The 132,139-nt window shown below is 42.3% G+C and overlaps 4 protein-coding genes across 7 annotated transcripts; 2 read left to right on the top strand and 2 right to left on the bottom strand.

Moving 5' to 3' along the window:
• The first annotated feature begins 221 nt into the window (after positions 1-221).
• Positions 222-29,125, top strand: LOC139541791 (uncharacterized). Its single transcript, XM_071346737.1, has 10 exons — positions 222-431; positions 693-972; positions 1,380-1,648; positions 1,733-1,931; positions 2,078-2,214; positions 21,516-21,604; positions 26,387-26,474; positions 26,730-27,009; positions 27,418-27,672; positions 29,058-29,125. The coding sequence occupies exons 2-10, from the start codon at positions 702-704 to the stop codon at positions 29,123-29,125; spliced, it is 1,656 nt and encodes a 551-aa protein (XP_071202838.1). The 5' UTR covers positions 222-431; positions 693-701.
• Positions 29,126-30,880: 1,755 nt separating this feature from the next.
• LOC139545771 (caspase recruitment domain-containing protein 8-like) lies at positions 30,881-34,614 on the top strand. The gene is made up of 7 exons (XM_071353929.1): positions 30,881-31,014; positions 31,101-31,309; positions 31,466-31,719; positions 32,009-32,134; positions 32,233-32,383; positions 33,537-33,563; positions 34,218-34,614. The coding sequence occupies exons 2-7, from the start codon at positions 31,159-31,161 to the stop codon at positions 34,532-34,534; spliced, it is 1,026 nt and encodes a 341-aa protein (XP_071210030.1). The 5' UTR covers positions 30,881-31,014; positions 31,101-31,158; the 3' UTR covers positions 34,535-34,614.
• A 9,711-nt stretch (positions 34,615-44,325) lies between these two features.
• Positions 44,326-53,447, bottom strand: LOC139568309 (uncharacterized). Of its 3 annotated transcripts, XM_071390062.1 has the most exons (8): positions 52,959-53,447; positions 51,713-51,909; positions 49,460-49,518; positions 49,125-49,339; positions 48,315-48,568; positions 47,950-48,084; positions 47,681-47,828; positions 44,326-44,592 (listed from the first exon to the last, which is right to left on the bottom strand). In XM_071390062.1, exons 2-8 carry the CDS (start codon positions 51,833-51,835, stop codon positions 44,381-44,383), a joined length of 1,146 nt encoding a protein of 381 aa, XP_071246163.1. In that variant the 5' UTR covers positions 51,836-51,909; positions 52,959-53,447; the 3' UTR covers positions 44,326-44,380. The 3 variants fall into 3 exon arrangements, with proteins under 3 accessions (XP_071246163.1, XP_071246164.1, XP_071246162.1); XM_071390063.1 differs by lacking the exons at positions 51,713-51,909; positions 52,959-53,447 and adding an exon at positions 49,911-50,003; XM_071390061.1 differs by lacking the exons at positions 51,713-51,909; positions 52,959-53,447 and adding an exon at positions 49,611-49,750.
• Positions 53,448-60,354: 6,907 nt separating this feature from the next.
• Positions 60,355-105,634, bottom strand: LOC139568308 (uncharacterized). Of its 2 annotated transcripts, none has more exons than XM_071390060.1 (17): positions 104,673-105,634; positions 104,190-104,242; positions 99,917-101,681; positions 97,064-97,249; positions 96,379-96,552; positions 95,878-96,051; positions 80,915-80,964; positions 76,892-77,688; positions 75,126-75,219; positions 74,741-74,973; positions 74,582-74,640; positions 74,260-74,474; positions 68,538-68,788; positions 68,118-68,243; positions 67,837-67,978; positions 64,670-64,696; positions 60,355-64,288 (listed from the first exon to the last, which is right to left on the bottom strand). In XM_071390060.1, exons 1-17 carry the CDS (start codon positions 104,984-104,986, stop codon positions 64,011-64,013), a joined length of 4,938 nt encoding a protein of 1,645 aa, XP_071246161.1. In that variant the 5' UTR covers positions 104,987-105,634; the 3' UTR covers positions 60,355-64,010. The 2 variants fall into 2 exon arrangements, with proteins under 2 accessions (XP_071246161.1, XP_071246159.1); XM_071390058.1 differs by having other exon boundaries at positions 104,611-105,634.
• Positions 105,635-132,139: the final 26,505 nt, after the last annotated feature.

Raw genomic sequence — 132,139 nt, forward strand, 5'->3', positions numbered from 1 at the left:
AACAGTGTAGTGACCACAGCATGTGGTGGTGGTGTAGGGAACAGAACAGTGTAGTGACCACAGCATGTGGTGGTGGTGTAGGGGAACAGAACAGTGTAGTGACCACAGCATGTGGTGGTGGTGTAGGGGAACAGAACAGTGTAGTGACCACAGCATGTGGTGGTGGTGTAGGGAAACAGAACAGTGTAGTGACCACAGCATGTGGTGGTGGTGTAGGGAACAGAACAGTGTAGTGACCACAGCATGTGTTGGTGGTGTAGGGGAACAGAACAGTGTAGTGACAACAGCATGTGGTGGTGGTGTAGGGGAACAGAACAGTGTAGTGACTGTTTCCTGTGTCCAGGTTGACCCTGTCTGGAGAGAAGTATCGTAGTCTGGAGACTGTGATCTCTAGGCTGGAGGGGAACCTGAAGGTGCTGAATGTGGGAAAGGTAAGACTAGTGGCCAAGTCTAAAGTCAATGTGAGCAAACCACATACAGTAGATCACAGTATTCTCTGAAGACACTGCAGTGTGTGTGTGTGTGTTAAAGTTCCTAATGTAATGTATTTCATGATCATATGAGATATTGAGAGACCTGTATAAATATTCTAGTACGTCTTAAAAATATTAATACATTAATGATCTTTATTTGATATCACTAGTCAGTTTTTATATTCTCGTCCTTACATCATATCATCTTTGTTATTTTAGAGAACCTCCATGTTGGATGTTCCAGCTCTGCTGCTGACCACTCTGAAGGAGCTCACTGAAGAACAGCTGAAGACATTTCAGTCTCGCCTGACTAGTGGCTGGATGTTAGGCTTTCCTCTCATCCCAGAGAGTCAGCTGGAGAACTCTGACAGACAGGAGACAGTGGATCAGATGGTGAAGGGATACGGCCCTGAGAGAGCTGTGAGGAACACATTGAGGATCCTGATGTGGATGAAGCTGGGTGATCTGGCAGAGCAGTTACAGAGAGATTACATTGGAGGTAACATAACAACAATGTACATCAATCTATACATCACCATCACAGTTCAGTGTAGGTCTAACCAGAAAGAACATTCAACTGACTTCATAATAACATTCAGCAGGCTCCTCTTTTATAATGTTTATTCATGATGTATCCAGGTGACCCCATTATGATTAAACAATCCAACATTCATTACATTCCATACATACAATCACCAATACAGTAGGGAAGATTTCACAAATGTATTAGACTTTCTAATCATGACTGTATATCTCTTCCTGAGCTTCCTAATCTGGAAGATGAACCAGAATGATCTGGCAGAGAAGTTAGAGATCAGAGAAGTAGGATTGTAGACAAGAACCCTAACTGACTCTCTATCCCCCCTCCTATCTTCCCCTCTATTTCCCCTGTTTCTCTCTTTCCAGTTCTACTGCTGACCAGTCTGGAAGAGCTCACTGAAGAACAGCTGAAGACATTTCAGTCTAAACTGAATGTTGGCAGGATGTTAGGCTCTCCTCCCATCCCAGAGAAACAGCTGGAGAACACTAGCAGACAGGAGACAGTGGATCAGATGGTGAAGAGATACTGCCCTGAGGGAGCTATGAGGATCACACTCTGGATCCTGAGGGAGATGAATCTGGATGATCTGGCAGAGAAGTTAGAGAGAGATTATACTAGAGGTAACAACAATAATGTACATCAATCTATACATCACCATCACAGTTCAGTGTAGGTCTAACCAGAAAGAACATTCAACTGACTTCATTATAACATTCAGTCTCACCTGAATGGTGGCAGGATGTTAGGCTTTCCTCCCATCCCAGAGAGCCAGCTGGAGAACTCTGACAGACAGGACACAGTGGATCAGATGGTGAAGAGTTACGGCCCTGAGAGAGCTGTGAAGAACACATTGAGGATCCTGATGTGTATGGACCTAGATGATCTGGCAGAGCAGTTAGAGAGGGATTACAGTAGAGGTAACATAACAAGAATGTACATCAATCTATACATCACCATCACAGTTCAGAGAAGTTAGAGATCAGAGAAGTAGGATTGTAGACAAGGACCCTAACTGACTCTCTGTCCCCCTCTTGTCTTCCCCTCTATTTCCCCACTTTCTCAGGTATTCCCACTGCCCCATACCAGTCCTTTTTCCAACCCAGGCCCTTCTACGGCGCAATACACCCCCTTCCCTCCAGCTCCCCCTCCTTCCTGTTGTCATTAACTTCTGCTGGTACCTCAGGACACCTCAGTTCACAGGTAAGAGGGCGGTTAGAGAAGTGTAGGACCACTTCTACCCTCATATGTTAAACACCTGTACTCACTGTTATAGTCAGTTCTACAGTTCTACCCTCATATGTTAAACACCTGTACTCACTGTTATAGTCAGTTCTACCCTCATATGTTAAACACCTGTACTCACTGTTATAGTCAGTTCTACAGTTCTACCCTCATATGTTACATCACCTGTACTCACTGTCATAGTCAGTTCTACCCTCATATGTTAAACACCTGTACTCACTGTCATAGTCAGTTCTACCCTCATATGTTACATCACCTGTACTCACTGTCATAGTCAGTTCTACAGTTCTACCCTCATATGTTAAACACCTGTACTCACTGTCATAGTCAGTTCTACAGTTCTACCCTCATATGTTAAACACCTGTACTCACTGTTATAGTCAGTTCTACAGTTCTACCCTCATATGTTAAACACCTGTACTCACTGTTATAGTCAGTTCTACAGTTCTACCCTCATATGTTAAACACCTGTACTCACTGTTATAGTCAGTTCTACAGTACTACCCTCATATGTTAAACACCTGTACTCACTGTTATAGTCAGTTCTACCCTCATATGTTACATCACCTGTACTCACTGTTATAGTCAGTTCTACAGTTCTACCCTCATATGTTAAACACCTGTACTCACTGTTATAGTCAGTTCTACCCTCATATGTTAAACACCTGTACTCACTGTTATAGTCAGTTCTACCCTCATATGTTAAACACCTGTACTCACTGTTATAGTCAGTTCTAGAGTTCTACCCTCATATGTTAAACACCTGTACTCACTGTTATAGTCAGTTCTACAGTTCTACCCTCATATGTTACATCACCTGTACTCAATGTCATAGTTAGTTCTACAGTTCTACCCTCATATGTTACATCACCTGTACTCAATGTCATAGTCAGTTCTACAGTTCTACCCTCATATGTTAAAACACCTGTACTCACTGTCATAGTTAGTTCTACAGTTCTACCCTCATATGTTAAAACACCTATACTCACTGTCATAGTCAGTTCTACGCTCATATGTTAAACACCTGTACTCACTGTCATAGTCAGTTCTACAGTTCTACCCTCATATGTTAAACACCTGTACTCACTGTTATAGTCAGTTCTACAGTTCTACCCTCATATGTTAAACACCTGTACTCACTGTTATAGTCAGTTCTACAGTTCTACCCTCATATGTTAAACACCTGTACTCACTGTTATAGTCAGTTCTACAGTACTACCCTCATATGTTAAACACCTGTACTCACTGTTATAGTCAGTTCTACCCTCATATGTTACATCACCTGTACTCACTGTTATAGTCAGTTCTACAGTTCTACCCTCATATGTTAAACACCTGTACTCACTGTTATAGTCAGTTCTACCCTCATATGTTAAACACCTGTACTCACTGTTATAGTCAGTTCTACCCTCATATGTTAAACACCTGTACTCACTGTTATAGTCAGTTCTAGAGTTCTACCCTCATATGTTAAACACCTGTACTCACTGTTATAGTCAGTTCTACAGTTCTACCCTCATATGTTACATCACCTGTACTCAATGTCATAGTTAGTTCTACAGTTCTACCCTCATATGTTACATCACCTGTACTCAATGTCATAGTCAGTTCTACAGTTCTACCCTCATATGTTAAAACACCTGTACTCACTGTCATAGTTAGTTCTACAGTTCTACCCTCATATGTTAAAACACCTATACTCACTGTCATAGTCAGTTCTACGCTCATATGTTAAACACATGTACTCACTGTCATAGTCAGTTCTGCAGTTCTACCCTCATATGTTAAAACACCTGTACTCACTGTCATAGTTAGTTCTACAGTTCTACCCTCATATGTTAAAACACCTATACTCACTGTCATTGTCAGTTCTACGCTCATATGTTAAACACCTGTACTCACTGTTATAGTCAGTTCTACAGTTCTACCCTCATATGTTAAACACCTGTACTCACTGTTATAGTCAGTTCTACAGTTCTACTCTCATATGTTAAACACCTGTACTCACTGTTATAGTCAGTTCTACAGTTCTACCCTCATATGTTACATCACCTGTACTCAATGTCATAGTTAGTTCTACAGTTCTACCCTCATATGTTACATCACCTGTACTCAATGTCATAGTCAGTTCTACAGTTCTACCCTCATATGTTACATCACCTGTACTCAATGTCATAGTTATTTTTACAGTTCTACCCTCATATGTTAAAACACCTGTACTCACTGTCATAGTCAGTTCTACAGTTCTACCCTCATATGTTAAAACACCTATACTCACTGTCATAGTCAGTTCTACGCTCATATGTTAAACACCTGTACTCACTGTTATAGTCAGTTCTACAGTTCTACCCTCATATGTTAAACACCTGTACTCACTGTTATAGTCAGTTCTACAGTTCTACCCTCATATGTTAAACACCTGTACTCACTGTTATAGTCAGTTCTACAGTTCTACCCCCATATGTTAAACACCTGTACTCACTGTTATAGTCAGTTCTACAGTTCTACCCTCATATGTTAAACACCTGTACTCACTGTTATAGTCAGTTTTACAGTTCTACCCTCATATGTTAAACACCTGTACTCACTGTTATAGTCAGTTCTACAGTACTACCCTCATATGTTAAACACCTGTACTCACTGTTATAGTCAGTTCTACCCTCATATGTTACATCACCTGTACTCACTGTTATAGTCAGTTCTACAGTTCTACCCTCATATGTTAAACACCTGTACTCACTGTTATAGTCAGTTCTACAGTTCTACCCTCATATGTTAAACACCTGTACTCACTGTTATAGTCAGTTCTACAGTTCTACCCTCATATGTTACATCACCTGTACTCAATGTCATAGTCAGTTCTACAGTTCTACCCTCATATGTTAAACACCTGTACTCACTGTTATAGTCAGTTCTACAGTTCTACCCTCATATGTTACATCACCTGTACTCACTGTTATAGTCAGTTCTACAGTTCTACCCTCATATGTTAAACACCTGTACTCACTGTTATAGTCAGTTCTACAGTTCTACCCTCATATGTTAAACACCTGTACTCACTGTTATAGTCAGTTCTACAGTTCTACCCTCATATGTTACATCACCTGTACTCAATGTCATAGTCAGTTCTACAGTTCTACCCTCATATGTTAAACACCTGTACTCACTGTTATAGTCAGTTCTACAGTTCTACCCTCATATGTTAAACACCTGTACTCACTGTTATAGTCAGTTCTACAGTTCTACCCTCATATGTTAAACACCTGTACTCACTGTTATAGTCAGTTCTACAGTACTACCCTCATATGTTAAACACCTGTACTCACTGTTATAGTCAGTTCTACCCTCATATGTTACATCACCTGTACTCACTGTTATAGTCAGTTCTACAGTTCTACCCTCATATGTTAAACACCTGTACTCACTGTTATAGTCAGTTCTACCCTCATATGTTAAACACCTGTACTCACTGTTATAGTCAGTTCTACAGTACTACCCTCATATGTTAAACACCTGTACTCACTGTTATAGTCAGTTCTACCCTCATATGTTAAACACCTGTACTCACTGTTATTGTCAGTTCTACAGTTCTACTCTCATATGTTAAACACCTGTACTCACTGTTATAGTCAGTTCTACAGTTCTACCCTCATATGTTACATCACCTGTACTCAATGTCATAGTTAGTTCTACAGTTCTACCCTCATATGTTACATCACCTGTACTCAATGTCATAGTCAGTTCTACAGTTCTACCCTCATATGTTACATCACCTGTACTCAATGTCATAGTTATTTTTACAGTTCTACCCTCATATGTTAAAACACCTGTACTCACTGTCATAGTCAGTTCTACAGTTCTACCCTCATATGTTAAAACACCTATACTCACTGTCATAGTCAGTTCTACGCTCATATGTTAAACACCTGTACTCACTGTCATAGTCAGTTCTACAGTTCTACCCTCATATGTTACATCACCTGTACTCACTGTCATAGTCAGTTCTACCCTCATATGTTACATCACCTGTACTCACTGTCATAGTCAGTTCTACAGTTCTACCCTCATATGTTAAAACACCTGTACTCACTGTCATAGTCAGTTCTACAGTTCTACCCTCATATGTTAAAACACCTGTACTCACTGTCATAGTCAGTTCTACAGTTCTACCCTCATATGTTAAAACACCTGTACTCACTGTCATAGTCAGTTCTACAGTTCTACCCTCATATGTTAAACACCTGTACTCACTGTTATAGTCAGTTCTACAGTTCTACCCTCATATGTTAAAACACCTGTACTCACTGTCATAGTCAGTTCTACAGTTCTACCCTCATATGTTAAACACCTGTACTCACTATTATAGTCAGTTCTACAGTTCTACCCTCATATGTTAAACACCTGTACTCACTGTTATAGTCAGTTCTACAGTTCTACCCTCATATGTTAAACACCTGTACTCACTGTTATAGTCAGTTCTACAGTTCTACCCTCATATGTTAAACACCTGTACTCACTGTTATAGTCAGTTTTACAGTTCTACCCTCATATGTTAAACACCTGTACTCACTGTTATAGTCAGTTCTACAGTACTACCCTCATATGTTAAACACCTGTACTCACTGTTATAGTCAGTTCTACCCTCATATGTTACATCACCTGTACTCAATGTCATAGTCAGTTCTACAGTTCTACCCTCATATGTTAAACACCTGTACTCACTGTTATAGTCAGTTCTACAGTTCTACCCTCATATGTTAAACACCTGTACTCACTGTTATAGTCAGTTCTACAGTTCTACCCTCATATGTTAAACACCTGTACTCACTGTTATAGTCAGTTCTACAGTACTACCCTCATATGTTAAACACCTGTACTCACTGTTATAGTCAGTTCTACCCTCATATGTTACATCACCTGTACTCACTGTTATAGTCAGTTCTACAGTTCTACCCTCATATGTTAAACACCTGTACTCACTGTTATAGTCAGTTCTACCCTCATATGTTAAACACCTGTACTCACTGTTATAGTCAGTTCTAGAGTTCTACCCTCATATGTTAAACACCTGTACTCACTGTTATAGTCAGTTCTACAGTTCTACCCTCATATGTTACATCACCTGTACTCAATGTCATAGTTAGTTCTACAGTTCTACCCTCATATGTTACATCACCTGTACTCAATGTCATAGTCAGTTCTACAGTTCTACCCTCATATGTTACATCACCTGTACTCACTGTCATAGTCAGTTCTACAGTTCTACCCTCATATGTTAAAACACCTGTACTCACTGTCATAGTTAGTTCTACAGTTCTACCCTCATATGTTACATCACCTGTACTCAATGTCATAGTCAGTTCTACAGTTCTACCCTCATATGTTAAACACCTGTACTCACTGTTATAGTCAGTTCTACAGTTCTACCCTCATATGTTAAACACCTGTACTCACTGTTATAGTCAGTTCTACAGTTCTACCCTCATATGTTAAACACCTGTACTCACTATTATAGTCAGTTCTACAGTTCTACCCTCATATGTTAAACACCTGTACTCACTGTTATAGTCAGTTCTACAGTTCTACCCTCATATGTTAAACACCTGTACTCACTGTTATAGTCAGTTCTACAGTTCTACCCTCATATGTTAAACACCTGTACTCACTGTTATAGTCAGTTTTACAGTTCTACCCTCATATGTTAAACACCTGTACTCACTGTTATAGTCAGTTCTACAGTACTACCCTCATATGTTAAACACCTGTACTCACTGTTATAGTCAGTTCTACCCTCATATGTTACATCACCTGTACTCACTGTTATAGTCAGTTCTACAGTTCTACCCTCATATGTTACATCACCTGTACTCAATGTCATAGTCAGTTCTACAGTTCTACCCTCATATGTTAAACACCTATACTCACTGTTATAGTCAGTTCTACAGTTCTACCCTCATATGTTAAACACCTGTACTCACTGTTATAGTCAGTTCTACAGTTCTACCCTCATATGTTAAACACCTGTACTCACTGTTATAGTCAGTTCTACAGTTCTACCCTCATATGTTACATCACCTGTACTCAATGTCATAGTCAGTTCTACAGTTCTACCCTCATATGTTAAACACCTGTACTCACTGTTATAGTCAGTTCTACAGTTCTACCCTCATATGTTAAACACCTGTACTCACTGTTATAGTCAGTTCTACAGTTCTACCCTCATATGTTAAACACCTGTACTCACTGTTATAGTCAGTTCTACAGTACTACCCTCATATGTTAAACACCTGTACTCACTGTTATAGTCAGTTCTACCCTCATATGTTACATCACCTGTACTCACTGTTATAGTCAGTTCTACAGTTCTACCCTCATATGTTAAACACCTGTACTCACTGTTATAGTCAGTTCTACCCTCATATGTTAAACACCTGTACTCACTGTTATAGTCAGTTCTAGAGTTCTACCCTCATATGTTAAACACCTGTACTCACTGTTATAGTCAGTTCTACAGTTCTACCCTCATATGTTACATCACCTGTACTCAATGTCATAGTTAGTTCTACAGTTCTACCCTCATATGTTACATCACCTGTACTCAATGTCATAGTCAGTTCTACAGTTCTACCCTCATATGTTACATCACCTGTACTCACTGTCATAGTCAGTTCTACAGTTCTACCCTCATATGTTAAAACACCTGTACTCACTGTCATAGTTAGTTCTACAGTTCTACCCTCATATGTTAAAACACCTATACTCACTGTCATAGTCAGTTCTACGCTCATATGTTAAACACATGTACTCACTGTCATAGTCAGTTCTGCAGTTCTACCCTCATATGTTAAAACACCTGTACTCACTGTCATAGTTAGTTCTACAGTTCTACCCTCATATGTTAAAACACCTATACTCACTGTCATAGTCAGTTCTTCGCTCATATGTTAAACACCTGTACTCACTGTCATAGTCAGTTCTACAGTTCTACCCTCATATGTTAAAACACCTGTACTCACTGTCATAGTTAGTTCTACAGTTCTACCCTCATATGTTAAAACACCTATACTCACTGTCATTGTCAGTTCTACGCTCATATGTTAAACACCTGTACTCACTGTTATAGTCAGTTCTACAGTTCTACCCTCATATGTTAAACACCTGTACTCACTGTTATAGTCAGTTCTACAGTTCTACTCTCATATGTTAAACACCTGTACTCACTGTTATAGTCAGTTCTACAGTTCTACCCTCATATGTTACATCACCTGTACTCAATGTCATAGTTAGTTCTACAGTTCTACCCTCATATGTTACATCACCTGTACTCAATGTCATAGTCAGTTCTACAGTTCTACCCTCATATGTTACATCACCTGTACTCAATGTCATAGTTATTTTTACAGTTCTACCCTCATATGTTAAAACACCTGTACTCACTGTCATAGTCAGTTCTACAGTTCTACCCTCATATGTTAAAACACCTATACTCACTGTCATAGTCAGTTCTACGCTCATATGTTAAACACCTGTACTCACTGTCATAGTCAGTTCTACAGTTCTACCCTCATATGTTACATCACCTGTACTCACTGTCATAGTCAGTTCTACCCTCATATGTTACATCACCTGTACTCACTGTCATAGTCAGTTCTACAGTTCTACCCTCATATGTTAAAACACCTGTACTCACTGTCATAGTCAGTTCTACAGTTCTACCCTCATATGTTAAAACACCTGTACTCACTGTCATAGTCAGTTCTACAGTTCTACCCTCATATGTTAAAACACCTGTACTCACTGTCATAGTCAGTTCTACAGTTCTACCCTCATATGTTAAACACCTGTACTCACTGTTATAGTCAGTTCTACAGTTCTACCCTCATATGTTAAAACACCTGTACTCACTGTCATAGTCAGTTCTACAGTTCTACCCTCATATGTTAAACACCTGTACTCACTATTATAGTCAGTTCTACAGTTCTACCCTCATATGTTAAACACCTGTACTCACTGTTATAGTCAGTTCTACAGTTCTACCCTCATATGTTAAACACCTGTACTCACTGTTATAGTCAGTTCTACAGTTCTACCCTCATATGTTAAACACCTGTACTCACTGTTATAGTCAGTTTTACAGTTCTACCCTCATATGTTAAACACCTGTACTCACTGTTATAGTCAGTTCTACAGTACTACCCTCATATGTTAAACACCTGTACTCACTGTTATAGTCAGTTCTACCCTCATATGTTACATCACCTGTACTCACTGTTATAGTCAGTTCTACAGTTCTACCCTCATATGTTACATCACCTGTACTCAATGTCATAGTCAGTTCTACAGTTCTACCCTCATATGTTAAACACCTATACTCACTGTTATAGTCAGTTCTACAGTTCTACCCTCATATGTTAAACACCTGTACTCACTGTTATAGTCAGTTCTACAGTTCTACCCTCATATGTTAAACACCTGTACTCACTGTTATAGTCAGTTCTACAGTTCTACCCTCATATGTTACATCACCTGTACTCAATGTCATAGTCAGTTCTACAGTTCTACCCTCATATGTTAAACACCTGTACTCACTGTTATAGTCAGTTCTACAGTTCTACCCTCATATGTTAAACACCTGTACTCACTGTTATAGTCAGTTCTACAGTTCTACCCTCATATGTTAAACACCTGTACTCACTGTTATAGTCAGTTCTACAGTACTACCCTCATATGTTAAACACCTGTACTCACTGTTATAGTCAGTTCTACCCTCATATGTTACATCACCTGTACTCACTGTTATAGTCAGTTCTACAGTTCTACCCTCATATGTTAAACACCTGTACTCACTGTTATAGTCAGTTCTACCCTCATATGTTAAACACCTGTACTCACTGTTATAGTCAGTTCTACAGTACTACCCTCATATGTTAAACACCTGTACTCACTGTTATAGTCAGTTCTACCCTCATATGTTAAACACCTGTACTCACTGTTATAGTCAGTTCTACAGTTCTACTCTCATATGTTAAACACCTGTACTCACTGTTATAGTCAGTTCTACAGTTCTACCCTCATATGTTACATCACCTGTACTCAATGTCATAGTTAGTTCTACAGTTCTACCCTCATATGTTACATCACCTGTACTCAATGTCATAGTCAGTTCTACAGTTCTACCCTCATATGTTACATCACCTGTACTCAATGTCATAGTTATTTTTACAGTTCTACCCTCATATGTTAAAACACCTGTACTCACTGTCATAGTCAGTTCTACAGTTCTACCCTCATATGTTAAAACACCTATACTCACTGTCATAGTCAGTTCTACGCTCATATGTTAAACACCTGTACTCACTGTCATAGTCAGTTCTACAGTTCTACCCTCATATGTTACATCACCTGTACTCACTGTCATAGTCAGTTCTACCCTCATATGTTACATCACCTGTACTCACTGTCATAGTCAGTTCTACAGTTCTACCCTCATATGTTAAAACACCTGTACTCACTGTCATAGTCAGTTCTACAGTTCTACCCTCATATGTTAAAACACCTGTACTCACTGTCATAGTCAGTTCTACAGTTCTACCCTCATATGTTAAAACACCTGTACTCACTGTCATAGTCAGTTCTACAGTTCTACCCTCATATGTTAAACACCTGTACTCACTGTTATAGTCAGTTCTACAGTTCTACCCTCATATGTTAAAACACCTGTACTCACTGTCATAGTCAGTTCTACAGTTCTACCCTCATATGTTAAACACCTGTACTCACTATTATAGTCAGTTCTACAGTTCTACCCTCATATGTTAAACACCTGTACTCACTGTTATAGTCAGTTCTACAGTTCTACCATCATATGTTAAACACCTGTACTCACTGTTATAGTCAGTTCTACAGTTCTACCCTCATATGTTAAACACCTGTACTCACTGTTATAGTCAGTTTTACAGTTCTACCCTCATATGTTAAACACCTGTACTCACTGTTATAGTCAGTTCTACAGTACTACCCTCATATGTTAAACACCTGTACTCACTGTTATAGTCAGTTCTACCCTCATATGTTACATCACCTGTACTCACTGTTATAGTCAGTTCTACAGTTCTACCCTCATATGTTACATCACCTGTACTCAATGTCATAGTCAGTTCTACAGTTCTACCCTCATATGTTAAACACCTATACTCACTGTTATAGTCAGTTCTACAGTTCTACCCTCATATGTTAAACACCTGTACTCACTGTTATAGTCAGTTCTACAGTTCTACCCTCATATGTTAAACACCTGTACTCACTGTTATAGTCAGTTCTACAGTTCTACCCTCATATGTTACATCACCTGTACTCAATGTCATAGTCAGTTCTACAGTTCTACCCTCATATGTTAAACACCTGTACTCACTGTTATAGTCAGTTTTACAGTTCTACCCTCATATGTTAAACACCTGTACTCACTGTTATAGTCAGTTCTACAGTTCTACCCTCATATGTTAAACACCTGTACTCACTGTTATAGTCAGTTCTACAGTACTACCCTCATATGTTAAACACCTGTACTCACTGTTATAGTCAGTTCTACCCTCATATGTTACATCACCTGTACTCACTGTTATAGTCAGTTCTACAGTTCTACCCTCATATGTTAAACACCTGTACTCACTGTTATAGTCAGTTCTACCCTCATATGTTAAACACCTGTACTCACTGTTATAGTCAGTTCTAGAGTTCTACCCTCATATGTTAAACACCTGTACTCACTGTTATAGTCAGTTCTACAGTTCTACCCTCATATGTTACATCACCTGTACTCAATGTCATAGTTAGTTCTACAGTTCTACCCTCATATGTTACATCACCTGTACTCAATGTCATAGTCAGTTCTACAGTTCTACCCTCATATGTTACATCACCTGTACTCACTGTCATAGTCAGTTCTACAGTTCTACCCTCATATGTTAAAACACCTGTACTCACTGTCATAGTTAGTTCTACAGTTCTACCCTCATATGTTAAAACACCTATACTCACTGTCATAGTCAGTTCTACGCTCATATGTTAAACACATGTACTCACTGTCATAGTCAGTTCTGCAGTTCTACCCTCATATGTTAAAACACCTGTACTCACTGTCATAGTTAGTTCTACAGTTCTACCCTCATGTGTTAAAACACCTATACTCACTGTCATAGTCAGTTCTTCGCTCATATGTTAAACACCTGTACTCACTGTCATAGTCAGTTCTACAGTTCTACCCTCATATGTTAAAACACCTGTACTCACTGTCATAGTTAGTTCTACAGTTCTACCCTCATATGTTAAAACACCTATACTCACTGTCATTGTCAGTTCTACGCTCATATGTTAAACACCTGTACTCACTGTTATAGTCAGTTCTACAGTTCTACCCTCATATGTTAAACACCTGTACTCACTGTTATAGTCAGTTCTACAGTTCTACTCTCATATGTTAAACACCTGTACTCACTGTTATAGTCAGTTCTACAGTTCTACCCTCATATGTTACATCACCTGTACTCAATGTCATAGTCAGTTCTACAGTTCTACCCTCATATGTTACATCACCTGTACTCAATGTCATAGTTATTTTTACAGTTCTACCCTCATATGTTAAAACACCTGTACTCACTGTCATAGTCAGTTCTACAGTTCTACCCTCATATGTTAAAACACCTATACTCACTGTCATAGTCAGTTCTACGCTCATATGTTAAACACCTGTACTCACTGTCATAGTCAGTTCTACAGTTCTACCCTCATATGTTACATCACCTGTACTCACTGTCATAGTCAGTTCTACCCTCATATGTTACATCACCTGTACTCACTGTCATAGTCAGTTCTACAGTTCTACCCTCATATGTTAAAACACCTGTACTCACTGTCATAGTCAGTTCTACAGTTCTACCCTCATATGTTAAAACACCTGTACTCACTGTCATAGTCAGTTCTACAGTTCTACCCTCATATGTTAAAACACCTGTACTCACTGTCATAGTCAGTTCTACAGTTCTACCCTCATATGTTAAACACCTGTACTCACTGTTATAGTCAGTTCTACAGTTCTACCCTCATATGTTAAAACACCTGTACTCACTGTCATAGTCAGTTCTACAGTTCTACCCTCATATGTTAAACACCTGTACTCACTATTATAGTCAGTTCTACAGTTCTACCCTCATATGTTAAACACCTGTACTCACTGTTATAGTCAGTTCTACAGTTCTACCCTCATATGTTAAACACCTGTACTCACTGTTATAGTCAGTTCTACAGTTCTACCCTCATATGTTAAACACCTGTACTCACTGTTATAGTCAGTTTTACAGTTCTACCCTCATATGTTAAACACCTGTACTCACTGTTATAGTCAGTTCTACAGTACTACCCTCATATGTTAAACACCTGTACTCACTGTTATAGTCAGTTCTACCCTCATATGTTACATCACCTGTACTCACTGTTATAGTCAGTTCTACAGTTCTACCCTCATATGTTAAACACCTGTACTCACTGTTATAGTCAGTTCTACAGTTCTACCCTCATATGTTAAACACCTGTACTCACTGTTATAGTCAGTTCTACAGTTCTACCCTCATATGTTAAACACCTGTACTCACTGTTATAGTCAGTTCTACAGTTCTACCCTCATATGTTACATCACCTGTACTCAATGTCATAGTTAGTTCTACAGTTCTACCCTCATATGTTACATCACCTGTACTCAATGTCATAGTCAGTTCTACAGTTCTACCCTCATATGTTACATCACCTGTACTCACTGTCATAGTCAGTTCTACAGTTCTACCCTCATATGTTAAAACACCTGTACTCACTGTCATAGTTAGTTCTACAGTTCTACCCTCATATGTTAAAACACCTATACTCACTGTCATAGTCAGTTCTACGCTCATATGTTAAACACCTGTACTCACTGTCATAGTCAGTTCTACAGTTCTACCCTCATATGTTAAAACACCTGTACTCACTGTCATAGTTAGTTCTACAGTTCTACCCTCATATGTTAAAACACCTATACTCACTGTCATAGTCAGTTCTACGCTCATATGTTAAACACCTGTACTCACTGTTAGTCAGTTCTACAGTTCTACCCTCATATGTTAAACACCTGTACTCACTGTTATAGTCAGTTCTACAGTTCTACCATCATATGTTAAACACCTGTACTCACTGTTATAGTCAGTTCTACAGTTCTACCCTCATATGTTACATCACCTGTACTCAATGTCATAGTTAGTTCTACAGTTCTACCCTCATATGTTACATCACCTGTACTCAATGTCATAGTCAGTTCTACAGTTCTACCCTCATATGTTACATCACCTGTACTCAATGTCATAGTTAGTTCTACAGTTCTACCCTCATATGTTAAAACACCTGTACTCACTGTCATAGTCAGTTCTACAGTTCTACCCTCATATGTTAAAACACCTATACTCACTGTCATAGTCAGTTCTACGCTCATATGTTAAACACCTGTACTCACTGTCATAGTCAGTTCTACAGTTCTACCCTCATATGTTACATCACCTGTACTCACTGTCATAGTCAGTTCTACCCTCATATGTTACATCACCTGTACTCACTGTCATAGTCAGTTCTACAGTTCTACCCTCATATGTTAAAACACCTGTACTCACTGTCATAGTCAGTTCTACAGTTCTACCCTCATATGTTAAACACCTGTACTCACTGTTATAGTCAGTTCTACAGTTCTACCCTCATATGTTAAAACACCTGTACTCACTGTCATAGTCAGTTCTACAGTTCTACCCTCATATGTTAAACACCTGTACTCACTATTATAGTCAGTTCTACAGTTCTACCCTCATATGTTAAACACCTGTACTCACTGTCATAGTCAGTTCTACAGTTCTACCCTCATATGTTAAAACAACTGTACTCACTGTCATAGTCAGTTCTACAGTTCTACCCTCATATGTTAAAACACCTGTACTCACTGTCATAGTCAGTTCTACAGTTCTACCCTCATATGTTACGTCACCTGTACTCACTGTCATAGTCAGTTCTACCCTCACATGTTACATCACCTGTACTCACTGTCATAGTCAGTTCTACAGTTCTACCCTCATATGTTAAAACACCTGTACTCACTGTCATAGTCAGTTCTACAGTTCTACCCTCATATGTTAAAACACCTGTACTCACTGTCATAGTCAGTTCTACAGTTCTACCCTCATATGTTAAAACACCTGTACTCACTGTCATAGTCAGTTCTACAGTTCTACCCTCATATGTTAAACACCTGTACTCACTGTTATAGTCAGTTCTACAGTTCTACCCTCATATGTTAAAACACCTGTACTCACTGTCATAGTCAGTTCTACAGTTCTACCCTCATATGTTAAACACCTGTACTCACTATTATAGTCAGTTCTACAGTTCTACCCTCATATGTTAAACACCTGTACTCACTGTTATAGTCAGTTCTACAGTTCTACCCTCATATGTTAAACACCTGTACTCACTGTTATAGTCAGTTCTACAGTTCTACCCTCATATGTTAAACACCTGTACTCACTGTTATAGTCAGTTCTACAGTTCTACCCTCATATGTTAAACACCTGTACTCACTGTTATAGTCAGTTCTACAGTACTACCCTCATATGTTAAACACCTGTACTCACTGTTATAGTCAGTTCTACCCTCATATGTTACATCACCTGTACTCACTGTTATAGTCAGTTCTACAGTTCTACCCTCATATGTTAAACACCTGTACTCACTGTTATAGTCAGTTCTACAGTTCTACCCTCATATGTTAAACACCTGTACTCACTGTTATAGTCAGTTCTACAGTTCTACCCTCATATGTTAAACACCTGTACTCACTGTTATAGTCAGTTCTACAGTTCTACCCTCATATGTTACATCACCTGTACTCAATGTCATAGTTAGTTCTACAGTTCTACCCTCATATGTTACATCACCTGTACTCAATGTCATAGTCAGTTCTACAGTTCTACCCTCATATGTTACATCACCTGTACTCACTGTCATAGTCAGTTCTACAGTTCTACCCTCATATGTTAAAACACCTGTACTCACTGTCATAGTTAGTTCTACAGTTCTACCCTCATATGTTAAAACACCTATACTCACTGTCATAGTCAGTTCTACGCTCATATGTTAAACACCTGTACTCACTGTCATAGTCAGTTCTACAGTTCTACCCTCATATGTTAAAACACCTGTACTCACTGTCATAGTTAGTTCTACAGTTCTACCCTCATATGTTAAAACACCTATACTCACTGTCATAGTCAGTTCTACGCTCATATGTTAAACACCTGTACTCACTGTTAGTCAGTTCTACAGTTCTACCCTCATATGTTAAACACCTGTACTCACTGTTATAGTCAGTTCTACAGTTCTACCATCATATGTTAAACACCTGTACTCACTGTTATAGTCAGTTCTACAGTTCTACCCTCATATGTTACATCACCTGTACTCAATGTCATAGTTAGTTCTACAGTTCTACCCTCATATGTTACATCACCTGTACTCAATGTCATAGTCAGTTCTACAGTTCTACCCTCATATGTTACATCACCTGTACTCAATGTCATAGTTAGTTCTACAGTTCTACCCTCATATGTTAAAACACCTGTACTCACTGTCATAGTCAGTTCTACAGTTCTACCCTCATATGTTAAAACACCTATACTCACTGTCATAGTCAGTTCTACGCTCATATGTTAAACACCTGTACTCACTGTCATAGTCAGTTCTACAGTTCTACCCTCATATGTTACATCACCTGTACTCACTGTCATAGTCAGTTCTACCCTCATATGTTACATCACCTGTACACACTGTCATAGTCAGTTCTACAGTTCTACCCTCATATGTTAAAACACCTGTACTCACTGTCATAGTCAGTTCTACAGTTCTACCCTCATATGTTAAAACACCTGTACTCACTGTCATAGTCAGTTCTACAGTTCTACCCTCTTATGTTAAAACACCTGTACTCACTGTCATAGTCAGTTCTACAGTTCTACCCTCATATGTTAAAACACCTGTACTCACTGTCATAGTCAGTTCTACAGTTCTACCCTCATATGTTAAACACCTGTACTCACTGTTATAGTCAGTTCTACAGTTCTACCCTCATATGTTAAAACACCTGTACTCACTGTCATAGTCAGTTCTACAGTTCTACCCTCATATGTTAAACACCTGTATTCACTATTATAGTCAGTTCTACAGTTCTACCCTCATATGTTAAACACCTGTACTCACTGTCATAGTCAGTTCTACAGTTCTACCCTCATATGTTAAAACACCTGTACTCACTGTCATAGTCAGTTCTACAGTTCTACCCTCATATGTTAAAACACCTGTACTCACTGTCATAGTCAGTTCTACAGTTCTACCCTCATATGTTAAAACACCTGTACTCACTGTCATAGTCAGTTCTACAGTTCTACCCTCATATGTTAAAACACCTGTACTCACTGTCATAGTCAGTTCTACAGTTCTACCCTCATATGTTAAAACACCTGTACCCACTGTCATAGTCAGTTCTACAGTTCTACCCTCATATGTTAAAACACCTGTACTCACTGTCATAGTCAGTTCTACAGTTCTACCCTCATATGTTAAAACACCTGTACTCACTGTCATAGTCAGTTCTACAGTTCTACCCTCATATGTTAAAACACCTGTACTCACTGTCATAGTCAGTTCTACAGTTCTACCCTCATATGTTAAAACACCTGTACTCACTGTCATAGTCAGTTCTAGAGTTCTACCCTCATATGTTAAACACCTGTACTCACTGTTATAGTCAGTTCTACAGTTCTACCCTCATATGTTAAACACCTGTACTCACTGTTATAGTCAGTTCTACCCTCATATGTTAAAACACCTGTACTCACTGTTATAGTCAGTTCTACAGTTCTACCCTCATATGTTAAACACCTGTACTCACTGTCATAGTCAGTTCTACAGTTCTACCCTCATATGTTAAAACACCTGTACTCACTGTCATAGTCAGTTCTACAGTTCTACCCTCATATGTTAAAACACCTGTACTCACTGTCATAGTCAGTTCTACAGTTCTACCCTCATATGTTAAAACACCTGTACTCACTGTCATAGTCAGTTCTACAGTTCTACCCTCATATGTTAAAACACCTGTACCCACTGTCATAGTCAGTTCTACAGTTCTACCGTCATATGTTAAAACCCCTGTACTCACTGTCATAGTCAGTTCTACAGTTCTACCCTCATATGTTAAAACACTTGTACTCACTGTCATAGTCAGTTCTACAGTTCTACCCTCATATGTTAAAACACCTGTACTCACTGTCATAGTCAGTTCTACAGTTCTAACCTCATATGTTAAACACCTGTACACATGTACATCTCTCTCGCATTCCTCCCACACAGCATCACATGCCCATGGTTTCCTCTTCCTCCTCCTCCCCTTCATCACACATGACAGTGTAATGTCCTGCTGAACCACCAGGGGGCCCTAGAGACAAGGATCAGTAATGTCCTGCTGAACCACCAGGGGGCCCTAGAGACAAGGATCAGTGTAATGTCCTGCTGAACCACCAGGGGGCCCTAGAGACAAGGATCAGTAATGTCCTGCTGAACCACCAGGGGGCCCTAGAGACAAGGATTAGTAATGTCCTGCTGAACCACCAGGGAGCCCTAGAGACAAGGATCAGTAATGTCCTGCTGAACCACCAGGGGGCCCTAGAGACAAGGATCAGTAATGTCCTGCTGAACCACCAGGGGGCCCTAGAGACAAGGATCAGTAATGTCCTGCTGAACCACCAGGGGGCCCTAGAGACAAGGATCAGTAATGTCCTGCTGAACCACCAGGGGGCCCTAGAGACAAGGATCAGTAATGTCCTGCTGAACCACCAGGGGGCCCTAGAGACAAGGATCAGTAATGTCCTGCTGAACCACCAGGGGGCCCTAGAGACAAGGATCAGTGTAATGTCCTGCTGAACCACCAGGGGGCCCTAGAGACAAGGATCAGTGTAATGTCCTGCTGAACCACCAGGGGCCCCTAGAGACAAGGATCAGTGTAATGTCCTGCTGAACCACCAGGGGGCCCTAGAGACAAGGATCAGTGTAATGTCCTGCTGAACCACCAGGGGGCCCTAGAGACAAGGATCAGTGTAATGTCCTGCTGAACCACCAGGGGGCCCTAGAGACAGGGATAAGTGTCCTACATAGGGTTGCAAAATTGCTGAATATTTTAATAAATTCCCTCGTTTTCTCAAAATCCCTGGTGGAGGATTCCCTGAATCAGGAGGGTATATGCAGGAAACATATATTTTGTATGCATTCTTCATATCTTAAATAAATCCTATAAAGCCAAGAGTCAAAATATTATTTTATTACAAATACAACCTGTGGTCCAATTGGAAACATAAAGAACAAGATCATATCAGAGATGTTATATCGACTTCGCAGCTCGATTAGAATGGTTTAACCATGGTCTCTTGACTGACTCTCACACCTATTTTGGTTTGGTGTCAGTTTGTCCTCAAGAGGGTGACTCACTACTAGAGACCAATAGGTAGGATGTGTCATGGGCTGGGCTGCTCAAAACGAAAGGAAACGGTAGCGCTCTGCCACAAGGCTTCATTATTTTACAGTCGGCTGGCTGCGCCTGGAGTGTCTGAAAATGGACTCATCAAAAGTAAGACAATATAGTTTGGAAAGGAAACTTAGTATGTTGCTATTTTATCTGTAAACGTCCCTGAAAAAGTTTGTTGATACAGTAAAGTAGGCTACATTGTATCCGTTTCATATTTGATTTACAGCAACATGGAAGTGCGAAATTGACTCGATCAAAGTATCGGAAAAAGTAATTTACATGATGAAATGCAAGAACATGTGATGTAATAGACATTATTGTAGGCCTATGAACTACATATTCTAATCTTGCTATGAATTCATAACGCAGTAATATCATATTAATTCATAGCTAGCACTTGACACGTCATTCGAAGGAGTGAAGAAAGCGGAAATCGTTTATAATTAACTTTGTGACGTTAACTGGTAAACTGTTGAGATTTCAATCAAGAGATGTTGTCAAGAGACATAGTGTTCTCAACAATGACTGTCTCATCCATTAAGTTTTATTAGACGCCTAGACCCTCAATGTGGTCCTCAATAGAAAATACTTCAGTCAAGACAGACTGTGTGTGTGTGTGTAGGAGGTAGCTGCCTCTGGGAAGGAAAGGAAGCCAGCAGGGGAGGAGAGTGAAGAGCCGTCCAGCGAACTCCCCAGCCCCTCTTCTGGAATGTGAGTGAACACAGAGTATATTAGTCCAGGGTGCGAATTATGGGGGAGCTCAAATAAACCGTCAGGGTCGGGTAGATTACTTTCTAAATGTGATCCGTTACAGTTACAAGTTACCTGTCCAAAATTATAATCAGTAACGTAACTTTTGGATTACCCCCAAACTCAGTAATGTAATCTGATTACATTTCCTTACTTTTAGATTACTTTCCCTTTAAGAGACATTAGAAGAAGACAAAAATGCATGTTACCAATTGAACGACATCTATTGCAGAATAAATCAATGTTAAAGTTTACATAGCTGGCCGTATATGGATGTTAAATTTGACTTTATGGGTTGTTAATTAGGCTTCTTCTAAACCATCACTTTCAACCCAATATAATAAAACTATTCAATTATATCTTTACATTAAAAACCAAAGTCCATCAGGATTCCAATAATGTTATACCCCTTGATGTTCAGGAATAGGACTTGGAAGTATAGATTAGCCAAATCGTTTTACCTGAGCATGACCCCAAAACTAAGGACTTAGCCAGCCTACTCTGTTGTTTATGATGTTGTTGTCATGGAGGACTGATTGGGCTCATTGACTCTAGTTGAAAAATAAATGCTGCTCTCATGGAATGGCATGTTTTACCAAGAGTGTGCAAAGCTGTCATCAAGGCAAAGGGTCGCTACTTTGAAGAATCTCAAATACTAAATATATTACGATTTGTTCACTACATGATTCCTTCTGTGTTATTTCATAGTTTTGATGTCTTCACTATTATTCTACAATGTAGAAAATAGTCAAAATAAAGAAAAACCCTTGAATGAGTAGGTGTGTCCAAACATTTGACTGGTACTGTATTTATAATTTATAAGTCCAAAAATGGATGTAGCAACTACAGGTGGGCCCTTTAAGCCTATCAAAAGTTTTAGCAAAAAAAGCCTCACTTTTATTCCATAGGCTGGGATCTGCACTATGCAGCTGTTGCAAGAGTGCATTTTTCAGCTTGAACTTCTTGAATTCAACCATTATTGGGTTCAAATACACAATTAGATTTGTGAACAGCCATCCACAACAACCACAATCAGTAAGCTAAATGAGAGAGCAGCAGTGTGATTCACATCAATGCGCTATGTAGATCAATATTAAGTGATATCCGTATCGCAGTCATCCTTACCTCAAAGCGTTTATTCAAGTTTGATACTGACAGCAGTCGCACCATTGGAAGACGTAGCTTAGACTGTAGCTTACAAAAACCTATTCCTGTTCTTTTCCCGCGATTCATCAACCACATTTGGTGTGTCATCATAGTGGTCTGTGATTTGTGGTCAGACTCGCTCAGGTGGAACAAACTTAAACTTGCGCCTTTTTTCAATACGGATTTAAATGTCATTGAGAACAGAGAAGTGTCAAAGATTTTTTGCCACAATGTTTTTTTCTGAATTTAAAAGTAATCCTCAAAGTAATCTAGTTTTTCAAAAGTACCTGTAATCTGATTACAATATTTGTGCTGGTAACGTAATGGATTACAGTTTTTTTTGTAATCCCTTACATGTAATCCATTACACCCCAACCCTGTAAACCGTCTCCCTGTCCGTGAATGGTGTACTGTAGAATTTTATAGCTGGCTAGACAGAGGTGCTGTCCACTCAGTAGTGCTGCATTTTGGCCTCAGTTGAGCTCCTTTACACACATAGACACAATGGGCATCCAATCCATCCAACAAGTATACGTTAATGACAGGAGGCCTATAATTGATTCTTTCTGTGAAAAGTATTTGGTTTTACAATGGCATATGTGACTCACCACCTGGATTTGGTCTTATGTAGCAAAATCTGAAATAGTGTTTTTTTACATTGGATAAAAGTAGAGACTCAGAGCTACTAAATGGTATTTCACACACTGCAGTTGAGGAACAATGGGAAAGTAATTCAGCTTTGAAAGTTGATAAACTTGTAGCCCCCCTTTTGAGTCGTCTTACCTTCAGCACTCTGATTGCCGGTCACAGTGAAAAAAGTAACTCTCCCAAAACTTTCAATACCTTTTTCAGAAAAAAGTGGGTCAACTGTGTTTTCTTGTGTTTACCCTCCACTAGACCTACACCACTGCTGGTAGCCTACACTCTCAGAAGAGGCAATTGTACACACTTGAACACACACAGAACAATATAATATATGAGTTGAATCAAAACATGTTTACACCCTAGTTCATGAGTTGTCCATAATTCATGAATGCTTGGAGTCTTCACAGGTCATGTGACATAAAACACTACCTTTCTTTCCTTACATTATTACATTTATGACAGTTTAATTTGTCATTATTAATAATTTAACAATTTAATTAGAACATTGAATTTAAACCCTGTAATAATCCTCTATCTTGATCTCTGAAAATACACTGTAAGTGTAACTATGCCTACATAATATCCAATTTGTAAGTCGCTCTGGATAAGAGCGTCTGCTAAATGACTTAAAATGTAAATGTAAAATAATATTGAATTATGTTTCACTGTGAAAACAGTTGTCATTCTTAATAATGACAAATAAAACTGTCAAATATAATTAATGTAAGGAAAGAAAGGTAGTGTTTTATGTCACATGACCTGTGAAGACTCCAAACATTCATGAATTATGGACAACTCATGAACTAGGGTGTAAACATGTTTTGATTCAACTCATGTATTATGTTGAATGTAGTCTACCTGTTCTGCGTGTGTTGATGTGTGTAAAATTGCCTCGTCTGAGAGTGTAGGCTACCAGCAGTGGTGTAGGTCAAGTGGAGGGTAAACACAGTTGACCCACCTTTTTCAGAGAAATGCATTAAAGTATTGGGATCGTTACTCTTTTCACCGCGACCGGCTATCAGAGTTTACCCATCTATTTTCTTACCACTACATCACCGGTTACTGGTAGGCCTATTAGAAGTTCATGGTAATACACATTGTAGTCTAGTCTAGTAAATTGACCTTGTGTGTTAGGGTGACCATCCAGTTGTTCCTGGGACAGTTTCAGTCCCATTTCAGATGTCAATTTGTCATCAAGAAGCATCAACTAATGTAGCTCTAATCAATGGCAGTCGCTGCATGTCATTATTCACTCTTTATTGTGTTTTATAACAGATGTCTAGTTCTATTCATCACATGGTGTCAGTGTACATGCAGTCCCCTGTTTAGATGGTGCCAGTATACATGCAGTCCACTGTTTAGATGGTGTCAGTGTACATGCAGTCCCCTGTTTAGATGGTGCCAGTATACATGCAGTCCACTGTTTAGATGGTGCCAGTAGATGGTGTCAGTGTACATGCAGTCCGCTGTTTAGATGGTGCCATTATACATGCAGTCCGCTGTTTAGATGGTGTCAGTGTACATGCAGTCCACTGTTTAGATGGTGTCAGTATACATGCAGTCCACTGTTTAGATGGTGCCAGTATACATGCAGTCCACTGTTTAGATGGTGTCAGTATACATGCAGTCCACTGTTTAGATGGTGTCAGTATACATGCAGTCCACTGTTTAGATGGTGTCAGTATACATGCAGTCCACTGTTTAGATGGTGCCAGTATACATGCAGTCCACTGTTTAGATGGTGTCAGTATACATGCAGTCCACTGTTTAGATGGTGTCAGTATACATGCGGTCCACTGTTTAGATGGTGTCAGTATACATGCAGTCCACTGTTTAGATGGTGCCAGTATACATGCAGTCCACTGTTTAGATGGTGTCAGTATACATGCAGTCCACTGTTTAGATGGTGTCAGTATACACGCAGTCCACTGTTTAGATGGTGCCAGTATACATGCAGTCCACTGTTTAGATGGTGTAATTATTTAGGAGTGGATCAACATGTTACAGGTAGTCTACTTTTAGAAGGGATTTGTTTGACAATCAGATGAAAGCATCATGACTGGTTGTGTTCATGCCACGTTAAAAAGGTCATAAATTAAATGACATTTTTATCATTAATCATAATAGAGACCCCCCAGGTGTAATTCACATTCTGTATTAGTCTGTTCTCTACCTGTACCCACAGCCTTCCTCTTCGTCTGAAGAGGAGGTGTAGCAGGGATCGGACGAAGACGCAGCGTAGTTTGTGCTCAACATGTTTAATTCAAGACGAATAACGTGAACACTTACAAAATACAAAAATAACAAACGTGGCAAACCGAAACAGTCCTCTCTGGTGAAACGAGCACAAAGACAGGAAACAACCACCCACAAACCCCAACACAAAACAAGCCACCTAAATATGATTCCCAATCAGAGACAACACAAAACACCTGCCTCTGATTGAGAACCATATTCGGCCAAACATAGAAACAGACAAACAGCATGTGGTGGTGGTGTAGGGGAACAGAACAGTGTAGTGACCACAGCATGTGATGGTGGTGTAGGGGAACAGAACAGTGTAGTGACCACAGCATGTGGTGGTGGTGTAGGGGAACAGAACAGTGTAGTGACCACAGCATGTGGTGGTGGTGTAGGGGAACAGAACAGTGTAGTGACCACAGCATGTGGTGGTGGTGTAGGGGAACAGAGCATTGTAGTGACCACAGCATGTAGTGGTGGTGTAGGGGAACAGAACAGTGTAGTGACCACAGCATGTGGTGGTGGTGGTGTAGGGGAACAGAACAGTGTAGTGACCACAGCATGTGGTGGTGGTGGTGTAGGGGAACAGAACAGTGTAGTGACCACAGCATGTGGTGGTGGTGGTGTAGGGGAACAGAACAGTGTAGTGACCACAGCATGTAGTGGTGGTGTAGGGGAACAGAACAGTGTGTGACTGTTTCCTGTGTCCAGGTTGACCCTGTCTGGAGAGAAGTGTCGTAGTCTGGAGACTGTGATCTCTAGTCTGAAGGGGAACCTGGAGGTGCTGAATGTGGGAAAGGTAAGACTAGTGGCCATGTCTAAAGTCAATGTGAGCAAACCACATACAGTAGATCACAGTATTCTCTGAAGACACTGCAGTGTGTGTGTTAACGTTCCTAATGTAATGTATTTCATGATCATATGAGATATTGAGAGACCTGTATAAATATTCTAGTACGTTTTAAAAATATTAATATATTAATGATCTTTATTTGATATCACTAGTCAGTTTTTATATTCTCGTCCTTACATCATATCATCTTTGTTGTTTTAGAGACCCTCCATGTTGGATGTTCCAGCTCTGCTGCTGACCAGTCTGGAGGAGCTCACTGAAGAACAGCTGAAGACGTTTCAGTCTCACCTGACTAGGGGCCAGCTGTTTGGCTTTCCTCTCATCCCAGAGAGACAGCTGGAGAACACTAGCAGACAGGAGACAGTGGATCAGATGGTGAAGAGTTACGGCCCTGAGAGAGCTGTGGAGATCACACTCTGGATCCTGAGGGAGATGAATCTGGATGATCTAGCAGAGACGTTACAGAGAGATTACACTAGAGGTAACATAACAACAATGTACATCAATCTATACATCACCATCACAGTTCAGTGTAGGTCTAACCATAAAGAACATTCAACTGACTTCATAATAACATTCAGCAGGTCCCTCTTTTATAATGTGTATTCATGATGTATCCAGGTGACCCCATTATATTAAACAACAATCCAACATTCATTACATTCCATACATACAATCACCGATACAGTAGGGAAGATTTCACAAATGTATTAGACTTTCTAATCATGGCTGTATATCTCTTCCTGAGCTTCCTAATCTGGAAGATGAACCAGAATGATCTGGCAGAGAAGTTAGAGATCAGAGAAGTAGGATTGTAGACAAGAACCCTAACTGACTCTCTGTCCCCCTCTTGTCTTCCCCTCTATTTCCCCTGTTTCTCTCTTTCCAGTTCTACTGCTGACCAGTCTGGAAGAGCTCACTGAAGAACAGCTGAAGACATTTCAGTCTAAACTGAATGTTGGCAGGATGTTAGGCTCTCCTCCCATCCCAGAGAAACAGCTGGAGAACACTAGCAGACAGGAGACAGTGGATCAGATGGTGAAGAGATTCTGCCCTGAGGGAGCTATGAGGATCACACTCTGGATCCTGAGGGAGATGAATCTGGATGATCTGGCAGAGAAGTTAGAGAGAGATTATACTAGAGGTAACAACAATAATGTACATCAATCTATACATCACCATCACAGTTCAGTGTAGTTCTAACCAGAAAGAACATTCAACTGACTTCATAATAACATTCAGACCCCTCTTTAGTAATGTTTATTCATGATGTATCCATGTGACCCCATTATGATTAAACAACAATCCAACATTCATTACATTCCATACATACAATCACTCTGTCTTACCTCTCTACGTCTCACCTGTCTTCGTCTCACCTGTCTACGTCTCACCTCTCTACGTCTCACCTGTCTACGTCTCACCTGTCTACGTCTCACCTGTCTACGTCTCACCTGTCTACGTCTCACCTGTCTACGTCTCACCTGTCTACGTCTCACCTGTCTACGTCTCACCTGTCTACGTCTCACCTGTCTACGTCTCACCTGTCTATGTCCCTTCTCGTCTCTCCTCTCCACGTCGCTCCTCTCCACGTCTCTCCTCTCCACGTCTCTCCTCTCCACGTCTACTGTTTCTTCATCTGAGAAGAGCCTCTCTTCTTTCCTGGTTCAAGAGAGTCTGTCTGGCATTTTAACATTTTCTACAGCAGTTTAAACACCATCAACAACATGGACCAGGGGGTGGGTTAACAACATGGACCAGGGGGTGGGTTAACAACATGGACCAGGGGGTGTGTTAACCTCATGGACCAGGGGGTGGGTTAACAACATGGACCAGGGGGTGGGTTAACAACATGGACCAGGGGGTGGGTTAACCTCATGGACCAGGGGGTGGGTTAACCTCATGGACCAGGGGGTGGGTTAACCTCATGGACCAGGGGGTGGGTTAACCTCATGGACCAGAGGGTGGGTTAACAACATGGACCAGGGGGTGGGTTAACAACATGGACCAGGGGGTGGGTTAACAACATGGACCAGGGGGTGGGTTAACAACATGGACCAGGGGGTGGGTTAACCTCATGGACCAGGGGGTGGGTTAACAACATGGACCAGGGGGTGGGTTAACAACATGGACCAGGGGGTGGGTTAACAACATGGACCAGGGGGTGGGTTAACAACATGGACCAGGGGGTGGGTTAACAACATGGACCAGGGGGTGGGTTAACAACATGGACCAGGGGTTGGGTTAACAACATGGACCAGGGGGTGGGTTAACAACATGGACCAGGGGGTGGGATAACAACATGGTCCAGGGGGTAGAAACTGGGATTCCAGTCCAACTATGCATTTTCTGAAGCCTTCTCCCCTCCACCATGACCTCCACTCCACCATGACCCCCAGGCCACAGCCTTTCAGTGGACAGTGTCTCTATGTCTTTGTTTGTCAATTTTCCTCTCTTCACAGAACCCAATGATCCCACTGTAGGACAGGCCTTGCCGATATCATCCAGCCCTGTGTCTCGCTCTCCCAGTTGTTCCTCATCAGACACTGGACCAAGTGAAGGGAGAGAAGAACGAGTTTTACCAGCTCAAGGAGTAGTGGCTGACACCGAGTTGGAGGAGTTAACCTGCAAGGAGACAACTCCAACAGGCCAATCAGCTGATGGTCCAGGGCCCTCATGCAGTTATAATGTGTTAAGCCACACCTCGAGTAGGCAGCCATCGCTGGTAAAGGATTATTACAGTGATATAAATATATAATATATTGACTGACAAATGAATTGGATTTATCTATAAATAATTTGAATACGTATATACAGTGCATTCAGAAACGTATTCAGACCCCTTAACATTTTCCACATTTTGTTACTTTACAGCCTTATTCTAAAAATGATTAAATAAATAAATATCCTCATCACTCTACACACAATACCCCATAATGACAAAGCGAAAACAGGTTTTTAGACAGAAATACTTTATTTACGTAAGTATTCAGACCCTTTGCTATGAGACTCGAAATTGAGCTCAGGTGCATCCTGTTTCCATTGATCATCCTTGAGATGTTTTTACAACTTCATTGGAGTCCACCTGTGGTAAATTCAATTGAGTGAACAGGATTTGGAAAGGCACACACCTGTTTATATAAGGTCCCACAGTTGACAGTGCATGTCAGATCAAAACCAAGCAATGAGGAATTGTCCGTAGAGCTTCAAGACAGGATTGTGTGGAGGCACAGATCTGGGGAACGGTACCAAAAGATTTCTGTAGCATTGAAGGTCTCCAAGAACACACAAACACTCTTCCTAGAGCTGGCCGCCCGGCCAAACTGAGAAATCAGGGGAGGTGACCAAAAACCTGATGGTCACTCTGACAGAGCTCCAGAGTTCACCTGTCGAGATGGGAAAACCTTCCAAAAGGACAACCATCTCTGCAGCACTCCACCAATCAGGCCTTTATTGTAGAGTGGTCAGACGGAAGCCGCTCCTCACTAAAAGGCACAAGACAGCCCGCTTGGCGTTTGCCAAAAGGCACATAAAGAACTCGCAGACCATGAGAAACAAGAATCTCTGGTTTGATGAAACCAAGATTGAACTCTGGCCTGAATGCCAAGCGTCACGTCTGGAGGAACCCTGGCACCATCCCTACGGTGAAGCATGGTGGTGGCAGCATCAACCCCCTGTGTGGGTGTTTTTCAGCGGCAGGGACTTGGAGACTAGTCAGGATTTAGGGAAAGATGAACGGAGCAAAGTACAGAGAGATCCTTGATGGAAACCTGCTCCAGAGCGCTCAGGACCTCAGACTGGGGGCGAAGGATCACCTCCCAACAGGACAATGACCCTAACCACACAGCCAAGACAATGCAGGAGTGGCTTCGGGACAAGTCTCTGAATGTCCTTGAGTGTCTTCCAGCCAGAGCCCAGACTTGAACCCGATCAAACATCTATGGAGAGAACTGAAAATAGCTGTGTAGCGTCGCTCCCGAACCTGGTAGAGCGCTCAGGACCTCAGACTGGGGCGAGAGGATTGAGAGGATCTGCAGAGAAGAATTAATGAAAGGCCCCAAATACAGGTGTGCCAAGCTTGTAGCGTCATACCCAAGAAGACTTGAGGCTGTAATCGCTGCCAAAGGTGCATCAGCAAAGTACTGAGTAAAGGGTCTGAATACATACGTAAATATTATGTCATTTAAAAAAAAAAATTATACATTTGCAAACATTTCTGAAAAACTGTTTTTGCTTTGTCTTTATGGAGTATTGTCTGTAGATTAAGGGAGAAAAAAAGAATATTTTAGAATAATGCTGTAACGTAACAAAATGTGGAAAAAGTTAAAGGGTCTGAATGATTTCAGAATGCAGTGCATATGTACAGTTCTATTCTCTATTCACTTCTCTAAACTGTTGGTTTAAGAGCTGTTGTAATTACATTTTAGGAACTTTGTAATGAATTTACTCCAGACGTCTTGAATCATGAGGGCAACGGAACTTACCGGTAACATATATTTCTTGTTTTCTCATTGTATGGTCGTAGATAGGAAATATTATTACATTATATTCCTCATGCTGTTTGTTCTACAGGTTCCAGTGCCCCAGTGCAGGTCTGTTCCAGTGCAGTATAACAGGCCTGGTGTTTAGGATGGAGGGAGAGGTGTTCTATAAGACAGTCCACTGGGACAGGAGGCTTCTATCCCAGAGTGGCAAGAGACCTGCAGGACCCCTGTTCAAGTTTACATGCCTTAATGGGTCTGTCTGTCAACTACACCTCCCACACTGTCAGATTCATTCTGGTAAGTATTCATTACAAGTAACTTTTAGGAATGAAAGAGGAATTTCTCTTTCAAGACTGCTCTAAACAAGATAACTCTGCTAATATGCTACATTGTCTTGATTGTCATTTCTATTGTATATCTGAGAAAGCTCTAAATGTTCTCTTTCTTTCCTAGATGGTGGATGTGACTTCCTGTCTGTAGCCCATGTGACTGATGACAACACTGAGTTTATCCCTCCACTTGAGATAACAGAAACACACATCATAATTAACATCACTGGATTCTCTGCTTATGGAAATGTCCATGAAGAAGATGCTCCCATCTCCCCTATCCAGGGGCTTGTGTTGTTGTTCCACCAACCGTTTGTCCCTGAACAGAGGTCCATCCTGAATGTGTTTTTGCTTCCCAGTAATGTTGTGAGAAAAGAGGTGAGCTGGAACCCTACAACCCTACAACCCCACTTCTATCTGGCTGGTATTCAATCAAACACACAATGGGAAATGTAATGCTAGCATGACAGCTAAACATTTAATCAAACCATTATGGGGAGTAGCAAGGAACAAGTAGCAAGTTTGACTGAATTCCATCTGCTGACCTTTTTGATCTTATTGCATTATTCTCAAACTTTAAGTATTTTTCTACTCACATTCTCTGCAAGAAATAAATTAAAGGTCATTTTGAAGCACAACTAACCTGTCTATTGTTGGTCCTTTCAAGGTGCGGGAGGTGATTGAAAGGGATGGAATTAGAGAAATTCTAACAACTTCTCCGTGTAAACTAACCCCGACGCAAGAATACACCCTCTCCACTAACCCTGCAGATGGACATCGAATACAGCCAAAAGTAAATCTGGGCTATATTTGAATAAAACATTTTTTTTATTACTATGTAATTTTTCATTTCATTCTCACTCACTGACTAGTAATGTCTCTTTATTTCAGGAAGCAGAGTTTGTGAAATTTGATTCCTATGAAAACTACTACTACCCCACTTTTCAGTTGTTCTTACAAACTATAGTTAAAGAAGTTGATCTTCTTCTGAAAGAAAAGGAAGGTGATGAACTTGTATGGAACAGACTTGTCTGGCTGCCAGGTAACAGACATTCAGAGCTCAAATCAAATCAAGTCAGACCAGGAACAGCAGTACAGTACAGTGTAGTTCTCTGATAGTATTACTGTTACATGATTGTAGTTCTCTGATAGTAGTACTGTTACATGTTGTAGTTCTCTGATAGTAGTACTGTTACATGTTGTAGTTCTGATAGTATTGCTGTTACATGTTGTAGTTCTGATAGTATTACTGTTACATGTTGTAGTTCTCTGATAGTAGTACTGTTACATGTTGTAGTTCTCTGATAGTATTACTGTTACATGTTGTAGTTCTGATAGTATTGCTGTTACATGTTGTAGTTCTGATAGTATTACTGTTACATGTTGTAGTTCTCTGATAGTAGTACTGTTACATGTTGTAGTTCTCTGATAGTATTACTGTTACATGTTGTAGTTCTCTGATAGTAGTACATGTTGTAGTTCTGATAGTAGTACTGTTACATGTTGTAGTTCTCTGATAGTAGTACTGTTACATGTTGTAGTTCTCTGATAGCAGTACTGTTACGTGTTGTAGTTCTCTGATAGCAGTAATGTTACGTGTTGTAGTTCTCTGATAGCAGTACTGTTACGTGTTGTAGTTCTCTGATTGTAGTACTGTTACGTGTTGTAGTTCTCTGATAGCAGTACTGTTACATGTTGTAGTTCTCTGATAGCAGTACTGTTACATGTTGTAGTTCTCTGATAGTAGTACTGTTACATGTTGTAGTTCTCTGATAGTAGTACTGTTACATGTTGTAGTTCTCTGATAGTAGTACTGTTACATGTTGTAGTTCTCTGATAGTAGTACTGTTACATGTTGTAGTTCTCTGATAGTATCACTGTTACATGGTGTAGTTCTCTGATAGTAGTACTGTTACATGTTGTAGTTCTATGATAGTAGTACTGTTACATGGTGTAGTTCTCTGATAGTAGTACTGTTACATGTTGTAGTTCTCTGATAGTAGTACTGTTACATGTTGTAGTTCTCTGATAGTAGTACTGTTACATGTTGTAGTTCTATGATAGTAGTACTGTTACATGTTGTAGTTCTCTGATAGTAGTATTGTTATTGAACAATGATGTGCTTATATCATATGATTATGGTTGGTTATAATGAATATTTTATCACATAGTAAAACACCTCTTTTCATCCTCAGCCTCACCAACAGATGTCACCTCTACAGGTACTGTTGACCTTCCACTGACATTCATCACCATTATAAACCTCTCAATAACAAACTAGAGATTCACCACCATTATAAACCTCAATAACAAACTATAGATTCACCACCATTATAAACCTCTCAATAACAAACTATAGATTCATCACCATTATAAACCTCAATAACAAACTAGAGATTAACCACCATTATAAACCTCAATAACAAACTAAAGTTAATCCTAGACAGTATCTTATCATCCTAGACAGTATCTTATCACCCTAGACAGTGTCTTATCATCCTAGACAGTGTCTTATCACCCTAGACAGTGTCTTATCATCCTAGACAGTGTCTTATCACCCTAGACAGTATCTTATCATCCTAGACAGTATCTTATCATCCTAGACAGTATCTTATCACCCTAGACAGTATCTTATCACCCTAGACAGTATCTTATCACCCTAGACAGTATCTTATCACCCTAGACAGTATCTTATCACCCTAGACAGTATCTTATCACCCTAGACAGTGTCTTATCATCCTAGACAGTGTCTTATCACCCTAGACAGTGTCTTATCATCCTAGACAGTGTCTTATCATCCTAGACAGTATCTTATCATCCTAGACAGTATCTTGTCATCCTAGACAGGGTTTTAATGCATCATTTCCCCCTCCCAGTTTCAGCTGTTTCCCCTGCAGCCCCTCCTGCCAACCCCTCTGCCCCCCCTGGTAGAGCCTTCATCATAAGACACAGGATGAATCTAGAGACTCGCCTGGGGCTAGTACAGCCCTTATTCCTGCGTCTCCAGGATCGTGGGGTTCTGATTGACGAGGAGAGGGAGGAGGTGGACAGTAAATCCACCCCGACCCGACAGAACCAAGCCCTGCTGGACATGGTGGTAAGGAAGGGGGCTCGTGCCCAGGAACACTTCTACCAGGTCCTGAAGGAAGTAAATCCCTGCCTGGTCGAAGACCTGGAAGAGCAGACAGACTGAGAGGTTACCATGGATACAACCTCACAACCTCAGAAGATATCAAAACATTTATCAGAGACAGAGAGCAGCACTTTGAGGAGGAGCTACTGTCTACCAGACAATCTACCTGTGTTACTCTGGTACACTGGCTACAGACTACAAGATCAGAGCTACTGTCTACCAGACAACCTACCTGTGTTACTCTGGTAGACTGGCTACAGACTACAAGATCAGGGCTACTGTCTACCAGACAACCTACCTGTGTTACTCTGGTAGACTGGCTACAGACTACAAGATCAGGGCTACTGTCTACCAGACAACCTACCTGTGTTACTCTGGTACACTGGCTGCAGACTACAAGATCAGGGCTACTGTCTACCAGACAACCTACCTGTGTTACTCTGGTACACTGGCTGCAGACTACAAGATCAGGGCTACTGTCTACCAGACAACCTACCTGTGTTACTCTGGTACACTGGCTGCAGACTACAAGATCAGGGCTACTGTCTACCAGACAACCTACCTGTGTTACTCTGGTACACTGGCTGCAGACTACAAGATCAGGGCTACTGTCTACCAGACAACCTACCTGTGTTACTCTGGTACACTGGCTACAGACTACAAGATCAGGGCTACTGTCTACCAGACAACCTACCTGTGTTACTCTGGTACACTGGCTACAGACTACAAGATCAGGGCTACTGTCTACCAGACAACCTACCTGTGTTACTCTGGTACACTGGCTGCAGACTACAAGATCAGGGCTACTGTCTACCAGACAAACTACCTGTGTTACTCTGGTAGACTGGCTGCAGACTACAAGATCAGGGCTACTGTCTACCAGACAACCTACCTGTGTTACTCTGGTAGACTGGCTGCAGACTACAAGATCAGGGCTACTGTCTACCAGACAGCCTACCTGTGTTACTCTGGTACACTGGCTACAGACTACAAGATCAGGGCTACTGTCTACCAGACAACCTACCTGTGTTACTCTGGTAGACTGGCTACAGACTACACGATCAGGGCTACTGTCTACCAGACAACCTACCTGTGTTTCTCTGGTACACTGGCTGCAGACTACAAGATCAGGGCTACTGTCTACCAGACAACCTACCTGTGTTACTCTGGTACACTGGCTACAGACTACAAGATCAGGGCTACTGTCTACCAGACAACCTACCTGTGTTACTCTGGTACACTGGCTACAGACTACAAGATCAGGGCTACTGTCTACCAGACAACCTACCTGTGTTACTCTGGTAGACTGGCTACAGACTACAAGATCAGGGCTACTGTCTACCAGACAACCTACCTGTGTTACTCTGGTACACTGGCTGCAGACTACAAGATCAGGGCTACTGTCTACCAGACAGCCTACCTGTGTTACTCTGGTAGACTGGCTACAGACTACAAGATCAGGGCTACTGTCTACCAGACAACCTACCTGTGTTACTCTGGTACACTGGCTACAGACTACAAGATCAGGGCTACTGTCTACCAGACAACCTACCTGTGTTACTCTGGTAGACTGGCTGCAGACTACAAGATCAGGGCTACTGTCTACCAGACAACCTACCTGTGTTACTCTGGTAGACTGGCTACAGACTACAAGATCAGGGCTACTGTCTACCAGACAACCTACCTGTGTTACTCTGGTACACTGGCTACAGACTACAAGATCAGGGCTACTGTCTACCAGACAACCTACCTGTGTTACTCTGGTACACTGGCTGCAGACTACAAGATCGGGGCTACTGTCTACCAGACAACCTACCTGTGTTACTCTGGTACACTGGCTGCAGACTACAAGATCGGGGCTACTGTCTACCAGACAACCTACCTGTGTTACTCTGGTACACTGGCTGCAGACTACAAGATCGGGGCTACTGTCTACCAGACAACCTACCTGTGTTACTCTGGTACACTGGCTGCAGACTACAAGATCGGGGCTACTGTCTACCAGACAACCTACCTGTGTTACTCTGGTAGACTGGCTGCAGACTACAAGATCAGGGCTACTGTCTACCAGACAACCTACCTGTGTTACTCTGGTAGACTGGCTACAGACTACAAGATCAGGGCTACTGTCTACCAGACAACCTACCTGTGTTACTCTGGTACACTGGCTACAGACTACAAGATCAGGGCTACTGTCTACCAGACAACCTACCTGTGTTACTCTGGTACACTGGCTGCAGACTACAAGATCAGGGCTACTGTCTACCAGACAACCTACCTGTGTTACTCTGGTACACTGGCTACAGACTACAAGATCAGGGCTACTGTCTACCAGACAACCTACCTGTGTTACTCTGGTAGACTGGCTGCAGACTACAAGATCAGGGCTACTGTCTACCAGACAACCTACCTGTGTTACTCTGGTAGACTGGCTGCAGACTACAAGATCAGGGCTACTGTCTACCAGACAACCTACCTGTGTTACTCTGGTAGACTGGCTGCAGACTACAAGATCAGGGCTACTGTCTACCAGACAACCTACCTGTGTTACTCTGGTACACTGGCTGCAGACTACAAGATCAGGGCTACTGTCTACCAGACAACCTACCTGTGTTACTCTGGTACACTGGCTGCAGACTACAAGATCAGGGCTACTGTCTACCAGACAACCTACCTGTGTTACTCTGGTACACTGGCTGCAGACTACAAGATCAGGGCTACTGTCTACCAGACAACCTACCTGTGTTACTCTGGTACACTGGCTGCAGACTACAAGACCAGGGCTACTGTCTACCAGACAACCTACCTGTGTTACTCTGGTACACTGGCTGCAGACTACAAGACCAGGGCTACTGTCTACCAGACAACCTACCTGTGTTACTCTGGTACACTGGCTGCAGACTACAAGATCAGGGCTACAGTCTACCAGACAACCTACCTGTGTTACTCTGGTACACTGGCTGCAGACTACAAGATCAGGGCTACTGTCTACCAGACAACCTACCTGTGTTACTCTGGTACACTGGCTGCAGACTACAAGATCAGGGCTACTGTCTACCAGACAACCTACCTGTGTTACTCTGGTAGACTGGCTACAGACTACAAGATCAGGGCTACTGTCTACCAGACAACCTACCTGTGTTACTCTGGTAGACTGGCTACAGACTACAAGATCAGGGCTACTGTCTACCAGACAACCTACCTGTGTTACTCTGGTAGACTGGCTGCAGACTACAAGATCAGGGCTACTGTCTACCAGACAACCTACCTGTGTTACTCTGGTACACTGGCTGCAGACTACAAGATCAGGGCTACTGTCTACCAGACAACCTACCTGTGTTACTCTGGTACACTGGCTACAGACTACAAGATCAGGGCTACTGTCTACCAGACAACCTACCTGTGTTACTCTGGTACACTGGCTGCAGACTACAAGATCAGGGCTACTGTCTACCAGACAACCTACCTGTGTTACTCTGGTACACTGGCTGCAGACTACAAGATCAGGGCTACTGTCTACCAGACAACCTACCTGTGTTACTCTGGTACACTGGCTGCAGACTACAAGATCAGGGCTACTGTCTACCAGACAACCTACCTGTGTTACTCTGGTACACTGGCTGCAGACTACAAGATCAGGGCTACTGTCTACCAGACAACCTACCTGTGTTACTCTGGTAGACTGGCTACAGACTACAAGATCAGGGCTACTGTCTACCAGACAACCTACCTGTGTTACTCTGGTACACTGGCTACAGACTACAAGATCAGGGCTACTGTCTACCAGACAACCTACCTGTGTTACTCTGGTACACTGGCTGCAGACTACAAGATCAGGGCTACTGTCTACCAGACAACCTACCTGTGTTACTCTGGTAGACTGGCTACAGACTACAAGATCAGGGCTACTGTCTACCAGACAACCTACCTGTGTTACTCTGGTAGACTGGCTACAGACTACAAGATCAGGGCTACTGTCTACCAGACAACCTACCTGTGTTACTCTGGTACACTGGCTACAGACTACAAGATCAGGGCTACTGTCTACCAGACAACCTACCTGTGTTACTCTGGTACACTGGCTACAGACTACAAGATCAGGGCTACTGTCTACCAGACAACCTACCTGTGTTACTCTGGTAGACTGGCTACAGACTACAAGATCAGGGCTACTGTCTACCAGACAACCTACCTGTGTTACTCTGGTACACTGGCTGCAGACTACAAGATCAGGGCTACTGTCTACCAGACAACCTACCTGTGTTACTCTGGTAGACTGGCTGCAGACTACAAGATCAGGGCTACTGTCTACCAGACAACCTACCTGTGTTACTCTGGTAGACTGGCTGCAGACTACAAGATCAGGGCTACTGTCTACCAGACAACCTACCTGTGTTACTCTGGTACACTGGCTGCAGACTACAAGATCAGGGCTACTGTCTACCAGACAACCTACCTGTGTTACTCTGGTACACTGGCTGCAGACTACAAGATCAGGGCTACTGTCTACCAGACAACCTACCTGTGTTACTCTGGTACACTGGCTGCAGACTACAAGATCAGGGCTACTGTCTACCAGACAACCTACCTGTGTTACTCTGGTACACTGGCTGCAGACTACAAGACCAGGGCTACTGTCTACCAGACAACCTACCTGTGTTACTCTGGTACACTGGCTGCAGACTACAAGACCAGGGCTACTGTCTACCAGACAACCTACCTGTGTTACTCTGGTACACTGGCTGCAGACTACAAGATCAGGGCTACAGTCTACCAGACAACCTACCTGTGTTACTCTGGTACACTGGCTGCAGACTACAAGATCAGGGCTACTGTCTACCAGACAACCTACCTGTGTTACTCTGGTACACTGGCTGCAGACTACAAGATCAGGGCTACTGTCTACCAGACAACCTACCTGTGTTACTCTGGTAGACTGGCTACAGACTACAAGATCAGGGCTACTGTCTACCAGACAACCTACCTGTGTTACTCTGGTAGACTGGCTACAGACTACAAGATCAGGGCTACTGTCTACCAGACAACCTACCTGTGTTACTCTGGTAGACTGGCTGCAGACTACAAGATCAGGGCTACTGTCTACCAGACAACCTACCTGTGTTACTCTGGTACACTGGCTGCAGACTACAAGATCAGGGCTACTGTCTACCAGACAACCTACCTGTGTTACTCTGGTACACTGGCTACAGACTACAAGATCAGGGCTACTGTCTACCAGACAACCTACCTGTGTTACTCTGGTACACTGGCTGCAGACTACAAGATCAGGGCTACTGTCTACCAGACAACCTACCTGTGTTACTCTGGTACACTGGCTGCAGACTACAAGATCAGGGCTACTGTCTACCAGACAACCTACCTGTGTTACTCTGGTACACTGGCTGCAGACTACAAGATCAGGGCTACTGTCTACCAGACAACCTACCTGTGTTACTCTGGTACACTGGCTGCAGACTACAAGATCAGGGCTACTGTCTACCAGACAACCTACCTGTGTTACTCTGGTAGACTGGCTACAGACTACAAGATCAGGGCTACTGTCTACCAGACAACCTACCTGTGTTACTCTGGTACACTGGCTACAGACTACAAGATCAGGGCTACTGTCTACCAGACAACCTACCTGTGTTACTCTGGTACACTGGCTGCAGACTACAAGATCAGGGCTACTGTCTACCAGACAACCTACCTGTGTTACTCTGGTAGACTGGCTACAGACTACAAGATCAGGGCTACTGTCTACCAGACAACCTACCTGTGTTACTCTGGTAGACTGGCTACAGACTACAAGATCAGGGCTACTGTCTACCAGACAACCTACCTGTGTTACTCTGGTACACTGGCTACAGACTACAAGATCAGGGCTACTGTCTACCAGACAACCTACCTGTGTTACTCTGGTACACTGGCTACAGACTACAAGATCAGGGCTACTGTCTACCAGACAACCTACCTGTGTTACTCTGGTAGACTGGCTACAGACTACAAGATCAGGGCTACTGTCTACCAGACAACCTACCTGTGTTACTCTGGTACACTGGCTGCAGACTACAAGATCAGGGCTACTGTCTACCAGACAACCTACCTGTGTTACTCTGGTAGACTGGCTGCAGACTACAAGATCAGGGCTACTGTCTACCAGACAACCTACCTGTGTTACTCTGGTAGACTGGCTGCAGACTACAAGATCAGGGCTACTGTCTACCAGACAACCTACCTGTGTTACTCTGGTAGACTGGCTGCAGACTACAAGATCAGGGCTACTGTCTACCAGACAACCTACCTGTGTTACTCTGGTACACTGGCTGCCGACTACAAGATCAGGGCTACTGTCTACCAGACAACCTACCTGTGTTACTCTGGTACACTGGCTGCAGACTACAAGATCAGGGCTACTGTCTACCAGACAACCTACCTGTGTTACTCTGGTACACTGGCTGCAGACTACAAGATCAGGGCTACAGTCTACCAGACAACCTACCTGTGTTACTCTGGTACACTGGCTGCAGACTACAAGATCAGGGCTACTGTCTACCAGACAACCTACCTGTGTTACTCTGGTACACTGGCTGCAGACTACAAGATCAGGGCTACTGTCTACCAGACAACCTACCTGTGTTACTCTGGTAGACTGGCTACAGACTACAAGATCAGGGCTACTGTCTACCAGACAACCTACCTGTGTTACTCTGGTAGACTGGCTACAGACTACAAGATCAGGGCTACTGTCTACCAGACAACCTACCTGTGTTACTCTGGTAGACTGGCTGCAGACTACAAGATCAGGGCTACTGTCTACCAGACAACCTACCTGTGTTACTCTGGTACACTGGCTACAGACTACAAGATCAGGGCTACTGTCTACCAGACAACCTACCTGTGTTACTCTGGTACACTGGCTACAGACTACAAGATCAGGGCTACTGTCTACCAGACAACCTACCTGTGTTACTCTGGTACACTGGCTACAGACTACAAGATCAGGGCTACTGTCTACCAGACAACCTACCTGTGTTACTCTGGTAGACTGGCTACAGACTACAAGATCAGGGCTACTGTCTACCAGACAACCTACCTGTGTTACTCTGGTACACTGGCTACAGACTACAAGATCAGGGCTACTGTCTACCAGACAACCTACCTGTGTTACTCTGGTACACTGGCTACAGACTACAAGATCAGGGCTACTGTCTACCAGACAACCTACCTGTGTTACTCTGGTAGACTGGCTACAGACTACAAGATCAGGGCTACTGTCTACCAGACAACCTACCTGTGTTACTCTGGTACACTGGCTACAGACTACAAGATCAGGGCTACTGTCTACCAGACAACCTACCTGTGTTACTCTGGTACACTGGCTGCAGACTACAAGATGATTGAATTTCTATCTGGAACATGGTGAATGTTGAATCATCTTAGACAGGTCTCAGGAAACAACATGTGAGACTTAACATCTACCAGACAACTGACTTGTACTGGACAGCTGTACTGTCTGAACACCCAGATAAATCTCTGTATAGATATAGTGTATATAGACAGCTGTACTGTCTGAACACCAGATATATCTCTGTATAGATATAGTGTATATAGACAGCTGTACTGTCGGAACACCAGATATATCTCTGTATAGATATAGTGTATATAGACAGCTGTACTGTCTGAACACCAGATAAATCTCTGTTTAGATATAGTGTATGTTTATATAATGGTTAAGAGCATATTTTAAAGTGTAATGTCCTTATTTTCCAACAATAGGGACTAGTCTCCTTTTGTGATTGATCAGGAGAAATAGGAGCAACTCTTGAGATAAGGAATATGTCCTTTATGTTTGACTTCTCTGCCATTACAGACTTAATCAGGCTGAATCTCAGGGACTCATTTCACTCTCGGGGAAAGATGTCATATATTTTGTACTGTATAAATATCTGGGAAAGTGTTTTGTAGTTGCATGAATCTATTTAATCTCCCTCAATTCAATTGAGATTACAAGTACTGTATATCAGCAGTAGGGGGAAGCAGCACCACTGTCCGCCCCACCACCGTTGTTTTTGTTGCCTAGCGACAGAGCGTCGCGTAGCGTGGTAAAAATAATTAAAGTGAATATTGTGCTCTTCTATTGTGCATAAAATGATGTTCAAGGGGAAAACAGTGTTGTTTACAGTAGCTTCTTTGTAATATTGCAAATGGACGTGGCTGTTTAACCATTAAGGATTCCAGCTTTAATCAGACTGAATGTCAGGGACTCGTTTCACTCAGGGAAATATGTTGTATTTTGTTATGTATAACAGAGTCGTGGTGAATTCAGAATTGAATTGAAAATGGCTCATAAATTCAATTAATGAATTTGAATTAATAAGCAGGATACTTTTAAAATGAATGAAAACAAGGAAAACAAAACCTGTAGCTATTATATTTCATTAATCACTTAAATGTTCAATATGGGGAAATACTACATTTCCCACAATGCATTCGTTTAATGCACAAATTTACCTTAAAGCCTTCAAGTCAAAGCCAAACAAATGAAATGGTTGGAGGAAATATAATGGTCTGTTCTAAGCACAAAGGTTAATAGAGTATATGAACATTGTTTCCAGAGAAAAGTGATATATTCTTTGGTATCTGGAAGTGTGACCTGTCAGATTCAATTAAACTCTCATGTTCTTTGACTGAGTGAAATATCTTTGAATTGCACTGAATTAAATCATACTTCCACGTTTTTTGGCCTGGTGGTAGATCGGTCAACATGCCCTTAAGCAGGGCATTGACCCTGGATGCTTCTGTGTGTCGCTCTGAATGGGAATCTGTTGGACTGTAGTTATTGAGCGGCTTCACTGCAAGTATATTGTATGTCTCAAATATTCAATAAATAAATTACAAAAAAATTATACTTCCTGTCACTCATTCAGATTCTACATCCTGTGGTGCAGCCAATCATTTAAATTTAATCCCATGAGTTGAATGGGAGTCAATTCCAAAATTCTTTATTGAGCACAAACCTGGTGTATAAAATATCTGATATCATATTAGGAAATCAGTCAATTGATATTAATTATTTAGGCTCTAATTTATGGATTTCATTGGGCAGGGGCGCAGCCATGGGTGGGCATAGGCCTACCCACTTGGGAGCAAGGCCCACACACTGGGGAGCCATGCCCAGCCAATCAGAATGAGTTTTTCCCCACAAAAATGCTTGATTACAGACAAAAATGCTCATCAGTTTCCTCAGCTGTCCAGGTGGCTGGTTTCAGACGATAAAACCGGATGTGGAGGCCCTGGGCTGGCGTGGTTACACTTCGTCAGAGATTGTGAGGCCGGTTGGATGTACTGCCAAATTCTCTAAAACGACGTTAGAGTTCGCTTATGGCTGAGAAACAATCATAAAATTCTCTGGCAACAGCTCTGGTGGACATTCCTTTGGTCAGCAGGCCAATTGCACGCACCCACAAAACTTGACATCTGTAATGTTGTGCGTCAAAACTGCACATTTTAGAGTAGCCTTTTGTCCCCAGCACAAGGTGCACCTGTGTAATGATCGTGCTGTTTAATCCGCTTCTTGATAAGCCACACCTGTCACATGGATGGATTATCTTGTCAAACAAGAAATGCTCACTAACAGGGACGTAAACAAATTTGTGCATAAAATGTGAGAAATAAGCTTCTATGTTGTGTGGGGTTCTTTTGTTTCAGCTCATGAAACATGTTACCAACACTTTCCATGTTGCGTTTATATTTTTGTCGCAATACATATCGTATCGGCACCTAAGTATTGTATTGTGAGGTCCATGGAAATTCCCAGCTCTACTAAATCACAGATTGCTCCTTTAAGATACTTTTCATTAAATGTTTATTTTGAAGCCGCTGATTTGATTATCTCAAGTCTAGTTAATCTTCACGGACAGATGGACGGACAACAGCAGTAGGAGCTGCAGGCCCATGAGGCTGGACCTGGGCGGGGCCTGCTGGCTGAGGAGCAGGCTGATGCGGAGCTGGAACTGCCTGAAGCTGGATAGGAACTGCAGGGCCATGAGCCTGGGCCTGGACAGAAGCTGCTGGTACTGGTGCCACAGGCCCATGGGGTTGGACCAGGACAGGAGCTGCAGGTGTAATACATTTTACAACACAGAACCATTAGAATACATTTTGTTTTATTCAAATGGGATTTCCTCTTGTTATCATTGTTTGTGATGAGGTGGCCATCAGGGATGAGACTAGAAGAGAACATATCATCATCATCAAAGACCTAATGAGAACATATCATCATCATCATCATCATCATCATAGAAGACCTGATGAGAACATATCATCATCATAGAAGACCTGATGAGAACATTTCATCATCATCATCATAGAAGACCTGATGAGAACATATCATCATCATCATCATAGAAGACCTGATGAGAACATATCATCATCATCATAGAAGACCTGATGAGAACATTTCATCATCATCATCATAGAAGACCTGATGAGAACATATCATCATCATCATCATAGAAGACCTGATGAGAACATATCATCATCATCATCATAGAAGACTTGATGAGAACATATCATCATCATCATCATAGAAGACCTGATGAGAACATTTCATCATCATCATCATAGAAGACCTGATGAGAACATTTCATCATCATCATCATAGAAGACCTGATGAGAACATATCATCATCATCATCATAGAAGACCTGATGAGAACATTTCATCATCATCATCATAGAAGACCTGATGAGAACATATCATCATCATCATCATAGAAGACTTGATGAGAACATATCATCATCATCATCATAGAAGACCTGATGAGAACATTTCATCATCATCATCATAGAAGACCTGATGAGAACATTTCATCATCATCATCATAGAAGACCTGATGAGAACATATCATCATCATCATCATAGAAGACCTGATGAGAACATATCATCATCATCATCATAGAAGACCTGATGAGAACATTTCATCATCATCATCATAGAAGACTTGATGAGAACATATCATCATCATCATAGAAGACCTGATGAGAACATATCATCATCATCATAGAAGACCTGATGAGAACATTTCATCATCATCATCATAGAAGACCTGATGAGAACATTTCATCATCATCATCATAGAAGACTTGATGAGAACATATCATCATCATCATCATAGAAGACCTGATGAGAACATTTCATCATCATCATCATAGAAGACCTGATGAGAACATATCATCATCATCATCATAGAAGACCTGATGAGAACATTTCATCATCATCATCATAGAAGACCTGATGAGAACATTTCATCATCATCATCATAGAAGACTTGATGAGAACATATCATCATCATCATCATAGAAGACCTGATGAGAACATATCATCATCATAGAAGACCTGATGAGAACATTTCATCATCATCATCATAGAAGACCTGATGAGAACATATCATCATCATCATCATAGAAGACCTGATGAGAACATATCATCATCATCATCATAGAAGACCTGATGAGAACATATCATCATCATCATCATAGAAGACTTGATGAGAACATATCATCATCATCATCATAGAAGACCTGATGAGAACATTTCATCATCATCATCATAGAAGACCTGATGAGAACATTTCATCATCATCATAGAAGACCTGATGAGAACATATCATCATCATCATCATAGAAGACCTGATGAGAACATTTCATCATCATCATCATAGAAGACTTGATGAGAACATATCATCATCATCATAGAAGACCTGATGAGAACATATCATCATCATCATCATCATAGAAGACCTGATGAGAACATATCATCATCATCATAGAAGACCTGATGAGAACATATCATCATCATCATCATAGAAGACCTGATGAGAACATTTCATCATCATCATCATAGAAGACCTGATGAGAACATTTCATCATCATCATCATAGAAGACCTGATGAGAACATATCATCATCATCATCATAGAAGACCTGATGAGAACATTTCATCATCATCATCATAGAAGACCTGATGAGAACATATCATCATCATCATAGAAGACCTGATGAGAACATATCATCATCATCATCATAGAAGACCTGATGAGAACATATCATCATCATCATCATAGAAGACCTGATGAGAACATATCATCATCATCATCATAGAAGACCTGATGAGAACATATCATCATCATCATCATAGAAGACCTGATGAGAACATATCATCATCATCATCATAGAAGACCTGATGAGAACATATCATCATCATCATCATAGAAGACCTGATGAGAACATATCATCATCATCATCATAGAAGACCTGATGAGAACATTTCATCATCATCATCATAGAAGACCTGATGAGAACATTTCATCATCATCATCATAGAAGACCTGATGAGAACATATCATCATCATCATAGAAGACCTGATGAGAACATTTCATCATCATCATCATAGAAGACCTGATGAGAACATATCATCATCATCATCATAGAAGACCTGATGAGAACATTTCATCATCATCATCATAGAAGACCTGATGAGAACATATCATCATCATCATAGAAGACCTGATGAGAACATTTCATCATCATCATCATAGAAGACCTGATGAGAACATATCATCATCATCATAGAAGACCTGATGAGAACATATCATCATCATCATCATAGAAGACCTGATGAGAACATATCATCATCATCATCATAGAAGACCTGATGAGAACATATCATCATCATCATCATAGAAGACCTGATGAGAACATATCATCATCATCATCATAGAAGACCTGATGAGAACATTTCATCATCATCATCATAGAAGACCTGATGAGAACATATCATCATCATCATCATAAAAGACCTGATGAGAACATATCATCATCATCATCATAGAAGACCTGATGAGAACATATCATCATCATCATCATAGAAGACCTGATGAGAACATATCATCATCATCATCATAGAAGACCTGATGAGAACATATCATCATCATCATCATCATAGAAGACCTGATGAGAACATATCATCATCATCATAGAAGACCTGATGAGAACATTTCATCATCATCATAGAAGACCTGATGAGAACATTTCATCATAATTCAATAACAGCAGCACCTGTAGTTGTACTTCTATTCCTAATGCTACTTCCACCTACACCACATGTCAGAGTTCATTTGAGTTCAGCTCTAAATGTCTGTTACCTGGAAGCCAGACACGTCTCTCCCATTCATGTTCAGTGCTGCCATTTTCTTTCACAAGAAGATCAAACTCTTTAACAACAGTCAGCAAGAACAACTGAAATGTGGGGAAGTAGTTTTCATAGGACTGGAAATCCATAAATTCTGCTGTCTGGAACACAAAAAGCCAGAGTCAGTATCTACGATCTTACATGAAGTGTGAAGATACTGAAGTCAGAGTTAAATAAATATCTAAAGTTGTAATCTCTTTATGACGTCTAGATAGTAATTACTGTTGGTGTGATCTTATATCCATCTGTAATATCTGTGGAGAGGATGTATGTTTTCTTCTGGGTTAGATTGCAGTGAGGATTTGTTTCAACGAAGGTTTCTTTGTCTCCATTCCTCCTCTTCCTCTCCTCTTGCACCTTGAGAATCAACAATGGACAGAAATGCTTCAATCAAATACACATGTTGTGCAAACTCAACCCCTTTGTCAGAAGTATTATTATTTGTTTCTGGTTTGGTGTCAACAAGTATATGAACATGCATTATTGTGGCACAGAGAGAATGTTATTTTTCTATGTTGTGTGACACTGCCAGCCTGATGGAATTCCAGACAGACAGAAGTGGGATTTGAAATCTTAGTTATGCTTACCTCCCTGATCACAACATTTCTGGGAAGCAACAACACATTCAGGATGGACCTCTGTTCAGAGAGAAACGGTTGGTAGAATAACAACACAAGCCCCTGGATAGGGGAGATGGGAGCATCATCATCCGTGACATCACCATACGCAGAGGATCCAGTGATGTTTATTATGACATGTGTGTCTGTTGTCTCATGGGGAGGGAGAAACTCCACGTTGTCATCAGTCACATGGGCAACAGACAGGAAGTCACATCCACCATCTAGGAAAGAAACAGAAACTCAATTGGATTTCCTCAATTTCTCTCATACTCTCACCTCCTTTTGAAAAAGGTCAAAGGTAATTGAAGAAGGAATGTGTAAACAAATGTGCTTGTATGTAATGAGACTCCTTCTCCACTAGCGAGTCATCAGGCAAATGACATTTACAGGGGTGGAATCCCAAATTACATGTAGTTAGTTGTGCTAGATGTTTCATAGATGAATGGAGAAGTAACATATTGTTTTAAAAGGTATGCATTTTTTTCTCTTATGAGAAAACAGCTGTTTCAAAGGGCTGATTTCGTAACTCTTCCGCGGGAGGATAGACCTGAGCATCCTCTTCTGCAGGAGGCAATCAGCATTCTATTATTATCATCATCATTAGTAATTATTACTATTCTTTTTAGGCAGACTTTGGTCCAATTGAGAATCGCCAAAAAGATAACATTGAGCTTTCTCTGATATACTACAATAGCAATGACAAATGAGGCAATGAACAAATTCATTTACAATCTTGTTCAGGGCAGTTGAACATCTTTCATTCATGAAAATACTCACCAGAATGAATCTGACAGTGTGGGAGGTGTAGTTGACAGACCGACTTCTGAGGGCAGTCGATATTGAACAGGGGTCCTGCAGGTCTCTTGCCTCTCTGGGATAGAAGCCTCATGTCCCAGTGGACTGTCATATAGAGCACCTCTCCCTCTCCCTCCATCCTAAACACCAGGCCTGTTATACTGCACTGGAACAGACCTGCACTGGGGCACTGGAACCTAGAGGAAACAATGGTGAAGAATTACAATTTAATTACATTCCCTGAATATGATTTGAAAAATGAGGTACTGTCCTTACAAACTATTCATGAGAAAACAAGTAAAATAATACTGAGTTACCTGTATGCTCCCTTGCCCTCGTGATCGTAGATTTCTGGTTCAAAGTTTTCAAGAGACCTCTAAAATTGAAAAACAATAGATTTGAAAGATTATGAAGAGAAATGTAATAGAAACATATTCAACTTGTATTTCTTTCCAGTGAAGGTCTTACCATGGGAGGATCAGTAGTACACAAGCTCTGGTCCACTACTCTACATTCTGTCTGTCTTATCAGTGAAGGTCTTACCATGGGAGGGTCAGTAGTACACAGGCTCTGGTCCACTACTCTACATTCTGTCTGTCTTATCAGTGAAGGTCTTACCATGGGAGGGTCAGTAGTACACAGGCTCTGGTCCACTACTCTACATTCTGTCTGTCTTATCAGTGAAGGTCTTACCATGGGAGGGTCAGTAGTACACAGGCTCTGGTCCACTACTCTACATTCTGTCTGTCTTATCAGTGAAGGTCTTACCATGGGAGGATCAGTAGTACACAGGCTCTGGTCCACTACTCTACATTCTGTCTGTCTTATCAGTGAGGGTCTTACCATGGGAGGATCAGTAGTACACAGGCTCTGGTCCACTACTCTACATTATGTCTGTCTTATCAGTGAGGGTCTTACCATGGGAGGATCAGTAGAACACAGGCTCTGGTCCACTACTCTACATTCTGTCTGTCTTATCAGTGAGGGTCTTACCATGGGAGGATCAGTAGTACACAGGCTCTGGTCCACTACTCTACATTCTGTCTGTCTTATCAGTGAAGGTCTTACCATGGGAGGATCAGTAGTACACAGGCTCTGGTCCACTACTCTACATTCTGTCTGTCTTATCAGTGAAGGTCTTACCAGGGGAGGATCAGTAGTACACAGGCTCTGGTCCACTACTCTACATTCTGTCTGTCTTATCAGTGAAGGTCTTACCATGGGAGGATCAGTAGAACACAGGCTCTGGTCCACTACTCTACATTCTGTCTGTCTTATCAGTGAAGGTCTTACCATGGGAGGGTCAGTAGTACACAGGCTCTGGTCCACTACTCTACATTCTGTCTGTCTTATCAGTGAAGGTCTTACCATGGGAGGATCAGTAGTACACAGGCTCTGGTCCACTACTCTACATTCTGTCTGTCTTATCAGTGAGGGTCTTACCATGGGAGGATCAGTAGTACACAGGCTCTGGTCCACTACTCTACATTCTGTCTGTCTTATCAGTGAGGGTCTTACCATGGGAGGATCAGTAGTACACAGGCTCTGGTCCACTACTCTACATTCTGTCTGTCTTATCAGTGAAGGTCTTACCATGGGAGGATCAGTAGTACACAGGCTCTGGTCCACTACTCTACATTCTGTCTGTCTTATCAGTGAAGGTCTTACCATGGGAGGATCAGTAGTACACAGGCTCTGGTCCACTACTCTACATTCTGTCTGTCTTATCAGTGAAGGTCTTACCATGGGAGGGTCAGTAGTACACAGGCTCTGGTCCACTACTCTACATTCTGTCTGTCTTATCAGTGAAGGTCTTACCATGGGAGGATCAGTAGAACACAGGCTCTGGTCCACTACTCTACATTCTGTCTGTCTTATCAGTGAAGGTCTTACCATGGGAGGATCAGTAGTACACAGGCTCTGGTCCACTACTCTACATTCTGTCTGTCTTATCAGTGAAGGTCTTACCATGGGAGGGTCAGTAGTACACAGGCTCTGGTCCACTACTCTACATTCTGTCTGTCTTATCAGTGAAGGTCTTACCATGGGAGGATCAGTAGTACACAGGCTCTGGTCCACTACTCTACATTCTGTCTGTCTTATCAGTGAAGGTCTTACCATGGGGGGGGATCAGTAGTACACAGGCTCTGGTCCACTACTCTACATTCTGTCTGTCTTATCAGTGAAGGTCTTACCATGGGAGGATCAGTAGTACACAGGCTCTGGTCCACTACTCTACATGCTGTCTGTCTTATCAGTGAAGGTCTTACCATGGGAGGGTCAGTAGTACACAGGCTCTGGTCCACTACTCTACATTCTGTCTGTCTTATCAGTGAGGGTCTTACCATGGGAGGATCAGTAGTACACAGGCTCTGGTCCACTACTCTACATGCTGTCTGTCTTATCAGTGAAGGTCTTACCATGGGAGGATCAGTAGTACACAGGCTCTGGTCCACTACTCTACATTCTGTCTGTCTTATCAGTGAAGGTCTTACCATGGGAGGATCAGTAGTACACAGGCTCTGGTCCACTACTCTACATTCTGTCTGTCTTATCAGTGAGGGTCTTACCATGGGAGGATCAGTAGTACACAGGCTCTGGTCCACTACTCTACATTCTGTGATGCTTAACTCCTCCATGGGCTCAGCTGAGCTGTCAGACACTCTGACACAGTCCTGGCTCTCTTCTTCCATTGTCCTATTAGTCGATGATGGCAAGGTGAAGGCCTGTCCAACAATGGGATCATTGGGTTCCAGGAGAGGAGAATCTGCACAACAATAGTGTAAATATCAAATGTTAGTTATTGGTTTAAAGTGGTCTTTGTATTAAATACAGATGTAGGATCTTAATTTGAGCCATGTTTGCTTCAGCAGGAAAATAATCCTGCAGCAACAGGAAATGTGAACCATTTTTTATTTAACTAGGCAAGTCAGTTAAGAACAAATTCCTATTTACAATGACGGCCTACCCCGGCAAAACCTGGACCACGCTGGGCCAATTGTGCGCAGCCCTATTGGACTCCAATTACGTCCGGATGTGATACAGCCTGGAATCGAACCAGGGACTGTAGTGACGCCTCTAGCACTGAGATGCAGTGCCTTAGACCGCTGCGCCCCTGGGTAGCACATTGTGTATTATAATTAACTGACACTTTTTTAGGGGATGATACATTTTTCATTAGGGCAAATCAAGTGGAAATTACAAACTTCAGAGAGCTTTAAAACTCCAATACATTACAAGTTTGCATTTCCTGCTGTGTAGTAAAATGATTTGCAACAAAAGAGCGATCAAATTAAGATCCTATATCTGTAGGACCATCTCCTTCACTCTTACCTTGGGTTCTAGGAGGATTATGGGCCATGTCTAAAGTCAATTTGAGCAAAGAAAATATAGTAGATCATATATAGTAGATATTCTCTGCAAACACTGCAATCTACTGTGTGTGTGCTTCAGTTCCTAATATAACTTCATGATGATGAGATATTGAGAGACAAGTAGAAAGATTCTAGTATTTCCTACCAATATGAATATATATTTTTAAATTGTACCTTTATTTAACTAGGCAAGTCAGTTAAGAACATCTTCTTATTTACAACGACAGCCGAGGAACAGTGTGTTAACTTCCTTGTCCAGGGGCAAAACGACAGATTTTTACCTTGTCAGGTCGTTGATTCGATATAGCAACCGTCCGGTTACTAGTCTAGCGCTCTATTTGTGGAACGTTCCAACAGGAATCTGTTCCAAAAACTTCATAAAATACAAGGTAGTTTGATCAATTAATCTAGCTAACTAGCTTCGGAATTGGCATCAACTCACCGCGTAGTGTATCCTTAAAAACGTTTGTCCACAGCACAATCGATACGATTGAGTCTCATGTTGTTCTCCTCTTTGTACGTGTAGTATTTCCGGTATTGACGTTGTGTTGTTGGCGACTTAATCTTCTTCTTCATGGCGGTCCGCAAACAAACGTTTAAAGTGCCGCCAACTCCCGTCTTGGAATCAATCATGATCTGACCAATTCAGTACTACCATGAAAATACAATTCAAAACCAAATAAATCCTTAACTTCTACCACACCCTCCCCCCAACCCTATTAAATCTATAACACTCCAGCTTTAGGATTGTTCAGCATGTCAACAACCGTTTGTTACCACCAATATATTATAACCTTCAACCTGTCATTTCTGCTTTCCACAACCCGAGTTGTATTGATAAAAACTATGAAGTCAACTTTATTCATTATCAAAGTGTCCTTTGACACCACACATTTATGAGCACAATATTTCTGAACAGACCTCCAAACCAAACCAGGACCAGCAGAAACACAAGACCCGACAGTAAGTCCACTTACTACAGGTACCTCCATGTCAGCTCCATCAGTCTGACAGTAGGTCCACTTACTACAGGTACCTCCATGTCAGCTCCATCAGTCTGACAGTAGGTCCACTTACTACAGGTACATCCATGTCAGCTCCATCAGTCTGACAGCAGGTCCACTTACTACAGGTACCTCCATGTCAGCTCCATCAGTAGGTCCACTTACTACAGGTACATTCATGTCAGCTCCATCAGTCTGACAGTAGGTCCACTTACTACAGGTACCTCCATGTCAGCTCCATCAGTAGGTTCACTTACTACAGGTACATCCATGTCAGCTCCATCAGTCTGACAGTAGGTCCACTTACTACAGGTACCTCCATGTCAGCTCCATCAGTCTGACAGTAGGTCCACTTACTACAGGTACCTCCATGTCAGCTCCATCAGTCTGACAGCAGGTCCACTTACTACAGGTACCTCCATGTCAGCTCCATCAGTAGGTCCACTTACTACAGGTACATTCATGTCAGCTCCATCAGTCTGACAGTAGGTCCACTTACTACAGGTACCTCCATGTCAGCTCCATCAGTAGGTCCACTTACTACAGGTACATTCATGTCAGCTCCATCAGTCTGACAGTAGGTCCACTTACTACAGGTACCTTCATGTCAGCTCCATCAGTCTGACAGTAGGTCCACTTACTACAGGTACATCCATGTCAGCTCCATCAGTCTGACAGTAGGTCCACTTACTACAGGTACCTCCATGTCAGCTCCATCAGTAGGTCCACTTACTACAGGTACATTCATGTCAGCTCCATCAGTCTGACAGTAGGTCCACTTACTACAGGTACCTTCATGTCAGCTCCATCAGTCTGACAGTAGGTCCACTTACTACAGGTACATCCATGTCAGCTCCATCAGTCTGACAGTAGGTCCACTTACTACAGGTACCTCCATGTCAGCTCCATCAGTCTGACAGTAGGTCCACTTACTACAGGTACCTCCATGTCAGCTCCATTAGTCTGACAGTAGGTCCAGTTACTACAGGTACATCCATGTCAGCTCCATCAGTCTGACAGTAGGTCCACTTACTACAGGTACCTCCATGTCAGCTCCATCAGTAGGTCCACTTACTACAGGTACATCCATGTCAGCTCCATCAGTCTGACAGCAGGTCCACTTACTACAGGTACCTCCATGTCAGCTCCATCAGCAAGTCCACTTACTACAGGTACATCCATGTCAGCTCCATCAGTCTGACAGTAGGTCCACTTACTACAGGTACCTCCATGTCAGCTCCATCAGTAGGTCCACTTACTACAGGTACATCCATGTCAGCTCCATCAGTCTGACAGTAGGTCCACTTACTACAGGTACATTCATGTCAGCTCCATCAGTCTGACAGTAGGTCCACTTACTACAGGTACCTTCATGTCAGCTCCATCAGTCTGACAGTAGGTCCACTTACTACAGGTACATCCATGTCAGCTCCATCAGTCTGACAGTAGGTCCACTTACTACAGGTACCTCCATGTCAGCTCCATCAGTCTGACAGTAGGTCCACTTACTACAGGTACCTCCATGTCAGCTCCATTAGTCTGACAGTAGGTCCAGTTACTACAGGTACATCCATGTCAGCTCCATCAGTCTGACAGTAGGTCCACTTACTACAGGTACCTCCATGTCAGCTCCATCAGTAGGTCCACTTACTACAGGTACATCCATGTCAGCTCCATCAGTCTGACAGCAGGTCCACTTACTACAGGTACCTCCATGTCAGCTCCATCAGCAAGTCCACTTACTACAGGTACATCCATGTCAGCTCCATCAGTCTGACAGTAGGTCCACTTACTACAGGTACCTCCATGTCAGCTCCATCAGTAGGTCCACTTACTACAGGTACATCCATGTCAGCTCCATCAGTCTGACAGTAGGTCCACTTACTACAGGTACATTCATGTCAGCTCCATCAGTCTGACAGTAGGTCCACTTACTACAGGTACATTCATGTCAGCTCCATCAGTCTGACAGTAGGTCCACTTACTACAGGTACATTCATGTCAGCTCCATCAGTAGGTCCACTTACTACAGGTACATCCATGTCAGCTCCATCAGTCTGACAGTAGGTCCACTTACTACAGGTACATTCATGTCAGCTCCATCAGTCTGACAGTAGGTCCACTTACTACAGGTACATTCATGTCAGCTCCATCAGTCTGACAGCAGGTCCACTTACTACAGGTACCTCCATGTCAGCTCCATCAGTAGGTCCACATACTACAGGTACCTCCATGTCAGCTCCATCAGTCTGACAGCAGGTCCACTTACTACAGGTACCTCCATGTCAGCTCCATCAGTCTGACAGTAGGTCCACTTACTACAGGTACATCCATGTCAGCTCCATCAGTCTGACAGCAGGTCCACTTACTACAGGTACCTCCATGTCAGCTCCATCAGTCTGACAGTAGGTCCACTTACTACAGGTACATCCATGTCAGCTCCATCAGTCTGACAGTAGGTCCACTTACTACAGGTACCTCCATGTCAGCTCCATCAGTCTGACAGCAGGTCCACTTACTACAGGTACATTCATGTCAGCTCCATCAGTCCTCACTGTAGTTCTACCAATCTGTTTTACAGCCTTTGCTACAGGAACATCTAGCGTCGTCCGGGTTAGGGGGGGTCTGGCTGGTAGGGATATCCTTGTCTCATCGCGCACCAGCGACTCCTGTGGCAGGCCGGGCGCAGTGCGAGCTAACCAAGGGAGCCGGGTGCACGGTGTTTCCTCCGACACATTGGTGCGGCTGGCTTCCGGGTTGGAGGCGCGCTGTGTTAAGAAGCAGTGCGGCTTGGTTGGGTTGTGTTTCGGAGGACGCATGGCTTTCGACCTTCGTCTCTCCCGAGCCCGTACAGGAGTTGTAGTGATGAGACAAGATAGTAATTACTAGCAATTGGATACCACGAAATTGGGGAGAAAAGGGGGTAAATAAAAAAATAAAAAAATAATAGACCATTATATTTTCACCAACCATTTCATTTGTTTGGCTTTTTTATGATTTATGGTGTTAATTAACTTGAGTGTTAATTAAACTACTGTATTGTGAGAAATGTAGTATTTCCCTCATGTTGAACTCCCTGAAATGGATAATCAAGGAAAACAAAATCTTTATGCAAATATTCTACGGTATTATATTTCATTCGTAACTGACATTTAGTTACGAATGAAATATAATACCGTAGAATATTTGCATAAAGGTTTTGTTTTCTTTAATTATCCATTTCAAGAGTTTGTGCTGAAAATGAATTGTTTCACCAATATTTTATATGCATGTACATTACATGTTTGATATTGAATTTACAATTTGTACATTTGTATAGACTACACCTAAAGAATAGAAGACACATTTTCATTTCACAGAATTCAATTATATTTTCTTTCATTCAAATTCAAATTGCAATTATGAATCCTGTTTACTACTTCAATTCAAATTAATTTAATTGGAATTTCAGTCATTCTCAATTCAATTCTGAAATTGGCCACAACCCTGTTATACACTACAAAATACAACCTATTTCCCTGAGAGTGAAAAGAGTCCCTGACATTCAGTCTGATTAGATCTGGAATCCATAATGGTGAAACAGCCACGTCCGTTTGAGATATTACAACGGAGAAGTCACTATAAACAACCATACTGTTACCCCTCAGACATCATTATACACATGATAGAAGAGCACGATATGAACTGCAATTATTTGTACCATGCTGCACGGCGCTCCGCAGCTAAGCAACAAAAACAAGGTGGTGGGGAGGCCAGTGGTGCCGTTTCCCCCTACTGCTGACTCCAATATGGCCAAAACTTCATAGTTACCTTCAAATAATTGTTTCGATAAAGGATATACAGTATTTGCAATCTCAAGAGCGAGAGTTGCGCATATTTATCCTGATCAATCACAAAAAGGAGACCACTAGTCCCTATTGTTAGAAAATAATGACATTTTAAAAGATGCTCTTAAAATAGGTAAAGACATTGTCACACAAATACTTTGATTGAAAAGGGGGTTTGGTTTGTGATTAAATACTTTGATTGAAAAGGGGGTTTGGTTTGTGATGAAATACTTTGATTGAAAAGGGGGTTTGGTTTGATTAAATACTTTGAAAAGGAAAAGGGAGTTTGGTTTGATTAAATACTTTGAAAAGGAAAAGGGAGTTTGGTTTGTGATTAAATACTTTGATTGAAAAGGGGGTTTGGTTTGATGTAATACTTTGATTGAAAAGGGGAAGGGGGTTTGGTTTGGGGGTTCTAAGTGCAGAGTTTTGAGGATGATGATTCAGGTCTCGTCTGAATGGAGCCTCAAATATGGACTTGGTTTAAACACTGTTAGAATTTCTCTAATTCCATCCCTTTCAATCACCTCCCGCACCTTGAAAGGACCAACAATTGTGTGTTTCCTTAATTTTTTTGAAGAGAATGTGAGTAAAACAATACTTAAAGCTTGAGAATAATGCAATAAGGTCAAAAGATGGAATTCAGTCTAACTTGCTACTTGGTCCTTGCTACTCTCCATAATGGTTTGATTAAATGTTTAGCCGTCATGCTAGTATTACCTTTCCCATTGTGTGTTTGATTGAATTCCAGCCAGATAGAAGTGGGTTTGTAGGGTTGTAGTGTTCCAGCTCACCTCTTTTCTCACAACATTACTGGGAAGCAACAACACATTCAGGATGGACCTCTGTTCAGGGACAAACGGTTGGTAGAATAACAACACAAGCCCCTGGATAGGGGAGATGGGAGCATCTTCTTCAGGGACATTTCCATAAGCAGAGAATCCAGTGACGTTTATAATGATGTGTGTTTCTGTTAGAATAAGGCTGTAACGTAACAAAATGTGGAAAATTCAAGGGGTCTGAATACTTTCAGAATGCTCTGTATGTGTATTGTTATTATTGGCTGTACTTGTAGCCTAAAACAATTATACATCCACACAAGTGTGGCACTAAAATGTATTGATATCAACGTAGGCTAGGGACTAGCCTAAACAGACAAGAGGGGAAACCAGTAAAGTAGGCTAGGGACTAGCCTAAACAGACAAGAGGGGAAACCAGTAAAGTAGGCTAGGGACTAGCCTAAACAGACAAGAGGGGAAACCAGTAAAGTAGGCTAGGGACTAGCCTAAACAGACAAGAGGGGAAACCAGTAAAGTAGGCTAGGGACTAGCCTAAACAGACAAGAGGGGAAACCAGTAACGTAGGCTAGGGACTAGCCTAAACAGACAAGAGGGGAAACCAGTAAAGTAGGCTAGGGACTAGCCTAAACAGACAAGAGGGGAAACCAGTAAAGTAGGCTAGGGACTAGCCTAAACAGACAAGAGGGGAAACCAGTAAAGTAGGCTAGGGACTAGCCTAAACAGACAAGAGGGGAAACCAGTAAAGTAGGCTAGGGACTAGCCTAAACAGACAAGAGGGGAAACCAGTAAAGTAGGCTAGGGACTAGCCTAAACAGACAAGAGGGGAAACCAGTAAAGTAGGCTAGGGACTAGCCTAAACAGACAAGAGGGGAAACCAGTAAAGTAGGCTAGGGACTAGCCTAAACAGACAAGAGGGGAAACCAGTATCTTTGATACAACTTCATAACTGTGAGAACGCAAGTGCCATGTTTGGTGACTTGATGGAAAAATGTTATGCGATTTGTTAAGTCGCAAAAGCTTACTAAAGTTAACTACAATGAAGATTATAACCTTGCTATGAATTCATATGATATTACAGTGTTATGAATTCATAGCAGGATTAACATTTATCCAGACATTGTATCATGTTTCTTGGTCAAGTCAATCTCGAACTAACATGTTTATGTACGTGAAACGGACACTACTACTGTACTGTACAGATATAATATATTTATCCATGAAATAATAGCATACGCAGTCTTCCTTAAACTATATTTCTTACCATGGATGGGTCCGTTTACAGTTTACTTGTTTCCAACCGCCCAGCCCATCCTTCTTCTTCGTTGTGGTTTAACGGCGGTTGGCATCCAGTAAATGTTGCATCACAGGTAGGCTGGACACATGACATTTTTAACAACGTTTGTTTTTAATAAAAACTAGTTCATTGCATCCGCAATTTTTTCCAAGCCGGATGCCATTTCAATCATGAGAATCTCCTCTTTGTAATTATGTAAATCTGGGCAGCGAGCTTGTTTTCATTTTTTCACCCACTTTCTCATTACGCAGACATAAGCACAGTTGACACCATCGAGGTGTTTACTTTCTCATTACGCAGACATAAGCACAGTTGACACCATCGAGGTGTTTACTTTCTCATTACGCAGACATAAGCACAGTTGACACCATCGAGGTGTTTACTTTCTCATTACGCAGACATAAGCACAGTTGACACCATCGAGGTGTTTACTTTCTACACAAGTAATTTTTTTCCAGTTTCGTCCGAGGAACAGATTGTAGTGGTAAAATAAAAAGAGATTTTTTTGTTGTTGTGCCATTTAGGCGAAATGGAATTCTAAGCATCACTCCAGTCAAAACAGCTCTGCGAACGTTCGAGCAAGAGAACACAAGCTAAGGTTAAACATTCTTCTCCAAAGACTGAATATCGTTTCTAGATAAATACTTACTGTTGGAAATGCTTGTTTTCAATGCATCAGTAAGGTTTTGACAAAAACAGTCAGTTCAATAATGATGATGATGATGGTGGTGGAGTTGATGATGACTGCACTTTGGGACCTGTGACCACAATAATCTCATGATAACAGTTTTTCTTAATTCAATGAAATGAAGGATTTGATGAATGAATCGATTCGATAAATATGTTAATGCAGGGATAATGATGTGAAAATGTTAAACGCTTAAAAAATACCTTTATATACTTATGCAGTGTATCCTACTATAAATCAAATCAAAGGTTTATTCATCACGTGCACAGGATACAGCGGGGTGTAAATGGCACAGGGAAATTCATACTTGCCAGCTCCTACAGTTGAAGTCGGAAGTTTACATACACTTAGATTGGAGTCATTAAAACTCGTTTTACAACCACTCCACGTATTTGTTGTTAACAAACTATAGTTTTGGGAAGTCGGTTTGGACATCTACTTTGTGCATGACACAATACATTTTTCCAACAATTGTTTACAGACAGATTATTTCACTTATAACTCACTGTATCAGAGCTCCAGTGGGTCAGAAGTTTACATACACTCAATCAAATTCAATCAAATGTATTTATAAAGCCCTTCTTACATCAGCTGATGTCACAAAGTGCTGTACAGAAACCCAGCCTAAAACCCCAAACAGCAAGCAAAGCAGGTGTAGAAGCACAGTGGCTAGGAAAAACTCCATAGAAAGGCCAGAACCTAGGAAGAAACCTAGAGAGGAACCAGGCTATGAGGGGTGCACAGTCCTCTTCTGGCTGTGCCGTGTGGAGATTATTAACAGAACATGGCCAAGATGTTAAAATGATCATAGATGACCAGCAGGGTCAAATAATAATAATCAGAGTGGTTGTAGAGGGTGCAACAGGTCAGCACTTCAGCACACTAAGTTGACTGTGCCTTTAAACAGCTTGGAAAATTCCAGAAAATGATGTCATGGCTTTAGAAGCTTCTGATAGGCTAATTGACATCATTTGAGTCAATTGGAGGTGTACCTGTGGATGTATTTCAAGGCTTACCTTCAAACTCAGTACCTCTTTGCTTGACATCATGGGAAAATCAAAAGAAATCAGCCAAGACTTCAGAAAAAAACCTTCACAAGTCTGGTTCATCCTTGGGAGCAATTTACAAACGCCTGAAGGTACCACGTTCATCTGTACAAACAATAGTACGCAAGTATAAACACCATGGGACCACGCAGCTGTCATACCGCTCAGGAAGGAAACACGTTCTGTCTCCTATAGATGAACGTACTTTGATGCAAAAAGTGCAAATCAATCCCAGAACAACAGTAAAGGACCTTGTGAAGATGCTGGAGGAAACAGGTACAAAAGTATCTATATCCACAGTAAAATGAGTCCTATATCAACATAACCTGAAAGGCCGCTCAGCAAGGCAGAAGCCACTGCTCCAAAACCGCCATAAAAAAGCCAGACTACGGTTTGCAACTGAACATGGGGACAAAGATCATACTTTTTGGAGAAATGTCCTCTGGCCTGATGAAACAAAATTAGAACTGTTTGGCTATAATGACCATCGTTATGTTTGGAGGAAAAAGGGGGAGGCTTGCAAGGCGAAGAACACCATTCCAACCGTGAAGCACGAGGGTGGCAGCATCATGTTGTGGGGGTGCTTTGCTGCAGGAAGGACTGGTGCACTTCACAAAATAGATGGCATCATGAGGAAGTAAAATTATGTGGGTATATTGAAGCAACATCTCAAGACATCAGTCAGGAAGTTAAAGCTTGGTCGCAAATGGGTCTTCCAAATGGACAATGACTCAGTTAAACCAGCTCTGTCAGGAGGAATGGGCCAAAATTCATCCAACTTATTTTGGGAAGCTTGTGGAAGGCTACCCGAAATGTTTGACCCAAGTTAAACAATTTAAAGGCAATGCTACCAAATACTAATTGAGTGTATGTAAACTTCTGACCCACTGGGAATGTGATGAAAGAAATAAAAGCTGAAAAAAATCTCTCTACACTATTATTCTGACATTTCACATTCTTAAAATTAAGTGGAGATCCTAACTGACCTAAAACAGGGAATTGTTACTAGGATTAAATGTCAGGAATTGTGAAAAACTGAGTTGAAATGTATTTGGCTAGGGTGCATGTAAACTTCCGACTTCAACTGTATATACAATGATATAAAACATATGTCCCTTATTCAACCATTAAAAAGCAAAGTCCCTGAGCTTTCCCTGAGCAGTGACTTCACCTGAGACATGAAGCTAATTCAAGACAGTTAAAGGGATTCTCCGGTACTTTTGTATACTTTTCAGCCAGTAGTTCTGAAAGTAGGCCCCAGGGCCAAAAGTGGTCCCCAAAAATGTCATAATACCTCACATATGTGCAGAAATGTGCACCACGTCATTGCTCTCCCTCTCCCGCTCTGCTTTGTGTGAATCTTGCTAGTTGTCAGTCAAATGGTGAGGCTGAATCTCATTGTCTGGAACTCAAATTGCTCGGGGTTGGCCCACATGGGGGTGGAAATGTAGAGAAAATGGCACAGAACAGCTTCCAGAAAACTTTCAAAGTAGCATTTCACACATTGACACATCTTAAGGATCTTTTTTTCAATTTTGGCCTAAAATGACAAACCCAAATCTAACTGCCTGGTGCTCAGGACCTGAAGCAAGGATATGCATATTCTTGATACCATTTGAAAGGAAACACTTTGAAGTTCGTGGAAATGTTGAATTAATGTAGGAGAATATAACACATTAGATCTGGTAAAAGATAATACAAAGAAAAAAACATGCGTATTTTTGTACCATCATCTTTGAAATGCAAGAGAAAAGCCATAATCTATTATTCCAGCCCAGGCGCAATTTAGATTTTGGTCACTAGATAGCAGCAGTGTATGTGTAAAGTTTTAGATTGATCCCATAAACAATTGAATTTCTGTTAAAAATGTTGTATCAAGATTGCCAAAATGTGCCTATTTGGTTTATTACTACATTTGCAAGCTCATAACTCTCCTCAAACACTCTCCTCAAACAATAGCATGGTATTATTTCACTGTAATAGCTACTGTAAATTGGACTGTGCAGTTAGATTAACAAGAATTAAAGTTTTCTGCCAATATCAGATATGTCTATATCTGTCACGATCGTCGTCACGTGAAAGAGAGGAGGACCAAGTCGCAGCGTGATAACAATACATTCTTCCTTTTTATTAGAAGACGAAAACAAAACGAACACTATACACACTAATCAAAACAACAAACAGACGAAAGTGAAGCTATGCAAACAATAAGTGCAGACACTGGCAACTTACACATAGACAATCACCCACAAGCTACCTAATGACTATGGCTGCCTAAATATGGCTCCCAATCAGAGACAACGATAGACAGCTGTCTCTAATTGAGAACCAATCCAGGCAACCGTAGACATACATACACCTAGACTAAACACTGCCCCATAAACATACAAAAATCCCTAGACAATACAAAACACATACATCCCCCATGTCACACCCTGACCTAACTAAAATAATAAAGAAAACAAAGATAACTAAGGCTAGGGCGTGACAATATCCTGGGAAATGTACTTGTTACTTACAACCTCATGCTAATCACATTAACAAATACGTGGAGTGGTTGTAAAACGAGTTTTAATGACTACAATCTAAGTGTATGTAAACTTCCGACTTCAACTGTAGGAGCTGGCAAGTAAGCATTTCCCTGTGCCATTTACACCCGCTGTATCCTGTTCACGTGATGAATAAACATTTGATTTGATTTATAGTAGGATACACTGCATAAGTATATAAAGGTATTTTATAAGCGTTTAACATTTTCACATCATTATCCCTACATTAACATATTTATCGAATCGATTCATTCATCAAATCCTTAATTTCATTGAATTAAGGCATTCAGACCTGTTTTGTCAACTTCCCCTTTAACTCCTCAGCCAGGTTGTTCCGGCCCATCTTCCTCAGGATCTCCAGTGTGATCTTCACAGCTCCCTCATCACAGTAGCTCTGTACCATCCTATCCACTGTGACCAGCTTATCAGCATCCTCCAGCTGGCCCTCTGAGATGGAAGGAAATTCATCCACACCCTTAATCAGGTACCACTGAAATCTCTTCAGGTCGCCTCGGCCCAGCTCTTCCAGAATGTCAAGCAGCAGAAAATGAAAATTTTTTGTCCCTGAATACAGAAATAATAATATGAAACATAACTAAACAGTCCTGACAGATCAGAATTCTGCTTTTTGTTGATGTATGTAAACAACAAGTTCCCTGTTGTGTGTAATGATGCCATCTTGCTGAGTCTACCTTTAATAATTGTAATTGAATTAGGAAAGAAGTGGAAGGCGATTAACCACAGGAGTCGAGGTGCAACCGAACAACTATTTCATAATTGAAAAGGAAAAAGGTGCAACACTCACTCAGCATTAAGTACCTGTTTTCTTTCTATCTTTAGGATTCTAAAAAGCTACATTACTGTGTTTACTGTAAAAATATGATATTAGGGAACTCTCCTCTAACATAATTAAATCTCTTGGGGAAGACAGGAAATAATATTTACCTGCTGTAGCGCCACCTGGTGGTGTAACTGTGGGTAAAAAGAGACCTTGATTACACATGCTCCTCAACAAATTGTAATTTGACAGACCATGAATATCATTAAAAAGTGGGTATATACGCAGTGCATTCGGAAGGTATTCAGATCCCTTGACTTTAAAAAAAAGTATGTTACAGACTTGTTCTAGTTTTTTACCTCATCTATCTACGAACAATACCCCATAATGACAAAGCAAAAATTGGTTTTTAGAAATGTTTGCAAATGGTACCATTTTTAGTGCTATACATCTGTACTGTAATTTCCTCTATTTCCTTTGTTAATATGAACTCTTTTGACCAAAATTGTTTTTGTTTTAAAGATGAGTACTGAATTGCATGACCTAATTTAAAACGTGTCCCATACAATAAGGGGATCTGTTGTACCTATTATGTCGGAAAAAGTCAGTTATGAAATCCTTTGTCTTAGTTAAAAACAGGTTGTCATCCAGTAGGCTTTGACTACATTTCCAATATTCTTGTCCACGTGGACATTCTGTAAGAGTAATGCGGATGACAATTATTTTATGGTCCGACTGCATTCTGCTCCCAATCAAATTTGTTTTTACTTTTGGTGCCAGCGCAAAGGATACAAGGAAGTAATCAAGACGACTAGCTTGATTAAGCCTCCTCCATGTATATCTCACTAGCTCTGGATATTAAGCCTCCTCCATGTATATCTCACTAGGTCTGGATATTAAACCTCCTCCATGTATATCTCACTAGGTCTGGATATTAAACCTCCTCCATGTATATCTCACTAGGTCTGGATATTAAGCCTCCTCCATGTATATCTCACTAGGTCTGGATATTAAACCTCCTCCATGTATATCTCACTAGGTCTGGATATTAAACCTCCTCCATGTATATCTAACTAGGTCAGGATATTAAGCCTCCTCCATGTATATCTAACTAGGTCTGGATATTAAGCCTCCTCCATGTATATCTAACTAGGTCAGGATATTAAGCCTCCTCCGTGTATATCTCACTAGGTCAGGATATTAAGCCTCCTCCATGTATATCTAACTAGGTCTGTATTTAAGCCTCCATATATCCACTAGTTCTAATGTGTCCATGATAGTTGTGATCTCCTTAAGTGCATGAGGGTGATAGTTTGTAGTGTGATCTCCTTAAGTGCATGAGGGTGATAGTTTGTAGTGTGATCTCCTTAAGTGCATGAGGGTGATAGTTTGTAGTGTGATCTCCTTAAGTGCACGAGGGTGATAGTTTGTAGTGTGATTTCCTTTACGGTGCATTGAAGTACTTAAAACTGTGTTATAATCTCCCACCATAATAATAGGATCGATCGTATGTTGCTTGTGAGCTTGATAGATTGTTATAAATATTTTTCAAAGAAGTGTGGATCATCCTTATTTGGACCATATAGATTAATGAGTAATTAAACATATATATATTGTTCATTCAATAGTATTTTTAAAAGCATCCACCTTCCTTGCAGATCTGTTTGGACAGTTATCCTTTTTAGATAAAACTATACAAAATATATTCACGTCACCAAATAATTGATTAAAACACACTGTTTTGCAATGAAGGTCTACAGTAGTCTCAGCAGCACTCTTTTAGGGTAGCACCCTGGTGTAGCAGGAGGACAGCTAGCTTCTGTCCTCCTCTGGGTACATTGACTTCAAGACAAAACCTAGGAGTCTCATGGTTCTCGCCCCGTTCCATAGACTTACACAGTAATTCTGACGACTTCCGGAGGACGTCCTCCAACCTATCAGAGCTCTTGCAGCATGAACTTACATGTTGTTCATCCAATCAAAGGATCAGAGAATGCATCTAGTACTGCAGTGCATAAAGTTTGGTGAGTAGTTGACTCAGAGAAAGAAAGGAAATAGTTTAACTTAACTCAAACAGAGAGGAATGCTATTTATGTTAGCTAGCTAGCTAAGGCTATCCAACACTTTAACTCTTGCAAGGGCCCACCGATGTAATTGCTAAACTGCTTCCTGTACACTGCATTGCATGATTGAACACATGGATTGGATTGTGGGTTTACCAACGCTTTAGTTATAGTAGCTAATATGTTGACTATGATGTTAGCTAATATGGTGACAATGATGTAGGCTGTGTGTAGCGATTATGGTATGAAGGTTTGGCTTTAGTTGGAGAGTTATTTTTTTTTTTTTGCTGTTTTTCAGCTGATGTTGTTTACTGAAGTCCACAAGTGAAGGGAAAATGTGAAAGGAGGAGAGCGCATAGATGCAATGATGCTGTTTGTATGGCTGCTATGAAAGTGAACTGTGTGGCCGGTGATCATTCTGCTGTTTCTGTTGCAAAACGTTTCGCTCTCCCTCATCTTAAACGGAACCGACCGCCAGCGGTTTGCACCTTCAGATCAGAGTTGTTGGACAGATTTAGTGTTTTGGGAAGCGTCATATGTTCCCAGAACCTAAAGAAATGTTTTATGAATTTTTAAAGAACGTAAAAAATATGTTCCGGGAACGTTCTTGCAAAATCAGGCAAATGTTTTTAACTGGACAGTTTTTGTGTTTTGGTAACATATCTCGTCATGTCCACACAATGCTCCCACAACCTAATGAAATATTGTGGGAATACAGACAGAAGGGGAAACCCAGACATGTCACAGGGGATATGAAGCTGAAGCATCCGTTTAGAATGTTCTCACCACCAAATATGGTCGTGAGAGAAGAAGTCCAGTTGTAGGTAGTGGGAGAAGGTGGATCAAGGTGAAACTGGCCTGATATTCTGCACATTTTCTCATTGATTAAATATCTGATCTCAATAAATGTTTCTGTCCCCAAAAAGAAAATCTGTTACAAACACAGTGCATTACGTTTTATATATTTGACTAATTGACAAAGTAAAATAAATGTTTTTGAAGGAGTTCAAGGTTGAATTGAGTTTGTGCACAAACACACACTTAACAGAGATGGTGGTCCCTGACGGAAATGTGCAAATACATGCTACAATGCACCAAAAGGATCTCGCTAGCTCGTGCTCGGCTCTGCCCACCTCCTTACTTGTTCTTCCCACTATGCTTAACTTGCTCCCCCTGTAAACAACACAGATGAACTATCTTGGGTTAGTTATGTGGTCCACATGGTCCATCCAAGTTCATTTGATTGAATTTGAGTTTAGAATTTATGTTACCTGGAAGCCAGATAAGTCCGTTCCATACAAGTTTATCAGCTTTATTTTCTTCCAGAAGAAGATTCACTTCTTCAACAACAGGTTTAATAAACAACTGAAAGGTGGGGACGTAGTTTTCATAGGAATCCACAAATTTTGCTGGCTGTAACAAAAAAAAGGGACATTTCACAAACTGATTTCTGAAATAGAGACATTGCGAGTCAGTGAAATGATAAGTGAGAATGAAAGTATGCATTACATAGTAATAACAAATGTATTATTCAAACATATCTCAGATTTACATTTGGTTGTATTGGATGTGCATCTGCAGGGTTAGTGGAGAGGGTGTATTCTTGCTTTGGGGTAAGTGTACACAGAGAAGTTGTTAGAATTTCTCTTATTCCATCCCTTTCAATCAACTCCCGCACCTTAAAAGGACCAAAAATATACAGTTAAATTGTGCGTCAATAGGAATAAAAATGCACTTGATTATTTAAATGATTGCAGGGAATGTAAGTTAAAACAATATCTGAAACTCAAGAATAAAAAATGGAACAAACTACTAAATAAGTGAAAATATGTATTTCAGTCAAACATGTTGCTGCAACTCTCCTCATTTTTCTTGCCGTTATGCTAAAACACCATTACATTCCCCATTGTGTATTTGATTGAATTCCAGCCAGATAGAAGTGGGTTTGTAGGGTTGTAGGGTTCCAGCTCACCTCTTTTCTCACAACATTACTGGGAAGCAACAACACATTCAGGATGGACCTCTTGCCAAGTGGTTGGTAGAATAACAACACATGTGCAAGTATGGGGGAGATGGGAGCATCCTCATCTGTGACATCACCATAAGCAGAGAATCCAGTGATGCTTATTATGACATGTGTGTCTGTTATCTCATGAGGAGGGAGAAACTCAATGATGTCATCATCAGTCACATGGGCTACAGACAGGAAGTCACATCCACCACCTGAAGAAAGATAACATTTGGAGCTTTCTCTGATATAGGTTACTACTACGATAACAATGACAAACAAGGTATTGGAACAAATGATCAAAATAATCTTGTTTAGGGAAGTCTAAAGCATGAAACACACAGAGAATCTTACTGCCGATATCACAGTGGGAGGCCGTTCCTTCTCTCGCTAGAACAAAACCAGCAGCTTCAGCGTGCCGACCCGGTAGAAGCTTTAGAGTTAATTTGCAATTCTACACAATTTGCAATGGGGCGTAGAGAAAATGTTGTAGTTTTAAAGCAAGTTTGCTGCAATTCTACACATTTGTCCATGGGGTGGAGAGAAATGTTTGCAGTTTGAGTGAGAGTGACTAACAAAATCAATGGGGGCGCCACGGTCAGTAATTCGATCAAGTTTAGATAGCTGGCTAGACTAACTTACAAATCAAAAAGATTTTAGCTTACATGCGCTAATTGAGTGACTGTCAGTGTCAGGGCCTTCCCCGGCTCCCCCTACGGCAAATAAGATCACGCCTCCATTCTGCTCCTCCCTTCCTATAGGCAGAAACTTAAACACGTAGTAAGGATTGTTCAACGTTGGTCTGACCAATCGGAATCTATGCTTCAAGAGTGTTTTAGGTTTTGGTTTTTCCATTTAGGTTTTGAGGTTGGACTTTTAGCACGTTAGCACATAGGGCGCACCGATTGGTGTCACCTTGTTAGTCAGTATGTGTTACACCTGTGCTGGTTGCCATCTCGTTAGTGTGAAGGGGTTTCCCCTGTGTTGGCCCAGGTGCTATTTAAGAATGGCTGGCCCAGTGCTCTAGTTGTGTTGAGATATGTGGAGGGTTAACACATTTAGTTGGTGATGCCTATTCTGATTTCTAGACAAACAATCTTTTATCTGCTCTTTCCTGTTTTCATTTTAATCCACTTTTTGGTTTGCTTCGTGTCTTTAAGTTTGATGTGGGTTTTTCTTTTGTTCGCCTCTTCTTGGGCAAATTTAGTGGGTGCTCATGGTGGGTGTCTTTTAGGTTCCAGTTGCTGTTGTCAGTCAACTTTCAGTGGACACCCCCATGAGTGTCTTTCAGAACCCCTCCTAGAACCCCAGCTGTTTTGTTTTGGTTGTTGTCAGTGACTCTTTGTTAGTTCCCCCTTCTGTTTGAGCGACATTATTTGGGTTTTCTTGCTGGGGAATGTAACAGGGATATGAATAACATTGACATATACACTGCTTGGTGACTGAGTTTATCAAGAAGTGCATAGAATATGTTGTTCCCACTGTGGCGATCAGAATTTGGACAGATGGCAGAACTGTGGATAGATAGCAGCATAACTCAGAGCATGTGCAGACCAGCTGGCTGGAGTGTTGACGGACATATTCAAATCCCTCCCTATCCCAGTCTGTTGTCACATGCGCCGAATACAACAGGTGTAAACCTTACAGTACATAGCCCATCTGTATACAGCCCATCCAACTACCTCATCCCCATACTGTATTTATTTATTCATCTTGCTCCTTTGCACCCCAGTATCTCTACTTGCACATTCATCTTCTGCACATCTACCATTCCAGTGTTTAACTGCTATATTGTAATTACTTCACCACCAGGCCCTGTTTATTGCCTTTACCTCCCTTATCTTACCTCATTTGCACACACTCTACATAGACTTTTTCTTTTTTTCTTTTTTCTACTGTATTATTGACTGTATGTTTGTTTACTCCATGTGCAACTCTGTGTTGTTGTATGTGTCGAACTTCTGTGCTTGATCTTGGCCAGGTCGCAGTTGTAAATGAGAACTTGTTCTCAACTAGTCTACCTGGTTAAATAAAGGTGAAATTAAAAGCGCAAAACACAGCATTTAACCAAGGCAAGGTGCCTGGGAACGTGGACGAGTACAAACAGTCCAGCTACGCCCTCCGTAAGGCAATGAAACAGGCAAAATGTCAGTAGACCAGCTGACATTTATTCCTGATTATTATTTGACCATGCTTGTCATTTATGAACATTTTGAACATCTTGGCCATGTTCTGTTATAATCTCCACCCGGCACAGCCAGAAGAGGACTGGCCACCCCTCATAGCCTGGTTCCTCTCTAGGTTTCTTCCTAGGTTTTGGCCTTTCTAGGGAGTTTTTCCTAGCCACCGTGCTTCTACACCTGCATTGCTTGCTGTTTGGGGTTTTAGGCTGGGTTTCTGTACAGCACTTCGAGATATTAGCTGATGTACGAAGGGCTATATAAAATAAACTTGATTTGATTTGATGGACGTATTAAAATCCCTCCCTATCACAGTCTGTTGTCAAATCAAATTGTATTTATCACATGCGCCAAATAGGTGTAGGAAACAGGTGTAGGACCTTACAGTGAAATGCTTACTTACAAGCCCTTAACCTACAATGCAGTTTAAAACTTATTTAGGATTGGGGGCACTATTTTCACGTCCGGATGAAAATGTGCCCAATGTAAACTGCCTGCTACTCAGGCCCAGAAGCTAGGATATGCATATAATTGGTAGATTTGGATAGGAAACACTAAACACTCTAAAGTTTCTAAAACTGTTTGAATAATGTCTGTGAGTATAACAGAACTGATTTGGCTGGCAAAACCCTGAGCACAATCCATCCAGGGATTTTTTTCTCGCTCCACTTTCATTTTATCCTCTATTGAACACGGTATAGTCCATCTTAAATTTGATCAATTATTTACATTTAAAAATCCTAATGTTTTATTAGGAAAGTTGTTTGGATCAAGATTACAGGTAACTTATAAGATATTTTGCAGTCATGTTGCGCTAGTTGGAACCAGTGTTTTTTTTAATCAAACGCGACAAATAAATGGACATTTTGGAGATATAACGATGGAAATAATCGAACTAAAGGACCATGTGTAATGTTTATGGGACATATTGGAGTGCCAACAGAAGGATTTCTTCAAAGGTAAGGCATGAATTAAATCATTATTTCTGACTTTTGTGTCACGCCTATGGGTTGAATTCTGATTTTCATGTGTTGGTATGCTGGGTGCTGTCCTCAGATTATCGCATGGTTTTCTTTCGCCATAAAGCCTTTTTGAAATCTGACACGGTGGCTGGATTAAGAAACATAAGTGTTAAGTCAAAAAAAGATAAGTCAAAATTGTAAAAATAAATAAATAATTAAAGAGCAGCAGTAAAATAACAATAGCGAGGCTAAATACAGGGGGTACCGGTACAGAGTCAATGTGGAGGTTATATACAGAGGGTACCGGTACAAAGTCAATGTGGAGGCTATATACAGGGGGTACCAGTACAGAGTCAATGTGGAGGTTATATACAGGGGGTACTGGTACAGAGTCAATGTGGAGGCTATATACAGGGGGTACCAGTACAGAGTCAATGTGGAGGCTATATACAGGGGGTACCGGTACAGAGTCAATGTGGAGGCTATATACAGGGGGTACCGGTACAGAGTCAATGTGGAGGCTATATACAGGGGGTACTGGTACAGAGTCAATGTGGAGGCTATATACAGGGGGTACCGGTACAGAGTCAAGGTGCGGGGGCACCGGTTAGTCAAGGTAATTGAGGTAATATGTACATGTAGGTAGAGGTAAAGTGACTATGCATAGATAAACAGAGAGTAGCAGCAGCATAAGATTCAAGATGTCCACCATTGTTCCTGTACCCAAGAAAGCAAAGGTAACGGAACTAAATGCCCCATAGCGCGATAGAAGTTCTTTGAGAGGCTAGTTAAGGATCATACCACCTCCACCTTACCCGACACCCTAGACCACATGTGTCAAAGTCATTCCACAGAGGGCCAAGTGTCTGCAGGTATTTGCTCCTCCCTTGTACTTGATTGATGAATAAAGGTCACTAATTAGTAAGGAACTCTCCCTCACCTGGTTGTCTAGGTCTTAATTGAAAGGAAAAAAACCTGCAGACACTCTGTGGAATGAGTTTGACACCCTTGACCCACTACAAATTGCATAACACCCCAACAGATTCACAGTTGACGCAATCGCCATCAAAATACACACTGTCCTATCCCATCTGGACAAGAGGAATACCTTTATAAGAGTGCTGTTCACCTTAGCCTTCAACACCATAACTAAGCTTGTGGCCCTGGGAGGTGAGGGTCCAGGCGGAGTGGTGCCAGGAAAATAACCTCTCCCTCAACATCAACAAAATTAAGGAGCTGATCGTGGACTTCAGGAGACAGCAAAGGGAGCACGCCCACATCGACTGGGCCGCAGTGGAGAGGGTGAAAAGCTTTAAGTTCCACAATGATAACATTACTGACAACGTATGCACATCACAGACAAGGCACACTGCCTGCCCTCCAGGACATCTACAGCACCCGGTGTCAAAGGAAGGCCAAGAAGATCATCAAGGACCTCAGCCACGGCCTGTTCACTCCGCTATCGTCCAGAAGGCGAGGTCAGTACAGGTGCATCAAAGCTGGGACCGAGAGACTGAAAAACAGCTTCTATCTTCAGGCCATCCACAGTAAAACAAGTCCTATATCTACATAACCTGAAAGGTCGCTCAGCAAGGAAGAAGCCACTGTTCCAAAACTGCCATAAAAAAGCCAGACTACAGTTTGCAACTGCACATGTGGACAAAGATCGTACTTTTTGTCCTCTGGTCTGATGAAACAAAAATAGAACTGTTTGGCCATAATGCCCATCGCTATGTTTGGAGGAAAAAGGGGGAGGCTTGCAAGCCGAAGAACACCATCCCAACCGTGAAGCACGAGGGTGGCAGCATCATGTTGTGGGGGTGCTTTGCTGCAGGAGGGACAGCTGCAGGAAGGACTGGTGCACTTCCCAAAATAGATGGCATCATCAGGAGGAAAATTATGTGGATATATTGAAGCAACATCTTAAGACATCAGTCAGGAAGTGAAAGTTTGGTTACAAATGGGTCCTCCAAATGGACAATGACCCCAAGCATACTTCCAAAGTTGTGGCAAAATGGCTTAAGGACAACAAAGTCAAGGTATTGGAGTGGCCATCACAAAGCCCTGACCTCAATCCTGCTGAAATAAATCATTCTCTCTACTATTATTTCACATTCTTAAAATAAAGTGGTGATCCTAACTGACAGTGAATTTTTTCTAGGATTAATGTCAGGAATTGTGAAACTGAGTTTAAATGTTTTTGGCTAAGGTGTATGTAAACTTCCGACTTCAACTACAGTATATATATATATATAAAAAGGGGGGAATTGATCCGTGGTCCTACAAAAGGCAGAGGCTAATCTAGACCATAAACTAAGCAACACACACCAACATGCATTGCCAAACAATGCTACTGCCACCTGGTTTGGAGTATTTTAACGCCGAGTGGCTAACAACTTCAAGGTCTTTGCTATGTGAACACAAAAGATATTGACTGTTCGTAGGTGCTAAGTGCTGTTGGCAGGCCAACGTTTGACAATTCTACCTGTGTGTCTGAGCTACAACATCTTTCATTAATGAACATTGCTTGAAATGAATACTCACAAGAATGAATCTGACAGTGTGGGAGGTGTAGTTGACAGACAGACTTCTGAGGGCAGTCGATGTTGAACAGGGGTCCTGCAGGTCTCTTGCCACTCTGGGATAGAAGCCTCCTGTCCCAGTGTACTGTCCTATAGAGCACCTCTCCCTCTCCCTCCATCCTAAACACCAGGCCTGTTATATTGCACTGGAACAGACCTGCACTGGGGCACTGGAACCTAGAGGAAACAATGGTGAAGAATGACATTTGAATAACATTTCCTGTATTTGATTTTTTTAAATGAAGCATTGTCCTTAGAAACTATTATTGAGGAAAAAACATTACCGGTATGCTCCCTTGCCCTCATGACTATAGATTTCAGGTTCAAAGTGATTGGGAACCGTCTACAATGCATAGACAATAAAATGTGTTATAGTTTGAACAGTAGTTGCATTTAAACATATAAACAGGTCTTTCTTGCTTCCTTTACAGCAAAGGTCTTACCATGGGAGGGTCAGTAGTACACAGGCCTTGGTTGACTCTTCTAATCTCTGTAAAGTTTAAATTCTCCATGGCATCAGGTAAGCTGTCAGACAGAAGTCCTCGGACACTGTCCTCGCTCTCCTCTTCCTTTGTCCCCTCACTAGAAAAAGGCCAACTGTGAGAACGTGGCAAGGGAATGGATGATCCTTTCTGTTTTGGCAAGGTTGGATCACTGTATTCCAGGAGAGGAGAATCTGCACAGAGAAAGTGTAAGTATGTCATTGTCAGTGTGACCCTCATTCTGAATCTTCTTCAGGCAGTGGAGGAGCATATCATAACATTAAAAGTTATAAAGCTGGTGATACTTCAGGAGACAAAATCACAACCCTTTGGACTGACTACATACACGCTTCTCTGTTGTATTTTACTTCATCATCATCTTTTCCTTCTTCTCTGCATATTTCTGCCATTTTCAGGATCTCATCTGGACAGCGGGTGGCCTGAACATAGACACAGAACTCGGAGTCTGAACACCATTTTCATGAATACATTCAAACAAAGTTAAACATTAATTCAATGAAGCAAAAATGTTTTATCTTGTAAATAAAAGTTAATACATGTTGTGTATCATATTTAATCAAGATTCTATACAGAAATGTATTATATACAGTACACGGCAGTGGGGGCTGCTGAGGGGAGGACGGCTCATAATAATGGCCAAAAGGGAGCAAATGGAATGGCAACAAACACCTGGAAAACATGTGTTTGATGTATTTGATACCATTCCACTAATTCCACTCCAGCCATTACCACAAGCCTGTCCTCCCCAATAAAGGTGCCACCAACCTCCTGTGCTACATGGTAATCATTAAAGTGTCCTCATGGTGGTTCTGGAAGTATTATTATGATAATTATTATGAATAACATTATTTCTCCACACAATTTAGACGTGCAGAAATCATAAATATATTTGATTAACTGAATAGTCTCCATCCCCAAATTCTCCAGGATTTGACAGTTGGCTCCTCCCTTCTCACTTTCCTCATTACTATTCAGTAACCTGACATAGCAGAGGTAAAATTAATGCCTGAAACTAGATAACCCACATTCTGGTCTTGACACGAATAAAAGTCTCTCCCTTGTCACAGGCTCTCTCTTCCATTTCCTCTGAAAACCAGACCTCTGGTTGTTGACGACCCCGCAGAGGCAAACTATTCAGTGACTGACAGCGGCATGCAAATTAGCTGAGAACAATGCCAATGGTGTTCTTCAGTGGTAGTCTTGTATTGGTGTCTAGTTTACACGCAAAGGGCAAATAGAGAGCCATTTTACAACTTTCCACGAACCAATCCTGGTCTCTGATTAAAAGATCATAAGACAAAAGATGTTACAACTGAATTTGAATGTATTCAAACAGAGTAAAAGATGTATTTCATTCATCAAGTGGAAATGCTCTCCCTCTAATGAAAAGGAATAGCTGCCCAGCTCATTTATGACTCTCATGATAAAGGGATATAATATACTTCACATTTTATCTTTAATTATCTAGGCAAGTCAGTTAAGAACAAATTCTTATTTACAATGACGGCCTAGGAACAGTGGGTTAACTGCCTTGTTCAGGGGCAGAACGACAGATGTTTACCTTGTCAGATCGGGGATTCGAGCTAGCAACCTTTCGGTTACTGGCCCAACGCTCTAACCACTAGGCTGGCGCCCCTGTACATACTTGGTACAGTCATCTATTATAAGCCCGCCTTTGCTCATATCTCATTGGATGATAGACCAATACGTCAGGGTGGAACATCAAATCAGTCAAAGCCTGAAGTCACAGTTTGTTTTACTTCATTGCTTAATATAGTTTGTTTAACATTGACAGCATCATCGACTGCCGACTGACTGATCTTCAAATCACTGATCTACAAAAAATAGATAAATAACTAGTTTCATCTACAAACTATTATTGTTTTATAGATCAGTCAGTGAGTCACAATTTACCAACAATACAAAACAGATTTAATGCGCTCGAACACAGCCTTTATCAACTCTGAATTAATTAATTAACGATTATTTGGCAACATCTCCCTCTGAAAATCAATAGCTTCTTCAATTTAAATTCATAACAGAAAATACAGTGAGGAGAATATCTATAATAATATGTTAAATGTTGTCTACCTCAGATGATACAGGATTGCTGGCAAACCCGAGGGACACAGAGGTGTGAGGATGCTGAAGCCCAAACGTGGGATAGAGGGGCTCTGTGAATATGGTCTGGAATGTGTACAGGTGGGTCATCCTGCCAGAGTAGACCTTGTAGAACGACAGAGTGCTGGTCGGCCAGTCCAGAAACACTCCTACTCTGGTGCGTGGAGGGGAGGAGGACAGGTCTCCCTGGGGTTGAGGAGGGTTGATGAGGTGTGGAGGGGAGGAGGACAGGTCTCCCTGGGGTTGAGGAGGGTTGATGAGGTGTGGAGGGGAGGAGGACAGGTCTCCCTGGGGTTGAGGAGGGTTGATGAGGTGTGGAGTGGAGGAGGACAGGTCTCCCTGGGGTTGAGGAGGGTTGATGAGGTGTGGAGTGGAGGAGGACAGGTCTCCCTGGGGTTGAGGAGGGTTGGTAAGGTGTGGTGCAGGTATAGTAGTATATTCATTATTGTGGAGAGCAATGTAATCATTCCCACGGCAGGCCAGACGCCAGGACTCGTTATTGTATCCAAAGTCACAGAAAGAACCATCTCCTTTTCTGCTGTTGCCTTTATATGTCACTCCTATGTCAGCCAGCCCGGTCCACTCGACCTCCCAGTAACAGCGCCCAGTCAGACCCTCTCTACACAGCACCTGGGGAACCAAATCAAATCTCTCTGGGTGATCAGGATACGGCTGCTCCTCTTCAACCCACTCCACCCTTCTGTCCCCCTCAGACAGAGAGAGGTTTCTGTGTGCTGTGTTTGGGTCCAGTGTGAGATCACAGGCATCTGCAGACAGGAGGAGAGGTTTAGGAGAGAGTTGGCTGGATTAGACCAGTGTTTGTGCTGAAAACAAATTATATCTAATGTCTCAATACTACAATATGTTTAGTAAACTTTCTCTAAATTCTTTCACACATTGTGTTTTAAGGAGTATTTTCAGATGTTATTGAATGGACAGTGAAAGCCCTAGTCAAAATATCCTTTAGGAATAGTGACTTTTCCTATAGAATCCTATTGGATTCTCACAATACTATATGATTTTGGACACCTTTATCAGAATCCTATTGGAATCCTATTGGACTACTTTTTTCTTATTGGGAATCAAAAAGAATCCTATTGCCCCTTTAAGAATGACTGATGACATCACAGCTACCACAGGCTTGCAGTGTTAATTAACTACCAAGTTCAGCTCGCCGCCTGTGGCTGTGCAGAGAATCTCTGGTTTTCTAACATTATCTTTGTAACAGTTTTTTAGGTATTTAAATCAGGATCCCCATTAGCCGCTGTAAAAGCACCAGCTACTCTTCCTGAGATCCAAATGAAACATGACATAATACATAGTACAGGACATTATTAGTCAAGGACTGAACTACACACATTTAAAACGTCAAGCATAGCCTACATATCAGTACATACACACAATATCTAGGTCTAATACTTAGTACAGTGCAAATTACAATTCAAGATATATAAAATGGCTGTGTCTCTTCACAGTCCCCTTTGTGCAGAAAGGTGTTCTTTTGTTAAAAGGGTGGCAAAGAGTTCCATGTAGTCATGGCTCCATTTAATACTGTGTGTTTCCCAGCCTCTGTTCTGGACCTGGAACTGTGAAGAGACCTCTGGTTGCATGTCTTGTGTGATACCGATGAGTGTCTGATCTGTGTGCCAACTGCTTGAACAGACAGTCTGGTACCTTCAACACGTCAACACCTCTCACAACGACCCATAGTGATGCAGTCAATCCATCCTCCTCTATGAGCCAGGAGAGACTGACATGCAAGTTACTGACACGTTCTCTCCGTGTGCATCAAAGTGTGATACGTGCTGCTTTGTTCTGGACCAACTGGAATTGACCTATGTCCTTCCCTGTAGGACATGACCACACAGCTGGGCAGCAGTCCAGGTGCGACTAAACACATGACCACACAGCTGGGCAGTAGTCCAGATGCGACTAAACTAGGGCCTGTAGCACATGACCACACAGCTGGGCAGTAGTCCAGATGCGAATAAACTAGGGCCTGTAGGACATGACCACACAGCTGGGCAGCAGTCCAGGTGCGACTAAACTAGGGCCTGTAGCACATGACCACACAGCTGGGCAGCAGTCCAGGTGCGACTAAACTAGGGCCTGTAGCACATGACCACACAGCTGGGCAGCAGTCCAGATGCGACTAAACTAGGGCCTGTAGGACATGACCACACAGCTGGGCAGCAGTCCAGGTGCGACTAAACTAGGGCCTGTAGCACATGACCACACAGCTGGGCAGCAGTCCAGGTGCGACTAAACTAGGGCCGGTAGGACATGTCTGGTCGACTGAGAAGTCAAGGCAGAGCAACGCCCTATCATGGACAGACCAATTCCCATTTTAGCAACCATTGAGTCTATGTTTTGACCATGACAGCTTGTCATCTAGGGTTACACCCAGCGGTTTAGTCTCCTCAACAGCCACATTATTCAATAATGAATCCAAACGAGGTTTAGCATTGAGCGAGTGATTTGTCCCAAAAATGATGCTTTTAGTTTGAGATAATTTAGCACCAGTCTATTGCTAGTTACCCATTATAAAACTGACTAGAAATCTATGTTAAGTGTCTCAGTTATTTATTTTATTATTGCAGCCGAAGTGTATAGTGTTGAGTCAGCAGCGTACACAGACACACAGACAGCCAGCTACATTGTGGATTGTTGAATTTTGTTTCAATTGGGTCGCCAACGCAGAAAGTTAAACACAACACTATTTTGTTAATCATTCATGTCGATTTCAATTTGGAATCATTAGAGCGGGGGAAAACGTGTATGCGCTGTTAAAACGAACATTATTCAAAGGCTACAGTGAATCTGAGAATAATTTGTATATCACTGATTAGAAGAGAATTTGCTGAAGACAGTCCTCTAAATCCTATAATGTCCAATGGAAGTTTTCAGAGGCTGCCGAAACGGGGCAGGAAACAAATCAGTTGCTTTGTTATTTAACTTCAACGAATCACAACCCTCCATAGAATATCAACAGTGACAAGGGTTGGCTGTTATTTTAGGGATAATTTGACTCGCAAGCCCATGTATTTGTTGTGAGGCCAGTGACTTTTATACAGATAGCGCCCCAATTTTTCCCTGTCATTTGAGTTTCATAGTAGAAGTCCTAAAACCGCTGGCGAGTATGACAAAACCAATGATATTGATCTTTTTGAAGCAATCGATTTTGTCAATGTGATTACTATAAACATTTATACTAATCTGAAGTAAAAAGGTTGTGTAATTACCCTCAATTTGAAGTGGTCAAATCATGAGGTTGTGTAATGTAGTATCACATACTGTCCGCGTACAGGAAATGAACAGAAATAATCTTAAACGTTCTAATATGTAGCTTTATTGGACAATCTCACAGCTAAATATGGCACAGAAATCTGCACATGTATGTTAAACGGCAATCAAGACCAGGAAACTGAGGAACAGTCTTTCTCCAATGTCTCTGGAGCACAAACTCCATCTCTTTGCCTACTCACACCAATAATAATTCCCTGAGGTTCTCAACCTGTTCAACACACCACCACAATATGGGAGTAATACAATCCGATCATATTTTGGAACCAGTCCTTTGGACTCCTATGGGATTCTATCCTATAGGATTTGATCTTATAGTATCCTATATGATTCCTATACAAGAATCCTATCAGATTTTGGAACAAGTCCTATAGGATAGGTTCCAAAATCTGGTAGAATAATCTATTGGATTCTAGTAAGATATCTGTATTGAAATCCTATAGGATTTTTGGACCGGGAAGAGAATGACAGTTGGGAAAGATAGAGAGAGGTTGTGTCAAAGAGCAGTAGGCCAGAATCAAACCTATGCTGCTGACATGGTGTTCAAACAAATCTGAAAATAGCCTCTTAAAAATAAAGATTAAAAAACAATGTGTGATTATAAATGTTAAGAAAATCGTATAATAAAAGAGAATATAATAGAATAATTATATTTCATAAAGTTCTATTCCAGTTCTTTATCACACTTACATTTCTTTATCAGCTGTGGTTTCAACCAAATTTCTTCATTATGTTCCACACTGTGGGAGTGACAGAGGAACAGACAGAGTGAATGACACACAGCCTGTATGAAGTGTAGTCTAGTCCAGCCTGTATGAAGTGTAGTCTAGTCCAGCCTGTATGGAGTGTAGTCTAGTCCAGCCTGTATGAAGTGTAGTCTAGTCCAGCCTGTATGAAGTCTAGTCTAGTCCAGCCTGTATGGAGTCTAGTCTAGTCCAGCCTGTATGGAGTCTAGTCTAGTCCAGCCTGTATGAAGTGTAGTCTAGTCCAGCCTGTATGAGGTCTAGTCTAGTCCAGCCTGTATGAAGTGTAGTCTAGTCCAGCCTGTATGAAGTGTAGTCTAGTCCAGCCTGTATGAAGTGTAGTCTAGTCCAGCCTGTATGAAGTGTAGTCTAGTCCAGCCTGTATGAAGTGTAGTCTAGTCCAGCCTGTATGAAGTGTAGTCTAGTCCAGCCTGTATGAAGTGTAGTCTAGTCCAGACTGTATGAAGTGTAGTCTAGTCCAGACTGTATGAAGTGTAGTCTAGTCCAGCCTGTATGAAGTCTAGTCTAGTCCAGCCTGTATGAAGTCTAGTCTAGTCCAGCCTGTATGAAGTCTAGTCTAGTCCAGCCTGTATGAAGTCTAGTCTAGTCCAGCCTGTATGAAGTCTAGTCTAGTCCAGCCTGTATGAAGTCTAGTCTAGTCCAGCCTGTATGAAGTGTAGTCTAGTCCAGCCTGTATGGAGTGTAGTCTAGTCCAGCCTGTATGAAGTCTAGTCTAGTCCAGCCTGTATGAAGTCTAGTCTAGTCCAGCCTGTATGAAGTCTAGTCTAGTCCAGCCTGTATGAAGTCTAGTCTAGTCCAGCCTGTATGAAGTCTAGTCTAGTCCAGCCTGTATGAAGTCTAGTCTAGTCCAGCCTGTATGAAGTCTAGTCTAGTCCAGCCTGTATGAAGTGTAGTCTAGTCCAACCTGTATGGAGTGTAGTCTAGTCCAGCCTGTATGAAGTCTAGTCTAGTCCAGCCTGTATGAAGTCTAGTCTAGTCCAACCTGTATGGAGTGTAGTCTAGTCCAGCCTGTATGAAGTCTAGTCCAGCCTGTATGAAGTCTAGTCTAGTCCAGCCTGTATGAAGTCTAGTCTAGTCCAGCCTGTATGAAGTCTAGTCTAGTCCAGCCTGTATGAAGTGTAGTCCAGACTGTATGAAGTGTAGTCTAGTCCAGACTGTATGAAGTGTAGTCTAGTCCAGACTGTATGAAGTTTAGTCTAGTCCAGCCTGTATGAAGTCTAGTCTAGTCCAGCCTGTATGAAGTCTAGTCTAGTCCAGCCTGTATGAAGTCTAGTCTAGTCCAGCCTGTATGAAGTCTAGTCTAGTCCAGCCTGTATGAAGTCTAGTCTAGTCCAGCCTGTATGAAGTCTAGTCTAGTCCAGCCTGTATGAAGTCTAGTCTAGTCCAGCCTGTATGAAGTCTAGTCTAGTCCAGCCTGTATGAAGTCTAGTCTAGTCCAGCCTGTATGAAGTCTAGTCTAGTCCAGCCTGTATGAAGTCTAGTCTAGTCCAGCCTGTATGAAGTGTAGTCTAGTCCAGCCTGTATGAAGTGTAGTCTAGTCCAGCCTGTATGAAGTGTAGTCTAGTTCAGCCTGTATGAAGTGTAGTCCAGACTGTATGAAGTGTAGTCCAGACTGTATGAAGTCTAGTCTAGTCCAGCCTGTATGAAGTGTAGTCTAGTCCAGCCTGTATGAAGTGTAGTCCAGACTGTATGAAGTGTAGTCCAGCCTGTATGAAGTGTAGTCTAGTCCAGCCTGTATGAAGTGTAGTCTAGTCCAGCCTGTATGAAGTCTAGTCTAGTCCAGCCTGTATGAAGTGTAGTCCAGACTGTATGAAGTTTAGTCTAGTCCAGCCTGTATGAAGTCTAGTCTAGTCCAGCCTGTATGAAGTCTAGTCTAGTCCAGCCTGTATGAAGTCTAGTCTAGTCCAGCCTGTATGAAGTCTAGTCTAGTCCACCCTGTATGAAGTCTAGTCTAGTCCAGCCTGTATGAAGTGTAGTCTAGTCCAACCTGTATGGAGTGTAGTCTAGTCCAGCCTGTATGAAGTCTAGTCTAGTCCAGCCTGTATGAAGTCTAGTCTAGTCCAACCTGTATGGAGTGTAGTCTAGTCCAGCCTGTATGAAGTCTAGTCTAGTCCAGCCTGTATGAAGTCTAGTCTAGTCCAGCCTGTATGAAGTCTAGTCTAGTCCAGACTGTATGAAGTGTAGTCTAGTCCAGACTGTATGAAGTGTAGTCTAGTCCAGCCTGTATGAAGTCTAGTCTAGTCCAGCCTGTATGAAGTCTAGTCTAGTCCAGCCTGTATGAAGTCTAGTCTAGTCCAGCCTGTATGAAGTCTAGTCTAGTCCAGCCTGTATGAAGTCTAGTCTAGTCCAGCCTGTATGAAGTCTAGTCTAGTCCAGCCTGTATGAAGTCTAGTCTAGTCCAGCCTGTATGAAGTCTAGTCTAGTCCAGCCTGTATGAAGTCTAGTCTAGTCCAGCCTGTATGAAGTCTAGTCTAGTCCAGCCTGTATGAAGTGTAGTCCAGACTGTATGAAGTGTAGTCTAGTTCAGCCTGTATGAAGTGTAGTCTAGTCCAGCCTGTATGAAGTCTAGTCTAGTGCAGCCTGTATGAAGTCTAGTCTAGTCCAGCCTGTATGAAGTCTAGTCTAGCCTGTATGAAGTGTAGTCCAGACTGTATGAAGTGTAGTCTAGTCCAGACTGCATGAAGTGTAGTCTAGTCCAGACTGTATGAAGTTTAGTCTAGTCCAGCCTGTATGAAGTCTAGTCTAGTCCAGCCTGTATGAAGTCTAGTCTAGTCCAGCCTGTATGAAGTCTAGTCTAGTCCAGCCTGTATGAAGTCTAGTCTAGTCCAGCCTGTATGAAGTCTAGTCTAGTCCAGCCTGTATGAAGTCTAGTCTAGTCCAGCCTGTATGAAGTGTAGTCCAGCCTGTATGAAGTCTAGTCTAGTCCAGCCTGTATGAAGTGTAGTCTAGTCCAGCCTGTATGAAGTGTAGTCCAGACTGTATGAAGTGTAGTCCAGCCTGTATGAAGTGTAGTCTAGTCCAGCCTGTATGAAGTGTAGTCTAGTCCAGCCTGTATGAAGTGTAGTCTAGTCCAGCCTGTATGAAGTGTAGTCCAGACTGTATTAAGTGTAGTCCAGACTGTATGAAGTGTAGTTCAGACTGTATGACGTTTAGTCTAGTCCAGCCTGTATGAAGTCTAGTCTAGTCCAGCCTGTATGAAGTGTAGTCCAGACTGTATGAAGTTTAGTCTAGTCCAGCCTGTATGAAGTCTAGTCTAGTCCAGCCTGTATGAAGTGTAGTCCAGACTGTATGAAGTTTAGTCTAGTCCAGCCTGTATGAAGTCTAGTCTAGTCCAGCCTGTATGAAGTCTAGTCTAGTCCAGCCTGTATGAAGTCTAGTCTAGTCCAGCCTGTATGAAGTCTAGTCTAGTCCAGCCTGTATGAAGTCTAGTCTAGTCCAGCCTGTATGAAGTTTAGTCTAGTCCAGCCTGTATGAAGTCTAGTCTAGTCCAGGCTGTATGAAGTGTAGTCCAGACTGTATGAAGTGTAGTCCAGACTGTATGAAGTGTAGTCTAGTCCAGCCTGTATGAAGTCTAGTCTAGTCCAGCCTGTATGAAGTCTAGTCTAGTCCAGCCTGTATGAAGTGTAGTCTAGTCCAGCCTGTATGAAGTGTAGTCTAGTCCAGACTGTATGAAGTGTAGTCCAGACTGTATGAAGTGTAGTCCAGACTGTATGAAGTCTAGTCTAGTCCAGCCTGTATGAAGTGTAGTCTAGTCCAGCCTGTATGAAGTGTAGTCCAGCCTGTATGAAGTGTAGTCCAGCCTGTATGAAGTGTAGTCTAGTCCAGCCTGTATGAAGTGTTGTCTAGTCCAGCCTGTATGAAGTCTAGTCTAGTCCAGCCTGTATGAAGTGTAGTCCAGACTGTATGAAGTTTAGTCTAGTCCAGCCTGTATGAAGTCTAGTCTAGTCCAGCCTGTATGAAGTCTAGTCTAGTCCAGCCTGTATGAAGTCTAGTCTAGTCCAGCCTGTATGAAGTCTAGTCTAGTCCAGCCTGTATGAAGTGTAGTCCAGACTGTATGAAGTGTAGTCTAGTCCAGACTGTATGAAGTGTAGTCTAGTCCAGCCTGTATGAAGTCTAGTCTAGTCCAGCCTGTATGAAGTCTAGTCTAGTCCAGCCTGTATGAAGTGTAGTCTAGTCCAGCCTGTATGAAGTGTAGTCTAGTCCAGCCTGTATGAAGTGTAGTCCAGACTGTATGAAGTGTAGTCCAGACTGTATGAAGTCTAGTCTAGTCCAGCCTGTATGAAGTGTAGTCTAGTCCAGCCTGTATGAAGTGTAGTCCAGCCTGTATGAAGTGTAGTCCAGCCTGTATGAAGTGTAGTCTAGTCCAGCCTGTATGAAGTGTAGTCTAGTCCAGCCTGTATGAAGTCTAGTCTAGTCCAGCCTGTATGAAGTGTAGTCCAGACTGTATGAAGTTTAGTCTAGTCCAGCCTGTATGAAGTCTAGTCTAGTCCAGCCTGTATGAAGTCTAGTCTAGTCCAGCCTGTATGAAGTCTAGTCTAGTCCAGCCTGTATGAAGTCTAGTCTAGTCCAGCCTGTATGAAGTCTAGTCTAGTCCAGCCTGTATGAAGTCTAGTCTAGTCCAGCCTGTATGAAGTCTAGTCTAGTCCAGCCTGTATGAAGTGTAGTCCAGACTGTATGAAGTGTAGTCTAGTCCAGCCTGTATGAAGTCTAGTCTAGTCCAGCCTGTATGAAGTCTAGTCTAGTCCAGCCTGTATGAAGTGTAGTCCAGACTGTATGAAGTGTAGTCTAGTCCAGACTGTATGAAGTGTAGTCTAGTCCAGCCTGTATGAAGTGTAGTCTAGTCCAGCCTGTATGAAGTCTAGCCTAGTCCAGCCTGTATGAAGTCTAGTCTAGTCCAGACTGTATGAAGTCTAGTCTAGTCCAGACTGTATGAAGTGTAGTCTAGTCAAGCCTGTATGAAGTGTAGTCTAGTCCAGCCTGTATGAAGTCTAGTCTAGTCCAGCCTGTATGAAGTGTAGTCTAGTCCAGCCTGTATGAAGTCTAGTCTAGTCCAGCCTGTATGAAGTCTAGTCTAGTCCAGCCTGTATGAAGTCTAGTCTAGTCCAGCCTGTATGAAGTCTAGTCCAGTCCAGCCTGTATGAAGTCTAGTCTAGTCCAGCCTGTATGAAGTCTAGTCTAGTCCAGCCTGTATGAAGTCTAGTCTAGTCCAGCCTGTATGAAGTCTAGTCTAGTCCAGCCTGTATGAAGTCTAGTCTAGTCCAGCCTGTATGAAGTCTAGTCTAGTCCAGACTGTATGAAGTCTAGTCTAGTCCAGACTGTATGAAGTCTAGTCTAGTCCAGCCTGTATGAAGTCTAGTCTAGTCCAGCCTGTATGAAGTGTAGTCCAGTCCAGCCTGTATGAAGTGTAGTCTAGTCCAGCCTGTATGAAGTCTAGTCTAGTCCAGCCTGTATGAAGTGTAGTCCAGACTGTATGAAGTGTAGTCTAGTCCAGACTGTATGAAGTGTAGTCTAGTCCAGCCTGTATGACGTGTAGTCTAGTCCAGCCTGTATGAAGTGTAGTCTAGTCCAGCCTGTATGAAGTGTAGTCCAGACTGTATGAAGTGTAGTCTAGTCCAGACTGTATGAAGTGTAGTCTAGTCCAGACTGTATGAAGTGTAGTCTAGTCCAGCCTGTATGAAGTGTAGTCTAGTCCAGCCTGTATGAAGTGTAGTCTAGTCCAGCCTGTATGAAGTCTAGTCTAGTCCAGCCTGTATGAAGTCTAGTCTAGTCCAGCCTGTATGAAGTCTAGTCTAGTCTGTATGAAGTCTAGTCTAGTCCAGCCTGTATGAAGTCTAGTCTAGTCCAGCCTGTATGAAGTCTAGTCTAGTCCAGCCTGTATGAAGTCTAGTCCAGCCTGTATGAAGTCTAGTCCAGCCTGTATGAAGTCTAGTCTAGTCCAGCCTGTATGAAGTCTAGTCTAGTCCAGCCTGTATGAAGTCTAGTCCAGCCTGTATGAAGTCTAGTCTAGTCCAGCCTGTATGAAGTGTAGTCCAGACTGTATGAAGTGTAGTCTAGTCCAGACTGTATGAAGTGTAGTCTAGTCCAGCCTGTATGAAGTGTAGTCTAGTCCAGCCTGTATGAAGTGTAGTCTAGTCCAGACTGTATGAAGTGTAGTCCAGCCTGTATGAAGTGTAGTCTAGTCCAGCCTGTATGAAGTGTAGTCTAGTCCAGACTATATGAAGTGTAGTCCAGACTGTATAAAGTGTAGTCTAGTCCAGCCTGTATGAAGTGTAGTCTAGTCCAGACTATATGAAGTGTAGTCCAGACTGTATGAAGTCTAGTCTAGTCCAGCCTGTATGAAGTCTAGTCTAGTCCAGCCTGTATGAAGTGTAGTCCAGACTGTATGAAGTGTAGTCTAGTCCAGACTGTATGAAGTGTAGTCTAGTCCAGCCTGTATGAAGTCTAGTCTAGTCCAGCCTGTATGAAGTGTAGTCTAGTCCAATCTGTATGAAGTGTAGTCCAGACTGTATGAAGTGTAGTCCAGCCTGTATGAAGTGTAGTCTAGTCCAGCCTGTATGAAGTGTAGTCCAGACTGTATTAAGTGTAGTCCAGACTGTATTAAGTGTAGTCCAGACTGTATGAAGTGTAGTTCAGACTGTATGAAGTTTAGTCTAGTCCAGCCTGTATGAAGTCTAGTCTAGTCCAGCCTGTATGAAGTGTAGTCCAGACTGTATGAAGTTTAGTCTAGTCCAGCCTGTATGAAGTCTAGTCTAGTCCAGCCTGTATGAAGTGTAGTCCAGACTGTATGAAGTTTAGTCTAGTCCAGCCTGTATGAAGTCTAGTCTAGTCCAGCCTGTATGAAGTCTAGTCTAGTCCAGCCTGTATGAAGTCTAGTCTAGTCCAGCCTGTATGAAGTCTAGTCTAGTCCAGCCTGTATGAAGTCTAGCCTAGTCCAGCCTGTATGAAGTTTAGTCTAGTCCAGCCTGTATGAAGTCTAGTCTAGTCCAGCCTGTATGAAGTGTAGTCCAGACTGTATGAAGTGTAGTCCAGACTGTATGAAGTGTAGTCTAGTCCAGCCTGTATGAAGTGTAGTCTAGTCCAGCCTGTATGAAGTCTAGTCCAGCCTGTATGAAGTGTAGTCTAGTCCAGCCTGTATGAAGTGTAGTCTAGTCCAGCCTGTATGAAGTCTAGTCTAGTCCAGCCTGTATGAAGTCTAGTCTAGTCCAGCCTGTATGAAGTCTAGTCTAGTCCAGCCTGTATGAAGTCTAGTCTAGTCCAGCCTGTATGAAGTCTAGTCTAGTCTGTATGAAGTCTAGTCTAGTCCAGCCTGTATGAAGTCTAGTCTAGTCCAGCCTGTATGAAGTGTAGTCTAGTCCAGCCTGTATGAAGTCTAGTCTAGTCCAGCCTGTATGAAGTCTAGTCTAGTCCAGCCTGTATGAAGTCTAGTCTAGTCCAGCCTGTATGAAGTCTAGTCTAGTCCAGCCTGTATGAAGTCTAGTCTAGTCCAGCCTGTATGAAGTCTAGTCTAGTCCAGCCTGTATGAAGTCTAGTCTAGTCCAGCCTGTATGAAGTGTAGTCTAGTCCAGCCTGTATGAAGTGTAGTCTAGTCCAGCCTGTATGAAGTGTAGTCCAGACTGTATGAAGTGTAGTCCAGACTGTATGAAGTCTAGTCTAGTCCAGCCTGTATGAAGTGTAGTCTAGTCCAGCCTGTATGAAGTGTAGTCCAGCCTGTATGAAGTGTAGTCCAGCCTGTATGAAGTGTAGTCTAGTCCAGCCTGTATGAAGTGTAGTCTAGTCCAGCCTGTATGAAGTCTAGTCTAGTCCAGCCTGTATGAAGTGTAGTCCAGACTGTATGAAGTTTAGTCTAGTCCAGCCTGTATGAAGTCTAGTCTAGTCCAGCCTGTATGAAGTCTAGTCTAGTCCAGCCTGTATGAAGTCTAGTCTAGTCCAGCCTGTATGAAGTCTAGTCTAGTCCAGCCTGTATGAAGTCTAGTCTAGTCCAGCCTGTATGAAGTCTAGTCTAGTCCAGCCTGTATGAAGTGTAGTCCAGACTGTATGAAGTGTAGTCTAGTCCAGACTGTATGAAGTGTAGTCTAGTCCAGCCTGTATGAAGTGTAGTCTAGTCCAGCCTGTATGAAGTCTAGTCTAGTCCAGCCTGTATGAAGTCTAGTCTAGTCCAGCCTGTATGAAGTCTAGTCTAGTCCAGCCTGTATGAAGTGTAGTCCAGACTGTATGAAGTGTAGTCTAGTCCAGACTGTATGAAGTGTAGTCTAGTCCAGCCTGTATGAAGTGTAGTCTAGTCCAGCCTGTATGAAGTCTAGTCTAGTCCAGCCTGTATGAAGTCTAGTCTAGTCCAGACTGTATGAAGTGTAGTCTAGTCCAGACTGTATGAAGTGTAGTCTAGTCCAGCCTGTATGAAGTGTAGTCTAGTCCAGCCTGTATGAAGTGTAGTCTAGTCCAGCCTGTATGAAGTCTAGTCTAGTCCAGCCTGTATGAAGTCTAGTCTAGTCCAGCCTGTATGAAGTCTAGTCCAGCCTGTATGAAGTGTAGTCTAGTCCAGCCTGTATGAAGTGTAGTCTAGTCCAGCCTGTATGAAGTCTAGTCTAGTCCAGCCTGTATGAAGTCTAGTCTAGTCCAGCCTGTATGAAGTCTAGTCTAGTCCAGCCTGTATGAAGTCTAGTCTAGTCTGTATGAAGTCTAGTCTAGTCCAGCCTGTATGAAGTCTAGTCTAGTCCAGCCTGTATGAAGTCTAGTCTAGTCCAGCCTGTATGAAGTCTAGTCCAGCCTGTATGAAGTCTAGTCTAGTCCAGCCTGTATGAAGTCTAGTCTAGTCCAGCCTGTATGAAGTCTAGTCTAGTCCAGCCTGTATGAAGTCTAGTCTAGTCCAGCCTGTATGAAGTCTAGTCTAGTCCAGCCTGTATGAAGTCTAGTCTAGTCCAGCCTGTATGAAGTCTAGTCTAGTCCAGCCTGTATGAAGTCTAGTCTAGTCCAGCCTGTATGAAGTGTAGTCTAGTCCAGCCTGTATGAAGTGTAGTCCAGACTGTATGAAGTGTAGTCCAGACTGTATGAAGTCTAGTCTAGTCCAGCCTGTATGAAGTGTAGTCTAGTCCAGCCTGTATGAAGTGTAGTCCAGCCTGTATGAAGTGTAGTCCAGCCTGTATGAAGTGTAGTCTAGTCCAGCCTGTATGAAGTGTAGTCTAGTCCAGCCTGTATGAAGTCTAGTCTAGTCCAGCCTGTATGAAGTGTAGTCCAGACTGTATGAAGTTTAGTCTAGTCCAGCCTGTATGAAGTCTAGTCTAGTCCAGCCTGTATGAAGTCTAGTCTAGTCCAGCCTGTATGAAGTCTAGTCTAGTCCAGCCTGTATGAAGTCTAGTCTAGTCCAGCCTGTATGAAGTCTAGTCTAGTCCAGCCTGTATGAAGTCTAGTCTAGTCCAGCCTGTATGAAGTGTAGTCCAGACTGTATGAAGTGTAGTCTAGTCCAGACTGTATGAAGTGTAGTCTAGTCCAGACTGTATGAAGTGTAGTCTAGTCCAGCCTGTATGAAGTCTAGTCTAGTCCAGCCTGTATGAAGTCTAGTCTAGTCCAGCCTGTATGAAGTGTAGTCCAGACTGTATGAAGTGTAGTCCAGACTGTATGAAGTGTAGTCTAGTCCAGCCTGTATGAAGTGTAGTCTAGTCCAGCCTGTATGAAGTCTAGTCTAGTCCAGCCTGTATGAAGTCTAGTCTAGTCCAGACTGTATGAAGTGTAGTCTAGTCCAGACTGTATGAAGTGTAGTCTAGTCCAGACTGTATGAAGTCTAGTCTAGTCCAGCCTGTATGAAGTGTAGTCCAGACTGTATGAAGTGTAGTCTAGTCCAGCCTGTATGAAGTGTAGTCTAGTCCAGCCTGTATGAAGTCTAGTCTAGTCCAGCCTGTATGAAGTCTAGTCTAGTCCAGCCTGTATGAAGTCTAGTCCAGACTGTATGAAGTGTAGTCTAGTCCAGACTGTATGAAGTGTAGTCTAGTCCAGCCTGTATGAAGTGTAGTCTAGTCCAGCCTGTATGAAGTCTAGTCTAGTCCAGCCTGTATGAAGTCTAGTCTAGTCCAGACTGTATGAAGTGTAGTCTAGTCCAGACTGTATGAAGTGTAGTCTAGTCCAGACTGTATGAAGTGTAGTCTAGTCCAGCCTGTATGAAGTGTAGTCTAGTCCAGCCTGTATGAAGTCTAGTCTAGTCCAGCCTGTATGAAGTCTAGTCTAGTCCAGCCTGTATGAAGTCTAGTCTAGTCCAGCCTGTATGAAGTCTAGTCTAGTCCAGCCTGTATGAAGTCTAGTCTAGTCCAGCCTGTATGAAGTCTAGTCTAGTCCAGCCTGTATGAAGTCTAGTCTAGTCCAGCCTGTATGAAGTCTAGTCTAGTCTGTATGAAGTCTAGTCTAGTCCAGACTGTATGAAGTGTAGTCTAGTCCAGCCTGTATGAAGTGTAGTCTAGTCCAGCCTGTATGAAGTGTAGTCTAGTCCAGTCTGTATGAAGTCTAGTCCAGACTGTATGAAGTGTAGTCTAGTCCAGCCTGTATGAAGTCTAGTCTAGTCCAGCCTGTATGAAGTCTAGTCTAGTCCAGCCTGTATGAAGTCTAGTCTAGTCCAGCCTGTATGAAGTCTAGTCTAGTCCAGCCTGTATGAAGTCTAGTCTAGTCCAGCCTGTATGAAGTCTAGTCCAGCCTGTATGAAGTCTAGTCCAGCCTGTATGAAGTCTAGTCCAGCCTGTATGAAGTCTAGTCTAGTCCAGCCTGTATGAAGTGTAGTCCAGACTGTATGAAGTGTAGTCTAGTCCAGACTGTATGAAGTGTAGTCTAGTCCAGCCTGTATGAAGTGTAGTCTAGTCCAGCCTGTATGAAGTGTAGTCTAGTCCAGACTATATGAAGTGTAGTCCAGCCTGTATGAAGTGTAGTCTAGTCCAGCCTGTATGAAGTGTAGTCTAGTCCAGCCTGTATGAAGTGTAGTCCAGACTGTATGAAGTGTAGTCTAGTCCAGACTGTATGAAGTGTAGTCTAGTCCAGACTGTATGAAGTGTAGTCTAGTCCAGCCTGTATGAAGTGTAGTCTAGTCCAGCCTGTATGAAGTCTAGTCTAGTCCAGCCTGTATGAAGTCTAGTCTAGTCTGTATGAAGTCTAGTCTAGTCCAGCCTGTATGAAGTCTAGTCTAGTCCAGCCTGTATGAAGTCTAGTCTAGTCCAGCCTGTATGAAGTCTAGTCCAGCCTGTATGAAGTCTAGTCCAGCCTGTATGAAGTCTAGTCCAGCCTGTATGAAGTCTAGTCTAGTCCAGCCTGTATGAAGTCTAGTCTAGTCCAGCCTGTATGAAGTCTAGTCCAGCCTGTATGAAGTCTAGTCTAGTCCAGCCTGTATGAAGTGTAGTCCAGACTGTATGAAGTGTAGTCTAGTCCAGACTGTATGAAGTGTAGTCTAGTCCAGCCTGTATGAAGTGTAGTCTAGTCCAGCCTGTATGAAGTGTAGTCTAGTCCAGACTATATGAAGTGTAGTCCAGCCTGTATGAAGTGTAGTCTAGTCCAGCCTGTATGAAGTGTAGTCTAGTCCAGACTATATGAAGTGTAGTCCAGACTGTATGAAGTGTAGTCTAGTCCAGCCTGTATGAAGTGTAGTCTAGTCCAGCCTGTATGAAGTGTAGTCTAGTCCAGACTATATGAAGTGTAGTCCAGACTGTATGAAGTGTAGTCTAGTCCAGCCTGTATGAAGTGTAGTCCAGACTGTATGAAGTCTAGTCTAGTCCAGCCTGTATGAAGTGTAGTCCAGACTGTATGAAGTGTAGTCTAGTCCAGACTGTATGAAGTGTAGTCTAGTCCAGCCTGTATGAAGTGTAGTCTAGTTCAGCCTGTATGAAGTCTAGTCTAGTCCAGCCTGTATGAAGTCTAGTCTAGTCCAGCCTGTATGAAGTCTAGTCTAGCCTGTATGAAGTCTAGTCTAGTCCAGCCTGTATGAAGTGTAGTCTAGTCCAGCCTGTATGAAGTGTAGTCCAGTCCAGCCTGTATGAATTGTAGTCTAGTCCAGCCTGTATGAAGTCTAGTCTAGTCCAGCCTGTATAAAGTGTAGTCCAGACTGTATGAAGTGTAGTCTAGTCCAGCCTGTATGAAGTGTAGTCTAGTCCAGCCTGTATGAAGTGTAGTCTAGTCCAGCCTGTATGAAGTGTAGTCTAGTCCAGCCTGTATGAAGTCTAGTCTAGTCCAGCCTGTATGAAGTCTAGTCTAGTCCAGCCTGTATGAAGTGTAGTCTAGTCCAGCCTGTATGGAGTCTAGTCTAGTCCAGCCTGTATGAAGTCTAGTCTAGTCCAGCCTGTATGAAGTCTAGTCTAGCCTGTATGAAGTCTAGTCTAGTCCAGCCTGTATGAAGTCTAGTCTAGTCCAGCCTGTATGAAGTCTAGTCCAGCCTGTATGAAGTCTAGTCTAGTCCAGCCTGTATGAAGTCTAGTCTAGTCCAGCCTGTATGAAGTCTAGTCTAGTCCAGCCTGTATGAAGTCTAGTCTAGTCCAGCCTGTATGAAGTCTAGTCTAGTCCAGCCTGTATGAAGTCTAGTCTAGTCCAGCCTGTATGAAGTCTAGTCTAGTCCAGACTGTATGAAGTGTAGTCTAGTCCAGCCTGTATGAAGTGTAGTCTAGTCCAGACTGTATGAAGTGTAGTCTAGTCCAGACTGTATGAAGTGTAGTCTAGTCCAGCCTGTATGAAGTGTAGTCTAGTCCAGACTATATGAAGTCTAGTCTAGTCCAGCCTGTATGAAGTCTAGTCTAGTCCAGACTGTATGAAGTCTAGTCTAGTCCAGCCTGTATGAAGTCTAGTCTAGCCTGTATGAAGTCTAGTCTAGTCCAGCCTGTATGAAGTCTAGTCTAGTCCAGCCTGTATGAAGTCTAGTCCAGCCTGTATGAAGTCTAGTCTAGTCCAGCCTGTATGAAGTCTAGTCTAGTCCAGCCTGTATGAAGTCTAGTCTAGTCCAGCCTGTATGAAGTCTAGTCTAGTCCAGCCTGTATGAAGTCTAGTCTAGTCCAGCCTGTATGAAGTCTAGTCTAGTCCAGACTGTATGAAGTGTAGTCTAGTCCAGCCTGTATGAAGTGTAGTCTAGTCCAGACTGTATGAAGTGTAGTCTAGTCCAGACTGTATGAAGTGTAGTCTAGTCCAGACTGTATGAAGTCTAGTCTAGTCCAGACTGTATGAAGTCTAGTCTAGTCCAGCCTGTATGAAGTCTAGTCTAGTCCAGCCTGTATGAAGTCTAGTCTAGTCCAGACTGTATGAAGTGTAGTCTAGTCCAGCCTGTATGAAGTCTAGTCTAGTCCAGCCTGTATGAAGTGTAGTCCAGACTGTATGAAGTGTAGTCTAGTCCAGCCTGTATGAAGTGTAGTCTAGTCCAGCCTGTATGAAGTGTAGTCTAGTCCAGCCTGTATGAAGTGTAGTCTAGTCCAGCCTGTATGAAGTCTAGTCTAGTCCAGCCTGTATGAAGTCTAGTCTAGTCCAGCCTGTATGAAGTGTAGTCTAGTCCAGCCTGTATGGAGTCTAGTCTAGTCCAGCCTGTATGAAGTCTAGTCTAGTCCAGCCTGTATGAAGTCTAGTCTAGCCTGTATGAAGTCTAGTCTAGTCCAGCCTGTATGAAGTCTAGTCTAGTCCAGCCTGTATGAAGTCTAGTCCAGCCTGTATGAAGTCTAGTCTAGTCCAGCCTGTATGAAGTCTAGTCTAGTCCAGCCTGTATGAAGTCTAGTCTAGTCCAGCCTGTATGAAGTCTAGTCTAGTCCAGCCTGTATGAAGTCTAGTCTAGTCCAGCCTGTATGAAGTCTAGTCTAGTCCAGCCTGTATGAAGTCTAGTCTAGTCCAGACTGTATGAAGTGTAGTCTAGTCCAGCCTGTATGAAGTGTAGTCTAGTCCAGACTGTATGAAGTGTAGTCTAGTCCAGACTGTATGAAGTGTAGTCTAGTCCAGCCTGTATGAAGTGTAGTCTAGTCCAGACTGTATGAAGTCTAGTCTAGTCCAGCCTGTATGAAGTCTAGTCTAGTCCAGCCTGTATGAAGTCTAGTCTAGTCCAGCCTGTATGAAGTCTAGTCTAGCCTGTATGAAGTCTAGTCTAGTCCAGCCTGTATGAAGTCTAGTCTAGTCCAGCCTGTATGAAGTCTAGTCCAGCCTGTATGAAGTCTAGTCTAGTCCAGCCTGTATGAAGTCTAGTCTAGTCCAGCCTGTATGAAGTCTAGTCTAGTCCAGCCTGTATGAAGTCTAGTCTAGTCCAGCCTGTATGAAGTCTAGTCTAGTCCAGCCTGTATGAAGTCTAGTCTAGTCCAGACTGTATGAAGTGTAGTCTAGTCCAGCCTGTATGAAGTGTAGTCTAGTCCAGACTGTATGAAGTGTAGTCTAGTCCAGACTGTATGAAGTTTAGTCTAGTCCAGACTGTATGAAGTCTAGTCTAGTCCAGACTGTATGAAGTCTAGTCTAGTCCAGCCTGTATGAAGTCTAGTCTAGTCCAGCCTGTATGAAGTCTAGTCTAGTCCAGACTGTATGAAGTGTAGTCTAGTCCAGCCTGTATGAAGTCTAGTCTAGTCCAGCCTGTATGAAGTCTAGTCTAGTCCAGCCTGTATGAAGTGTAGTCTAGTCCAGACTGTATGAAGTGTAGTCTAGTCCAGACTGTATGAAGTGTAGTCTAGTCCAGACTGTATGAAGTGTAGTCTAGTCCAGACTGTATGAAGTGTAGTCTAGTCCAAAAAGGTGACAGTAAGAGCTCTACACCATATCCATACCTGGCTGTTCTCAGAATAATAAGACAAATGCAATATTCAATCAATCAGTTACAAGACTGTTTGGCATTCTGTTTTGGTCAGAACTCAAAGGAGGTGGTATAAATGGGAAAGAAAGGCACTACAAATATATGGTTTCCACAGTAACTGTACTAACTTGAGTTTCTGCAGTCTACAGTGTGGATCCTCCAGTCTAGCAGAGAGCAGCTTCACCCCAGAGTCTCCTGGGTGATTGAAGCTCAGGTCCAGTTCTCTCATGTGGGAGGGGTTTGACCTCAGAGCTGAAGCCAGAGAAGCACAGCCTTCCTCTGTGACTCTACAGAATGACATCCTGCAGAGAACAGAGTTAGGGTAAAACACATCAAAATATAACATTTATTTGGTAACATTATTGAGCAATACAAAATATCTAATGGACACGTTATTCTCAAAGGGACAGTCTTGTTATATAAGATGGATGGATTGGAGAAACTAAGGTGTTTAAGGTATATTTTCTGAAGGAATGGCCCCCTGTGGATATTCTGACTCAATATATATGGTCAGTCAATATTGCAGTATACTATATTTTTAAAAACTGTTCCAAAAAACTGAGGATAGATTGTTTTCTGACACAGACCTTTTGGTCTGCTGTTGAGTAACAATGTTTCTAAGTACTGACCTCAGTGTCTCTAGTTGACAGTGTGGATCCCCCAGTCCAGCAGAGAGCAGCTTCACTCCTGAATCCTGCAGGTCATTGTGACTCAGATCCAGCTCTCTCAGGTGAGAGGAGTTTGAGCTGAGAACTGAGGCCAACACTTCATAAAACCACTCAGTGAGTTCACAGCCAGCAAGTCTGCAACAACAGAGAAAACCATTTTATGATAGGATATTTATATATAATACTTCATAAGACTATACTACAAAGAAAGTGCTACCCAAAAAACATCAACATTCTTGTGAGGAAAGGTTTGATATGCATTCATACCCAAAGCTAAGTGTTAAAACAAATAATAGATGTTATATATTAGTAATATTGTCCCATACACCAGATAGGTGCAGTGAAATGTGTTGTTTTACAGGGTCAGACATAGTAGTACGGCACCCCTAGAACAAATTAGGGTTAAATGCCTTGCTTAAGGGCACATTGAAAGATTTGACACATTGTTGGCTCAGGTATTTGAACCAATGACCTTTTGGTTACTGGCCCAACACTCTAACCGCTAGGCTACCTGCCGCCATTAAAACAATGATCAAGAACATATGATCAGTACATATACAAGCTGTCAGGGTGACAAAATGACCCTAAAAACTATCCAACAATCTTCAGGTTCTCGTCATCTGAAACCACCTCCCAAAGTACTGACCTCAGTGTCTCCAGTTTACAGTGTGGATGTTTCAACGCAGCGAAGAGAACACTCAGTCTGCCCTCATCATCACCATCAGACAGCGTACAGTTCCTCAGGTCGAGCTCTCTCAAGGATGAGTCTGCTGACTGGAGAACGAAGGCCAGTGATTCATAGTGCTCAGGTAGGAGTCTACAGCCTGCTAGTCTGCAGACACAGAGATGCAGGGGCGCAACTTTCACTTCATTCTGAAACTGCATTTTTTTTGTCCCCTCACAGTTTTATCATTGCACTGTGATACAAAAAGTGTTATCGGTGTGCTTTAGGAACATGCGTACGCCTCAGAGCGGTCGGGTAGGCTGTTTGGTGGTTTCAGCCTGGACAGTGTGAAGGCAAAGTTTCTGAAAGGCTGGCTTATAGGACCGTCACGGGAGAGATGAACAGAGGCAGATGCTGTGTGTTGTGCTTTTTCTCCGAGTTGTAATAGCAAGCAGAACAGAAACTGGCTAGTTTATTTGACTGATGCAAGGTAACTGCTGTTTGACTTAACAGGGGAAAAAAGTAGATTCCCAGTGCTGAGCTAGCTAGTAGCTACCACAGCTAGTTCAGCTCTAGCTTCTAGCTATATCAGTATCCGTCACAACTGTTGTGTGTATGGAAATGTTTTGTAGCCTTTGTTTTGTCCCGTTTCAACAGAAGTAAATTAACTTGGCTAGTTTTTGCCAGTTGATGTACCATTAATCGGGTGAAGTTGTATGTGTATTAAAATAGTAAAAAGTTAAGTATTTGGTCCCACATTCATAGCACGTGATGACTACATCAAGCTTGTGACTCTACACATTTGTTAGATGCATTTGCTGTTTGTTTTGGTTGTGTTTCAGATTATTTTGTGCCCAATAGAAATAATGTATTGTGTCATTTTTGAAGTCCCTTTTATTGTAAGAATAGAATATGTTTCTAAACATTTCTACATTAATGTGGATGTTACCATCATTACGGATAGTCCTGAATTAATTATGAATAACGATGAGTGAGAAAGTTACAGACGCACAAATATCATACCCCCAAGACATGCTAACCTCTCACCATTACAATATCAGGGGAGGTTAGCATTTTATATCATACCCCCAAGACATGCTAACCTCTCACCATTACAATATCAGGGGAGGTTAGCATTTTTGGTGGGGTATGATATTCATGTGTCTATAACTTTCTCACTCATCATTATTCACAATTCATTCAGCATGGTCCATAATCATGGCAGCATCCAAAATCATGTAGAAGGGTTTAGACACCTATTCTATTCTTAATTACAATAAAGTGACCCCAAAATTACCCCAAAAGGGTTATATTAAATTGTGTGGAAATGAGCTTTAGATGCCCCAGAAAGTTCTGAGGGACGACCCCCAGACCCCAGACAGATTGTGTTGAAGTGCGAGTTGGGGATGTTTAACACTAGTGATTCTCTGATTACGGTGATATTAAGACCTGGGCCAAAAATATATAATATATGTATTCCATCAAAAAATCCAGATAGTTGAGTTAGTCAAACATAGATGATAAAAGGAAAACATTTATTTTGATATTAAAAAACAAGTCTTGCAAAAATACAATAATATTTGTAGGTATTTAAATATTAATATTCTTTTAAGTTATCCAATTTGAAATTGTTTGAAACAACGATAACTATTTTTTCAACGAGTCCCAAATAAACTGTCAAAGAAAAGTTATAAATAATTGCTTTAATTAAGAGCATCTTAGCATATTCAGTATTATAACCAACTTGTAAGTCGCTCTGGATAAGAGCGTCTGCTAAATTACTTAAATGTAAATGTATAATCCGTATTCATTCAATGGAATTTCCTTCCATGTACAGTATATGCGTGACCATCTGGGTAACGAACCACGGTTGTCCACATGATTCAAAAGCCTTGGCAGCTCTGAATATAACAGCAGGTCTTAAGGAAGGTTACATGACCTCTTTCCTACATTTACATTTAAGTCATTTAGCAGACGCTCTTATCCAGAGCGACTTACAAATTATATGCATAATGTTTCTAAACCTGTTGTGACATTTTAACATTTCTAATAAAAAAGTATATGTGATTGAAAGGGAGCTAGTTGATTTGTTCAAAATGAGCATAAAAGTTTAAAATGATTAGTTTTCAACTACTTCACAAGTAAGCAATTCATTTATTTTCAGAAATATTGGTTAAGATCAAAATTGGGCATTAAAAGGGCAGTGCAGTAAAAAAAAACTTGATTTTTCTGTTTCTGATATTTCCACACTATGACGTCGAAATATCACTGAAATTGTGAAAATAATGATACTGTAATAGTTTTGTAATGTAAGAGCTTGTTCAGGGGGGTGGAGTTTTTGGACCACAGCATGACATCACAATCTGATTTGATTATTATTATTCTGACCAGTGACCAGTCATCTTTTATTTGCATATGTATCGTCCTACTTTGAAGTGGTAAGGGGGGTAGGCTCTAGACCAGGGGTATTCAACTTTTACTCTACTAGGTCCGGAGCCTGCAGGTTTTCTGTTCAACCGGATAATTAACTGCACCCACCTGGTGTCTCAGTTCTAAATCACTCCCTGATTTAGAGGGTCCAAAGTTGAGTCTAAACGATCCTACAGTATCTGCCAATTATATATATTTTTTAAATCAGGGCTGTGTATGTAAATATATTACAATTTGTATCAACACACCTACAAGATCAGACTGAGCATTTCAATGGCAAAAGGAGGCTCAGAGAAATAAATGAATAAAAACGTATATTTGGAGCTATTTTCATAAAAGAAACACACACAAATACGGTTTGGGGGCTTTAAGTATGGTATTTGCGAGATTTACATGATTACTTACATTGCCTTTCTGCAATTCCTCACAGCTGGGATCAGTCTCAAACGCCCCTCCTCAGATGTGTTGTATCTCTGCAGGTCAAGTTCATCCAGCACGCCCTTTGATATCAGCAGCGTATTGACCAATGCTGAGCAGGCAACAGGTGACAGTTCTTTTCCTGTTTGACTTCCTGACTTCAGGAACTGGTCAATGTCCTCATGTACTGAATCATCTTTCATCTCAGTCAAGCAGATGAGTAGATTGATGTATCTATCAGGTGAAACTTGCTCTACATTTGGCTCCCTGAGGTATTTCTTAATTTCCTTAACAGTCTCTGAGCTGATCTCTGTTTGTGGCAGTAGGTCTTGTAACAGTCTCTGGTTGGATTCTGTTGAGATGCCAACAAGGAAGCGGAGGAACAGGTCCAGGTGTCCATTCTCACTCTCCAAGGCTTTATCCACCGTCATCTTCAGTAGTTCATGCAAGGGCAGCTCTGAAGACACATCCCCAATGAAAGACTCCAGGGCCTTGATGTTCTTGCTCACACAGCAGTGGAACACGAACAGAGCAGCAAGGAACTCCTGAAAACTCAGGTGAACAAAGCAGTACACCTCCTTCCGATACAACCCATACTCTTCTTTCAGGATTTCTGTGCAAAACCCAGAGTACTCTGAGGCTTCACTGAAATCAATGCCACACTCTTCTAGGTCTTTCTTAGAGAATATGAGATTGTGCTTCACCAGCTGTTCAAATGCCAGTTGAGCCAGTTTCACAATGTTTTCTTTGTTTCTTTCTACGATTATGGTCAGATCTGTCTCATTTTCCCCACTATACGTCTTGCTTTTCAGGTTTGTCTCAATGAGTAGAAGGTGATTGTACATCTCTGTCAGAGTTGTGATCTCTCTGCTCTTATCATCACTCAACATTTGCTCAAGAACCCTGGCAGTAATCCAACAGAAGACTGGTATGTGGCACATGATGTGGAGGCTCCTTGATGTATTAATGTGTGAGATGATTCTGCTGGCCCGGTTCTGATCTGTGAATCTCTTCCTAAAGTACTCTTCTTTCTGTTTGTCGTTGAACCCTCGTACTTCTGTCACCTTGCTGATATACTGACGCAGGATCTGATTGGCTGCTGCTGGTCTGGAGGTTATCCAGAGGAGAGCTTTAGGAAGCAGATTCCCCTTGATGAGGTTTGTCAGCAGCACATCCACCGATGATGTCTGTGTAACATCAGTCACCCTCTTGTGTTTTTCAAAATCCACAGGCAGTTGGCTTTCATCCAGACCATCAAAGATGAAGAGAACTTTGCAGGTAGCATAAATCTTTGCTTCTACTATCTCTGTTAGTTCAGGGTGGAATTCATTCAGAAGTCCATGAAGACTGTACTGCTCATCTTGAATCAAATTCAGCTCTCGGAAAGGAAGAACAAAGATGAAATCAACATCCTGATTGGCATTTCCTTCTGCCCAGTCGAGGATGAACTTATGTACAGAGATTGTTTTTCCAATGCCAGTGATTCCCTTTGTCATTACAGTTCTGATGGGTCTCTTCTCTTCTCCAGGTAAGGGTTTGAAGATGTCATTGCAGTTTATTGGAGTGTCTGATATGTTTCTCTCAATCCGTTGAACCTCATGTTCTTTATGAACCTCTTCTTGTGTGATGTAGAGCTGTGTGTAAACGCTATCAAGTCTAGTTTGTGCCTCAGCAGTGCCTTCAAACGCACATCTAAACTTCTTCTTCAGACTGGCTTTCAGTTTCCCTTTAACTCTATGTGTGATGTCATCCACTGGAAAGAAGAACACATTTAAAAAAATATATATATTACTTAATTAAGAACAGAATTTAGAATATCTGTATGCATACAAAAAGTGTGATTTATCAAACAATCCTACAAGTGTCATAGGCACAGTGGTAGGAGATAACCATTGATAAATACCAATTGTTCTCAGCCTCAGTGCTCGTGCATGACCTTGGCCATGACCTTAGAAACACCCCTAATTAACCATATATGGTCAAAATCATCCCTTTAATGCCCATGGGGAATATACAGCGCCGTACCATGAAATAGCATACAGGCGCAACCCCAAAAAATAAGCTTAGAATTTTTTTTTCTTTTTCCGAGACTGAAATAAGAGGGGCTAGTGTCAGAGATTGAGTAAAACAAAAATGTTGGATTTGGCTAGCTCAGTTGTGGTTTGACCAGTAAAAATGTAAACATAGCTATTGTTTGTTTTTTTATACACATACACACTTTATGTTACATGTAAATCTCGGTAAGAAACAGACCAGTAAATCAAAAGTATATCCTATAGATCGTTGACATACAAGACCAGTTTAAAATAGAACAATAAAGAAAATGGATGTAAATAATAGAAAGATAAAGCTATATTCAGATACATTACTTCATGAGGAGACCATTTCTGGTGTTTCCCCTCAGATACATTACTTCATAAGGAGACCATTTCTGGTGTTTCACCTCAGATACATTACCTCATAAGGAGACCATTTCTGGTGTTTCACCTCAGATACATTACTACATGAGGAGACCATTTCTGGTGTTTCACCTCAGATACATTACTTCATGAGACCATTTCTGGTGTTTCACCTCAGATACATTACTTCATAAGGAGACCATTTCTGGTGTTTCACCTCAGATACATTACTACATGAGGAGACCATTTCTGGTGTTTCACCTCAGATACATTACTTCATGAGACCATTTCTGGTGTTTCACCTCAGATACATTACTTCATAAGGAGACCATTTCTGGTGTTTCACCTCAGATACATTACTACATGAGGAGACCATTTCTGGTGTTTCACCTCAGATACATTACTTCATGAGACCATTTCTGGTGTTTCACCTCAGATACATTACTTCATAAGGAGACCATTTCTGGTGTTTCACCTCAGATACATTACTACATGAGGAGACCATTTCTGGTGTTGCACCTCAGATACATTACTACATGAGGAGACCATTTCTGGTGTTTCACCTCAGATACATTACCTCATAAGGAGACCATTTCTGGTGTTTCACCTCAGATACATTACCTCATAAGGAGACCATTTCTGGTGTTTCCCCTCAGATACATTACTTCATAAGGAGACCATTTCTGGTGTTTCACCTCAGATACATTACTTCATAAGGAGACCATTTCTGGTGTTTCACCTCAGATACATTACTTCATGAGGAGACCATTTCTGGTGTTTCCCCTCAGATACATTACTTCATAAGGAGACCATTTCAGGTGTTTCACCTCAGATACATTACTTCATAAGGAGACCATTTCTGGTGTTTCACCTCAGATACATTACTTCATGAGGAGACCATTTCTGGTGTTTCCCCTCAGATACATTACTTCATAAGGAGACCATTTCAGGTGTTTCACCTCAGATACATTACTTCATAAGGAGACCATTTCTGGTGTTTCCCCTCAGATACATTACTTCATAAGGAGACCATTTCTGGTGTTTCACCTCAGATACATTACCTCATAAGGAGACCATTTCTGGTGTTTCACCTCAGATACATTACTACATGAGGAGACCATTTCTGGTGTTTCACCTCAGATACATTACTTCATAAGGAGACCATTTCTGGTGTTTCACCTCAGATACATTACTACATGAGGAGACCATTTCTGGTGTTGCACCTCAGATACATTACTACATGAGGAGACCATTTCTGGTGTTTCACCTCAGATACATTACCTCATAAGGAGACCATTTCTGGTGTTTCACCTCAGATACATTACCTCATAAGGAGACCATTTCTGGTGTTTCCCCTCAGATACATTACTTCATAAGGAGACCATTTCTGGTGTTTCACCTCAGATACATTACTTCATAAGGAGACCATTTCTGGTGTTTCACCTCAGATACATTACTTCATGAGGAGACCATTTCTGGTGTTTCCCCTCAGATACATTACTTCATAAGGAGACCATTTCAGGTGTTTCACCTCAGATACATTACTTCATAAGGAGACCATTTCTGGTGTTTCACCTCAGATACATTACTTCATGAGGAGACCATTTCTGGTGTTTCCCCTCAGATACATTACTTCATAAGGAGACCATTTCAGGTGTTTCACCTCAGATACATTACTTCATAAGGAGACCATTTCTGGTGTTTCACCTCAGATACATTACCTCATAAGGAGACCATTTCTGGTGTTTCCCCTCAGATACATTACTTCATAAGGAGACCATTTCTGGTGTTTCCCCTCAGATACATTACTACATAAGGAGCCCATTTCTGGTGTTTCAACTCAGAGTGACAGCTTTACTGACCGGTTTCCTCACATATCTTCTCTGTCTCAACGTCCTCAAAACGGTGGGCGGACCTGGAACAACAACAAACATGGACACATTGTATATCATGGGTCTCCAAGAGGTCGATCGAAAGCTACCAGTAATAAAATAGACCTGTGTCCCTTCTTTTCTTTCCAAAACACTTTATTGTTATCGCTCTCAGAAAGATCTTCTGATCCTCAACTGAGATTGACCCGTCTTGAAGCCTGACTGGCTAAACTATAGACCTGTGTCCCTTCTTTTCTTTCAACCCTAGCCAGTCAGGCTTCAAGACGGGTCAATCTGAGGATCAGAAGATCGTTCTGAGAGCGATAACGAGAAAGTGTTTTGGAAAGAAAAGAAGGGACAGATTACATTTACACACAGGTTATTCTACTAACAGCACAATAACCTGCATTACCCGAAACAGTTACAAGCAATACAAAAAATATCTGCCAGGCAAGCAGAGATGTGTGTCGCCACCTGGGTGTCAGAAGGAGGGAAGGAGAAAAGTAGTTGAGTGTCATCCGCATAGCAATGATAGGCGAGACCATGAGAGGATATGACAGAGCCATGTGACTTGGTGTAAAGAGGAAAGAGCCTAGAACTGAGCCCTGGGGGACACCAGTAGTGAGAGTACGTGGTGAGAGCGGCCTGCCAGGTAGATTTGACCCGCCCAGGCCTGAGAGGGTGGAGAGGAGGATCTGATGGTTCAAGGTGTCGAAGGCAGCGGATAGATCTAGGAGGGTGAGAACAGAGGAGAGAGAGTCCGCTTTGGCAGTGCTGAGCGCCTCCATGACACAGGGAAGAGCAGTCTCGGTTGAGACACATTGTATATCATGGGTCTCCAAGAGGTCGATCGAAAGCTACCAGTAAAAAACTAGACCTGTGTTGCTATATTTTTATTTTTAATATTTCTTTGTTATTTTTTTGTTTGTTATCTGTGATGGTTTTGTTTGCCTTGTTTCGTTTTTTAATCATTGTACCTAAACTGTATGTAAACATGTATACGCAGGACCCAGCTGTAAAAGAGACCTTGGTCTCAGTCTGTGTTCCTTGTTGAAATAAAGGTATAATAATATCTCAGCTTGGATGTCGGCCCTCCACCTCAAGCTCAACATCGATAAGACAGAGTTGCTCATCCTCCCGGGGAAGGCCTGCCCACTCCAAGACCTCTCCATCACGGTTGACAACTCCAAGGTGTCCCCCTCCCAGAGTGTAAAGAACCTTGGCGTGACCCTGGACAACACCCTGTCGTTCTCTGCCATCATCAAAGCAGTGACCCTCTCCTGCAGGTTCATGTTCTACAACATCTGCAGAGTACGACCTTTCCTCACACAGGAAGTGGCGCAGGTCCTAATCCAGGCACTTGTCCTCTCCCGTCTGCAACTCTCTGTTGGCTGGGCTTCCCGCTTGTCCTCTCCCGTCTGCAACTCTCTGTTGGCTGGGCTTCCCGCTTGTCCTCTCCCGTCTGCAACTCTCTGTTGGCTGGGCTCCCCGCTTGTCCTCTCCCGTCTGCAACTCTCTGTTGGCTGGGCTCCCCGCTTGTCCTCTCCCGTCTGCAACTCTCTGTTGGCTGGGCTCCCCGCTTGTCCTCTCCCGTCTGCAACTCTCTGTTGGCTGGGCTCCCCGCTTGTCCTCTCCCGTCTGCAACTCTCTGTTGGCTGGGCTTCCCGCTTGTCCTCTCCCGTCTGCAACTCTCTGTTGGCTGGGCTCTCTTCAGATGTTTTACTGTCCCCTTCAGATGTTTTACTGTCCCCCTCTTCAGATGTTTTACTGTCCCCCTCTTCAGATGTTTTACTGTCCCCTTCAGATGTTTTACTGTCCCCCTCTTCAGATGTTTTACTGTCCTCTTCAGATGTTTTACTGTCCCCCTCTTCAGATGTTTTACTGTCCCCTTCAGATGTTTTACTGTCCCCCTCTTCAGATGTTTTACTGTCCCCCTCTTCAGATGTTTTACTGTCCCCCCCTTCAGATGTTTTACTGTCCCCTTCAGATGTTTTACTGTCCCCCTCTTCAGATGTTTTACTGTCCCCCTCTTCAGATGTTTTACTGTCCCCCTCTTCAGATGTTTTACTGTCCTCTTCAGATGTTTTACTGTCCCCCTCTTCAGATGTTTTACTGTCCCCCTCTTCAGATGTTTTACTGTCCCCTTCAGATGTTTTACTGTCCCCCTCTTCAGATGTTTTACTGTCCCCTCTTCAGATGTTTTACTGTCCCCTTCAGATGTTTTACTGTCCCCCTCTTCAGATGTTTTACTGTCCCCCTCTTCAGATGTTTTACTGTCCCCCTCTTCAGATGTTTTACTGTCCCCCTCTTCAGATGTTTTACTGTCCCCCTCTTCAGATGTTTTACTGTCCCCCTCTTCAGATGTTTTACTGTCCCCCTCTTCAGATGTTTTACTGTCCCCCTCTTCAGATGTTTTACTGTCCCCCCCTTCAGATGTTTTACTGTCCTCTTCAGATGTTTTACTGTCCCCCTCTTCAGATGTTTTACTGTCCCCCTCTTCAGATGTTTTACTGTCCCCCTCTTCAGATGTTTTACTGTCCCCCTCTTCAGATGTTTTACTGTCCCCCTCTTCAGATGTTTTACTGTCCCCCTCTTCAGATGTTTTACTGTCCCCCTCTTCAGATGTTTTACTGTCCCCTTCAGATGTTTTACTGTCCCCCTCTTCAGATGTTTTACTGTCCCCTCTTCAGATGTTTTACTGTCCCCTTCAGATGTTTTACTGTCCCCCTCTTCAGATGTTTTACTGTCCCCCTCTTCAGATGTTTTACTGTCCCCCTCTTCAGATGTTTTACTGTCCCCCTCTTCAGATGTTTTACTGTCCCCCTCTTCAGATGTTTTACTGTCCCCCTCTTCAGATGTTTTACTGTCCCCTTCTTCAAACAGTATGCTAAATAATCCTCCTCCTCACCCCATGAAGCTCATTTCACCTGATCCATGAAACCTGTGAGTGAACACAAAGAAAACCAATAAACCCAATATATTGATTTGTATTATATAATATGTTGACCATAGAAAAACGACTATATACAATTCAGATGTTTTACTGTCCCCTTCAGATGTTTTACTGTCCCCTTCAGATGTTTTACTGTCCCCTCCAGGTGTTTTACTGTCCCCTTCAGATGTTTTACTGTCCCCCTCTTCAGATGTTTTACTGTCCCCCTCTTCAGATGTTTTACTGTCCCCTTCAGATGTTTTACTGTCCCCTTCAGATGTTTTACTGTCCCCTTCATATGTTTTACTGTCCCCTTCAGATGTTTTACTGTCCCCTTCAGATGTTTTACTGTCCCCTTCAGATGTTTTACTGTCCCCCTCTTCAGATGTTTTACTGTCCCCCTCTTCAGATGTTTTACTGTCCCCTTCAGATGTTTTACTGTCCCCCTCTTCAGATGTTTTACTGTCCTCTTCAGGTGTTTTACTGTCCCCTTCAGATGTTTTACTGTCCCCTTCAGATGTTTTACTGTCCCCTTCAGATGTTTTACTGTCCCCTTCAGATGTTTTACTGTCCCCTTCAGATGTTTTACTGTCCCCTTCAGATGTTTTACTGTCCCCTTCAGATGTTTTACTGTCCCCTTCAGATGTTTTACTGTCCCCTTCAGGTGTTTTACTGTCCCCTCCAGATGTTTTACTGTCCCCCTCTTCAGATGTTTTACTGTCCCCCTCTTCAGATGTTTTACTGTCCCCTTCAGATGTTTTACTGTCCCCCCCTTCAGGTGTTTTCCTGTCCCCTTCAGATGTTTTACTGTCCCCTTCAGATGTTTTACTGTCCTCTTCAGATGTTTTACTGTCCCCTTCAGATGTTTTACTGTCCCCTTCAGATGTTTTACTGTCCCCTTCAGATGTTTTACTGTCCCCCTCTTCAGATGTTTTACTGTCCCCCTCTTCAGATGTTTTACTGTCCCCCTCTTCAGATGTTTTACTGTCCCCTTCAGATGTTTTACTGTCCCCCCCTTCAGGTGTTTTCCTGTCCCCTTCAGATGTTTTACTGTCCCCTTCAGATGTTTTACTGTCCTCTTCAGATGTTTTACTGTCCCCTTCAGATGTTTTACTGTCCCCTTCAGATGTTTTACTGTCCCCTCCAGATGTTTTACCTTCCCCTTCAGATGTTTTACTGTCCCCTTCAGATGTTTTACTGTCCCCTTCAGATGTTTTACTGTCCCCTTCAGATGTTTTACTGTCCCCTTCAGATGTTTTACTGTCCCCTCCAGATGTTTTACTGTCCCCTTCAGATGTTTTACTGTCCCCTTCAGATGTTTTACTGTCCCCTTCAGATGTTTTACTGTCCCCTTCAGATGTTTTACTGTCCCCTTCAGATGTTTTACTGTCCTCTTCAGATGTTTTACTGTCCCCCTCTTCAGATGTTTTACTGTCCCCCTCTTCAGATGTTTTACTGTCCCCCTCTTCAGATGTTTTACTGTCCCCTTCAGATGTTTTACTGTCCTCTTCAGGTGTTTTACTGTCCCCTTCAGATGTTTTACTGTCCTCTTCAGGTGTTTTCCTGTCCCCTTCAGATGTTTTACTGTCCCCTTCAGATGTTTTACTGTCCCCTTCAGATGTTTTACTGTCCCCTTCAGATGTTTTACTGTCCCCCCCTTCAGATGTTTTCCTGTCCTCTTCAGATGTTTTACTGTCCCCTTCAGATGTTTTACTGTCCCCTTCAGATGTTTTACTGTCCCCTTCAGATGTTTTACTGTCCCCCTCTTCAGATGTTTTACTGTCCCCCTCTTCAGATGTTTTACTGTCCCCCTCTTCAGATGTTTTACTGTCCCCCTCTTCAGATGTTTTACTGTCCCCCTCTTCAGATGTTTTACTGTCCCCTTCAGATGTTTTACTGTCCCCCTCTTCAGATGTTTTACTGTCCTCTTCAGGTGTTTTACTGTCCCCTTCAGATGTTTTACTGTCCCCTTCAGATGTTTTACTGTCCCCTTCAGATGTTTTACTGTCCCCTTCAGATGTTTTACTGTCCCCTTCAGATGTTTTACTGTCCCCTTCAGATGTTTTACTGTCCCCTTCAGATGTTTTACTGTCCCCTTCAGATGTTTTACTGTCCCCTTCAGGTGTTTTACTGTCCCCTCCAGATGTTTTACTGTCCCCCTCTTCAGATGTTTTACTGTCCCCCTCTTCAGATGTTTTACTGTCCCCTTCAGATGTTTTACTGTCCCCCCCTTCAGGTGTTTTCCTGTCCCCTTCAGATGTTTTACTGTCCCCTTCAGATGTTTTACTGTCCTCTTCAGATGTTTTACTGTCCCCTTCAGATGTTTTACTGTCCCCCTCTTCAGATGTTTTACTGTCCCCTTCAGATGTTTTACTGTCCCCCCCTTCAGGTGTTTTCCTGTCCCCTTCAGATGTTTTACTGTCCCCTTCAGATGTTTTACTGTCCTCTTCAGATGTTTTACTGTCCCCTTCAGATGTTTTACTGTCCCCTTCAGATGTTTTACTGTCCCCTCCAGATGTTTTACCTTCCCCTTCAGATGTTTTACTGTCCCCTTCAGATGTTTTACTGTCCCCTTCAGATGTTTTACTGTCCCCTTCAGATGTTTTACTGTCCCCTTCAGATGTTTTACTGTCCCCTCCAGATGTTTTACTGTCCCCTTCAGATGTTTTACTGTCCCCTTCAGATGTTTTACTGTCCCCTTCAGATGTTTTACTGTCCCCTTCAGATGTTTTACTGTCCCCTTCAGATGTTTTACTGTCCCCTTCAGATGTTTTACTGTCCCCTTCAGATGTTTTACTGTCCTCTTCAGATGTTTTACTGTCCCCCTCTTCAGATGTTTTACTGTCCCCCTCTTCAGATGTTTTACTGTCCCCCTCTTCAGATGTTTTACTGTCCCCTTCAGATGTTTTACTGTCCTCTTCAGGTGTTTTACTGTCCCCTTCAGATGTTTTACTGTCCTCTTCAGGTGTTTTCCTGTCCCCTTCAGATGTTTTACTGTCCCCTTCAGATGTTTTACTGTCCCCTTCAGATGTTTTACTGTCCCCTTCAGATGTTTTACTGTCCCCCCCTTCAGATGTTTTCCTGTCCTCTTCAGATGTTTTACTGTCCCCTTCAGATGTTTTACTGTCCCCTTCAGATGTTTTACTGTCCCCTTCAGATGTTTTACTGTCCCCCTCTTCAGATGTTTTACTGTCCCCCTCTTCAGATGTTTTACTGTCCCCCTCTTCAGATGTTTTACTGTCCCCCTCTTCAGATGTTTTACTGTCCCCCTCTTCAGATGTTTTACTGTCCCCCTCTTCAGATGTTTTACTGTCCCCTTCAGATGTTTTACTGTCCCCCTCTTCAGATGTTTTACTGTCCCCCTCTTCAGATGTTTTACTGTCCCCCTCTTCAGATGTTTTACTGTCCCCCTCTTCAGATGTTTTACTGTCCCCCTCTTCAGATGTTTTACTGTCCCCCTCTTCAGATGTTTTACTGTCCCCCTCTTCAGATGTTTTACTGTCCCCTTCAGATGTTTTACTGTCCCCCTCTTCAGATGTTTTACTGTCCCCCTCTTCAGATGTTTTACTGTCCCCCTCTTCAGATGTTTTACTGTCCCCCTCTTCAGATGTTTTACTGTCCCCCTCTTCAGATGTTTTACTGTCCCCTCCAGATGTTTTACTGTCCCCTTCAGATGTTTTACTGTCCCCCCCTTCAGATGTTTTACTGTCCCCCCCTTCAGATGTTTTACTGTCCCCTCCAGATGTTTTACTGTCCCCTTCAGATGTTTTCCTGTCCCCTTCAGGTGTTTTACTGTCCCCTTCAGATGTTTTACTGTCCCCTTCAGATGTTTTACTGTCCCCTTCAGATGTTTTACTGTCCCCTTCAGATGTTTTACTGTCCCCCCCTTCAGATGTTTTACTGTCCCCTCCAGATGTTTTACTGTCCCCTTCAGATGTTTTCCTGTCCCCTTCAGGTGTTTTACTGTCCCATTCAGGTGTTTTACTGTCCCCTTCAGATGTTTTACTGTCCCCTTCAGATGTTTTACTGTCCCCTTCAGATGTTTTCCTGTCCCCTTCAGGTGTTTTACTGTCCCCTTCAGATGTTTTACTGTCCCCTTCAGATGTTTTACTGTCCCCTTCAGATGTTTTACTGTCCCCTTCAGGTGTTTTACTGTCCCCTTCAGATGTTTTACTGTCCCCTTCAGGTGTTTTACTGTCCCCTTCAGATGTTTTACTGTCCCCTTCAGATGTTTTACTGTCCCCTTCAGATGTTTTACTGTCCCCCTCTTCAGATGTTTTACTGTCCCCCTCTTCAGATGTTTTACTGTCCCCCTCTTCAGATGTTTTACTGTCCCCCTCTTCAGATGTTTTACTGTCCCCCTCTTCAGGTGTTTTCCTGTCCCCTTCAGATGTTTTACTGTCCCCTTCAGATGTTTTACTGTCCCCTTCAGATGTTTTACTGTCCCCCTCTTCAGATGTTTTACTGTCCCCTTCAGATGTTTTACTGTCCCCCTCTTCAGATGTTTTACTGTCCCCCTCTTCAGATGTTTTACTGTCCCCCTCTTCAGATGTTTTACTGTCCCCCTCTTCAGATGTTTTACTGTCCCCTTCAGATGTTTTACTGTCCCCCTCTTCAGATGTTTTACTGTCCCCCTCTTCAGATGTTTTACTGTCCCCCTCTTCAGATGTTTTACTGTCCCCCTCTTCAGATGTTTTACTGTCCCCCTCTTCAGATGTTTTACTGTCCCCTTCAGATGTTTTACTGTCCCCTTCAGATGTTTTACTGTCCCCCTCTTCAGATGTTTTACTGTCCCCCTCTTCAGATGTTTTACTGTCCCCCTCTTCAGATGTTTTACTGTCCCCCTCTTCAGATGTTTTACTGTCCCCCTCTTCAGATGTTTTACTGTCCCCTTCAGATGTTTTACTGTCCCCCTCTTCAGATGTTTTACTGTCCCCTTCAGATGTTTTACTGTCCCCCTCTTCAGATGTTTTACTGTCCCCCTCTTCAGATGTTTTACTGTCCCCCTCTTCAGATGTTTTACTGTCCCCTTCAGATGTTTTACTGTCCCCCTCTTCAGATGTTTTACTGTCCCCCTCTTCAGATGTTTTACTGTCCCCTTCAGATGTTTTACTGTCCCCCTCTTCAGATGTTTTACTGTCCCCTTCAGATGTTTTACTGTCCCCCTCTTCAGATGTTTTACTGTCCCCCTCTTCAGATGTTTTACTGTCCCCCTCTTCAGATGTTTTACTGTCCCCTTCAGATGTTTTACTGTCCCCCTCTTCAGATGTTTTACTGTCCCCCTCTTCAAACAGTATGGTAAATAATCCTCCTCCAACCCTGAACCAGTTGCTATCCAACCCGGTGGATATACTTAATTCATGAGAGGTGTGAGCGCTGTGAGCGAACACAAAGTAAATCAATAAACCCAATATATTGATTTGTATTATATAATAATCCTCCTCCTCACCTGAACCAGTACTTGCACTTGACCCCTCCCCAAACACAGTATCTGCCAATTAATTTCCATCAATATTTCTCCTGTGTCTGTGTGGTGCGCACGTCTGTCTATCACTCCCTGTGTAGCCAGTTGATGTGATAACCGTCTTGTGGGTTGACCGAAAAACTTTCTCAAAAGCCTTCTCAATTAAATGTTCTCTGCAAAGTAGGCTTACCTGGCAGAAGTCTATCATGAGTAAATATATCATTTGTATCTATCATTTGTTGTTTGCAAACTTTACCATGAAGTGAGCAGCAGCAGTACAGAACCATCGTGAGACAGGCACATTAGACATCACATTCCTCAGTCACTAGATGCACAATTAAAGGGCCAGATGGGACCAGGGGGAGAGTTGATAACATAGTACACTACTTTCTCTCTAAGGACCAGGGGAAGAGTTGATAACATAGATCACTACTTTCTCTCTAAGGACCAGGGGAAGAGTTGATAACATAGTACACTACTTTCTCTCTAAGGACCAGGGGAAGAGTTGATAACATAGATCACTACTTTCTCTCTAAGGACCAGGGGAAGAGTTGATAACATAGATCACTACTTTCTCTCTAAGGACCAGGGGAAGAGTTGATAACATAGTACACTACTTTCTCTCTAAGGACCAGGGGAAGAGTTGATAACATAGATCACTACTTTCTCTCTAAGGACCAGGGGAAGAGTTGATAACATAGATCACTACTTTCTCTCTAAGGACCAGGGGAAGAGTTGATAACATAGTACACTACTTTCTCTCTAAGGACCAGGGGAAGAGTTGATAACATAGTACACTACTTTCTCTCTAAGGACCAGGGGAAGAGTTGATAACATAGTACACTACTTTCTCTCTAAGGACCAGGGGAAGAGTTGATAACATAGTACACTACTTTCTCTCTAAGGACCAGGGGAGGAGTTGATAACATAGATCACTACTTTCTCTCTAAGGACCAGGGGAAGAGTTGATAACATAGTACACTACTTTCTCTCTAAGGACCAGGGGAAGAGTTGATAACATAGATCACTACTTTCTCTCTAAGGACCAGGGGAAGAGTTGATAACATAGATCACTACTTTCTCTCTAAGGACCAGGGGAAGAGTTGATAACATAGTACACTACTTTCTCTCTAAGGACCAGGGGAAGAGTTGATAACATAGTACACTACTTTCTCTCTAAGGACCAGGGGAAGAGTTGATAACATAGTACACTACTTTCTCTCTAAGGACCAGGGGAAGAGTTGATAACATAGTACACTACTTTCTCTCTAAGGACCAGGGGAAGAGTTGATAACATAGTACACTACTTTCTCTCTAAGGACCAGGGGAAGAGTTGATAACATAGTACACTACTTTCTCTCTAAGGACCAGGGGAAGAGTTGATAACATAGATCACTACTTTCTCTCTAAGGACCAGGGGAAGAGTTGATAACATAGTACACTACTTTCTCTCTAAGGACCAGGGGAAGAGTTGATAACATAGATCACTACTTTCTCTCTAAGGACCAGGGGAAGAGTTGATAACATAGATCACTACTTTCTCTCTAAGGACCAGGGGAAGAGTTGATAACATAGTACACTACTTTCTCTCTAAGGACCAGGGGAAGAGTTGATAACATAGTACACTACTTTCTCTCTAAGGACCAGGGGAAGAGTTGATAACATAGATCACTACTTTCTCTCTAAGGACCAGGGGAAGAGTTGATAACATAGTACACTACTTTCTCTCTAAGGACCAGGGGAAGAGTTGATAACATAGTACACTACTTTCTCTCTAAGGACCAGGGGAAGAGTTGATAACATAGTACACTACTTTCTCTCTAAGGACCAGGGGAAGAGTTGATAACATAGATCACTACTTTCTCTCTAAGGACCAGGGGAAGAGTTGATAACATAGGGCACTACTTTCTCTCTAAGGACCAGGGGAAGAGTTGATAACATAGATCACTACTTTCTCTCTAAGGACCAGGGGAAGAGTTGATAACATAGTACACTACTTTCTCTCTAAGGACCAGGGGAAGAGTTGATAACATAGATCACTATTTTCTCTCTAAGGACCAGGGGAAGAGTTGATAACATAGTACACTACTTTCTCTCTAAGGACCAGGGGAAGAGTTGATAACATAGTACACTACTTTCTCTCAAAGGACCAGGGGAAGAGTTGATAACATAGTACACTACTTTCTCTCTAAGGACCAGGGGAAGAGTTGATAACATAGTACACTACTTTCTCTCTAAGGACCAGGGGAAGAGTTGATAACATAGTACACTACTTTCTCTCTAAGGACCAGGGGAATAGTTGATAACATAGATCACTACTTTCTCTCTAAGGACCAGGGGAAGAGTTGATAACATAGATCACTACTTTCTCTCTAAGGACCAGGGGAAGAGTTGATAACATAGATCACTACTTTCTCTCTAAGGACCAGGGGAAGAGTTGATAACATAGGGCACTACTTTCTCTCTAAGGACCAGGGGAAGAGTTGATAACATAGATCACTACTTTCTCTCTAAGGACCAGGGGAAGAGTTGATAACATAGTACACTACTTTCTCTCTAAGGACCAGGGGAAGAGTTGATAACATAGATCACTACTTTCTCTCTAAGGACCAGGGGAAGAGTTGATAACATAGTACACTACTTTCTCTCTAAGGACCAGGGGAAGAGTTGATAACATAGTACACTACTTTCTCTCTAAGGACCAGGGGAAGAGTTGATAACATAGGGCACTACTTTCTCTCTAAGGACCAGGGGAAGAGTTGATAACATAGTACACTACTTTCTCTCTAAGGACCAGGGGAAGAGTTGATAACATAGTACACTACTTTCTCTCTAAGGACCAGGGGAAGAGTTGATAACATAGTACACTACTTTCTCTCTAAGGACCAGGGGAAGAGTTGATAACATAGGGCACTACTTTCTCTCTAAGGACCAGGGGAAGAGTTGATAACATAGGGCACTACTTTCCCTCTAAGGACCAGGGGAAGAGTTGCAGGGGAGAGGAGAAGTGAAGAATGTGCCTATTTGAAAGCTAGAAAACAATGAGTAGCTCAAGACATGTTACATATTTCATGTTGAAGGTTGGAGACCCTTTTTGTATATACAGTATCTGGTAACACCGCCCCCTGTGTCCTCAACATGGTATTACAACATAGAGACCCCACATCTCCTCCCTGAGCGTCTCCACCTGGCAGGGGGTGGGCTCTCCACTTGGCTCAGACTTAAGAAAGTGGCTTTTCTCCTCCCTGAGCGTCTCCACCTGGCAGGGGGTGGGCTCTCCACTTCGCTCAGACTTAAGAAAGTGGCTTTTCTCCTCCCTGAGCGTCTCCACCAGACAGGGCGAGGGCTCTCCTCTTCTCTCCTCCTTTTGGTGCAGTTGCTCCCCATCTCTTTGTCTCTAAAGAGTCTTGATCTATGAGACCTGTGAGTGAGCACATAAAACTACATGTGTTATTGGACTCATACCCAATTATTTGAATTGTATTGTGTTTAAAACCTAAAATAAAACATACAAAATACAAATGCAGATGTTGAAAAGCATCAGCCATAGTCATATTTCTGTCAGGTTTTTCAACCCATTCTGAGACGACATCATTGGCCACAACAGAAAACTTTTTGCAATGAAAACAAGAGTTTCTTATTGGACAATTCGGGTAAGTCCCTCAATATCAAAAGTATTGCTTCCATCCTCTTCTCGTTCTAGAACACTAAGAACACTAGAACTCTACTCAGATCTAGAACACTAGAACTCTACTCAGATCTAGAACTCTACTCAGATCTAGAACACTAGAACTCTACTCAGATCTAGAACACTAGAACTCTACTCAGATCTAGAACTCTACTCAGATCTAGAACACTAGAACTCTACTCAGATCTAGAACACTAAAACTCTACTCAGATCTAGAACTCTACTCAGATCTAGAACTCTACTCAGATCTAGAACACCAGAACTCTACTCAGATCTAGAACACTAGAACTCTATTCTGGGCTCAAACCAGGGACCCTCTGAACACATCGACAACTGTTATCCAAAAAGGATCGTTACCATAGAGAATGATAGAGGACTCTTGGGCCCAAAAGCTTGTTTTAGCATGGGCAGCGCCATTTAGGACTTTCACAATTTTGAAGTAGTCAACTGGGTTGGACTTCCTATTGGTTAAGAGGAAGGATCACATAATTCCATCCAGGTCACCAGGAGGGATCAGCCAACCTTGGCTTTATACCTGTTCAAACAACACACTCCAGGTGGCAGTATGCACTCTTTCAGTTTGCTTGCCAACTCAGAAAAGTAGTGGAAGACAATTGACTTCTTCAAAATAGATATGGCCTCAATGGCGCTGCCCATACTCTCACAGACGCCAATGGGCCAGATACAATGATGTGATATATATCTACGTCTAGACTCGTTACCTATCCCCCCACTAAAGCTGCGGCTGATGCAGAACTAGGGAAATCAGTACTTCTAGGTCTCAGAGCGGGTGACGTCACCGATTGAACGATAACGCTAACTAGCTAGCCATTTCACATCAGCTACAATGACACATAATATAACAGAACAAGAATAGATTGACTCATTATGATAAAGGGAAGGAATAGTTCTGGGTTCCTATAATAGATTCTCTAAAAGCCTGTTACTTGAAGTTGTTTATCAACTAGAGTTTTAGCTGCGTGTGGTCACAGCATATCAAAATAAAATCACCACACTGTTCATACCTGACTGACAGTTTGTTCATTTCCCAGAACTCAGAGCAGTCACCACATCCAACCCAGACATACTGCAGCATTTTAACTATGAGGCATTTGTGTGTGTTGGAAGAGTTGAGGTTGGAGTTTTGAGTCAAGCTTCCATGGTATCATGGAGTACAAGGAGTTTTTCAACTTCATTGAGAAACCCCTTTCATGTGCCAGTGTCATCTCTGACCCCAGTCATCAGAGCCCTCTGTCCTGACCGTGCTGGAATAGAGAGTGAGATATAGTGTCACCTCTGACCCCAGTCATCAGAGCCCTCTGTCCTGACCGTGCTGGAATAGAGAGTGAGATATAGTGTCACCTCTGACCCCAGTCATCACAGCCCTCTGTCCTGACCGTGCTGGAATAGAGAGTGAGATATAGTGTCACCTCTGACCCCAGTCATCACAGCCCTCTGTCCTGACCGTGCTGGAATAGAGAGTGAGATATAGTGTCACCTCTGACCCCAGTCATCACAGCCCTCTGTCCTGACCGTGCTGGAATAGAGAGTGAGATATAGTGTCACCTCTGACCCCAGTCATCAGTCCTCTGTCCTGACCGTGCTGGAATAGAGAGTGAGATATAGTGTCACCTCTGACCCCAGTCATCACAGCCCTCTGTCCTGACCGTGCTGGAATAGAGAGTGAGATATAGTGTCACCTCTGACCCCAGTCATCACAGTCCTCTGTCCTGACCGTGCTGGAATAGAGAGTGAGATATAGTGTCACCTCTGACCCCAGTCATCAGTCCTCTGTCCTGACCGTGCTGGAATAGAGAGTGAGATATAGTGTCATCTCTGACCCCAGTCATCACAGCCCTCTGTCCTGACCGTGCTGGAATAGAGAGTGAGATATAGTGTCACCTCTGACCCCAGTCATCACAGCCCTCTGTCCTGACCGTGCTGGAATAGAGAGTGAGATATAGTGTCATCTCTGACCCCAGTCATCACAGCCCTCTGTCCTGACCGTGCTGGAATAGAGAGTGAGATATAGTGTCACCTCTGACCCCAGTCATCACAGCCCTCTGTCCTGACCGTGCTGGAATAGAGAGTGAGATATAGTGTCACCTCTGACCCCAGTCATCACAGCCCTCTGTCCTGACCGTGCTGGAATAGAGAGTGAGATATAGTGTCACCTCTGACCCCAGTCATCACAACCCTCTGTCCTGACCGTGCTGGAATAGAGAGTGAGATATAGTGTCACCTCTGACCCCAGTCATCAAAGCCCTCTGTCCTGACCGTGCTGGAATAGAGAGTGAGATATAGTGTCACCTCTGACCCCAGTCATCAAAGCCCTCTGTCCTGACCGTGCTGGAATAGAGAGTGAGATATAGTGTCACCTCTGACCCCAGTCATCACAGCCCTCTGTCCTGACCGTGCTGGAATAGAGAGTGAGATATAGAGTCATCTCTGACCCCAGTCATCACAGCCCTCTGTCCTGACCGTGCTGGAATAGAGAGTGAGATATAGAGTCATCTCTGACCCCAGTCATCACAACCCTCTGTCCTGACCGTGCTGGAATAGAGAGTGAGATATAGTGTCACCTCTGACCCCAGTCATCACAGCCCTCTGTCCTGACCGTGCTGGAATAGAGAGTGAGATATAGAGTCATCTCTGACCCCAGTCATCACAGGCCTCTGTCCTGACCGTGCTGGAATAGAGAGTGAGATATAGAGTCATCTCTGACCCCAGTCATCACAGCCCTCTGTCCTGACCGTGCTGGAATAGAGAGTGAGATATAGTGTCACCTCTGACCCCAGTCATCACAGCCCTCTGTCCTGACCGTGCTGGAATAGAGAGTGAGATATAGTGTCACCTCTGACCCCAGTCATCACAACCCTCTGTCCTGACCGTGCTGGAATAGAGAGTGAGATATAGTGTCACCTCTGACCCCAGTCATCACAGCCCTCTGTCCTGACCGTGCTGGAATAGAGAGTGAGATACAGTGTCATCTCTGACCCCAGTCATCACAACCCTCTGTCCTGACCGTGCTGGAATAGAGAGTGAGATATAGTGTCACCTCTGACCCCAGTCATCACAGGCCTCTGTCCTGACCGTGCTGGAATAGAGAGTGAGATATAGTGTCACCTCTGACCCCAGTCATCACAGGCCTCTGTCCTGACCGTGCTGGAATAGAGAGTGAGATATAGTGTCACCTCTGACCCCAGTCATCACAGCCCTCTGTCCTGACCGTGCTGGAATAGAGAGTGAGATACAGTGTCCTCTCTGACCCCAGTCATCACAGGCCTCTGTCCTGACCGTGCTGGAATAGAGAGTGAGATATAGTGTCACCTCTGACCCCAGTCATCACAGCCCTCTGTCCTGACCGTGCTGGAATAGAGAGTGAGATACAGTGTCATCTCTGACCCCAGTCATCACAGGCCTCTGTCCTGACCGTGCTGGAATAGAGAGTGAGATATAGTGTCACCTCTGACCCCAGTCATCACAGCCCTCTGTCCTGACCGTGCTGGAATAGAGAGTGAGATATAGTGTCACCTCTGACCCCAGTCATCACAGCCCTCTGTCCTGACCGTGCTGGAATAGAGAGTGAGATATAGTGTCACCTCTGACCCCAGTCATCACAACCCTCTGTCCTGACCGTGCTGGAATAGAGAGTGAGATACAGTGTCATCTCTGACCCCAGTCATCACAGGCCTCTGTCCTGACCGTGCTGGAATAGAGAGTGAGATACAGTGTCATCTCTGACCCCAGTCATCACAGGCCTCTGTCCTGACCGTGCTGGAATAGAGAGTGAGATATAGTGTCACCTCTGACCCCAGTCATCACAGGCCTCTGTCCTGACCGTGCTGGAATAGAGAGTGAGATATAGTGTCATCTCTGACCCAGTCATCACAGGCCTCTGTCCTGACCGTGCTGGAATAGAGAGTGAGATACAGTGTCATCTCTGACCCCAGTCATCACAGGCCTCTGTCCTGACCGTGCTGGAATAGAGAGTGAGATATAGTGTCACCTCTGACCCCAGTCATCACAGCCCTCTGTCCTGACCGTGCTGGAATAGAGAGTGAGATATAGTGTCACCTCTGACCCCAGTCATCACAGCCCTCTGTCCTGACCGTGCTGGAATAGAGAGTGAGATACAGTGTCATCTCTGACCCCAGTCATCACAGGCCTCTGTCCTGACCGTGCTGGAATAGAGAGTGAGATATAGTGTCACCTCTGACCCCAGTCATCACAGCCCTCTGTCCTGACCGTGCTGGAATAGAGAGTGAGATATAGTGTCACCTCTGACCCCAGTCATCACAGCCCTCTGTCCTGACCGTGCTGGAATAGAGAGTGAGATATAGTGTCACCTCTGACCCCAGTCATCACAACCCTCTGTCCTGACCGTGCTGGAATAGAGAGTGAGATATAGTGTCATCTCTGACCCCAGTCATCACAGCCCTCTGTCCTGACCGTGCTGGAATAGAGAGTGAGATAGTGTCACCTCTGACCCCAGTCATCACAGGCCTCTGTCCTGACCGTGCTGGAATAGAGAGTGAGATATAGTGTCATCTCTGACCCCAGTCATCACAACCCTCTGTCCTGACCGTGCTGGAATAGAGAGTGAGATATAGTGTCACCTCTGACCCCAGTCATCACAACCCTCTGTCCTGACCGTGCTGGAATAGAGTGAGATATAGTGTCATCTCTGACCCCAGTCATCACAGCCCTCTGTCCTGACCGTGCTGGAATAGAGAGTGAGATAGTGTCACCTCTGACCCCAGTCATCACAGGCCTCTGTCCTGACCGTGCTGGAATAGAGAGTGAGATACAGTGTCATCTCTGACCCCAGTCATCACAGGCCTCTGTCCTGACCGTGCTGGAATAGAGAGTGAGATACAGTGTCATCTCTGACCCCAGTCATCACAGGCCTCTGTCCTGACCGTGCTGGAATAGAGAGTGAGATAGCAGAGCTGCAGGCCAATGGCACATTGCAAGGTGAACTAAGATCAAGTGTTACCCATTTCCTGGAGCCTTGTGTCAGACACAGAGTATCCACTTTTGAAGTAGCGTGTGCAAAAGGTCACATTTTTTGTCAGCACTTATTCATGTGAAGCAACATTTTCAACAATGTACATTGTGAAACAAAAACAGAGAAACAGACTAGCCAATGCGGATTGCCTCACAAGGGTAACAACAACAGACTATACACTTAGAATGAATTCAGTCAAGGAGCAGAAGGGACATTTTCGCTCATCCAACTACTGAGGTAACCCTTAATATGGGTCGTATACATGTGATGTAGTCTACTTGATGTGTGTATGTATATATTTGTGATGTGCTGTACATCAACTCAATTGCATGTGTTCTACTGCTCTGAATTTACTCTCAATTGATAATTGATAACATTGGAAGAAAGAGTACAACAAATGAAAAATCTGTGCGGCCCTCACTGATTGTCTCAACCCAAAGTGTCCCCCTTACAAAACATAGTGTGTAACACTGGCCTACTGCGCTAAAGCATAGAAGCCATGTATGCCCAGTTCAGCACCATGGACACCCACCTCACTGTGCAGTAAGGCACTCTGCCCGACAGATGGGTTGTTGTTTTATTTCATTTCAAGACTGAGCTATACACACATATATATACACATATATATACACATATACACATATATGTATAAAAGAAAGAGAGAGATACAAAGGGAGACGGCATCAAAAGCGTCTCTGCCTGTTAAGAGCAGCACTCAGAGAGAGAATAGGTAGTGCATTTTGAGGTAGATTTCACATTTTGGGGAATAATAAAGAGCTTCTCTGGTGTTTTTATCCACTCTAAGGTGTACTTTCACTTAGACAAGGATGGCACACATTTCCATGACTGATCAACACTTGTTTTCTCATGGCTCATTCTTGTCCCTCTGCAGCAGACATATGGTGAGCAATATGTTTGGAACATCGAATTGAAATAAAATCCCAGTATTGAATCGCAACAGATATAGAATCCTGAGAATCACATGATATATCGTATTGGCACCAGAGTATGGTGATAATATTGTATGGTGAGGTCCCTGGCAATTCCCTAAAAAGCAGGTTTGTTAAATGTAGGCGATCACTGTACTGATCAGTAAGCTCAATAGCTCCTGCAGCCCTCCCAGCAGTGATTTGCCAAACCAGCCCCCTCGCCCCTAAACTTACTTGGAGGGCCCTACGTTGTCACATTGCTGACGAAACTGAGGGTGACTTCCATCGAGTACAGTATCGTACAGTAGAGTTTAGTGTAGTACATTAGAGTTTAGTAGAGTAGACTACAGTAGAGTAAAATACAGAGCAATACAGCACACTATAATGTCCTCTACTGTCCTGAACTCTACTTTTCTTTACAGCAGGGTTCATGCACATTTTGACTGATGGAATTTCATGACTTCTCTGTGACTTTAAACCAAATTTCCATGACCAACAATTGGCTGTGTTTATATGTACGTATAAATGTTTTAGCATAAATGTGGTATCGACAGTGAGAGGCTGCTCTCTGATCCCACGTAGCCTACCATCTCCTGTCGTTGTGCAAGACACTTAACCACTGACAAAGTACAATACCGGTTCGGCAACTGTATAAAACCCATGTGGTCAACCATCAGTCTGGAGAGCTACTGGGTGAAGGCTTTTGACCAAGCCCTGCTCAGACACATCGGAGCCAATGTGTCAACGTCTGGTTGAGCAGCTCATTTCTTAAAGGTGGTTTGTTAGAAGGGGACTGGAATAGAAGCCTGCACGGCATTAGCTCTCCTGCAGGATGGTTGACCACCCTTAAAACATTAACATTATAACCAACTCTCCTGCAGGATGGTTGACCAGCCTTAAAACATTAACATTATAACCAACTCTCCTGCAGGATGGTTGACCAGCCTTAAAACATTAACATTATAACCAACTCTCCTGCAGGATGGTTGACCACCCTTAAAACATTAACATTATAACCAACTCTCCTGCAGGATGGTTGACCAGCCTTAAAACATTAACATTATAACCAACTCTCCTGCAGGATGGTTGACCAGCCTTAAAACATTAACATTATAGCCAACTCTCCTGCAGGATGGTTGACCAGCCTTAAAACATTAACATTATAACCAGCTCTCCTGCAGGATGGTTGACCAGCCTTAAGACATTAACATTATAACCAGCTCTCCTGCAGGATGGTTGACCAGCCTTAAGACATTAACATTATAACCAGCTCTCCTGCAGGATGGTTGACCAGCCTTAAGACATTAACATTATAACCAACTCTCCTGCAGGATGGTTGACCAGCCTTAAAACATTAACATTATAACCAACTCTCCTGCAGGATGGTTGACCAGCCTTAAAACATTAACATTATAACCAACTCTCCTGCAGGATGGTTGACCACCCTTAAAACATTAACATTATAACCAACTCTCCTGCAGGATGGTTGACCAGCCTTAAAACATTAACATTATAACCAACTCTCCTGCAGGATGGTTGACCAGCCTTAAAACATTAACATTATAGCCAACTCTCCTGCAGGATGGTTGACCAGCCTTAAAACATTAACATTATAACCAACTCTCCTGCAGGATGGTTGACCAGCCTTAAAACATTAACATTATAACCAACTCTCCTGCAGGATGGTTGACCAGCCTTAAAACATTAACATTATAACCAACTCTCCTGCAGGATGGTTGACCAGCCTTAAAACATTAACATTATAACCAACTCTCCTGCAGGATGGTTGACCAGCCTTAAAACATTAACATTATAACCAACTCTCCTGCAGGATGGTTGACCAGCCTTAAAACATTAACATTATAACCAACTCTCCTGCAGGATGGTTGACCAGCCTTAAAACATTAACATTATAACCAACTCTCCTGCAGGATGGTTGACCAGCCTTAAAACATTAACATTATAACCAAACACGTTGTATGCACTTTTAAATCATTAATTAATTACATATATCAAAGATCAAATGGCTATGGTAGGCTACAAATATTTTTATTTAGCTGAAGTGAGTCCACATTTTCTGGAAGTCATATTTATCTTAGCTACCTTAGAAGTGTTTACTTTGCAGGGTGATTAGCAAAATCCGTTTTGAATCCACATAATCCAAAAGAAAGGCTACATCTAATCTTTTTTCCTAAAATTAATGTTCACAAATTATTTTGATTCAAATTATTAAATTCAATGCGATTGAACCGAATCCCAACTAATACAATGGCGAAGTAAATCGTTCGTTTCGTCAAAAAGAATCGTTGAAATGAATCATATGAATTGTTCAAAAAAGTGAAACAACTTTGTGTGGCGTTATTCGCGAGTGTCGGTGGAAAGTTTTTGGGGACATGACGAAAACAAGAATACGTGCTGACAATGGTTAACTAGAGTGTACAATATCTGTTTTTGAATTGTCTACCTAGTTAATCTTTCCTCTATCATATGTTATAGTCCAGGCTGCTACCCGCTGCTGTCATGTGGCTCTCCATAAGCAACGGCACACTCGTCTCGCACGAGACAGTTGATGCGCGCAAACACAGTGCAATTCCGATCCTGGCTGATATGTTTATTTATTTGATTGATACAATATTTTACAACTGTGCCTAAATAAATGACATTAAAATAAATTATTGTATTCATTTCCATTACTTTTCCAAAACTTTTAGGAGTTGATCATTTTCTAGGATTGTCATGACCATTGTCATGACCATACCGTACTCTGGTCTACTGTACTGTATGTATCATACTGGCAGCCGGTCCGGAAAGGACAAAAAAAAAACGTTAAAAAAAGGGAAATCCTTACTGGGATTGCACCATACCAACCCGTTTTGCAACGTAGCATAAACAGTTCACTCAGAACTGTGTACAAAAAAAGTGGCAAATGGTTTCCGTTGCAAAACGTTTTGCTACCGTGAGCACTAATAAATGCATCTCGGTTTTGAGGAAGTTGAGTTGCAAGGCTTTTCACATTTCATGGCTCCTCACTTTCACACAACACATTTGTCCTCGTGAAAAGCGTTAGAAATAACTGTAGATTCGAAAAGGAAATGTTTGTTTGTAGTTTGTTGTATTTTATAACCGGTTTTGAGAAGCCACGGATAGGTCTATAAAAAAAGAGGCGCTCTCTCGTTGGAGACAGACAGGGAATGAATTAACACCTGCGCATCAAATTAGCATTTTTAAGGAACGCATTATACAGTAACGCTTTGTCCCAAAAAATGATCATCTACTTTATGCATACACATAACAATGGTCGTCTTACCTTGTATCTCTCGCTCAACAGAAACAGTCCGTTCATCCCGTCTTCCAAAATTACTTTCGTTTTTTAAATCATTTACATATCCGGATCAGCCTCCTCAACAAAAAAAAAACTTTTTTTTATTTAACCTTTATTTAACTAGGCAAGTCAGTTAAGAACAAATTCGTATTTACAATGACGGCCTACACCGGCCAAATCCGGACCACGCTGGGCCAATTGTGCGCAGCCCTATGTGACTTCCAATCACGGCTAGTTGTGATACAGCCTGGATTCGAACCAGGGTGTCTGTAGTGACGCCTCGAGCACTGAGATGCAGTGCCTGCGCTACTCGGGAGCACTTGATCACCTGTGCAAACCGTAACAAAATGTTTTCCAAAAGAAAACATATTGCAACAAAAAACCAGGTAATCCCTGTGTTTGGTGAATAGATCCGAGGCACCTAGACAGGATGTAGGATATTTATTTTGGTGTCTAGCGCCCCCAAGTGGTTTGGCAGGGAAATACGGTGTGAACTGTTACAGGGAAGATACAGGGAAGATGAAGAGGAGCCATTGGGCTGTGATGCTGTGAAAGGAGGATGAGGAGTGTTGGGTGAGACACGGATGCAGCTTGAACCCCGCCCTCTTCAACATAAACATCAACGAATTGGCGAGGGCACTAGAACAGTCTGCAGCACCTGGCCTCACCCTACTAGAATCTGAAGTCAAATGTTTGATGATGATCTGGTGCTTCTGTCCCCAACCAAGCATGGCCTACAGCAGCACCTAGATATTCTGCACAGATTCTGTCAGACCTGGGCCCTAAGAGTAAATCTCAGTAAGACTAAAATAGTTGTGATCCAAAAAGGTCCAGTTGCCAGGACCACAAATGCAAATTCCATCTAGACACTGTTGCACGAGAGCACACAAAAAAGGACTGGGGTCAACTCACCAACCATGAATTCACAAAATGGGACAAACACCAAATTGAGACTCTGCATGCAGAATTTAAAAAAAACATCCTCTGTGTACAACGTAAGACACCAAATAATGCATGCAGAGCAGAATTAGGCCAATACCCAGGTATGAAAATAGCCTTTAAAATCTACAACCACCTACAAGGAAGCGATTCCCAAACCTTCCATAACAAAGCCATCACCTACAGAGAGATGAACCTAGAGAAGAGTCCCCTAAGCAAACTGGTCCACAAACAAAAACAGACCCCAAAGAGCCACAGGACAGCAACACAATTAAACCCAAACCAAATCATGAAGAAAAAAAACATGGAAAGCTGATTGGATTAGCAAAAAGTCATCAACATATGGACATTTCATATTTTTTACACCAAACTTTTAAAATAAAATTCAACGATATGGTGACGTGTTTTGTTGATTTCACGTTGAATTCACGTTAGTTGAAAACAAAAATGTAAATCAAAACTGGACGTTGAACTGACGTCTGTGCCCAGTGGGTTAAAGGTTAAAACACATGAATTACAAGCAAGACAGTACCGCATCCTATATGACAGTGTTTCAGTGTTTTTCCTTGGGCTGCATTAGGCGCACTGTGTGTCCAGAGAGGCTGTACATCTGATTTGGGGTTATCTCACAGTCAGGTGTTACCTTCAACACTGCCCCCTGATCCTTCCACTCCTTCTCCACCTAAAGTACGCTATTCATTATGACTTAGGGCTAGATTCAATCCGGACCACGGAAGATGTGCATTATAGCGTGTTTGACATTTTAAAGGTCATTTCTGATTTACCCGAAATACGCAGCGTTTAATGTGAATACAATCTCCACTTACGCAGGAACATTGCCTTTAAATGTAAATCGAGCTACAAAGCAGATGTTTGGCAGTCCGAGTTGAGTCTTTAATAGGAATCAATCACTGTAGACAAGCAGAATTACCATTTGGTAAACATTAATAAAGAAGTTAACATGACGTTAACATGTTTACTATTTAAATCTAATCTAATCTGCATGTGTACCTGGTCCCTCACAACATTCCTGGGCAGCAACAAGTCATACAGTGTGGAGTCCCATCCAGATTCATGTGGTGGTTTGAAGAATAACAACACAAGTCCATCGATGGGTTTGCCGTTGTCCTTGGTGAGGTCATAATCAGAGAATCCTGAGGTGTGCATTATGACGTGTGTCTCTGTTATCTTATGGGGAGGGAGAAACTCCACTTTGTCGTCATCAGTCACATGGGCTATAGACAGGAAGTCACATCCACCCTCTGGCGAGAAAGACAATTTAGGGTATTCTCTATGACTCCTGGTCTATCAAGAGCACATTGACAATGAAGAAAAGCTTCAAGAAGATCATGAAGGACCTCAGCCACTCGAGCCACGGCCTGTTCACCCCGCTACCATCTAGAAGGTGGAGACAGTACATGTGCGTCAAAGCTGGGACCGAGAGACTGAGAAACAGATTCTCAAGGCCATCAGACTGTTAAACAGTCACTACTAGCTGACCTCCTCCCAGTAGCCTGCCCTGAACCTCAGACTCTGGCCGTGTCCTAATACCCATAGTACCGTACTACATTCTTAACCTGCATACCTATTTCACCTTTTGATCTAGTACAATTCTTTTCCGACTCACATGTTTGACAACAGCTGATAATCAGATAAATTGAACGAATGGCGGGAGTCAACACAATCCCACATTAGATGACGCAATCAGAGTACTATTTTCTACATTTCAAATCATATAAACACTATTTTGTACATTTTAAATGCTATAAACACTATTTTCTACATTTTAAACACTGTTCTACATTTTAAATGCTATAAACACAAAAAAAAAATCACGTACTATTTAGTATGCTAGTATGGGTATTGAGACACGGCCACTGTCACTAGCCGGCTACCACCCGTACCGCTGCCCCATGCCCTATGTACAGTATATACTGGTCACTTTAATAATGTTTACATCCTTTTTTTAACCACTTAATATGTAGATACTGTATTCTATTCATGGCTCATCCTATATAACTTCCTCTGTACACACATTTTTTATTCAAATACTGTCCATACTGTCTACACACACCATTCACATACATACAGTTCCCTCTGTAATTATTGGGACAGTGAAGCCTCTTGTCTTATTTCAGCTCTATACTCCAAAAGTTTGGATTTTAACTCAAACAATTACTAAAGTTAAAAGGTTATAGTATAGATTCTCAGCTTGTATTTACAGTCTGGATACAACCCTTAGCCATGGTACTATTTCATTGCCATATACCACAAACCCCAGAGGTGCCTTATTGCTATTATAAACTGGTTGCCAACGTAATTAGAACAGCACATTTGTTTTGTCATACCCGTTGTATGCGGTCTGATATATACCACAGCTTTCAGCCAATCAGCATTCAGGTCTGGAACCACACAGTTCTAATACTTTTCACTGCTCTAATTACGTTGGTAAACAGTGCGTAAGAACAGCCCTTAGCCGTGGTATATTGGCCATACACCACACCCCCTCTGGCCTTATGCTTAATTATATATTATATTTCCTGCAATTCTATCCATTTTGCCATGGGGTTTTGTACTGTATATTTATATAATGTATTCTCGACATAGCTCATTCTAAAGTTTCTACTATTGTACATATCATTTCTAGTATATCTTGTGTACATTCATCCAGTGTAGATACTTATTAAAGAGTACATTTGGATTATTGTTACAGTGCTATTTGGGTTGTTAATTGGATTTGTTCTGACATTTATACATTTTGTTGTTGTTCGTTCTCTTTTTTAAATTGTTTTTATTGATTGTGTACCTGTTTGACATTTTACTGCATTGTTTAATTTTTATTGATTGTGTACCTGGTTGACATTTTACTGCATTGTTAGGAGCTAGTAATTTTAGCATTACGCTGCACACGCCTTATCCTCTACTAAACTGTGTACGTGACCATTCAATTCTGATTTGATTGACATTGAATTTATTGTCACTTCCTGTATCCACGAATCTGACAGTGTGGGAGGTGCAGTTGGCTCTGTACTCGAGCACTTGGGATTTGAAATGATACAATGACTATGAGGTTAAAGTGCAGACTGTCAGCTTAACTTTGAGGGTATTTCATCCATATCGGGTGAACCGTTTAGAAATGACAGCATCATTTGGTGGTGTTTCAGATTATGTTGGGCCCAATAGAAATGGTAAATAATGTATACACTGAGTGTACATATTATGAACAAATAGGCGATGTAACAGGGTTTCTTTTGCTACAAGAGCCACCTTTTTCACCTCACTCCTGTGATCCACTGTAATAATAAAAACATCCAACATGGAGATATGAACATGTCCATATTGTTAAGACGTGTCAGAATCTTTTCAACTGGCATCTCAATCTCGAACACACACACACACGGCTGTGATCTATATGTGGTTTGATCACAATGACATTTGACCTCTCAGACATGGCCACTGGTGTTACCTTCAGCAACCTCTGATAACCCTCCAGACTAGAGATCTCAGTCTCCAGATCACTGCTTTTCAGACATGTTCAACCTGGACACAGGAAACAGTCACACACTGTTCTGTTCCCCTACAGCACCACCACATGCTGTGATCACTACACTGTTCTGTTCCCCTACACCACCACCACATGCTGTGGTCACTACACTGTTCTCCTACACCACCACCACATGCTGTGGTCACTACACTGTTCTGTTCCCCTACACCACCACCACCACATGCTGTGGTCACTACACTGTTCTGTTCCCCTACACCACCACCACCACATGCTGTGGTCACTACACTGTTCTGTTCCCCTACACCACCACCACATGCTGTGGTCACTACACTGTTCTGTTCCCCTACACCACCACCACATGCTGTGGTCACTACACTGTTCTGTTCCCCTACACCACCACCACATGCTGTGGTCACTACACTGTTCCCCTACACCACCACCACCACATGCTGTGGTCACTACACTGTTCTGTTCCCCTACACCACCACCACATGCTGTGGTCACTACACTGTTCTCCTACACCACCACCACATGCTGTGGTCACTATACTGTTCTGTTCCCCTACACCACCACCACATGCTGTGGTCACTACACTGTTCTCCTACACCACCACCACATGCTGTGGTCACTACACTGTTCTGTTCCCCTACACCACCACCACATGCTGTGGTCACTACACTGTTCTGTTCCCCTACACCACCATCACATGCTGTGGTCACTACACTGTTCTGTTCCCTACACCACCACCACATGCTGTGGTCACTACACTGTTCTGTTCCCCTACACCACCACCACATGCTGTGGTCACTACACTGTTCTGTTCCCCTACACCACCACCCCCACATGCTGTGGTCACTACACTGTTCTGTTCCCTACACCACCACCACATGCTGAGGTCACTACACTGTTCTGTTCCCCTACACCACCACCACATGCTGTGGTCACTACACTGTTCTGTTCCCCTACACCACCACCACATGCTGTGGTCACTACACTGTTCTGTTCCCTACACCACCACCACATGCTGTGGTCACTACACTGTTCTGTTCCCCTACACCACCACCACATGCTGTGGTCACTACACTGTTCTGTTCCCCTACACCACCACCACATGCTGTGGTCACTACACTGTTCTGTTCCCCTACACCACCACCACATGCTGTGGTCTCTTCACTGTTCCACATTCATTTCACTCAGGTCATGGAAATTATATAATGAAATATAGTATAATGAAATGAAGTATAAAAGGTTTGACTACGTGTTCTCTTGATAAGGGTGTGAATTGGACCATTTTCCAATTCACAGTATAATATTTTCTTCAGAAATGTAGTAAAGTAAAGTAAAAGTGGTCAAAAATATAAATAGTAAAGTACAGATACCCTAAAAAACTACTTAAATAGTCCTTTAAAGTATTTTTACTTAAATACTTTACACAACGCACACACAACAGGTATGGAAATACTTCCATGGGCCATCAGTCACATAGCAGAATCTATGGTATCTTCAACTGCCATCAGTCACCTAGCAGAATCTATGGTATCTTCAACTGCCATCAGTCACATAGCAGAATCTATGGTATCTTCAACTGCCATCAGTCACATAGCAGAATCTATGGTATCTTCAACTACCATCAGTCACAAAGCAGAATCTATGGTATCTTCAACTACCATCAGTCACATAGCAGAATCTATGGTATCTTCAACTGCCATCAGTCACAAAGCAGAATCTATGGTATCTTCAACTACCATCAGTCACATAGCAGAATCTATGGTATCTTCAACTACCATCAGTCTCATAGCAGAATCTATGGTATCTTCAACTGCCATCAGTCACATAGCAGAATCTATGGTATCTTCAACTGCCATCAGTCACATAGCAGAATTTATGGTATCTTCAACTACCATCAGTCACATAGCAGAATCTATGGTATCTTCAACTGCCATCAGTCACATAGCAGAATCTATGGTATCTTCAACTGCCATCAGTCACAAAGCAGAATCTATGGTATCTTCAACTGCCATCAGTCACATAGTAGAATCTATGGTATCTTCAACTGCCATCAGTCACATAGCAGAATCTACGGTATCTTCAACTACCATCAGTCACATAGCAGAATCTATGGTATCTTCAACTACCATCAGTCACATAGCA

The sequence above is a fragment of the Salvelinus alpinus genome, chromosome 2 (assembly GCF_045679555.1).
Source record: "Salvelinus alpinus chromosome 2, SLU_Salpinus.1, whole genome shotgun sequence".
NCBI lineage: Eukaryota > Metazoa > Chordata > Actinopteri > Salmoniformes > Salmonidae > Salvelinus > Salvelinus alpinus.

Coding starts and splice junctions, on each gene's coding strand:
- LOC139541791 (XM_071346737.1), top strand. CDS start 702: ATGTTGGATGTTCCAGCTCTGCTGCTGACCACTCTGAAGGAGCTCACT. Junction 21,605..26,386: donor CCCAGCCCCTCTTCTGGAAT/GTGAGTGAACAC, acceptor TCCTGTGTCCAG/GTTGACCCTGTCTGGAGAGA. Junction 26,475..26,729: donor AGGTGCTGAATGTGGGAAAG/GTAAGACTAGTG, acceptor TTGTTGTTTTAG/AGACCCTCCATGTTGGATGT.
- LOC139568308 (XM_071390058.1), bottom strand. CDS start 105,020: ATGTGTCTCAACCGAGACTGCTCTTCCCTGTGTCATGGAGGCGCTCAG. Junction 101,682..104,189: donor GAAGATATGTGAGGAAACCG/GTCAGTAAAGCT, acceptor TCTTCTTTCCAG/TGGATGACATCACACATAGA. Junction 68,244..68,537: donor GTAATGTTGTGAGAAAAGAG/GTGAGCTGGAAC, acceptor GGTCCTTTTAAG/GTGCGGGAGTTGATTGAAAG.
- LOC139568309 (XM_071390062.1), bottom strand. CDS start 51,835: ATGGAAGAAGAGAGCCAGGACTGTGTCAGAGTGTCTGACAGCTCAGCT. Junction 48,569..49,124: donor ACACTGTCAGATTCATTCTG/GTGAGTATTTTC, acceptor TTTCTTTCCTAG/ATGGTGGATGTGACTTCCTG. Junction 44,593..47,680: donor GAGACGTGTCTGGCTTCCAG/GTAACAGACATT, acceptor TTACACCTGCAG/CTCCTGTCCTGGTCCAACCC.
- LOC139545771 (XM_071353929.1), top strand. CDS start 31,159: ATGGAGGGAGAGGTGTTCTATAAGACAGTCCACTGGGACAGGAGGCTT. Junction 31,720..32,008: donor GTAATGTTGTGAGAAAAGAG/GTGAGCTGGAAC, acceptor GGTCCTTTCAAG/GTGCGGGAGGTGATTGAAAG. Junction 33,564..34,217: donor AACAGATGTCACCTCTACAG/GTACTGTTGACC, acceptor TCCCCCTCCCAG/TTTCAGCTGTTTCCCCTGCA.